The 121,896-nt window shown below is 37.7% G+C and overlaps 1 protein-coding gene across 8 annotated transcripts; it reads right to left on the bottom strand.

Moving 5' to 3' along the window:
• Positions 1-22,061: 22,061 nt before the first annotated feature.
• On the bottom strand, positions 22,062-78,623 carry CD55 (CD55 molecule (Cromer blood group)). 8 transcript variants are annotated; one of them, XM_036272663.1, is made up of 11 exons: positions 78,507-78,623; positions 77,555-77,737; positions 75,840-76,031; positions 75,342-75,441; positions 69,573-69,658; positions 47,525-47,689; positions 47,048-47,131; positions 42,229-42,249; positions 34,034-34,106; positions 32,018-32,120; positions 31,040-31,148 (listed from the first exon to the last, which is right to left on the bottom strand). In XM_036272663.1, exons 1-10 carry the CDS (start codon positions 78,598-78,600, stop codon positions 32,021-32,023), a joined length of 1,098 nt encoding a protein of 365 aa, XP_036128556.1. In that variant the 5' UTR covers positions 78,601-78,623; the 3' UTR covers positions 31,040-31,148; positions 32,018-32,020. The 8 variants fall into 8 exon arrangements, 7 of the variants coding, with proteins under 7 accessions (XP_036128559.1, XP_036128562.1, XP_036128556.1 ...); XR_004960937.1 differs by lacking the exons at positions 31,040-31,148; positions 32,018-32,120; positions 34,034-34,106 and adding exons at positions 22,062-22,282; positions 27,734-27,951; XM_036272668.1 differs by lacking the exon at positions 34,034-34,106.
• Between the last annotated feature and the right edge of the window lie 43,273 nt (positions 78,624-121,896).

Genomic DNA, 121,896 nt, shown 5'->3' with positions numbered 1-121,896 from the left:
ACTGAGTAACTGAGACTACTAGTCACCAGGAAAAAGCTAGAGGATAACTGAACCTTTCTGGGCTTGCAAATCTACATAGGAAAGTAAGACTTGACTGTGGTATTTAACATGGGCCCGCCCACCAAGGCTCATCCAAACCCAGGAGAGAGAGCCACAAACAGCAGATCAACAACAACATCCACAGGGAACATTTGGCAGGCTCCAAAACCCACTGAGATAGCCAAAATGGTGAAACAAAGAAACAAATCCCAAATGAAAGAACAAGAGAACTCTATCAAAGATGAGATCAATGAAATGCAGGTAAGAAAATTATCAGAGGTAGAGTTCAGAGCCATGATGCTGAGGACATCAGCACCATGAGTAAAGATATAGAAACATTGAAAACCAAACAAGGGGAAATTAAGAATGACACAGCAGAAATTAAGAACACATTGGAAGGACTAACCAGCAGAGTAGAGGAAGCTGAGGACCAGATGAGTGAATTAGAAAACAGGTTAGAAAAAATCAACCAATCAGAAAACCAAAAGGAAAAAACAATTAAAATACAGGAAGACAGCTTAAGAGAACTGTGGGACAACTGGAAACGTAATAACGTTTGCATCATAGGAGTCCCCGAAGAGGAAGAAAATGGGCAAGGGTTAGAGAATATATTTGAAGAAATAGTGGCAAAAAACTTTCCTAACTTGGTGAAGGAAGAAGGCACTCAAGTTCAAGATGCGCAGAGAGCACCAAGTAAGAAGAACCCAAACAGGCCCACACCAAGACACATAGTAATTAAAATGCAAAAATTAAAGACAAAGAGAGAATCCTAAAGCAGCAAGACATAAGCAACAGGTTAACTACAAAGGAAACCCTATAAGGCTCTCAGCTGACTTCTCAACAGAAACACTGAGGCCAGAAGGGAGTGGCATGAAGTAATCAAGGTCATGAAAAACAAAGATCTGAATCCAAGACTACTCTATCCAGAAAGGCTATCATTCAAAATGGAAGGTCAAACAAAGAGCTTTACAGAACAACAACAAAAAAAAGGCTAAGGGAATATATTAACGCCAAACCAGCACTGCAAGATATGCTAAAAGGACTGCTGTAATTAGCAGGAGAAATGGGAAGAAAAATAGAACCACACTAAACAAAAATGGCAATAAATAAGTACATATCAATTATCACCTTAAATATGAATGGGTTGAATGCTCTGATAAAAAGACACAGAGTAGCTGACTGGATAAGAAAGCATGACTCACATATATGTTGTTTATAAGAGACCCACCTCACAACAAAAGACTCACATAGGTTGAAAGTGAAGGGATAGAAAAAAATCTTCCAAGCAAACTAAAAACAAACAAACAAAAAACCTGGGGTAGCAATACTCATATATGATAAATTGGATTTCAAAATGAAGGCCATAACTAGAGACAAAGAAGGCCACTACATAATATTGAAAAGATGTATTCAACAGGAAGATATAACCTTGGTAAACATATATGCACCCAATATAGAAGCACCAAAATATATTAAAAATCTTCTGGAGGACTTCAAAGGAGAAATCGACAGCAATACAATCATAGCAGGGGACTTCAATACCCTGCTGACATCACTGGATAGATCTTCTAGACAAAAAATTAACAAGGAAACCCAGACTCTAAATGAAGCACTAGATAAAATGGATTTAATTAATATCTACAGAGAATTACACCACAAAACTGCAGAGTTCATATTGTGCTCAAGTGCACATGGGACATTCTCAAAGATAGACCACATGTTAGGGCACACACTAGGTCTCTACAAGTTCAAGAATATTAAAATCATATGAAGCATCTTTTCAGATCACAATGGCATGCAAGTAGAAATGAATTGCAACAAGAACATGCAAAGACATTTGAAAACATGGAGGATAAATAGCATTTTATTGAACAATGAATGGGTTACCGAGGAGATCAAGGAGGAAATTTAAAACTTCCTGGAAGCCAATGAAAATGCACACACAACAACACAAAATCTATGGGATGCAACGAAAGCAGTTTTGAGAGGGAAGTTCATAGAAATACAGGCCTACTTCAAGAAGCAAGAAACATTTCTAATAGACTATCTAACCTCACAACTTGAAGGACCAGAAAGCAAACAAAAAGAAAACCCCAGAGCAAGTAGAAGAAAGGAAATAGTAAAGATCAGAGCAGAAATAAATGAATTGGAGACCAAAAAGACAATTCAAAGGATAAATGAAATAATGAGCTGGTTCTTTGAAAAGATAAACAAGGCTGATGGACCCTTAGCTAGACTCACCAAGAAACAAAGAGAACCCAAATACACAAAATCAGAAATGAAAGAGGAGAAATTAAAACTGACACCACAGTAATACAAAGGATCGTGAACAAATATGAACAATTATTCGGCAACAAATTTGACAATCTAAGCAAAATGGACAAATTTCTAGAAACACATATTCTCCCAAAACTGAACCAAGAAGAGATAGAAAACTTGAACAAACCAACAACAACAAAAGAAATTGAAAATGTAATCAAGACTCTTCCAGCAAACAAAAGCCCAAGCCCAGATGGCTTTACGGGAGAGTTTTACTGAACATTCAAAGAAGAATTAATACCCATTCTTCTCAAGCTATTTCAAAAAATTCACGAGGAAAGAAGACTTCCAAATTCGTTTTATGAGGTCAGCATAATTCTAATTCCAAAACCAGAAAAAGTCACTATACAGAAAGAAAACTACAGGCCAATATCCCTGATGAACATAGATGCAAAAATCCTGAACAAAATACTTGCAAATCGGATCTAGCAATACATCAAAAAAAAAATATTCACCATGACCAAGTGGGATTAATCCCAGGGATGCAAGGCTGGTACAATATTCACAAATCAATAAATGTGATACACCACATAAACAAAATGAAAGATAAAAATCATATGATCATATCAATAGATGCTGAAAGAGCATTCAACAAAATCCAGCACCCATTTCTGATAAAAACACTCAGCAATCTGGGAATAGAGGGATCATATCTTGACATAATAAAGGCCATATATGAAAGACCTACAGCCAACATCATGCTCAATGAGCAAAAACTAAAATCATTTCCCTTAAGAACAGGAACAAGACAAGGATGCCCACTTTTGACACTCTTATTTAACATATTACTGGAATTCTTAGCCACAGCAATCAAACAGGAAGAAAAAATAGAAGGGATCCAAATTGGAAAAGCAGAAGTGAAACTGTCATTATTCGCAGATGACATGATACTATACATAGAAAACCCCCAAAGACTCCATGAAAATTCACTAGACTTAATAAATGAATTTGACAAAGTAGCAGAATACAAAATTAATGACAATAAATCGACGGCATTCTTATACACCAATGATGAATTCACAGAAAGAGAAACTGAAATAAACAATTCCATTTACCATCATGGCAAAAAAAATTAAGATACCTAGGAATAAACTTAATCAAAGAAATAAAGTTTCTATTCTCAGCAAACTACAGTTCATTGAAAAAAGAAATCGAGGAGGATATAAAAAAGTGGAAGCTTATACCTTGTTCATGGATTAGAAGAATTAACATCATTAAAATGTCCATACTACCCAAAGCAATCTATAGATTCAATGCAATCCCCATCAAAATACCAACGACATACTTCACAGATCTAGAGCAAATACTTCAGAAGTTCATATGGAACCAAAAAAGACCCCAAATAGCCACAGCAATCTTGAAAAAGAAGAACAAAGTTGGAAGGATCACATTACCAGATTTCAGGTTATACTATAAAGCCACTGTAATCAAAACAGCCTGGTACTGGTGCAAGAACAGGCAGATAGATGAATGGAACAGAACAGAGAACCCAGAAATGGACCCAAGACAATATGCTCAATTAATATTTGACAAAGGTGGCAAGAGCATACAGTGGAGTAAAGACAGCTTCTTTAATAAATGGTGTTGGAAAATTCAACAGCTACATGCAAAAAAAATGAAACTAGACCATCAACTTACACCACACACAAGAATAAACTGAAAATGGATAAAAGACTTAAATGTGACTCATGAATCCATAAAAATCCTAGAAGAAACTGTTGGCAACAAAATTTCAGACATCATATGCAGCAGAATTTTCAGTGATACATCACCTAAGGCAACAGAAACAAAGGAGGAAATATACACATGGGACTACACCAAACTCAAAAGCTTCTGCACAGCAAAAGATACAATCATCAAAATGGAAAGGCATTTTTTTTGTTTGTTTGTTTTTTTGTTTTTTTATCCTCACCCGAGGATATTTTCCATTTTTTTGTACAGATAGAGTGGGAGGGAGAGAGAGAGGAAGGGAGAGAGAGAGAGAAACATCAACGTGAAGGGACACATCGAGTGGCTGCCACCCGCACGACCAACCAGGGCCGGGGACAAACTGCAACCGAAGTACATGCCCTTAGCGGGAACCGAACCCGGGTCTCTCAGGACCACAGGCCGACGCTCTAACCGCTGAGCCAAACCGGCCAGGGCTGGAAAGGCATTTTGGAAGAGCATAATTCCCAATGATATATCAGATAAGGGCTTAATTTCCAATATATATAGAGTGCTCATACAGCTCAACCAAAGGAAGACAAAGAACCCAAAAAATTAAAAAATGGGCAGAGGGCCCTGGCCAGTTTGGCTCAGCGGTTAGAGTGTCGAACTGCGGTCCTGAGAGACCCGGGTTCGGTTCCCGCTAAGGGCGCGTACTTCGGTTGCAGTTTGTCCCCGGCCCTGGTTGGTCGTCCGGGTGGCAGCCACTCGATGTGTCCCTTCACGTCGATGTTTCTCACTCTCTCCCCCTTCCTCTCTCTCCTTCCAACTCTATCTGTACAAAAAATGGAAAAATATCCTCGGGTGAGGATAAAAAAAAAAAAAAATGGGCAGAGGAACTAAATAGACACCTCTCCAAACAGGGCATATAAATGGCTAAGAGACATATGAAGAAATGCTCATCATTACTAATCATCAGAGAGATGCAAATTAAAACAACAATGAGGTATCACCTCACACCTGTCAGAATGGCCACCACCAACAAATCATCCAACAACAAGTGTTGGCGAGGGTGTGGAGAAAAGGGGACTCTAGTACACTGCTGGTGGGAATGCAGACTGGTGCAGCCACTATGGAAAACAATATGGTGTTACCTCAAAAAATTGAAAAGTGAACTTCCATTTGACCCAGTGATCCCACTTCTAGGAATATACCCTAAGAAGCATAAAACACCAATCAGAAAGAATATATGTACCCCCATGTTCATAGCAGCACTGTTTACAATAGCTAAGATCTGGAAACAGCCCAAATGTCCATCAGTAGACAAATGGATAAAAAAGTGATGGTACATATACACAATAGAGTACTATGCAGCTGTCAGAAAGAAAGATCTCTTATCCTTTGAGACTATATGGAGGGAACTGGAAAGTATCATCGTAAATGAAACAAGCCAAACAGAGAAAGACAAGTATCATATGATCTCACTTATTTGTGGAATATAATGAACCTAACAGTCTGAGGAATGGGGTAGTCCCAGAGACGTGGAAGTTGGGCACAGACTGACTATCCCCAGAAGAGGGGGTGGTGGGGGAGACATAAACCACAGGACTTATATGCATGTATGCATGAACAATGGACATGGACAACAAAGCTGGGGACAGGGCGGGGAGGGAGGAGGAGGGGGGAATCAGTGAGGGAAAAAGGAGAAACACCTGTAACTAAAATAAATTAATTAATTTAAAAAACTTGTGTATATTAAGTTCAAATTCTTTAAAATAAAACTTAAGAAAACATTTCATCATTTTTATTGGATTCAATATAACTGTTAAATATTCAAGTATGCAAATAAGCTCTCAACTAGTAGCTATTTTTAAAATTTTCTCTATTAATCTGATAAGAAAATATAGCAATAGAAAAAACTCAATAAGAAATAATACTTCCTGTAAAAAGCAGTGCTTCAATTACCTAAACTGGAAAGTGACAAAATAGACCCAATCCTTTGAAATTTTTCTGATTATCATTAACTCAGATAAATAAAGATGTATAGGGAAAGATAGAATAAGCTTCTAGCAAACAGCATAAGAAACAAAACCTTACAAATGCGAGTTGTGGATCAGGAAAGAGTGAGGGGTGGCATTCTTGGGACCACCCCCCAGGGGCAGCTTCAAAATCTGGAACCAGAGCAGAGTGGGGTGCAGGGGCAGGAAGATGTGAGATGTAAGGAGGAGGTGACAGCTAGTTGTAGGAGCTCTGAAACTCTCCACACTGCTTAATTGTAGCTCCACAAGGGGCAGTGTCTCCCAGAGGGGTTATGTGGTCAGGGACTGAAAAGACCTCTGGTTGACCTCCCAGCTGGAGACTTCAGGAGGAGTTGGAAGCACCCCATTACTCCCCATTTTAAGAAAATCCCTAAAGACCCTTAGCTGGAAATTTATTTGACTAGATTGTCTCAGACTTCCCCAAAGGAGGAGGGACTTCTTGCTTTCTGCAAAGAAATGAATTGTTTGAAAAACTTGAGACTCTGGTTAGTCTTTTAGGGGATTCTTCTAAGAAGGGGACACAGAGAGGATGAGAGAGAATGGCACTAGTTTGAGAAACTTGAGGAGCACAGCAGGGGAATAACTTGGGGACCTGATTTCTACATCAAGATCTTAGGGAACCTCTCTCACTATAGTTCCAGGATCACTGGAGGAACAAGTAGGAAAGGGTGAGAGCAGGTTTTAGAAGTGAGGTGGTCTCAGGGCCGAGATGAACAGATTTGGTGGTTGCTGCCAAACTGAGGACAGAGGCAATGTTCCGTCCCATAGACAAGCCCTCCTTCAGAGAGGGAGTCTAGAAGAGCCCCTACAGATAAAACTCAAGCAGTGTATTTTAAAAAGCGAAAAACAGCCTGGCCTGTGTGGCTCAGTGAATTAGTGTCATCCCATGGACTGAGAGGTCCCAGTTCAATTCCCGGTCAGGGCACATGCCTGGGTTGCAAGCTCGATCCCCAGTAGGGGGCGTGCAGGAGGCAGTCGATCGATGTTTCTCTGTCACATTGATGTTTCTCTGTCACAATGATGTTTCTATCTCTCCTTTCCACTCTCTCTAAAAAAAAAAAAAAAAAAAATCAATAAAAACATTTAATGAAATAAAAAGCTAAAACACCCAAATATCTCTGGTTTCCATGGAATTTTAAAAGCTTGAGTAGAGTTTACTAAGAAAGTGGAAAAGCAGCAATAATAACCATTCTCCAAACAGAGATAAAGTTGAGTTTATCCTTTTGGCATTTGCAAAACCAATTAACTATGCTAACAAACAAAATGTTAAACCTATAAGAAAGAAGGGATTCTGTCTTGGAAAAACATATGCAAGTTTGCTTTAGTTATTTTTACAGCAGATTTTCTGTGAGGCTTACTCATAGAATCAACTCATTCTGGTACCAGGGACTTTTGAAGTGAAGGTCAGGAATGTATTTCTAGCTTTTGATTAAATTATACAACCAGCACTAATGCTGGAAGAAACCTTTGAGATTCTTCACCTTAACTCATTCAATTCACAAGAAAGGGTATTAAGGTCTTGAAAGGTAGGTGATCATACAAGTCAGCTGGGGCTGGAATCCTATTTCTGACACCCAGTCTGATGTCCATTCAAGATACAACTCAAAAGTTCTGGGCAGGAGAACATGTTCAGAGTTGGCCTATCTATGAAAGACAAGATAATATTGACCTAGTTGGAAAGTCACTTGTCCAGACATAATGGACTTGTTCTGCCCCTTTCAGGGGCAGAAAAATAATGTTGACTAGGCTGAACTGTGATTAGTTTTATGTGTGCCTCGATATGGGCACACATAATTTCAATCACCTCTGTTTTAAGTAATACTGATACTGTTGTAACTAGCTAGTTATTAATAGTGGGAAAGGAACCAAAAGAAGGCCAGACATTATAGACATGTCCGTTAGGTAGCTTTACCAGGAAACTATAACTATATACTCTCTGGGGAACCACTGACTCATTCCCTGTAGAACTCTGGGGGGAGGGACTGGACGAAGGGGAGATGGGTCCATGTGCAGTGAGGTTGAGGGTAGGTAAGAAGGTGCCTGTGAGTCAAATCTGGGAATGGAGATCGTTGGCTAGAGAGTGTGGAGCCACTGCACGCTCCAGGAAATTTGGTGGGACGTAATCCCCCAGACTGAGGAGTTTGCTCTCTTAGCACTCTTGGCTGTTGTGTGGCTTTCCTGCATTTCCCTGAGTTCCCTCCATGGCCATGTGGACCCCATACATAATGGATTGATGGGCTGCAACTGATAACAGAAACTAAGCTAGCCTGATGCTGTATTGGACTGTGTCCCAAAATGTAATGGAAACTCTGGGCAATGGCTTTAATCCCAGCTCTGCTGACATCACAGCTATATTTCTTCCATGGTGGGATGGAGGAAAATGGGACCTTGGAAACTCAGGGATTTAACTCCATGCAAATAAATGCCACTCATTCACCTGTGTGAGTCTCAGAAAATTCTTTTTCTTATGCCATCGAAAGAATCCCACTTTCCCTGGCAACCAGTGGGGACAGGGAAGGCTCCCCACCAATAATAATACTAGCTAATAAGGAAGACTGGGTTTGAGATTAGAGCTTTGGGTTTTACATCTCTCTCTCTCTTGTTTTTTTCTTCATTGATTTTAGAGAAAGAGGAAGGGAGAAGGAGAGAGACAGAAACATCGATGAGGGAGAACATCGATTGGCCACCTCCTGCATGCCCCACACTGGAGATTTGGCCCACAACCTGGGTATGTGTCCTGACCGGGAATCAAACTGGTAACCTCTTGGTGCATGGGTCGACGCTCAACCATTGAGTCACACCAGCTGGGCACATCTCATTATTTTTAAATGGAATGTATAGGGTGGGCAGGAGATAGAAATTAAGAGAAACTGAGGATGCAATTCAGTAACTCTTCCACATAGAGTATATGCTCAGGATCTGCTTTTCTACAAATACATACAAAAGTTTCCTAAGGTACCACTAAGAATTAGTGGACCTCCAAGAGGACCTGTAGTCTGCTTGTTCAGATCTTACAGAACCTTGACAGGAACAGAAAAAAAATGTGACACCTTTTATCTCTGTCCTCCATTCCTGTTGTCTCGTGGTTTTATACAAGTCACAACCCCTTTGATGGAAACAGAATGAATAGAAAAGTGAGGAAGAGAGAGGGGAAAAATAACTTTTAAAGGAAAAGAACCTGATCTCACTCTTCTTTATAGTTGGTGTCTACCCCTCACATTCACACTTCTTACACACAGTGTCTTATGTATACAGTTAACAAATACAAACACTTAGCTTGTTGTTTTTTTCTTTTTTAGTATTACAGAAAAATGTTTGTTGAACAATATAGCATCTTCTCCTGATCCTTAGTCTAATTTATGCCAGAAGTCTTAACTGAGTAATAATTCACCCACTAGTGTTTCAAGAAGATGGCTGTAGAAAAAGAATGAAGAGATAGAAAAATATATATTTGCATAAATTGTATGTATTTGAAGACTCTCAAATTTCCAGATATTTTCATTTTATTTTGATGGTCAGTTTAATTCAGCCTGATGTATATACTTTTATGAAGTAGTCTTTGATTTTACTTCCCCCCTAAGCTTCTCACATTCAGAGACCTTATTGTTATCTTTATTTTGTAATTTTATAATAACTTATATTCCTATTGGATATGAGTATATACCCAAATATTGGTTCATGAATTCATCATAATTGCAAATGGGAAAGGTCTTATAAAAAAGCACTGAATTTGAAATCAAGAAATCTAGGATACATTTTTATCTCTGCCATGTACCTGTTTGTTGAGGTTGGGTAAATTGTAAGATCTCTTTGTACCATATTTCTTCATCATAAGGCAGAGACATAATACACCCTCTCGCAAAGTTGTGAGAAAAGTGAAGAAGGCCATGTGTATAAATGCAGGAAGTTTAGGTCTAGGCAGAGCTGATAAAATGGCCATATAGCTAATTGAATTACATAAATAAAAACCAGAAGCACTTTAAGGTATGTTTTTAAATTAGAATTTTAGATTTCATGTTAAAAGATCTTGTCAATTTTTGAAAACACTGATGCTACTAATTCGAATACAGAAAAGTAAAATTTAAATAGTTATCACGTAGCAGAAAATATTATCTTTTTCCTGTATAACAACAAGATAAGCTGTGGAGACCCTGATAACATGTACCCAATAACAACCACAGTAATTCCTGTTTATGCAGCATTTCAGATGTTTCAGTGTTATGGTGACTTTACTTATTGTACAAATACTTGAAATACCTTTCTACCAGTAGATGGAGACATAACCATAACTGATCAAAGATCACTTGCCTGTTTAAAAGAAGGGGAAAACAAACACCTTACCCTCCAATAATTACATATAGAAAGTATGTATACATTAACAGTACAATGTGATAAATTTCTTTAATATTTTAATATATACTTGTTTAAATTTTGTTTATCCTCACCTGAGGATATGTTTACATTGATTTTTAGAGAGAGAGGAAAAAAAAGGGAGAGAGAGAGAAACATCGATCGGTTTCCTCCCGCATGCGCCCTGACCAGCGATCACACCCACAACCTAGGTATGTGCACTGGCCAGGAATTGAACTCGCAAAATTTTGGTGTACTGGATGATGCTCCGACCAACTGAGCCACCTGGTCAGGGCTTGTTTAAATTTTTAATATATTATGAAAGATTGATATGTGTGAAGGTTCCAGGTAATTTATAGAAGTTATATTAATATCCATTATCTCTAGGATTGGTCAACAGAACATGGTCAGTTATAAAAACACAAAAAAGTAAAACTACATATGTAAAAGTATTAGAATGCTTTCTGGAATTCAGTTTTCTCTGTTTAAGAATGGTACTTAGCGTTATTTTCTGTCTTGGAATTCAGATTTTTGTCAGAATAAGCCTAGGTGGATGCATTTGCTTCCTCAATTCTGCATGAAATTCTGTGACTCTTTTTACTCTATAGATTCAAGACTATCTTCAAACTAAGGACATTTTCCTTTATCATTTTTATAATTATTTTCTACAATGAAAATGTTTTTATGTACATTATTATGTATATATATGTATATGTTTTTATAAATTAGTATACATATATCTTTTTATAGGAATATGTCTCCTAAAAGTGAAATTTCTGGGTTGAACATTGTATGCATTTGTTTATTTTATAATTTAATAAACGAATGACTATTATTCTTTGTTAGTATAATTTGAGAAAAACCTTTGGCAAGGAAGTCATGATCAATTTTTAACAGAATGTCATCGAGGTACTCAGGAACATTCTTGTAGTTGGCCTTTTCAATTCAGTTTGAAGGTGAGGCATAGAGTTCAGAGCGCACAACTTTTTCTTCATTTCACAAACCTTTACTGAGTACTTATTATGTGCTGGGAAGAGTTCCTGGTAGTGCGGATGAAGAGACCATGGTTTTATTAATGAAGTTATCCACATGTTAATATATAAAGCATCCCAAAACCTTTTGAATAATTTTCAAACACGAAAGACAATAGTCATCTGTATTAGAAACAGACCCCTGGATACAGAATTTGCAGAAGCTGTTTTATCAACCCAGCATGTCACCCAAGTGAAGTGGCTTACTTACCTTTAATTCCAAAGGGGTTGTGTCAACATTCATCCTCTGGTTTTCACAGTTTGCTAATGTCTAAAGGTTTTTGTCTAAGGAGCTAGAGAAAGATGGAAAGAGAATGTTATCGTATATTGTCAGATTCCTTACCAATTGTTGAAATTGGCACTTGTATCACCAATGTATAAGTTTGCTTTACCAAAATCATTTCAATACTGAATGCTTAGAATTTTGCCAGTCTGATGAATCAACATTAATTTATAATTTTTATTTGCGTGTCTTTGAATACATGTGAGTTTGAACATCTTTTCATATTTTTATTGGCTATATGCAATATTTCTTTTGTAATTGCCTATTTGTATGGGTTATCCAATTTCTTCTTTGATTGTCTTTTTCTTTTCAATATGTAGAATTCATTTTATATTAGGTTTTAACTTGTCTATTTTATTGGCTGCAAATATTTTCTCTCTGGTTTACATTTACAGTGATTTTTGCCATCCATCATTTATTTATTTATTTATTTTTATAGGTTTGGGTTTTCTGTATTGTTTATTCAATTTTTATTCTCAATTTTTATTGTATATATACTCACACAATAAAATAATACATGCATATTTGAATTTTACATATTTAATTTATCTCGATTTTAGTTATATAAATGGTCTGATGGAGCAATCATTTTTTTTTTCCAGAACAATATACATTTATGTGGGCCTTATTTATTTATTTTTCTTTATTGATTTTAGGGAGAGAGGAGGGGAGAGGGAGAGAGAGATAGAAACATTGATGAGAGAGAACATTGATCGGCTGCCTCCTGCAAACCCCCCACTGGGGATCAGGCCCACAACCTGAGCATGTGCCCTGACCGGGAATTGAACTGGTGACCTCTTGGTGCATGGGTTGATGCTCAACCATGGAGCCACACCAGCTGGGCTGGGCCTCATTTTTAAAATACTCCATTCCACTGAATTAAGAGGTCAAGTTCATTCAAAATTAAGTTTGCACATAGTTTTGGATCTGTATTTATAAATTTCACTCCATTTGTTTATCTATTATGAAATATATATTAGTACACACTATGATAATTGAATTGTATAATTTGAAAAATCTTATTTTAAATAATTCAATAAAGATATAAAACAATAACTCTCAAATTCAGTGTAACTCCTGCAGTCGTGATGGTGAAGATCAACAATTTCACTTCTTCTCTTTTTGAAGCATTATAAATGATAAATCTAGCTAATTTCTAGTTTTCCTGAAACTTAAGCACAACACAGGGCTTCTTGTTTCAGTACTTTCCCCATAATGAATAGTTCTTTTGTCTTGGTTTGAATTTGCTTTTTCCTATAATTTGTAATTCGATTTTTTTTTAGGAGTTGTCTGTCATATTGTCCGTTATAAATTACCTAACTTAGTGAAAGACCATTATCTCCGAGTGGGACTTTCAGCAGGGGAAAGCCTGTGTCCGCTGCTTAACTATATGTTAGCCTGGTTAACGCCTATTCCCCCACCTCGCCTACAGAACCTGGCAGAACCATATTACATAAAAGTCATCCTATGATTTGTAACATACCCCCTGAGAGTAGGGCCTTCTGATTGCTTGTTGTAATAATGTGAGCCCCTGTTTTGATATTTAAATTCATATATATGTTTTATCAAAGATATCAATACTGGTGCATCTTATTTTTTAAGGAAGAACGTTGAAATTTTCTTTTTTTCCATTTATTCAAAAGGTCAAGTAAAACCCATAGCTGTGTTGGGCTCCTTATCCAGAGAATTAAGAGTCCTTGACTCTTTTAAAGGGATGAGCCTTTGGATATAGAATGATTAAACCGAGGTGGGGGTGTTAGGCTGACAAACAGGAAGACTAACCTCCCTCTGTGACTCAGAGGGATGATTACTCCCATCTGCTGTCACTGAGGTTCCACCCATAGGATCCAGATTTTTATTTTTTTTAAACGACACGAGGAAGTCTGCAAGCCTTCAAACTTAAGGAAGGGTGACTAAATTCCTAAAACACCCATTTCTGCTTTGGTAGTTCACTGGGTGAACCGTAGTCTCTTCGAAACAGGCAGCAGAGATTTTCCTCGGGCGACATGAAGGCTGCAGTGGGAGGTTTTGTTTTGCAGTGTGAGCGGAGCAGCAGTGGAGCTGAGCGAACCTCTGACCCCCGAATTCTTTCCTCAGCAACAGAGCACTGCCACCCCACCCGGCAAGGATAAATACACAGGGTGACGCCCGCTCCGGGAAGCTCACTCAGGGTGATGATGGGCACTTCTGGGCAACAGCCTCTGCAAGGCCAGCTCTCGCTGTCCTTGCTCAGAGTGACCTCTCTTTCCTTTCTTTACTTTGGACAAAAAGAATGGTCATAACTATCACTTTGCCTAAGCATTTGATGAATTCTACCACTGAAGATGATTAGCTTTTCTCCCTGAATCAGAGCCCGTGAATTAAAATATGGGAAATGAGAAGTCCAAGTAAAATTTAAGAGCCTTTAATAGGGGCTCTAGCCTTCTAGGAACATTTTGGCTTCAGGATCTGCAAAGTGAAATGGGCATTGATCACCCTGATATATTCAGAATATAACCCAGTTTCCATGAAGGGAAATTTGATCAAGATAACTATATGTACCCATATCTTTACTAGAAAGGCACTAATGTTGCTAGTGTGCAATTACATTTTCACAGAATTGATATAAAAATACCACTAAGTGCATATGTACATCTAGGAGGAGTCTCCATGACTCTGAAAAAAGTTAAAATATCAAGACAGCATCCCTAATGTTTTAAATGTGCTATCTCTGAAATGAAATTTAAAAAGCAACAATAATAAAAATCTCCTTAGATTCAAAGAAAGTATGTGCCTCGCAGTCATTATGTTTGCAAAGACAACCATTATTTATCCAGGACTAATCTGAACATGTTTCTCTATTTGAAAGTGTTGCTTTCCAAATAAAAATACTGATTTATTAAATTGTGTTACTTGGATGACAGCAGAAATAAAATTCATACACATAGCTATGTAGAAAAATCTAAATTATTAAAGAAAATATTTTCCCATCCTAGTCAAAAACTTTCTATTATTTAAGAAGTTTTGAATGAGAGAAAGGGACATCCGTGGTTTAAAGTCCTCAGCACCCCAGTTGAATAACAACATAGAGAAAAATAATATATTAATTAGCAACAGCCCAATAATTAATAATCATGAAAAGACCTAAGGAGAAAAACAAACACAAGAGGCATTGAGCCTAAACTGTTTTCTGTAGTAAAAAGATAACATTAAAACATACAAATGCAGGAAAATAACTTTAGAAATATGCTTCATTTTGTTTATATTAATTTAATAAACACATAGTATACCATGTGCCAGGCACTATTCTAAGCACTCAATAAATATTGATATTCTACTGTAATATTTATAGGCTAGAAAACACAGAGGTTAAATATCCTGCGCAAAATCACACTGCTAAAGAGCTCAATATACTTTTCAGTTTAAAAATTAATATACAAAGTGTACTTTTAAAGTATAAAATGAATTTATCAATTATTGTATAAACTCACAACGTAGTGAATACTATATTTGGCTATTGTATTAGTTCAGACTGCCATAACAAAATACCATAGACTGTGTGGCTTAAACAACAGAGCCAGAAGCCCCAAATCAGAGTGCCAGTGCTGTCAGCTTCTTGTGAGAGCTCTCTTCCTGGTTGTAGATGGCTGCCTTCTCACTGTGTCCTCATATGTTGGAGAGGGAGAGAAGAAAGGAGGGAGGGAGGAAAACAAAGGGGAGAGAGAGAGGGAGAGAGAGAAGGAGAAAGTCAGAGAGAGAGGGTGCTCTGGTGTCTCTTCTTATAAAGGCACTAATCCCATCATGAGGGCCCCACCCTTATGACTTCATCTAACCTTAATTACCTCCCACTGGACCCCTTTCTAAATACTATGACACTGGGGTTAGGGGTTCAATATATAAATTGGAATCACTGGGTCAAATGCAATTTCATTTTTAATTTTTTGAGGAAGCACCAAATTGGTTTCCATAGTGGCTGCACCAGTTTGCATCCCCACCAGCAGTGTACTAGGGTACCCTTTTCTCCACATCCTTGCCAGCACTTGTTTGAGGATTTGTTGATGGCCACCATTCTGGCAGCTGTGAGGTGATGTCTCATAGTCATTTTAATATGCATCTCTCTGATGATTGGAGATGTTGAGCATTTTTATATGTCTCCTGGCCATTTGTATGTCCTGTTTGAAGAAGTGTCTATTCAGGTCCTCTGCCCATTTTTTAATTGGATTGTTTGTCTTCCTTATGTCGAGTTGTTTGATTATCTATATATTTTGGACATTAACCTCGTATCTGATGTATCATTGGCAAATATGTTCTACCAGAGAGTGGGTTCCCTTTTCATTTTGATGATGGTTTCTTTTGCCATGTAGAAGCTTTTAAGTTTGATGTAGTCCCATTTATTAATTTTCCTGTTTCTCTTGCCCTAGGCAATGTATCAGTGAAAATTCCACTATGTATGATGTCTGAGATTTTTCTGCCTGGATTTTTATGGTTTCATGAGTTACATGTAAGTCTTTTATCCATTTTGAGTTTGTTCTTGTGTATGGTATAAGTTGGTAGTCTAGTTTGATTTTGTTTTTTGTTTTTTTTGCATGTACCTGTTCAATTTTCCCAACACCATTTATTGAAGAGACTGTCTTTTCTCCACTGTATGCTCTTGCTTCCTTTGTAGAATATTAATTGCACATACTGTCTTGGGTTGATTTCTGGTTTCTATGTTCTATTCAACTGATCTATATGCCTGTTCTTGTGCCAGTACCAGGCTGTTTTGATTATGATGGCTTTGTAGTATAACTTGATATCTGGATGGAAGCACATACCCTGTTCATAGATTGGGAGAATTAACATCATTAAAATGTCCACATTACCCAAAGCAATATATAGATTCAACGCAATCCCCATCAAAATACCAATGGCATACTTCACAGAATTAGAACAATTACTTCAAAAGTTCATATGGAACCAAAAAAGGCCTCGAATAGCCACAGCAATCTTGAAAAGGAAGAACAAAGTTGGAGGGATCACAATACCAGATTTCAGGTTATACTACAAAGCCACTATAATCAAAACAGCCTGGTAGTGACACAAGAACAGGTATATAGACCAGTGGAACAGAATAGAGAACCCAGAAATGGACTCAAGGCAATATGCTCAATTAATATTTGACAAAGGTGGCAAAAGCATACAGTGGAGTAAGGACAGCCTCTTTAATAAATGGTGCTGGGAAAATTGGACAGCTACTTGCAGAAAAATGAAACTAGACCATCAACTTACACCCTACACCAGAATAAACTCAAAATGGATAAAAGACTTAAATGTAACTCATGAATCCATAAAAATCCTAGAAGAGACTGTGGGCAACAAAATTTCAGACATCATACGCAGCAGAATTTTTACTGACACATCACCTAAGGCAATAGAAACAAAGGAGAAAATGAACACATGGGACTACATCAAACTCAAAAGCTTCTGCACAGCGAAAGATACAATCATCAAAACGGAAAGGCTACCCACTGTATGGGAGAGCATAATTGCCAATGATATATCAGATAAGGGGTTAATTTCCAATACATATAGAGTGCTCATACAACTCCACAAAATGAAGACAAATAACCCAATTTAATAATGAGCAAAAGAACTAAATAGACACCTCTCCAAACAGGGCATACAAATGGCTAAGAAACATATGAAGAAATGCTCATCATCACTAATCATCAGAGAGATGCAAATCAAAACAACAATGAGGTATCATCTCACACCTGTCAGAATGGCTGCCATCAACAAATCATCAAACAACAAGTGTTGGCGAGGGTGTGGAGAAAAGGGGACTCTAGTGCACTGCTGGTGGGAATGCAGACTGGTGCAGCTACTATGAAAAACAATATGGTGTCACCTCAAAAAATTAAAAATTGATCTTCCATTTGACCCAGTGATCCCACTTCTAGGAATATACCCTAAGAAGCATAAAACACCAATCAGAAAGAATATATGTACCCCATCTTTGTAGCAGCACTATTTACAATCGCTAAGATCTGGAAACAGCCCAAGTGTCCATCAGTAGACGAATGGATCAAAAAGCTGTGGTACATATACACAATGGAGTACTACACAGCGGTAAGAAAGAAAGATCTCTTATCCTTTGAGACTACATGGAGGGACCTTGAAAGTATCATCCTAAGTGAAACAAGCCAAACAGAGAAAGACAAGTTTCATATGATGTCACTTATTTGTGGAATATAATGAACATAACAGTTTGAGGAATGGAGTAGTCCCAGAGACGCAGAAGCGGGGTACAGACTGACAATCCCCTAAAGAGGGGGGAGGTGGGGAAGGGATGAACCATAGAACTTATATGCATGTATGCATGGACAGTGGACATGGACAACAATCTGGAGAAGGGGCAGGGAAGGAGAGGGAGGGGGGAATCAGTGGGGGAAAAAGGAGAAACATCTGTAACAAAAATTAATCAATAAAAAAAATATATATTAACTTGATATCTGGTATTGTGATCCCTCCCACTTTGTTCTTCAAGATTGCTGTGGCTATTCGGGGTCTTTTTTGGTTCTATATAAACTTTTTGAGTGTTCATTCTAGATATGCGAAATATGCCATTGGTACTTTAATAGGGATTGCATTGAATCTGTATATTGCTTTGAGTCGTATAGACATTTAAGTGATGTTAATTCTTCCAATCCATGAACATGGTATATGTTTCCACTTTTTTATATTTTCCTTTATTTCTTGTGTTAATGTTCTGTAGTTTTTTGAGAACAGGTCTTTTACCTTCTTATTTTTTTTGTTTGTTGCAGTGGTAAACGGGATTTTGTTTTAGTTTCCTTTTCTGAGTGTTCATTATTAGTGTATAAGAATGCCATAGATTTCTGGATGTTAATTTTGTATCCTGCTCCTTTTCCAAATTTATTTATTAAATCTAGTAAATTTTTGATGGAGTCTTTATGGTTTTCTATGTAAAATATCATGTCATCTGCAAATAATGACCATTTCACTTCCTCCTTTCCAATTTGGATCACTTTTACTTTTCTTCTTTTCTAATCACTGTGGCTAAGACTTCCAGTAGTATGTTGAATAAGAGTGGCCAAAGTGGACATCCCTGTGTTATTCCTATTCTTAATGGAAATGCTTTCAGATTTGCCCAAGGAGTATGATGTTGGCTGTAGGTTTTTCATGTATGGTCTTTATTATGTTGAGATATGATCCTTCTATTCCCACTTTACTAAAAGTTTTTATCATAAATGGGTGCTGGATTTTGTCAAATGTTTTTTTTTTTAGCATCTATTGATATGATCATATGGTTTTTATCTTTCATTTTGTTTATGTGGAGTATCACATTTATTATCTTGTGAATATTATATCAGCCTTGCATCCTTGTGATGAATTGCACTTGATCATGTTGAATAATTTTTAAAAATATATTGTTGGATCTGTTTTGCTAATATTTTGTTGAGGATTTTGGCATCTATGTTTATCAGGAATATTGGCCTGTATTTTTTTAATTTTGTAGTGTTTTTATCTGGTTTTGGAATTATGATTATGCTGGCCTCATACAAAGAACTTGGAAATCTTCCTTCCTCTTGAATTTTTTGGAATAGTTTGAGGAGAATGGGTGTTAGTTCTTCTTTAAATGTTCTATAAAACTCTCATGTGAAGCTGTCCAGCCCTGGCTTTTGTATGCTGAGAGTTTATTGATTACACCTTCAATTTCCTTAGTTGTTATTGGTCTGTTCAAGTTTTCTGACTCTTCCTGATTCAATTTTGGGAGACCATGTGATTCTTAAAATTTGTCCATTTCACTTAGGTTGTCCAATTTGTTGGTGTATAATTGTTCATAGTATTTTTTAACAACCCTTGTATTTCTGTGGTGTCAGTTGTTACTTCTCCTTTTTTGTTTCTGATTTTGTTTATTTGGGTTCTCTCTCTGTTCCTAAGGCTGGCTAAATGTTCATCAATCTTATTTTTTCAATTATTTGAATTGTTTTTTTTTTAGTTTCTATGTCATTTATTTCCTCTCTGACCTTTACTATTTCTTTCCAACTATTTGCTCTTAGCTTTTATTTTTGTTTACTTTCTAGTACTCTAAGTTGTTGGGTTAGATAGTCTATTAGAAATTTTTCTTGTTTCTTGAGGTAGGCCTGTAATGCTATGAACTTCCATTTCAGAACTACTTTTGCTATGTCCCATAGATTTTGTGTTGTTCTGTGTTCATTTTCATTGATTTCCAGGAAGTTTTTTATTTCTTACTTGATCTCCTTGGTAACCCATTCATTATTTAATAATATGTTATTTAGCCTCCATGTGTTTGGATGTTTTTGAGTGTTTTCCTTGTAATTAATTTCTAGTTTCATGCCATTGTGATCTGAGAAGATGCTTGATATGATTTCAATCTTCTCGAACTTGTAGAAACTTAGTTTGTGGCCTAACATGTGGTCTATCTTTGAAAATGTCCTGTGTACACTTGAGAAGAATGTGCATTCTGCAGTTTTGGGGCATAATTATCTGTAAATATCTACTAAATCCATCTAATCTAGTGCATCATTTAGGGTCTCTGCTTTCTTCTTAATTTCTCTGCAGTGTGGGTGAATGACTCAGCACTGGGGCCCAGGCAGCCACCTATTCAGCTCTGACCCCAGAGCCTCGAAACCCAATGGCCATTGACCATGAGCCAGACATATGGGTTGGTGTACCCAGACACTCATCTTCACCTGCAGGCTGGCTGATAGTCTCTGGCAGTTAATGAGGCTCAGGTTGCACTTCTCCTGGCCAGGTGGGGTTAAATTGCCAGGGAGGGGCAGTGACTTCACCCCCTGGGCTATAGCTGCTTTGATGGGAGCACTCTGCCTGAGGATAATTGTTCCTGCAGCATGGGTTAATATCTCAGTGCGGGGACCCATGCCTCAGCCTTCACAGCTCAGTCCCCAGAGTCATGAAACACAAGTACCTAGAGCCAGGCCCAAGCTTCAAAGCCTTCAGAGACGTGTCTCAGCCAACTGGCTGGTGGATAGTTCCTGGCAGTTAATGAGCCTCAGGTTGTGCTTCTCCCAGCCGGGTGAGGTTGAATTCCTAAAGGAGAGGCCATTGCTTTTCCCTTGGGCTAAAGCTGCTCTGATGGAAAGGGGCTGCTTGACAGAGATGGCTACTGACGCATAGGGGCATGACTCAGCATAGGAACCCAGGCCTCAGCCTTCATATCTCAGTCCCAGAGCCACAAAACCCACCACTGAGAGCCAGGTCCAAGGCTCAAAGCCTTCAGAGGCTTTCTCTGCCTACTGGCTGGCAGGTAGTCTCTGGCAGTTAATGAGCCTCAGGTTGCACTTCTCGGGCCGGGTGGTGTTAAATTCCCAAAGGAAGGGCAGTTGCTTCTCCCCTGGGCTAAAGCCACTGTGATAGGAAGGGGCTTCTTAAGAAAGATGGCTACTGCCGTGTGGGGGAATGACTCAGCATAGGGCTCCCGATGGCCTTCTTCCCAGCTCTCTCCCCAGCGCCATGAACCCCTGACTCTCCTCACACAGTTTCAGTCCCATCCACCCTCCCTCTGCTGGAGCCCAAGGTGAGTGGTTGTAGCTATAACTTAGTGCGCTGGCCCTTCAGGGAAGTGCCAGTGTTCCCAGCACCTTTCCTTGCCAGACAGAACCTCTGCTCTGATGATTTTCTCAGCCAAGTGTTATGTGGGTGCCTGTCCCTGTTCTGCCACTCTGTATTGGGGAAGCAGCTTGGGGTTTAAACCCCTGACTTCTCAAAGCGAGTTTTTTACAGCTAACACAGCCCTCAGCTGCTGCCCGGGGGAGCCCAGCCAGTCCTCTCGTGCCTCCACACCTCCTATCCGTCTCAGTTTGGGGTTCTCTTATTATTTAGTATTAATCCTCACTGGAGGACACTTTATCATTGATTTTCAGATAGATTGAGAGAGAGAGAGAGAAAGGGAGAGAGAAACATCGATGTGAGAGAGACACACCGATTGGTTGCCTCTTGCATGTGCCCCGACCCCAGGTACATGCCCTTGACCAGGAATCGAACCCAAGACCCTTCTGTCTATGGGCCAGCACTCTAACCACTGAGCAACACTGGCAAGGGCTATATTTCTTTTTATTTCCCTACATTGAAGGAAATGAACTTGGGTTGTTTTTGAATTAGATTTGCTAGAGATTATTTACATCTTTTCAATTTAGGTCTCTGAGTTACCGAGCACCACCAACCCTCTGGCTTGTGATTGTGTGTGGGTTCTTGTGACAACTCTCACCTATTTGTTACAAAGTGTATTTGTTCCAAAGCTGCCACCACGGGGGCACCTGAGGATGGTTAGAGTTGGTGGCAGATTTCCTTTATCTTCCGTGCTATTCTCAGTGGCAATCAGAACACTTACCCTCTCCCTCCTCTGGCCTGTGTGTAAGGCAGTTCTCTAGGGGTGACCAGACTGTTGCTCCACAAGGCCAAGAGACTCATCCTCTCATTACTCTCTCTTGCCTCCAACCCATGCAGAGATGTCATGCTGTTCTTGATCAGTTATAGGCCATGCTGGATGGGCATTCTTTGTGGAAATGGCTGCCTTTTCACTTCATGGCAGGGCCTCCTGCCTGTTCTCCCAGCTGGTGGCAATATGTGACAGTCAGGAATGCAGATATTGAAAAAGTTTCCATTTTAAGAATGTAGTGATTATGGCCTATGACCAGAAAATGAATTATTATTCATCATTTCCTGCCTGGATAACACTTACATGTGTGGTCATCATCAAAGAAGCACAGTAACAACCTTTGACAGTCACTGAAAGCCAGCTTCCACAGGTGGCACAATGGATGATCAACTTAATGAGTAGTGATATAATTAACAATGAACAAATGGTATTAGGGAAACACGGGGAAAAAAGATCTATATCAATATAAACAGATTCTAAAAAGTCATGATATTGTGAATAGTAACAGAATTTCCATCTTTTTCTGACACTTGGAGATATAAAATTACCCAGGAATAGCACATTGGACACATTTCTACAATTTTTACAAAAATGTGGAGGATCTAGGAGTTGAACAGATAGAGATGGTGCCTGGACACTAAAAAACTTTTATATGCTCCAGAGAACAAACTTATGAGGTAGACATGATCATCCCCATTTTACAGATGAGGACATTACGGCATATGTTTAAATAACTTGAAAGAATGGTAGAAACAGTATTCAAACATAATAACTGTAGTTCTAGAAAGTACTTAGATAAAAAAAAATCAATCTCAAATGTTACATCCGTATGATTTTATCATATAACACTCTTGAAATGACAAAATTATAGATTGAAAAACATTATGGTTGCCAGGGTCGGGAATGAGGGGGCAGGGAGTGGGTGTGGTTATAAAAGAGCATCAGGAGGGATCACTGTGGTGATGAAACTACTGTATCTTGACTGTGGTCTTGGAGGAGAGAACCTACAGGTGATAAAGTTGCACAGAGCTAAATAAACATGCACACAAATAAGTACAAATAAAACAGAGTTCTGAATAAGGTGTGCAGATTATATGTCAATATCTTGGTTGTGATATTTTCACAATGTGTTATTTACTATTTTTTACATTAAAACATTTTTTTTTCTCTTTATTGACTTTTAGAGAGGGGAAGGGAGATGGAGAGGGAGATAGAAACATCGATGAGACAGAACATTGACTGGCCGCCTCCTGCATGCCCCCTAATGGGGTTTGGGCCCACAACCTGGGCATGTGACCGGGAATCGAACCAGTGACCTTTTGGTGCATGGGTCGACACCCAGCCACTGAGCCACACCAGCTGAGCTATTTATTATTTTTCAAATGCAATTTTTTTAAAAAAATATATTTTACAATATACAATTTTTCTACAATTTTACAATGTACAATCATACATTAGTTCTGCAAGATGTGACCACTGGAGTAAAATGGTTAAAGGGAACATGAAATATCCCTGGGTTGTTTCTTAGAATAACTTGTAAATCTACAACTATCTCAAAATAAAAACTTTAATTTTAAAAACACAATATTTGTAAAAGATGTACATGTGTGACCTATCAATTTTAGAATTTATCTAAAAGAACACTGGCTATGTTGTAATGTAATATGCAGAATTTGTTGTTGTTCCAATTTATCCAGCAACTTTTATAAATGTATTTAGGTTTTATATATGCTTTGAACTTCAACTAAAAAGTATAGATAAAAATTTGAATATCATTAACTGTATTTTAGCTTTCAGAAAATAGTGCTCAGAAATTTAGAAAGAGCCCAGCTGGTGTGGCTCAGTGGTTGAGCGCTGACCCATGCACCCGAGAGGTCACCGGTTCCTTTCCTGGCCAGGGCACATGCCCCAGGTTGCTGGTTTGATCCCCAGTGGTCGGGCATGCAGGAGGTAGCTGATTGATGTTCTTTCTCATTGATGTTTGTTTCTCTCTCTCCATCTCCCTTCCTCTCTCTCTAAAATCAAAATAAAGAAATATTTTTTTAAAAAATTTAGAAAGAGAAGTTTCTTCTTCTTGCTAGCAGAAAAAATAGACTATCTTTTTTTTAAAAAAGCAAATTACAAGTGAAAAATGTGAAAAAAATGTAATGTCACAAGTGATAGCCAATAAAAATTATTAAATTATTTTTAATAAAATACTATGATTGAGACATCAAAATAAATATATTTAGGAAATTAATGAACAATAAACATTCATTAATAACTAAATAAAAACAGGCAGATATGAATCACAAACTGTCATATAAAATTACTAGAAATCTTGGAAATGAACAATGTTATTTCAAATTGCAGTCTCAATGAACAGTATTACCTCTATAGTGGACACAATTTAAGAGGAAAATAAGTGGATTGGAAGGCAAATGTCATAGGAAAGAGAAAGAAACAGATTAAAATAAAAACTGTGCACCCAGTTGGTATAAGTCAGTGGTTGAGCGTAGACCCATGCACGAAGAGGTTGCCGGTTCAATTCCTGGTTAGAGCACATGCCCAGGTTGTGGGCCCAATCCCCAGTAGGGGGCATGCAGGAGGTGGCCAATCACTGTTCTCTCTCCCTCTCCCTTCCTCGCTCTCTCAAATCAATGAAGAAAAAAATATATATATTAAAAAAACAAAAACACGAAAAAACTGTTGAAATGCATGAAACATTGGATTAGCCACATTTCCATGCACAAAATAAAAATCCCTCTGTGTTTCTTTAAAAGTAAGAGCTAGAAGTCAGAAACATTTTTTAAACTCTTACTGCAAGGCCATATCTTGGAAGTCATGATATGGAGGTCAGGAAGCAGCTGCTGTTACAATTGCTCTATCTTCCACAACAGATTTTTATTCCCATGCAGTTGATGACTAGATAAAGTTGTTTTTAAAATTTCATTTTCTAATTGTTCCTTGCTGGTACATAAAATTGCATACATCACAATTGTTGTATGTATATTAACATTGTATCCTGAGACCTACTAAGTATGCTCACTTCTAGTAGATTCTTTTCTATATACATGGTCATGTCATCTGCCAATAAAAACAATTTTACTTTTGTCTTTGCAATTAATTGACTTTCATTTCTTTCTCTTGCTGATTGCACTGGCTTAAACCTCCAGTAAAATGTTGACAAGAAGTGGTAGAGTAGATATTCATGCCTTTTACACCCTCCCCCCCCACCTTAGGTAGAAAGAGTTGAATCTTTCACTGCTGAGTAAAGAAAGCTGTAGGTTTATTGAAGATGTCCTTAATTAGATAAAGAAAATTTCCCTCTATTCTGCGTTTACTAAGGGATTTTATTATGAATTGGTGTTGAACTTGAACAAACACTTTATCTGCATCTATTAAAGTGACTATATGGTTTTCTTCATTCTAGGAATATGAAGAATTGCACTGATTGTTTTTTGGATGTTAAAGCAATCATTTACTCCTGGGATAAACTTCATTTGATCACAATGTACCATATTCTTTTATATACTTCAGGGTTTATTATGTTAACATTTTGTTAAGGACATTTGTCTCTATGTTCACAAGGGACATTGGTTTGCAATTCTCTTCTTTTGTGATGTCTTTGGTTTCATTCAATAAATTTGGAAATATTCTATTTTTATTTTCTAAAAGTTTGTGTAAGATTGGTATTATTGCCTGGCTGGTGTGGCTCAGTGGCTGAGCGTTGACCCATGCAGCAAGAGGTTGCTGGTTCGATTCCTGGTCAGGGCAAATGCCCAGGTTGCAGGCTTGGTCCTCAGTAGAGGGTGTGCAGGAGGTGGCCAGTCGTTTCTCTCTCCATTGAGGTTTCTCTCTCTCTCTCCCTTTAAAAAAAAAATTGGTATTATTTCTTCTTTAAATGTTTGCATTTACCAGTGAAGCTATCTGGGCATGAAGTTTTCTATTTGGAAACATTTTTAATTAAAAATTCAATGTTTTGAATTAATATAGTGATATTCAATTAATTTGTTAATTTCATTCAATTTGTTGAATTTATTGGTATAAAATTGGTATTCTCTTATTTCTCTTTAATGGTCAGACTCTATATTAAGTGATGTATTACTGATACTGGTAATTTTTGTCATATTTATTTATTTATTTATTTAATCCTCACCCAAGGACATTTTTGCATTTATCTTGAGATAGGGCGGGAGGAAGAGAGAGAGAAACATCGATGTGAAAGAGATACATTGACTAGTTGCCACCCACATGACCCCAAATAGGGCTGGGGCCAAACTGCAACCGAGGTATGTGCCCTTAGCGGGAACCGAACCCAGGCCTCTCTGGTATGTGAGCCAATGCTCTAACTACTGAGCCAAACTGGCCAGGGCTCTCTTTATTCTTTATAGTATAAATGGAAAGTTATCAATTTTATTAATTTTTTTAAAAACATCTAACTCTTGCCTGGCCAGTGTGGCTCAGTGGTTGAGCATCGATTCATACATCAGAAGGTTACTAGTTTGTACCTCACTGAAAAAATAGAAAAAATAATGAAGAAAATTTCCAAAAGCTGCCATCATGACATCCCTCACCCATTGTGTTCTTAGAAGCTGCTACCTTTCTCCCTGTTACCTATGGGTGATCTACCTTATATAAAGCCAATTTTTTCCACTTGTGCCCTAAAAAGAACTAAAACTTACTGAGGACTTTCTATGTGGCTGGCACTATTCTAAGCACTTTATGCTTATTAATTCTCATAAAAATCCTATGTATCCTGACTTTACAAATGGAACACCACTTTCTAGATAGATAACTAAGGTACATAGATATGGAGCTTTCTTAGAGTCACACAGCTTTTACGTGGTGGGACTCCATTTGGAGCCTAGGTAGTCTGTCTCTGGAATCTAGGCTCTAAATCTTAAACTCTACTGTTTTCAGGACGGAGTCAATTCCCTTTCACCTCCTTAGGGCCTTTAGAAATTTCCTCCTTGCTGCCCTGAATCATATCCATCAGCAAACAACATGTTATAATTTCCCCATATTTAAAATAAAACCTCTCTTGATCCCACATTGCCTGTCAGCAAACATCCTATTTCTCTGCTCCGACTTTTTTGCAAGACTTTTCAAGAGTTGTCTGTATTCACCAATATTGGTTATCTCCAATTTCTGGCCTCTCAGTCTCTGTTTCAGCCTCTCAGGGTAGGATTTTCACCGCAACCAGTTTACTGAAAGAACTTTGGTCAAGGCCACCACTGAATTCCCTTTTGCAAATCCTAATGCTGAAACTTACTCATTTTGCTTTCTTTACTTGTGTTCCTTAGCATGTTCTCCTATTGATGAGTCCCAATTATTATTGCAAGCCTAGACACCTCCTCTGAGCTCCAGATTTGTATTTCTGATGACTTATACAACATCTCCACTTCGGTGTCTAAAAGGCATCTCAAACTTATCATGTCTAAAACTAAACTCCTGATTTTTCTGAAACAAAAGTCTTCCTCAGCTCAGTAAACAGCAACCTCCCTCTTTCTGTTGTTCAGGCTAAAAATCTTGGTGTCATCCTTAACTCTTTCTTTTTAACAGCATAGTGAATTCCTTAACATATCCCAACTTCAAACTACAACTATAACACTACACTGCCCATCACTCACTTCTGGGTCCTTACCTCCTTAACCCAGAAACTGTCAGGATGCCTGGCTTGGGGAATTAAAGGTTGCTAGCAACATTGGTCTTCTTTGCTGTCCACAGGAAATCTGTTCTCTTCCTGGTTCTGCTTTTGCCTCCTTCCCACAGCTCAGTCCGTGATGAGAGTTTAGGGTTTCAGAGAAAGGCAAGGAACAGAATTGTTTGGCAGTTCCACTTCCATCCAGTCCTGATGTTCCTCTGTGATGAGGAAGACCAAAAGTTGGCAGTACTTGTTTAGAATTAGGAGAGGGAGAACTATACAGAAGGCATTTAATATTTAGGTAAATTATCCTACAGAGGGGAAGAACAGTTGCTCTTTTTAAAGTGTGTATGGGAAACTTGAGATGGAAGTAGTGGCAACAGGAGGCAAAGACACCCCCACCCGCCCCACAGAGTCTCAACATTGAGGCATATGGAGTATGGAAGTGAGCCAGCCACCACTGGAGTACTGGAGTAGGCTACAAAGGAAGCATTTTCTTCAGGGAAGTGTCTGTTTTTAATTTTGGCAAAGGGGGTGGAGGGAGCACTCAAGATGGGTGGGTATAAAATCAGGCATTTCCACTTTGGGCACAGACCAAAAATACAGAGCTTGGGTGTAATAAGACAAAAACTATTGCTGTTCAAGTATGCTAAGAATTTGAATAGTGAGAGTTAGTGGGTTAAATAATATAAAACACAAATTTCTGTGGTAAGCAAGTATAAATTTTTTTTTTTTTTTTACAACAAATAAGCATCAGTCTCAAGAGTAAAGGCCATATAATCCTTGCAACCAAAGTACAATCATTCTTATAAGAGAACTTACCTTGGGAAAAATAAAATTATTCAACTTCGTGATAGTAGTCTACAAAGTAATTACAAATCCTACAAGAACGCTCTATTTTCTTCAACATGTCCTACTGTTTATACTATTATTTTAAGAAAACTGATTGTTAAATATTTCTTCAGCTTTCACCTTTATCTAAGTAATATTAAAATATAAAGGTTAACTCAATGTACTGTATTTTCTAAGTTCAGTAGTTCCCAATACCTAAAATTCTAGCTGTTATAAACCCGTGCCCCATATGTGTAATCAATGGACCGACTACAGTGCTGCGGTGGTGGTGGTGGGGATCGGGAGGAGTGTGACTAGGGGGGAAAAAGGAGAAACATCTGTAACAAAAATAAATTAATAAAAATTGCAAAAGAAAAATAAATAAACCTGTACCCATCATTTCTAACTTTTAATCAGGGTACAATAAAATATTTATAATTTTTATTTTTACACTAAAAAGAAGACACACTGTAATCCTTTCTCCAAGACTTTTCCACCTTGAGCATGTGAAGCTCTTTGCAGTCCCCCATTCTGCCATGTGTACCTCATCTACCTGTCCTTTCTTAGTTCATATCCTGTCTTAAACACCTCCCTGCCCAACATTCATCCACTTAGTAAAGACCGTTGAGGCATCCTCTGTAATCTGTACATGTGACCACCAAAATATTTATAACTTTACATTCTTTCTCTCAAGAAGTATATAATGTTGGTCTTTCTGTGGTAGAATATGAGCAACTTGAGGGCAGACACTGTGTTGTTGTCATCTTGGTAACCTCAGCAACTAGCATAGGGTAACCTGCACATAGGAGGCTCTTGGGTATTTTTCTGAATAACTGAATCAGTGTTGCCCTTGCTACTATTCCAGAAGGCACCAGACTGTCACAGACTAGGCAGAGAAGACTCTCCAAGTTAACAAATAAATGAATTAATAATTAGTAGGTGGACGTGTAACAAATCACAGAACTTTTAGGGGAGTTAAAAGAATGTCCTAATGTTAGAAACTATTAGAAAATTATTGTTAATCTTGATAGTTGTACTAATTGTGGTTAAGTAGAAAACAATATCCTTATTGTTAGAGATACAATTGAAGTATTTACAGTGAATTGCCATGAGGCATATGGCATTTACTTTAAAATACTTCAACAAAAAAGTAGATGAGGTAATGTGACAAATAATCATTGTTAGCTTTAGTTATGTGCATATTCTGGTCTATTCCAACACTTAATATGTAACTGGCATAATGACAAGAATACATTAAGGATCTAGAAATTAATGTGATTACCATTAGGTAAATCAGTGACAAGTGATATAGTACTCTGAGATGGTATGATATGCTGATGAAAGTACAATATAGTATAATTTAAAAGTAACCAAAATGTTTTACCAAACATTTAGGATAACCGAAAGGATATCATTCTAAACTTCTAATGGGAAGTAGAAAGGGAATATTTTATTTAGAAATAAATTATTTATATTTAAGAAAGTAAATTTCAAATACTACATCAGACAAAAATATGATCAATTATTTATTTAATTTAGGGAAAATAATTTTTTCTTTATATAGCTTCTCAACTTTTCTTGTTATACATGTAAAACCAATGTGTTCACTGATGTAAATAAATAATCTTAATACTACAAAAATTAACATTTACAATTTAGAATCACTTCATAAATATAGAACCTTTTCTTATATTAATCTTGTAATATCTGTAGATAAATTTTAAAGACATTAAGTTAATAAAAAGACACCTTTATTCATTCACACTTTCACAGGATTATTTTACAAAAAAAAAAAAAGATTGTCCTAAGAACAAAATTAAAATGGTCATTGATTCATCTTACAAATAAGGGGCTAACTTCTTGTTAATTATCTGTACTTATGTGACAAAGAGAGAATTATTCTTTCATTCTACACTTCTCCCTTGCCACCAACTAACCCAAGAAACTCGACACTCTGGGTTATTAACGTGCTTTTCATTTAAAATATTTTGCCAACCCATTCAAACTTATTTTAGTGAAATAAGGAAAGATAAAAATGTCTCAGAGTCAAGAAGGGTAATTTTATAACGTGGTTCATCTTTCAAGCAATTTTGCTCAGAAGAGACTGGGCAATATCTTTTTGGTTTGCTTTCGATATCCAAGTAAGATTTTTCATTTTTAATATTTTTGTAAGTAAAGATAACATTACAAACCTAATGGAAATAATCACATTTTCGTTTCTTCATTCTCACCTTCTAAGCATGAACCAATCTCTACACTTCCCTATACTTTCGGAAAAGTAATCACTCTCAGGCTTGTGAGTTGTTCTATTTTCAAGAGGCTTAGAAGTGTTGAGAATGTGATTCCAGGACAGATTCATTTCTTCTTACTTCATTGACATACTTATGCACTTTAAAGACACCGATAACATGCAAAATGAAGACTACTACTGCATCTATTGTGTCCACGCTTCCAGAAACTTATAAGAAGCTAGAAATATTCTGTGTACTTGTGTGCACTTTCTTCTTATCTCTTCTTTGGCTAAATCAGGTAGCCATGGCTACTAGCGCCATAAGCAAAACTGTCAATGTTATAAATGTGTGTCCTGAAAGTTAAAAAAAAAAAAAAAAAGTTAAAATCAAAATAATTTTATTTCTAGTGATAAACATGAGGTTTTAAGTCACTATGTGATAAACCATGAAGAAGAATTAGTTGGTTAATTTGGGTATCAAACAAAACACATGAAAAATTAGCCAGTTATACAGTATAGATAACGTTACCCAGTGTCGAGTTAGTTTAGTAACAATGGCAACACCAACAGAAATTGTTTTTGAGATTAAGTGGTTAAGGTAGAATCAATGAAGACACTTTCAGATTGAAAGACAATCCTGTTGATGACTACATGTGAAATAGAGGAAAGTTTTGTCAAAGAAAAAGACACCTGGAAAGATTCACAGACACGTTTATATGAAGTTATTTTTGTGTACTAATTTAGCGCAACAACATAAAAGAGACATCTTCTAAGACCCACAAACAAGATACCTTACATCAAATTTTAATATTTCCTAACACTGGAAACTCTAAAAGTCATCAAGCCAAATGGAGAACAAATGCAATATAAGCCAATCATCTCATGATGCAAATAGTCATAATAAAGGCATTTTTCTTTGTAAGCCCTAATATATCAACCTTTTGTTTTTCCCCCCAAATATTTTGCCATTGCTAGCATCTAATCATTACAATAATCTGAGTGCAAAACAGGATGAGATGATGAGCATATTGCTGGAGTGTCGAGGACGAACGACATGCCATACTGATGAGAGATTCAATGTTAGTTATTCACCCCACGAAGACAATAGCTGTGACAATAACAGAGGTTTAAGCCTCTATTATCCTTGAATGTCTCAAGTAAATCCTGAGCCAACAGTATTAATGAATATTTTGCAAGAAATGTGATTTTATAGAACTGTATACCTCTTATAATTTACCAGGTCGTACTTCTGAGGCATCGTCAGTCTCAGTTAAATCATGAAACATAACATTGAGTGCTTTGTGGTTCTCATGAGTGTAGTAAGAGCTGAACAGTAAAGAGGAAAAACACTAATTAAATTGTATAATTTTAATTTGAGTCAAAAAGTAATACCAGCAGTTGCTTACAATGACATCCTTTTCATAAACTAAAATGTATCACGCAAACCCAACACTTCTAAAAGAAGTACATCCTCTGATAGGCAAACACAAAGGGTCACCAGGTGAAGGTATATTATCACCTTCATACTTACTAACTCTTCCCCCGTCCTCATTAAGGTCAAATTTTTAATTAAATTGATATGAAAGTTTTTTTTCAAAAATGATATGAAATCAGGAGAATAACCAGGAGTGTATAACGTTAGCTCTTACCTTCAATAGCTTTTACTTCTCAAATAAGGCAAGTGGAGTGTTTTTAAAGGCACATGAAAAAAGGCAAATACTTCCTTAGGGGTTTTTGCCTGAATTTCCTCTTATTCAGAAATAGAGGGATTAGGTTTGCTGTAAAACCCCAGTAAAACTCAAAACAAATATTCCCTTCTTCTATGGTTCAGCACTTTTCATCCTATTAAAAATATGGCAAATTATTTTACCAAAGTATGTAAGACACTGATGAAAGCCAAGAGCTAGCACCCTGCAAACTCATCACATCCCACCCCTCTCACCTGCGGGGCCCCAAAACGCTGGCTTTGGAAGGTAAACTGATAATGCTCTAACCCAACAAAAGAGCTAGAACAAATCAAAAAACATAAGGTGGGTTGTTTACTTTTCTTCCACTAGTCTTGCTAAGTCATTTGACATGACTTCTTTTCAGTTTTGCTGGGCTTTAAGCCCTATTCTTAAAAACGTTTTTGAAAAATCTGAAGAGAAAGTTATATTTTACTACATTTGCTTTGATAGCCTCAAGACTACTTTATTAACAGTGAAAATGATTTTAAAAATCCAGGACCTAATGGTCAAATATTTTTACTGAAATACTGAAGCATTTAGTTATTTAAAGAACATTCACATAGTTTAGCTTACAACTGGCTTAAATATATTATTTAACAATATTTGTTAATTTAAGGAGAAAGGAAAGAGTTATATAGGGCAAAAAGTAGTTCACTCACATCACCCAAAGGATTAAAAGAGGCAATTCAGTAGCAGCATTAAAATACAGTTGTTCTTAATTAATGAAAATGTAGGCATTAGGGAAGTCTAGAAATAACTCAAGAATTTAGATGAAGTCCGTAATTAGTTTTCTGAGCAATAAAATGTACACGATAACAGAAGAGGGTCAATTTAAATAATCCTGTGTTTGTCTACAGAATATGTCAGAGCCAACCATGACAATATACTTAATAGATGAATATTCAATGCAGATCAGATGTTACCCTCTGAGGGCTTACTATATGCCAAGTGATGTTCTAACTTCTTTACAGGTGGAAACTCATTTGATCCTTACTACAATTCCATAGGTAAGTCCTATATATCCCACAGAAAACAGAGGTATAGAGAGGGTAAATTGCTTACTGTGACATGGTACATGAACGGTAGACACAGGATCAAACCAAGAAGTCAGATTCCAGAATCTGTCCTCTTAACCACAGGGCTGTTCTTGGCTAGACTGGCATGTGTCAATAAACATAACTCAGAAAAAGGCCTTCTTACAGGCAATTTAACAGTATGTTAGAGGTTGGCTCCTCCCCTGCCCAGGTAAATTGATTAATAGTTTGCAAAGTGAAACTTTGGCTTTCGAATCATTTTCCTTTGAAATTTTGCTAATGTCCTTGACTATATTGAGAAAGTTTTAAAAAGACACAGAATATGTTCATGCAGAGGAGTAATTATAGACAAAATAAATACATAGCATGTCTAAAAATACAATTAAGCTAAGAAAATGATCTATTTAGGATAAAGTATCTAGCTTCATTGGAAAGAAGTTAAGAACAAATGTTTTACATCATCAGAATTTCTGCTCACCCTGATTTTCTACGGTCCCAGAAAAATTTGACTAGAATTGGGATACCAATTATTATAGTACCAGCAACAAGTCCTTGAGGGGTAAAAAATTGGTAACACAGTTAATATAAACATAAGCAATCACATATACAGTGTAATTTCATAATGACAAACAAACTGGTTATGAGGCAAATTTAAGAAAATATAGAAGACAGGAATTATATTTTGTATATGGCTTCCTTATGTTACAAGTTTGAGAATAAAAATTGCATATTATTTATTCTTTATCCTGTTTTCTTTCAAAGAACAATAAAATAAAATATTAAAAATAAACTATCATAATGATCAAATAAAATTTGTTTGACAGGTTTGAAGAGATTATAAAGTGTTTTAACCCCACCATGCTTAATTTAAAATGCTTTCATCACTGATCTTTCATAGATGCATTTCCTCCCCACTCCACCCTCCAATGTCTTTGAACTCTACTCTTTCAATCTGTACTACAGAGGAAATTAAAGATGATACTAGAAAAGCTAAGAAGCTAATACTAGAAGCTATTGTGTCTAATAAGTGTATTTGGTTCCAAATCAGCAATATATAGATATCACACAATTGCACTACCATGAAGACACATGATTTTTTTAAAAAAACAGCTATTTCCACCACAGGTAAGTTTTCACAGTACTTTACCCAGTCGATTTTTTTAACTCATGCCCTAGTACCATATCACTAGCTTAGAACAACTATATTCATAAAATAAATCATGGCTCCTCAAGATTTTTGAGTTTATTTTCCCTTCACCATATTCCATTAATCCCACCATTTTCAAATGTAGCAAAACACATTCCATTTTTAATTTGAATGATGAATGAAGATAGAAATTTAAAAGTGATCCAAAATAGCTAGATGACAGAGTAAGAGTCAATTCCTAGAAATCTAATTATTACATATATATGGTTTTTGAAGAAAGTGTGTGAAAGTTGATGGTTTAACAGAAACCAGAGTAAAATACAGAAATTTTAGAAACAAATCTACATAAATGATTGCTTCATAAATTAATAAGGGAGTTATTATCTCACATATTAGAAAGAAGGAAAAATTTAAGATATAAAAGTGATAGTTTATGATGTCAAAATCCACTTGGTATCTATAGAAAACCATCCCAAAGCTAAATCAGAATCAATTTAATTTTTATGCAACTTGTGATAAATGAAACTATGGATTACTAATAAAAGTATGGTTGTGATTCCAGTGGTCCCAGTCATTAATTGAAGAGCTCTGGGGTAGAAAAATTACATAATTAAAAAAAATAATTTTCCCCAAGAAAAAGGAGTAATTCAGTAATGTTCACCAATGTAGAACTATTTTACACTGTTTAAAATGTTGCAAAGCAGTTTGCCACCTGTTATCTTATTTGATCACCTCCAATAACTAGCACAGTGCTTAGAAAATAATAGAAAGTGTTTAGTAAATATTTATTAAATTGCATCGAATGATTTTCTTTTTTTCAGATGAGAAAAGTGAAACAATATATAGAGTATCATCTTTATTTTCCAAAACCCCAACTCAGAATTCTACCTACAAAATCTGGTGTTAATTAAATTATGCTTGTCGCCTGACCAGTGTGGCTCAGTGGTTGAGATTTGACCCATGCACCAAGAGGTCACCAGTTCAGTTCTGGTCAGGGCATATGCCCAGGTTGTGGGCCCAATCTCCAGTGGGAGACATGCAAGAGGCGGCCAATCAATGTTCTCTCTCATTGATATTTCTTCCTCTCCCTTCTTCTCTCTCTTAAAATCAATAAAGAAAAAAAAGTTTTTAAAAAAATGATGTTTGTCTCCTTTTCTGAAGAAATATGGGTTCACTCTGTCGCTTCAAAAGGTCTCACATCTAATAAAATAGAAATGTATTCCATATATTCTAAAATATAAGAAAGTTGTGGATAGGTTATTTTTTTCTTCCTTATAATCGTATTTAATGTAACAGAATAAAGGGACTGAGGTCTGTGGACAAGTGAAGTCCCACTGGAAAGAGACTTTTGCAGACAAGAATATGCTTGAGTAAACCTTAAACTTTCAGATTCATAAGTCAGGATTCAATACCCCTTCCTCAGCAACATCTACAGGATCCTTTAAGTATCTTGCTATAATCACTGGATTTTTCTGTGCCTCTGCATTTCATTAATTTTTTTAAGAAAAATTCATACACTTTCATTTCCAGACTAAAAAAAATATCAATGAAAAATTTCATGATTGTCTAACTCCTGAACTCTGAGTAACAAGTAGATAAATTAGAGTCACTTTATAATGGGACTTAAGTTTGTCATGCATAGACAGGTATTAAGACACAGTCAAAACCTTGAATCAGCATCTTATGCATTTTAAATCACCACTGATAATTCAAGATTCTTGAAAATACACTTCAATTTGGGCTAGTCTATAAAACATGCCATATTCAGGTAGATATATAAAGCATAAATATGCATGTAACATGTAAAGGATACAGAAAAGTATTTTACATATTTTGCTAAGTATTTTCTAATTTTTCTCTTTTAATAGACTTATTAATCCCCATAAGAGATTTATAAATGCCACAAAACAGAATTTAAACAATGGTGGAGAGGGGGGAATAATATTCGTAAAGAATAAGGAATAACTTAATTGTAAAATCTTATTTGTGTGTTTCTTGTCCTGGCACTAGCTCCAGAATCTTTCTATCATTTCAAGTACCTCGTAGTAGAAAAACTAGTCATTGGCCTATATTTAAGCACTTAGTAGCTGTGTGACCTTAGGCAAGTTATAAATCTTGCAATATCACAGTTCTCTCAGTTGAAAAATGGAACAAAGCTACATTATAAAATTGATAAAATATCTAAAAATGTTAAAAAACTCCTTGAGGATGAGAGGGTATTAATGAAAAAAAAAAATTGAGAAACACTGATATAGAACCAGTATAAAGATAACTTTAAAATGAACTACAGAGGCTTCATTTATATGGCAAATAAGGAAACCCTAAGAAGATTAGTCAGTCTCTTTTTCTTACCAGAATTAAATAGAAAACAATTCGAATACTTTCAAAGTTGTGATATTGTCTATATTTTTCACTTAATTGCGGTATAATCAACAAAGGCAATTTTCTTGCAGTAGAGTTTGCTTATCTTTAAAAGGAGAGAAGTGTGTTGATGTTTCTTTCTCTCTCCCTCTCTCTCTCTCTCTCCCTCCCACTCTATCTGAAGATAAATAGAAGAATATCCTCAGGTGAGGATTAAATAATAATAATAGTAAGTAAAAGAAGAAAAGTGATTTGATTCACATAATACATTTAAGAAATTAAGGGTTCTGGTCAAGATGGCAGCATAAGTAAATATGGTACTCAAATCCTCCAAAGACTACATCAAAATTACAATGAAACTACAGAACAACTATCATTCAGAGCCACCTGAAACCTAACTGAATGGAAGTCCTGCAACTAGGATTAAAATAAGAAGTCACATCAGGACCTGTAGGAGCGGCAAAGACTTCTTTGTGTGGCTGTTAAAAATCGGAAGGGATATCTCATCTGTTGAGGTCCCCCCTGAGAAACCAGGTCCAAGCCCCACACCAGGTCCCCCATCCCAGAGTTCCAGTGCCAAAAAGAGAAGTCCCCATAACTTTTGGCTGTGAAAACAAGCTGAGATTGTGACTGGGGGAGTTGGAGGGCTACTGGAATCCTAGACAGGTCCTCTTAAAGGGCCTACACACAGACTTAACAGACACTCCTTCAGAGCTCCATCATTAGGGCAGCAGCTTGAAAGACACCATGGACATACAGGGAGGAACTGAATTGTCTGGCATCAGAGTGAGAGCTGGAGAGGCAGCTTTCTCCTAGACAGAAGTGCTGACAGAGGCCATTGTTTCTTTTCTGAGCCCTCCCACACAGAGGGCAGGTTGGCTCCATATCTGAGTTACCATCAACCTGGCTAACACTGTCTACCCCACCCTGTTGATTCACTAAGACCCCACCCTACCCAACTTTCAGGCTCATCTAAGCCATTTCCAGTGGCTTTTCCATACAAATGTCCTGCCTTTGCTTATGTTCATACTGTCCTAAAATCTTTTGAACAAGCAGCATCTGTCCTCAGTATACCTTGTAACTCTCACTAAGTGGACTCAGGCCTGGCATTAATAGCAGCCAGCCTTGGTTTGCAGCTTGGTCTCTCTAGGGCACCTCTAAACCCAGCACAAATAGCAGCCATCTGCAGATGGCTTTGTAACTCATGCCAGGTAGTCCTGGGCAAGCACAGATGGCAGCTAACCTTGGCCTGCACATCCTAGGGGGCCCCAGTGGACAGCTGCAGATCACATCAAAGTACACCCAAATACCTCCACAAGAGAAACACTCAAGAGGCAGACTCAGTGGGCACCAGAGTCCTGCTAAAGTAAGTCCTGTTCCATAAAATCAGTCCCTGCATAGCTGGTTCTCCACTGTGGTCTCAGGCAGTCTTTATAGTGAGTCAGCCTAGGGGCAAATCCCTTCCATTGAGATGCCAACAGCAATCAAGGCTCAACTACAATAGGAGGGTATACATAGCACACGTGGAGGTTTCACCTGGAGTGCCAGTTCAGGTGATTGGTGAGGCTGTGCCACTAAACCTTACAAGACACCTACTAATTAAGTCTACTCTACCAAACCCAAGAGATGTAGCAGCTCTATTTAATACATAGAACGCAGGGAGGCAGCCAAAATGAGGGGACAAAGAAACTTTCCCAAATGAAAGAACAGAAAAACAAAAACAAAAACAAAGAAACAAAAAAACTCCAGAAGAAGAACTAAGTAAAATTGAGATAAACAATCTACCCGATTCAGAGTTTAAAATATTAGTTATAAAGCTCCTCGATGCACTTAGGGAAAGAGTAGATGACCTTAGTGAAAACTTCAACAAAGAGATAGGAAACATAAAAACAAAGATAGAAAACATAAAAAAAAAAAAAAAAAAAACACAATAAGAATGAAGAATACATTAACTGAAATGAAGAATAGATTATAGGGGATCAACAGTGGAGTAGATGAAGCAGAGTATCAAATCAGAGATCTGAAAGATAAGGAAGCATAAAACATCCAGTCAGAATAGCAAAAAGACAAAGGGAATCCAAAAACATAAGGGTAGTTTAAGGAGCCTCTGGGACAACTTCAAGCATACCAACATTCACATCATAGGGGTGCCAGAAGGAGGAGAGAGAGTGAGACATTGAAAACCTGTGTGAAAAAATAATGATGGAAAACTTCCCTAAACTATTGAAGGAAATAGACATACAAATCCAGGAAGAGCAGAGTCCCAAACAAGATGAATCCAAAGAAGCCTACACCAAGACACATTACAATTAAAATGCAAAAGGTTAGAGACAACGAGAGAAAAAAGCACCAAGAGAAAAGCAGTTAGTTATCTATAAGGGAACTCCCATAAGATGTAGTTACTTTCTCAACAGAAACTTTGCAGGCCAGAAGAAATAGCAAGAAATACCCAAAGTGATGAAAAACAAGGACCTATAACCAAGATTACTCTATGCAGCAAAGTAATCATTTAGAATCAAAGGATATATAAAGAGCTTCCCAGACAAGAAAAAGCTAAAGGAGTTCCCCACCACCAAACCAGTATTACAAGAAATGTTAAAGGATTTTCCAGAAGAAGAAGAGAAGGAAGAGCATGACGAAGAGGGAGGGGAAGGAGAAGGGGAAAGAGAAAGAAGAAAGAAGAAGGGTCAAAATATAAATAACAAAATGGCAATAAATACATATCTATCAACAATTACTTTATATGCACATGGATTAAATGCTCTAATCAAAAGACATATGGAGGCTGAATGGATAACAAAACAAGACCAACAAGACCCTTACAACACACACAGACTGAAAGTAAAGGGATAGGGAAATATATTTCATGAAAATGAAAACAAACAAAAAATCTGGGCTAGCAACAGTTATATCAGACAAAATAGACTTCAAAACAAAGGCTATATAACAAGAAACAAAGAAGGACCCAGCAATTCCATTTCTGGATATTTATCCAAAGAAACCCAAAACATTAAATCAAAAACCCACTTATATCCATATATTCATTACAGCATTATTTAAAATAGCCAAGATATAGAAGCAAACTATGTGTTCATCAATAGATGAATTAATAAAGAAGAAGTAGTACATATGTATAATGGAATATGACTCAGCCATATAAAAGAATGAAATCTTGCCATCTGTAACAACATGGTGTAGAGGGTATTGTGCTGAGTGAAATAAGTCAGACAAGGAAGACAAATGCTATATGATTTCACTTATATGTAGAATCTATAATAATAATAATAATAATAATAATAATAATAATAATAAATGAACAAGCAGAACAGAAAGAGACTCATAGATACAGAGAATATTTTGATGGTTGCCAGATGGCAGGGAGATTGGAGGAATGGATAAAAAAGCTGAAGGGATTGAGAAGTACAAATTGGTAGTTAACAGAATAGTCAATATAGTCAATAATATTGTAATAACTATGTATGGTGTCAGATGGGTACTAGATTTATCTAGGTGATCACTTAGTAAGTTATATAATGTCTAATCACTGGTTGTAAAGTAAGATAATATTACACATCAATTCTAACTGAAAAATTAAAAAATAGTTATAGGAAAGATAAACAAATTTCCACTCTAAAAAGAAATGAAGATAATTTTCAGGTTTATGTTTTCCAAGTATATGATCACAAATAAAAATATCGCCATATGTTTGATTTAAGAGGGAAGAAGGTCCTTTTTATTTTTTAGCACAATTTGGAATTACAACTAACCTTAAAAGAAGCCTACTATTATGTACTTTAAGAATTTCAGAGAAAATTATAAGCATTTCAAATTTTTATTGATTACCACTGAGCAATTGAGAAAAGGCTCATGTATTAAACACATCACTGTTGTCAACATTAAATCATAAGACATTCATTTATAATACATTAATTCATATTTAAAATATAGAACAAACAAATTGAATTTCAACTGTGTGGATCTTTCAAGACAAATCTTTTAGTTTAGGAGAGGTTTATTCAAAATATAAAAGAACTATCATAAATACTTTTTTAAAAATAATTTTTAAATACCTGTTTTCAATTTTATAGTCCCTTGGCTAATTCATACATGAATAAGACAGGAGACTTCAGATTATAGAGACATAATTTTAAAATATATACTTTCTGCCCTGGCTGGTTTTGCTCAGCGGTTAGAGCATTGGCCCACTGACCAGAGAGACCCAGGTTTGGTTCCCACTAAGGGCATGTACCTCTGTTGCAGTTTGTCCCTGGCCCTGATTGGGGTCATGTGGCTGGCAGCCAGTCGATGTGTCTCTCTCATATCAATGTTTCTCTCTCTCTCTTCCTCCTTCTCTCCCTCCTGCTCTATCTGAAGATAAATGCAAAAATGTCCTCATTAAAAAAATTTAAAAATAAAATAAAATATATACTTTTTTAAAGAGTGTATTTTCTAATGAATGTTACTTATCAATATGCAAATTTAACTGTATTGCTTCTTAACAACCATTTCTCTTATCTTCTTTAAAAGTTTATTAATCTTCTTGTTATGCATAACATTGAATAATATATTTATGGACAAAAAAATACTGGAGCAAATGCAAAAAGAAATTGTAACACAGATATATGTTTTTCATCTCATGCCTAAAGCAACAGAATATTTTTAAAAATTACTTTGCTTTCAATCACTGACAAGGAGGGAAAAAAAAGAACATGTAATCAAAGGTAGTATTCTTTGTTTTATTTGAGGGTAGGACAGAAATCTAGAAATGGTCAATAAGTAGTTTCTGATTAATTATAAAATACTTAAGGATAGAAACTATTAATAACGGTCTTTTCCTGTTGTTCTTCAGCCCCTAAAATGATGCATTGAAACAATAGGTATGCAATAATACTTGATTGATTGGCCCAATGATTTGAAGTTGTCCTAAAATTTCTTTGGAACAAGAACACGGTTCTGATAGTACTTAGGAACATACCAAGTACCTAATGGTGTCCACATGACATGTAAATAAGATACATTTATTTGTTTTCTCTTTGGCACCCATAAACACCGCATTTTAATAGTATTCCTAAAACAGTTAAAAGACAGTATTCTCTTCCACAAACATGGATTGTATATTCTACAGTGAAGACAATTTCTTTTAACTGCAGAAGAGTGAAACTTACCAGATGCAATGAAGCTAGTTCCTAAAGAAGGAAAAGAATTAGAAAAATAAAAAATGTTTAAAGTCATTGATTTGCTATAAATTTAATATATATAAACTGTACTTGAAAGTGCAAAAGTAACTCATATTTCCATAACTAAAAGAAATAATTATGAATAAATTTATGAAAACAGTTACACATGATAATCAATCAAATAACATATATACCAGTGCCTATATCTACTCAAGAAGTTAATATTATAAACATAAAATATGATAAAGAGTTATTGAATACTGAAATAAACACCATGTAAATTTGGTTATATGACTTGATGACAAGAAACAAATTCAAAAATTTAAATAGTAAGTAACTACTGATCTGAACCTATGATCAAAAAACTGTCAGAGACTGAAGTTTTTTTCAGCAGACTCTATCAAAATTTAAATTACTATATCACCTTACTATTGAAACCTTTCAATGACTATGAGTGAGACATTGCAAAAATTACTTTCAGATAAATATATTTGTAATAATAAGTACATTGCTCTCTTAAGGGGTGAACAGATTTTACTCAAAGTACCATTGAGAACAGGCATTATTACACAGCAGAAAAAGCATATAATTTAGAACCAGCAAATATGTGTTTGAATCCTAATTTTCTTTCTATTATCTATGCATTATATATTAACCATATAAATTAATCTCTAAGCTTCTAAATCATCATCTATAAAATGAAACTAAAAGTATTTATTTTACAGGGTTGTTGCAAGGACTAGTGTCAACAAATGCAAGGTGTATGGAACATGCTACTATAATAGACACTCAAAAAGTAGTACACCTGGCCAGTGTGGCTAAGTGGATTGAGCATCTTCCCATGGACTGAGAGGTCCTGGTTTCCTAGTCAGGGCACATGCATAAGTTGTGGGCTTGATCCCCAGTAGGTGGTGTGCGGGAGGCCACCAATTGATGTTTCTCTTTCACATTGATGTTTCTATCTCTCTGTCTAAAAAATCAATAAAAACATTAAAAAAAAAAAAAAAAAGCAGTAGCTACTGCCCGGCCAGTGTGGCTCAAGGGATTGAGCATCATCCCAAGGACTGAGAAGTTCTGGTTCAATTCCTGGTAAGGGCACATGCCCAGGGGGCATGCAGGAAGCAGCTGATTGATGTATCTCTCTGGCATCAATGTTCCAATCTCTTTCTCCCTTCCTCTCTCTCTAAAAAAAATCAATAAAAACACATTTTAAAAAATTGCTATTATTACTATTTTTAATAAGATCAAGAAATGGTATAATATTTAAAAAATAAATTAATTGCACATAAGAAATTTTATCCCAACATAAATATGAATAAAAAAATGACAATAGCAATGTTGTTATCAATAATCACTTTGAATGTTAATGGATTAAATGCTCCAATAAAAATCAGGGTAACTCTGGATGGTGTGGCTCAGTTGGCTGGAGTGCTGTCCCATACACCAAAAGGTTGTGGGTTTGATTCCTGGTCAGGGCCCATACCTAGTTACGGGTTCAATCCCCAGTTAGGGCATGTTTGGGAGGCAACTGATTGATGTTTCTCTCTCACATTGAGGTTCCTCTCTCTCTCTTCCTTCCCCTCTCACTAAAATCAATAAACATATCCTCTGGTGAGTATTAAAAAAAAGAAAAGGTATAGGGTAGCTGAATGGATAAGAAAACAAGACCCATATATATGCTTTCTACATGAGACCCACTTCAGATCGAAAGATACACAGACAAAGTAAGGGGATGGAAAAAGATACTGCATGCAAATAGAAACAAATAAAAGCTGAGGTAGCAATACTCGTGTTAGACCAATAAAATTTAAAACAAGAAACAAAGGACATTACATAATGATAAAGGGTCAATCAAACAAGAGAATATAACCCTTTTAAACATTTAGTCACCCAACATAGGAGCACCTAAATATATAAAACAATTATTGATGAACATAAAGGGAGAGATCAACAGTAATACAGTCATAGTATAGGACTTTAGCACCCCATGAACATCAATGGATAGATCTTCCAGACAGAAAATCAATAAGGAAACAGTAGCCTTAAATGACACATTAGGCAGATAGATTTAATTATTATCTTTAGAGTATTTCACCTCAGAGCAGCAGAATATACATTCTTTTCAAGTGCACATGCAACATTTTCCATGTTAGAATCCACAAACCTCACAAAATTTAAGATTGAAATCATATCAAGAATCTTCTCTGACCAAAATGGTATGATTCTAGAAATCAATTACAAGAAAAAAACTGAAAAGCATACAAACACATAGAAGTTAAATAACATGTTACTAAACAATGACTAGGTTAAAAATTAGATAAAAAATAAATCAAAAGACACCTTGAGACAAATGAAAATGAATACACAACAGCAACCCAAAATCTATGGGACACAGCAAAAGCAGACTTCAGAGGGAAATTCATAACATCACAGGCCTACCTTAAGAAACAAGAAAACTCTCAAATAAGCAATCTAACCTTACACCACTTAAAGGAACTAGAAAACAGCAACAAACAAAGCCCAAAGTGAACATAAGACAGAAAATAATAAAGATTAGAGTGCAAATAAAAAACAGAGTGTAAATAAATATTACCCCCCCCAAAATCAATTAAACCAAGACCTGGTTCTTTGAAAAGATAAACAAGAGTGATAAACCTGTAATCAGATTCACCAAGAAAAAAAGAGAAATGACCCAAATAAATAAAATCAGAAATGAAAGAGGAGAAATGACAACTGACACCACAGAAATTCAAGGGATTATAAGAAAATATTAGAATCAATTATATGCCAAAACATTGGACACTCTGAAAGAAATGAATAAATTCCTAGAAACTTACAGTCTTTCAAGACTGAATCAAGAAAAAGACAGAACATCTGAACAGACTGATTACAACAAATAAAATCGAAGCTGTAATCAAGAAATTCCAAACAAAAGTCCTGGACCAGATGGCTCCACAGGTGAATTTTATCAAGCATTCAAAGAAGAATTAACACCCATCTTTCTCAAACTACACCAAAAATTCAAGAAATAAAAGACTTCCAAGATTATTTTACAAAGTCAGTATTATCCTGATTCCAAAACCAAATAAAGATATTACAAAGAAAAAAATTATAGGCCAATATCCCTGATGTACGTATATACAAAAAATCCTCAACAAAATATTAGCAAACTCAATTCAGCAGTACATTAAAAAGAGTATACATCATGATCAAGTGGGCTTTATCCTGGAGATGTAAGGTTGGTACACTACCCACAAATCAATAAATATGATATACCACATAAATAAAATTAAGGATAAAACCACATGATTGGTCCTGGCTGGTTTGGCTCAGCAGTTGGAGAGTTGGCTTGCAGACCAATGAGTCTTGGGTTCGATTCTGGTCAAGGGCACATACCTCTGTTGTGGTTCATCCCTAGCCCTGGTCATTGCCATGTGAAAGGCAGCCAGTCGATGTGTCTCTCTCACATTGATATTTTCCTCTCTCCTTCTTTCTCTCTCTCCCTCACTCCCTCCCACTCTATCTGAAGATAAATGGAAAAATATCCTCAGGTGAGAATTAAAACAAAACAAAACAAAAAAACACATGATCATATCAATAAATGCAGAAAAAGCATTTGAAAAAAATCCAGCACCCATTTAAGATAAAAACTCTCAGCAAAGTGGGAATACAGAGAACATGAATCAACATAATAAAGGCCATATATGACAAAACCACAGCCAACATCATACTCAAGGGGCAAAAACTACAAGCGTTTTTCTTAAGACCAGGAACAAGACAGGGCTGTTTGCTTCCACCACTCTTATTCAACATGGTACAGTAAGTCCTAGCCATAGCAATCAGACATGAAGAAATAAAAGGCATTAAAATTGGTCCAGCCAGTGTAGCTCAGTTGGTTGAGCATCTTCCCATGCACCAAGAGGTCACTGGTTCAATTCCCAGTCAGGGCACATGCCCAGATTGTGGGCTTGATTTCCAGTGGGGGTTATGCAGGAGGCAGCCAATCAATGTTTCTCTCTCATCAATGTTTCTATCTCCCTCTCCCTTCCTCTCTCTCTAAAATCAATAAAAACAATTTTAAAAAGGCATCCAAATTGGAAAGGAAAAAGTAAAACTGTAACTCTTTGAAGATGACATGAAACTGTATATACAGAATCCTAAAGATTCCACCAAAAAACTACTAGAACTAACAAATGAATTCAGTAAAGAAGATACAAAATAAATACCCAGAAATCAGTTGAATTTTCATACACCAAAAATGAACTATAAGAAAGAGAAACTAGAAAAATAATTCCATTTATGATCACATAAAAAATAAATATAAATTAAATACCTAGGAATAAATGTAACCAAGGAGGTAAGAGACCTGTATTCAGAAAATTATAAGACATTAAAGAAAGAAATTGAAGAATATTCAGATAAATGTTCATGGACAGGAATAATTAATATCATTAAATGTCCATACTACTCAAAGAAATCTATAAATTAGTTCCCAATCAAAATTCCAATGGCATTTTTCACAGAGCTAGAACTAAAATAAATAATGCAAAAATCTATGTGTAACCACAAAAGACCCTGAAAAAAATCCTGAGAAAGAAGGACAGAGTTGGTGGTATCATGCTACCTGATATCAAAATATATTACAAGGCCACAGTAATCAAAACAGCATGGTACTAAAATAGAAGCAGATACATAGATCCATGGAAGAGAATAGATAGCCCAGAAATAAACCCACACCTGGTCAAGTTGAAATTTCCACCATAGCACATTATATTCATATTAAAGAACCTGAACAGTGTCATCTCACCTGCAGAAATGGTTCCACTTCCTTTAGAGGTGCTACGTGAATGAACGGACGTGGTTGTTTTGGCAACAGCTGGACCCTGTGTTGCTGTAATACGAGCAGAGATCAATCTTTGTGTTGTATGCAGACCCTTAGTCACTGGGGTATGTACAGTAGTGAACTTTTGTGTTACTATAGGACTCTGTGTAAGGGAAGCTTTTGCTGTTGTGAATCTTTGGGTTTTTGGTATGTCTTGTGTAGTAGAAGAATTTGCCATGATGGGAGTCTGAGCTGTTAGTGGGGTCTCTGCAGATAGATAATTTGATACAGGAAATATTTTGGTTATTGTGGCTGAATCCTTTGCTGTGATCAATTTCTGAGGAGTTGATGTGGCTTCTGTAGAAACATTTGCTGTTATGGGTTTCTGAAGAGTTGATGTGGCTTCAGTAGCTGAAACATTTACTGTGGTGCTTTTCTGAGGAGTTGATGGAGGTTTGGTACCTGGAACATCTGTTGTGGTGGGTTTCTGAGGAGTTGATGAACCTTCAGTAGCTGAAACATTTACTGTGGTGCTTTTCTGAGGAGTTGATGGAGGTTTGGTACCTGGGACATCTGTTGTGGTGGGTTTCTGAGGAGTTGATGTGGGTTTGGAAATTGGAGAACTTTCTGTGAAGAAAGAAAAAATGTTTTAGAAACATTAGTGAAATAATACTCTTGGTGGGGCACTGCCAAGCTAGAAGGCAAGCAGCTAGCTGCCCTCCCAAAGGCCCAGGGCCTACACCATCCCCAACACAGGGCTGCATGAATTTGCATTTCCCTTCCTAAAGGGTGGTATCACCCCAAGTGGAGGGGACAGCCTTGATCTATTCCTTCAAGCTCCACCTGCACCTTTCTGCAAATGCAGCCTCATAGGGGAAAGGAGACACAACCCAGATCTGGTATATCTGGTAGAACTGCCTTGAAGCCTCCCTTAAGGATCTCTAGAGAGGTACCAACGGGCTAGAAGATGAGCAGCTAGCTCCCCTTCCAAGGGCCCAAGGCCTGCGCCACCCCAATTAAAGGCAGATTGGATTTGTATTCCCAAATCCTGCTAGCCCCATCCTGCTAAATTCATATCTGCTGGGGGGAAGGAGGCACAACTAAGAGCTTGGACATTGGATATGAAACCTTCAAGCCTTTCATCAGGGCCTCTGGCAGAGCACTTCAGAGACAGAAGGTGGTGAGTAACTCTCTCCCCTCCCCAAGTCCAGCACAACCCCAAGCAGAGGGGGAGACCTTGATGTGTTCCACCAAGCACTGCTTGTACCTTCCTGCTGGAGCAGCCTCACAGGGGAAAGGGGACACAATTCAGAACTGGGAGATCTGGTGTGACCCTCTCAGAGCCTCCCTTTAGGGTCTCTGGAGGGGTGCTGCTGAGCTAGAAGACAAACAGCTAGCTCCCCTCTCAAGGGTCAAGGGCCCATGACACCCAAATCCAAAAGCTAATTGGATTTGTGCTCCCAACTTTTGCTGGCCCTATTCTGCTAAACTCATTTTTGCAGGGCAAAAATCAATCCCACCCATGAACAGGCCAACATAAATCAGTTCCCAATTACAATAGAAAGGCATACATAATACACACAAGGGACATTCCTATAGTATCCAGCTCAAGAGATCAAGAAGACTGCACCACTGGGTTCCACCAGACACTTATTACATAAGGCCACTACACAAAGACTGGAGTCATAGCATTTCAATCTAATACATAGAAGCAAACACAAAAATACAGCTAAAATGGGGTGACAAAGAAACAATTCCCAAATGAAAGGGAAGAAATATATCCATAAAAATAATTAAATTAAATGTAGGCTAGCAATTTATCAAACACAGAGTTCAAAACAATAGTTATAAGGATGCTCAAACAACTTAGCCAGTATGACAAGGAACTTAATGAGAGCTACAAGGGACCTAATAGGAAATACATCAACATGAAAAAGGACATGAATTCTATGAATAAAAACCAATCAGAAATGAAGAATACCATACTGGAAGAAATTAAAAATAGGCTAGAAAAAGAAGAGGATTAAATCAGCAATTTGGAAGACAAGGCAGAAAAAAAAACCCCTCTCAATTAGAGCAACGAAAATAAAAAGGAATTAAAAGAAGAAGGGAACTCTGGGACAACATGAAACATAACATCTGCATCATAGGAGTACTAGAAGGAGAAGAAAGTGAGCAAGGGATAGAGGACCTATTTGAACAAATAATCACAGATTACTTCCCTAACCTGGTAAAAAAAAGTCACACAACTTCAGCAAGCATAGAGTCTCAATCAAGATGAACCCAAAGAGAGCCACACCAAGACATATCATAATTAAAATGGCCAAGGGTAAAGACAAAGAGAGAATCTTAAAGGCAGCAAGAGAGGGGCAGTTACCTATAAGGGAGCCCCCAAAAGGCTGTCAGCAGATTTTTCAACAGAAACACTTCGGGTCAGAAGGGATTGGCACAAAGTACTGGAAGTAATGAAAAGAAAGAATTTGACACCAAGACTACTCTATCCAGCAAGGCTATTATTTAAAATTAAAGGCAAAATAAATAACTTCCTAGGCAAAAAAAAAAAAAAAAAGAAAGAAAGAAAGAAAAGAAAAAAGGCTAAAGGAGTTCAGTACCACCAAACCAGCACTGCAAGAAATGGTCAAGGAAATGCTTTAAGAAGAAGAAAAAATATGAAGAGAAAGAAACATAGGCATAAAGAAAAAAAATGGTACTATATTAGTACATATCAATAATAACCTTAAACGTAAATGGCTTAAATGCTCCAATCAAAAGATATAGGGGAGCTGAATGGATAAAAAACCCATATATATGCCGTCTACAAGAGACCCAACTCAAAACAAAAGATTCACACAGGCTGAAAATGAAGGAATAAAAAAATAATATTCCATGCAAATGGAAACAAAAACGAGGCTGGGGTAGTAATACTCATATCTGACAAAACAGACATCAAAACAAAGGTCATAACAAAAGACAAAGAAGGTTACTACGTAATATTATAAGGATAGATCCAACAAGAAGATATAAGCTTTATAAACATACATAGACCCAATATAGGAGCAACTAAATTTATAAACAAAAACTTTTGGTGGATATTAAGGTTGAGATTGACAGCAACAGAGTCATGGTAGAGATTTTAACACCCCACTGTTAAGAAAGGATAGATCTTTCAGACCTAAAAAATAAAAATAAAAAATAACAAGGAAGCAGAGACTTCACATGACACACCAGATCAGATAGATTTAATTGATATTTACAGAACATTTCACCCCAAAGCTGCAGAACATATATTCTTCTTAAGTGCACATGGGGCATTATCAAAAAGAGAACACATGTTAGCACACAAAACAAGTCTATATAAAGTTCAAGAAGATTGAAATCATAACAAGCCTCTTTGATCACAATGGCATAAAACTAGATATCAACCACTATAAAAAAATTCAAAAACATTCAAACATATGTAGGCTAAATAACACGTCATTAAACAATGATTGGATTGCCAATAAGATCTAGGAAGAAATAAAAAACTTCCTGGAAAAAAACAAAAATGAACACACAAAAATCCAGAATCTGTAGCACACAGCAAAAGCAGTTCTGAGAGGAAAGTTCATAGCATTACAGGCCAACCTCAAAAGAATAATAAAAAGCTCTAATAGCCCTGGCCGGTTTGGCTCAGTGGTTAGAGCGTCCACCTGCGGTCCTGAGAGACCCGGGTTCAGTTCCTGCTAGGGGCATGTACCTCGGTTGCAGTTTGTCCCCGGCCCTGGTTGGTTGTGCGGGTGGCAGCCACTCGATGTGTCCCTTTCACATAGATGTTTCTCTCTCTCTCTCTGTTCCTCTCTCTCCCCCCCCACTCTACCTGAACAAAAAATGGAAAAATGTCCTCAGGTGAGGATAAAAAAAAAAAAAAAAAAGCTCTAATAAATGATCTAACACTACAATTAAAATAATTAGAAGAAGAATAGAAAGTAAGCCCCAGAGGAAGTATGAGGGAGGAAATAATAAAGATCAGAGCATAAATAAATGGCACAGAGACAAAAAAAGAAATTTAAAAAAATCAAAGTAACCAAGCATGGTTCTTTGAAAAGATAAACAAGATTGGTTAGCCTCTAGCTAGACTCACCAAGAAACAAAGAGAGAAGTCCCAAATAAATACAATCAGAAATGAAAGAGGTGAAGTAAAAACTGACACCTCAGAAATACAAAGGAGTGTAAGAAAATACTATGAACAACTATATGCCAACAAACTGGACAATCAGGGTGAAATGGATAAATTCCTAGAAATATACAATCTTCCAAAACTCAATCAGAAAGAATCAGAAAAATTGAGTAGGCTGATAGCAACCAATGAAATGGAAGTAGTAAGCAAAACCCCCAACAAACAAATATCCTAGACAGGATGGAGTTACAATCAAGTTTTACCAAACATTCAAAGAAGAATTAAAGTCTATTCTCCTAAAACTATTCCAAAAAATTCAAGAGGATGGAATACTCCCATTTTTTTAAAACCAGGCTAGCATTATCCTAATCCCAAAATGAGATAAAGATACAAGGAAGAAAGGAAGGAAGGAAGGAAGGAAGGAAGGAAGGAAGGAAGGAAGGAAGGAAGGAAGGAAGGAAGAAAGAAAGAAAGAAGGAAGAAAGAAAGAGAAAGAAAGAAGAAAGAAAGAGAAGAAAGAAAGAAGATACTTGATAAACATAAATGCAAAAATCCTCAACAAAATATTAGCAAATTGTATCCAGCAATACATTAAAAAGATTATACACCATGACCAAGTGGGATTTATTCCAGGGATGCAAGGTTGGTATAATATTTGCAAATCAATAAATGTGATACATCACATAAATAGAATGAAGGAGCCCTGGCTGGTTTGGCTCAGCGGTTAGAGCGTCAGCCTGCGGTCCAGAGAGACCTGGGTTCAGTTCCCGCTAAGGGCACGTACCTCAGTTGCGGTTTTTCCCCGGCCCTGATTGGGTTGTGTGGGTGGCAGCCACTCGATGTGTCCCTTTCATGTCGAGGTTTCTCTCTCTCTCTCTCTTCCTCTCTCTCCTTCCTACTCTATCTGAACAAAAAAATGGAAAAAAAAATAGAATGAAGGATAAAAATCACAAGATTATATCAATAGATACAAAAAAAAAGGCATTTGACAAAACCCAGCACCCATTTATGATAAAAATACTCAGCAAAGTGTAAGTAGAGAAAATATACCTCAACATTATAAAGTCCATATATGACAGTTCTATAGCCAACATCATAAACAATGGGCAAAAACCAAAAGCATTTCCCTTAAAAACAGGAACAAATAAACTTTTACCACTCTTATTCAACACAGTACTGAAAGTACTAGCCACAGCAATCAGACCAGAAGAATAAATGTAAGGCATCTAAATTGAAAAGGAAGAAGTAAAATTCATTATTCTCAGATTACATAATATAGTAGATAGAAAACCTTAAGGATTCCACCAAAAATCTACTAGATTTAGTAAATAAATTCAGGAAAAGAGCAGGATATAAAATTACCATCCAAAAATTGATGGTATTTTTATGCACCAATAATGTACTCTCTAAAACTAAAAAAAATCCAATTTACCATTGTACACACAAAAAATAAGATACCTAGAAATAAAGTTAACCAAGGAGGTGAAAGATCTGTACTCTGGAAACTATAGGACATTGAAAAAAGCAACAGAGGAAGGTACAAACAAGTAGAAGCATATACCATGTTCATGCATTGGAATACTTAATGTCATCAAAATATGTATACTACCCAAAGCGATCTATAGATTCAATACAATTCCTATTAAAATACCATCAGCATATTTCACAGATCTAGAACAGATATTTGAAAAATTTATATGGAATGAAAAAAGACCATGAATAGCCTCAGCAATATTGAAAAAGATGAACAAAGCGGAGGTATCACAATGCTGGATATCAAACTATATTGCAAAGCTATTGTAATCAAAACAGCCTTGTACTTGCACAAGAACAGACATATAGATCAATGTAACAGACTATAGACACCAGAAATCAACCCATACCATTATGGTCAATTAATTGATAAAGGGGGCACAAGCATACAATGGAGTAAAGACAGTCTCTTTAATAAATGGTGCTGGGAAAATTGGACATGTACATGCAAAAAAAAACCCCAAAAAACAACGAAAGTAGATCACCAACTTACACCATACACAAGAATAAACTCAAAATAATAAAAGACTTAAATGTAAGTCACAAAACCATAAAAACCCTAGAATAAAACATAGGCAGTAAAATCTCAGATATCTCACATATCAGATTTTCACTGATACATCCCCTAGGGCAAAAGAAACAGAGGGAAAAATAAACAAATGGTAATACATCAAACTGAAAAGCTTCTGCAGAACAAAAGAAACCATCCTCAAAATGCGAAGAGAAACCGTGGAAGGAGAGAACATATTTGCCAATGATACATCTGACAAGGGGTTTATTTCCAAAATATATAAAGAACTCATACAACTCAAGAAAAAGAAGACAAACAATGCAATTTAAAAAATAGGTAAAGACCTGAATAGACACTTCTCCAAAGAGGACATACAGATGGCTAATTGACATGAAAAAATACTCAACGTCACTAATCATCAGAGAGATGCAAATTAAAACCACAATGAGGTATCACCTCACACCTGCCAGAATGGTACCATCAATAAATCAACAAACAACAAGCACTAGTGAGGATGTGGAGGAAAGGGAACCCTAGTATACTGCTAGTGGGAATGCAGACTGGTGCAGCTACTGTGAAAAATAGTAAGGAGTTTCCTCAAAATATTAAAAAATGGAACTGTAGTTTTACCCAGTGATCCCACTTCTGGGACTATCTCCTAAGGATCCTGAAACACCAATCAGAAAGAGTATATGCACCCCTATGTTCATAGCAGTGCTATTTACAATTGCTAAGATGTGGAAACAGCCCAAGTGTCCATCAGTAGATGAGTGGATAAAAAAGCTGTGGTACATTTATGCAATGGAACACTATGCAGTTGTAAAAAAAAGAAGTATCTCTTACCCTTTGAGACAGCATGGAGGGACCTGGAGATTATTATGCTAAGTGAAATAAACCCATCAGAGACCAATATTACATGATCTCACTTATATGTAGAATCTAATGAACAAAATAGGTCCAGAGACATGGAAGAACGGAACACACTGACAGATCCCGGCCGGGAAGGTGGTGGACAGGAAGAGATTAACCAAAGAACTTATATGCATATATGCATAGTTCATGGATACGGACAATAGTGAGGTGAAGGCCTGAGGTGGAATGAGAACAGGGTGGGGGGCGCAAGTGGAGGAAAATTGGGGACATCTGTAATACTCTCAGAAATAAAAATAAATTGAAAAAATAGCAAAAAAGTAAAGAAACTATCAAATCACGCACACAAAAAATAAAGTCATTATTGAGAGGTAAAAAAATAATAATAATATAATAGTAATAATGCTCTTAAAATTTATAAACCAATGGCTTACTTGATGATTCTCCCCCCCCCCCATAAACACCTAAATATGACATTTAGTAATTCAAGTCTTGTGCATTTCCCAAGGAACTAAAAGGCTACACTGTTTTTGCTTCAATATAAAGTATATCTACAAGCAACTACATATACCAGTGTGGTACTGAGATACTTAAACTGTTTTCTGTGTGAAGAAAGAAAACCAAAGTCAGAATGGGCAGTGATTTCATTCTGTGACACACCCAATAAAGATATTTTCTCTCATAAATTGTCTTTCTTTGCTCGTGTCAACACCAAGGAACAGCAGGATGGAAACCTTGGACCAACAGAGATAACCATAGAGTTATCAGGATAACATATCCGCAGTTTTCAGGATACGTTAGTGACCTTGGAAACTTACTGTTTCAGTTCTTTTTTAAAGTAATACAGTCAGTCAGAATAAAATAACACCCCTCTTTTCTTGTGCTGATCAGCAACTTTACATACATTTGTTTAGTCCCTCTTCGGATTTTAGGAGAGCTAACAAATTTCTAAAGCACAACTTCAGTTAAAATCTTATTCTGAGAATCACATATAACAACATAGTAAATTTTTAGGTCTTCGGGCCTGTTTGACTTTGGATCGCGTATACAAACTCCCCCTTAAGGCAGTACTGAGCAGAGTTTAGGCCTGCTTCACCACATCCTAGAGACCAAGTTCTCTAATGCCTCTGAATTTCAGTTTTCTCGCCTATAAAATGAGCATGAAAACAGACCAGATTTTATTACATTACTGTAAGTGATAAGGGAAATAATTTAGGTAAGTTATTTCACACAGTGTCTGTCCCTGAAGCAACACGTTATATCATACAACACGACTACTGCCAACACCGTCGGCCCCCCTCCTGATCTAGGCACTCAGATGTTGTGCTATTTATTATTTCTGCGTCCTTTACCTATCTTACAGGACGCTATAAGGGATAATTCAAGTAAAATACATGGCTCTCAGAAGGCACTCAAAAGATGATAGCTTTTATTATTAGGGTAAGTGAAGTATTGATAGGGACTTTTCATCTAAGGCTATCATATATAAAATTTATTCTTTGTTCTATCAAGTTCTCATTTTTCATTTACAGGACTTTGTACTACTGCAGTTCAAATCTCCTGGAAGTTATTTTCCTAGTTATCTTTTTATTTGGTGTCTAGTTTATTTCCACTGTGGTCAGAAAGCATGCTCTGAATAATTTCAATCTTCTGAAGTACATTGTGATTTAGAGCCCAGCATATGATCAATATTCCATGTATACTTAAAAAACAAAATTTGCGCCCTGGCCAGTTTGGATCAGCGGTTGGAGCATCGGCCTGCAGTCCTGAGAGAGACCCGGGTTCGGTTCCCCCTGGGGGCATGTACCTCGGTTGCAGTTTGTCCTCGGCCCTGGTTGGGTTGTGCGGGTGGTGGCCACTCGATGTGTCCCTTTCACATCGATGTTTCTCTCTCTCTTCCTCTCTTTCCCTCCCATTCTATCTGAACAAAAAAATGGAAAAGTGTCCTGGGGTGAGGATAAAAATAATAATAATATTAATAATAATAAAAATTGCCATCTTTCCTTATAGGGGTCAGTTCTCTTAATCTCTCATTTTTTAAAGTTTTAATTGTTGTTCAGATCTTCTATATTCTGATTTTTGGTTGGAAATTCTCAAACTAAAATTGTGAATTTGTCTATTTTTCTTCCTGTCAGTTTCTCCTATACATAGATTGAAGCTATTTTTTTCAAGAGCACATAGATTTCAGATTGTGATATATTCCTGCTGAATTCACCTCTTTATGCTGACTGTTTTATTTTAAAGTATAGTTTGATATTAATAGTGTAGCATCAGCTTTTTTTTTTTTCTTTTTGGTAATTATTTGCATAGTATATTTATCCATCCTTTACTTTCACCTATTCAGTATTCTTATCAATAAACGGTGGCTCTTATACACAGCAAGTAGTTAAGTTTTACTTTATTAATCTAGTCTGACAATATTAGTCAAATCACATTTAATGTAATTACTGACATGGTTGGGTTTGGATCAAACGCATTACTATCAGTATACTATTCCATCAATCTATTTTAAGTTTCTCTTTTTTTAATTGATTTTTTGAGAGAGAGAAAAACATTGATTTGTTGTTCCACTTATTTATACATTTACAAGTTGATTCTTGTATGTGCCCTGACTGGGGATCAAACCTGCAACCTTGGTGTATCGAGATAATGCTCTAACCAACTGATCTATTTTATGTTTCTATCTGTATCTCTTTCCTTCTTGTTGCCTTTTGGATTAAATATTCATTATTATTCCTTTATTAGTTTGTAATTTATATATTCTTTTATTATTACTTTCAAGACAACCCTAGAGATTACAGGATTAGATTATACATCAGTTATGCAAATTAACACTTGTACCACTTTTTAGTACTGCTAGAACTTTGTAACTTTTAAATTGAAGTTACCCCTTTCTGTCTTTTGGTTTATCGTTATTGTACATTTGTATTCTACATATAATTCAAGCCCCATAAGATGATGGATTTCTTTTCTTTTTTTTTTTTTCTTCACTCGAGGACATTTTTCCACTTTATGTTCAGATAGAGTGGGAGGGAGAGAGAGAAAGAGAAACATCAACGTGAATGGGATACATCGAGTGGTTGCCACTCGCATGACCCAACCAGGGCCGGGGACAAACTGCACCTGAGGTACATGCCCTTAGTGGGAACCGGACCCGGGTCTCTTTGGACCGCAGGCCGATGCTCTAACCGCTGAGCAAAACTGGCCAGGGCTGTATTTATTCTTTTGTAAAGTTAGTATTTATTTACCTTTGCCACTGTTCATTTCCTCTTGCATTTTCATGTGTTACCTGGGATTATCTTCATTCCACATGAAGTTTTCTTTAGTTTTTCATTCTGTGTGGGTCTACTCTGCTGGTGACAGGTTTCCCTAGTTTTTGTATGAGAACATCTTTATTTTGCATTTAATTTTAAAGGATATATTCATTGGGTGTAGAATCCTAGGTGATCAGTAATTTTCTTACAGCATTTTGGAGATTTCTTCTTCTTATCTTTTAGCTTCCATAATTTTTATTGAGAAGTCAGTGACCAGTTTTATTGTTGCCTCTTTGAAGATGACAATGTGCATTTTTGTGTCTCAGTGCTTTTATTATTCATTTGAGTTTCCAAACTTTTGCTATGAGGTACCTGGAAATGGTTTATTTTTTATTCTGCTTAGAGTCCTGAGAGCTTTTGAAATCTATTGGTTGATGCATTTCATTAGTATTGAAAAATTCACATTATCTCATTAAACATTTCTTCTGCCCTTGATTCTCTCTCTCTCTCTCTCTGTTAGAGCAGCTTAACATGTCTCAAGTATCTCAAACTTTTATTTATTTTTTCTCTTTGTGCTGCAGTTTGGGCATTTTTATTTTATTTTAGTTAGAGATTTTAATTAATTAATTAATTTTTGTTACAGATGTTTCTCCTTTTTCCCCCACTGATTCCCCCCTCCCCATCCCTCCCCACCCTGTCCCCAGCTTTGTTTTCCATGTCCATTGTTCATGCATATATGCATATAAATTCTGTGGTTTATCTCTCCCCCACCACACCCTCTTCTGGGGATTGTCAGTCTGAACCCTACTTCCACGTCTCTGGGACTACCCCATTCTTCAGACTGTTATGTTCATTATATTCCACAAATAAGTGAGATCATATGATACTTGTCTTTCTCTGTTTGGCTTGTTTCACTTAGGATAATACTTTCCAGGTCCCTCCATGTAGTCTCAAAGGATAAGAGATCTTTCTTTCTTACAGCTGCATAGTACTCCATTGTGTATATGTACCACAGCTTTCTTATCCCTTCGTCTACTCATGGACACTTGGGCTCTTTCCAGATCTTAGCTATTGTAAATAGTGCAGCTATGAACATGGGAGTACATATAGTCTTTCTGATTGGTGTTTCAGGCTTTTTAGGGGCATTTTTAATTAACTTCTCTTCCTCTTCCTCATGCTGTTTCCTACTGTGTCCAAATTGCTATTAAATCCATCTAGTGTTGTCTCAATTTCAGATACTATATTTTCCATTTGTAGAATTCTTATTTCACTCCATTTTTATAGATACCAATTCTCTGTTTGTCTTTACCTTTAGTATCTTATACATAGTCACTTATTTTAATATCCTCTCCACTAACTCAATTATCTGGATCTTCTTTACATGGTCCTATTTTCTCCAGATTTGATTATATTTTCTTGTTTCCCTCCATATCTAATAATTTTTTTTATTATATGCCATGCATTATATATAAAACATTCAGTTGATATGATCTTCCAAAGAGAGGGTCCTCTTTTCTGACAGGCGGATTGGTTGAGATGATTATATCCTCAGCCTATGAGGGACTGAGCTGTGTTACAGTGTTAGTGAGACTCACCCTACTTCTGCTCCTGCCTCTGCTCCTTGGGAGTGGCCTTTCTGGGCTTCTGATTAATAGCCTGGAGGATCTTTGTTTCCTCAGCCTAAGAGACAATGGAAGATACAGGTGTATCTTTCAGAGGTCCCCTAGCCCAGCTATCTGGCCTTCCCTACATAGCTTCAAAATGAACACAATGTCATAAGGAGGAGAGACTGGCTGTATGTTTAATATAGGCCTGTTCCTCTGATGGGCATTTGTTGTCCAAATACTATAAGGTTCAGAGAGATTAGTTTTGTACTTTCGAATTTTGGGGTCTAGCACCCTAGTCTCACGTGCAGTCCTAGAAATCAGCATATGGCCCTTGGGAAAAACAGGATCTCCATCTGAAGACCCCTATTTCCACAACCACTAAAAGCTTTGCTAATTTCTCTCTTTCCGGGCAGTGGTCTTTTATCTGGGTCAAGATGGATCTTCAGCTCGGGGCATCTCAGAATGATTTGTCTTCACCCCCCATCTCCAGAAATTTTGGTTTACGCAATCCTCGTTGTGTTTATAGCTGTGTCTTATGTCTTTAAAAATATGATATTTTTAGGTGTTTTTTTAAAAAAATATTCCCAGGTTTTCACTCTGGTCGGTTTTGCTCAGTGGTTAGAGCGTTAGCTTGCGGTCCAGAGACCCAGGTTCAGTTCCCGCTAGGGGCATGTACTTCGGTTGCAGTTTGTCCCCGGCCCTGGTTGGGTCATGTGGATGGCAGCCACTCGATGTGTCCCTTTCACGTCACTGTTTCTCTCTCTCTCTCTTCCTCTCTCTCCCTCCCACTCTGTCTGAATAAAGAATGGAAAAAGGTCCTCGGGTGAGGATTTTAAAAACTACCCAGGTTTTTTAGTTTTTTAAAAATATGTTTTATTGATTTTTTTAGAGAGAGAGATAGAAACATCGGTGTGAGAGAAAAACATCCATTGGCTGCCTCCTAAATACCCCCTACTGAGGATCATCACCACAACCCAGGCATGTGCCCCGACCAGGAACCCAAGCAGGACCTCTCAGTCCCTGGGACGCTGCTCAATCCACTGAGCCACACAGGCCGGGATTATAGTTATTTTAATGGGAGCATTGGCCTACCATAACTTACTTGGCCACTATTATAGAGTTGTAAGCTCCAAATAACTGATGACTTAATAAAACAGGGAAAAATAAATATGAAGTGGATCAAGTGGTAAAATTTAAAAAAATATATGTCAAACAATACTCATAATTAAATAAATTCAAATGAAATAAAATTTCCACCACTTATATTGTCACATCTCCATATCATAATAACCACTATCATTAACTGTGCAGAGAATCAGCCCAATGATGCAATATTGGTGGGAGAATAAATTGGTAGTTTCTTTGGAAACAATGTTGGTAACATTTATCAAGTTTAAATGCATATAGCTTTGCTATAGTAATTATACTACAAGGAATTCATTGTATAAAATGTACTTACAAACATTGTATAAAAATGTCATTACAAAATGTGCAATGAACAGACATCCAATAATATTGTTGCAGCATCTTTAGTAATAGTTAAAAAAAACTAAACCTAAAGCTAAACTCCTTTCAATAGTAGACTGGTTAAATAAAAGATATATCCATATAATTAATATAATTTAAAAAGAAATATATATAAGTGTATTCATTTTCTAGAATAAAACACAAAATTTGAAAGCAATGTTTACTTCTAAAAGGAGAACTAGGGATAGAGAGAAGATTTTTATTTCTCATATTATACTCATTTTCATGGTTTTAATATTATTTCATTATGTTTATGTATACCATTTATAATAAAAACTACATTTAAGAAGCAATGTTATTTAAAATTCAAGCTGATAGAATGTTAAGTATAATTATAAAAGCAGCATCTGCTTGATTCATATTGACATTCAAATATGACACTACTTAACCAAAAGCTACCTACTGGTACTTTACAGTTTTATAAACTAACTTCATTGATCTTCTAAATATCTCTTCAAAAATATTTTTAAAGCATTTCTAAAGATTCCGAGAGTATAGAAAATGTATAAAAAGTCATTAAAATGTCTAGATGATAGCCCTGGCCGGTTTGGCTCAACAGTTAGAGTCAGCCTGCAGTCCAGAGAGACCTAGGTTCGGTTCCCGCTAAGGCCACATACCTCAGCTGCAGTTTGTCACTGGCCCTCGTTGGGTCATGTGGGTGGCAACCACTCGATGCGTCCCTTTCACATCAATGTTTCTTTCTTTCTTTCTTTCTTTCTTTCTTTCTTTCTCTCTCTCTCTCTCTCTCTCTCTCTCTCTCTCTCTCTCCCCCTCCCCTCCTACTCTATCTGAACAAAATATTGAAAAATGTCCTCGGGTGAGAATAAAAAAAATGTCTAGAGGATGAAGAGAGAATAGTCAAGAAAAATTCTGGGGCCAGAAAACAAATCAATGTAATTCAATGAAGTAAACAGGCAAGGTTTTTTTTCTGTTGTCACATGTATGATCATTATCTAGATCTCTTAGCTCAAGCTAAGATTTCTTCCCAATACAATAAACTACTTCTATACACTTCATATAAACAAAAAATATCTATATTAACTTAGTGAATGTAATATGAACAGCAAATCTATGAAGCCAGCACTACCCTGACACCAAAACCAAACACATTACAAAAACAAAACCAAAAACAAATTCACAGGTTAATATCCTTGATGAACATAGATGCAAAAATTCTTAACAAAATATTAGCAATATGGACTCAACAATACAGTAGAAGAATTATACACTGTGACCAAGTGGAATTTATCTCAGGGATGCAATTGAATCAATCTACATGATACATTACATAAACAAAATTAAGGATAAAAACCATATGATCATCTCAACATATCAGAAAAAGCATTTGACAAAATTTATCATTATTTTTATGATCAAACCCCTCAACAAAGTGGGTATAGATGGAACATATGTCAACATAATAAAGCCTACATATGACAAACCCACAGCTAATATCATATTCAATGGTGAAGAGATGAAACTTTTCATCTAAGATCCAGAACAATAGAGAAATGTTCATCGCTTCTATTTAACGTAGTATTGGAAATCCTAGCCACAGCAACCAGATAAGAAAAAGAAATTAAAGGTATCCAAATTAGAAAGTATGAAGGCATCTGCAAATAATATCATCTCATTATTTTTAGATGACATGATACTATGTATAGAGAAAACGAAAAAGACTACACCAAAAAGCTATTAGAATGAACAAATAAATTCAGCAAATTTGCAGGGTACAGAATAAATGAACAGAAATCAGTTGCATTTCTATATACCAATAACAATCAGAAGGAGAAATTAAGAAAGCAATTCCATTTATAATCGCATTAATAAGCATAAAATACTTAGGAAAAAACTGTACTTTTAAAACTGTAAGGCAGCACTAGCCAGTATGGCTCAGTGGTTGGAGTGATGGCATGCGGGAGGCAACCAAATGATGTATCTCTCGCACAGGGATGTTTATCTCTCTCTCTCTCATTCCTCCCTTTCTCCCTCCTTGGGTGAGGATTAAACAAAAGAAGAAAGAAATGGTAAGATAATAAATGATCGAACACAATGCAAACTTTAGTTAGTAATCCTTTATCTCCAAAGTGAATGAGTTAAGGAGCATTACAATAATAATCTTTAGATATATGCAGAGAAAATGGTGCCAGGCAGGACTGGAGGGAGGGTGAGTGTGTGAGTGAGTGTGTGAGAGAGTGTGAGTGGACGTGAAGGTGGACAACCAAACCCAAGCAGTGCAGAGACGTGGAGCAGAGGGTTCCTGTGCTGTGGACTGGAGCAGCAAGCTACCACAGTAAGTGGCCCTTCAGGGCACTTCTCCCTGCACTGCGCGGAGGTCCCACCATTTTGGAAGATCCTGGGAGGAGGCAGTGGGAGCTGCTAGGGCCCAGCAACCTGAGCCCACCAGTGCACCTGGCACCATCGGACCAGTGGACACTCTGTGTCAACACAGACCAGTGCATAGTAGTGGAGCTCCCAAGGTGCCAGTCACGGAAGCTGCAGACAGTCTGGATAGTAGCAGCCTGATCAGAGTCTAGGTATACCCCCAGCAACAGAGGCTGGGGAGCAGACATCCATCCCCTGGCAACAGAAGCACAGACCAGCAGCTGAGACCCATCCCCAAAAACTATAAGAAAAGATGAGCAGGAGTTGAGCCCCATGGGTCAGCAGCACTCCCCAGCCACCAGCAGTGGGACCTGGGGCTCCACAGAGGCCTGTGTGGTCCATTTGGTCACAAAAGCAGTGGGAAGCCAGAGCCCAAGAGAGACTGGTGCTATCAAGCTGCCTGCCTTTGAGACCTACAGGGTGCAGGGGAACCAGAGAGCCTGTGCAACCCAACAGGAACAGTGCTATTCAGTTACCCATGGGACACGCGGGGTGCTGAAGCACCAGAGTGGCCTGTGTGACCCAGCAGGGACTGTGCCATCCAGTTACGCATGGGACCTGCTGGGTGCTGACTTACCAGAGAGGCCTGTGCTACCCAACAGCCCATAACATAGGCATAAAGCCAGTTACCCAAGGGGACTGTGCCATCCAGTTACCCGTGGGACCGGCAGGGTGCTGGGGCACCAGGAAGGCCTGTGCAACCTAGCTGCACACAAGATAGGCAAAAAGAATGTGAAAAAGGGAGGTGGAGTGAATAGAAGCTACACAGATGATCTCCCAGGACCCAACTGGAATTACAAATAAAATACAGACAAATCCTCAGAAAAAAGCAACAGAAAAGCAGCGGGATAGGACCATATAACCAGGGACACTGGTAGGAACTGCAGAGGCACGAGAGGGTGGAGGGCTGGGAGCACAAGGACAGCAGCAGTCTTAGCTATGAGAAGCACCCATGGGAAATAAAGACCAAGCTCACTCCACAGTGCAGAGAGCCAGAAGATAGCACTAAAATAGCCACAGCCACTCACCTGGGGGCTGTGGCAGAGGGAGGGCAGACTGGGCTGGAACTCTGTGAGGACACCTGGGATTTGGAGGGCAGAGTTTTTGCTGAGTTGTGGCCACAAAGGACAGTGGCCAGTGTGCTCCTTCCCAAGAGCTGTGGGGAAAAGCAGCACCCCCCTACACACCTCAGAGATTCAGCCTTTCATAGGTGAGGCAAAGAAATACAAATTGAAGCTCATTAACAACCAGCAACTATCCCACCCTCTGGAAATCCTCTTAGGCAGAACACTAGGGCTACATTCCAATACACTGAGTAACTGAGACTACTAGTCACCAGGAAAAAGCTAGAGAATAACTGAACCTTTCCTGGGCTTTCAAATCTATCCAGGAAAGTAAGACTTGACAGTGGTGTTTAATGTGGTCCCACCCAGGCTCATCCAAACCCAGGAGAGAGAGCCACAAACAGCAGATCAACAACACCCACAGGGAAATTTTGGCAGACTCCAAAACCCACTGAGATAGCCAAAATGGTGAAACAAAGAAACAAATCCCAAATGAAAGAACAGGAGAACTCTATCAAAGATGAGATCAATTAAATGGAGCTAAGCAAATTATCAGAGGTAGAGTTCAGAGCCATGACCTTGAGGAAGCTCAATAGCATGAGTAAGGACATCAGCAACATGAGTAAAGATATAGAAACATTGAAAACCAAACAAGTGGAAATGAAGAATGACATAGCAGAAATTAAGAATACATTGGAAGGACAAATCAGCAGAGTAGAGGAAGCTGAGGACCAGATCAGTAAATTAGAAGACAAGTTAGAAAAAAATCAACCAATCAGAAAACCAAAAGGAAAAAACAATTAAAATACAGGAAGACAGCTTAAGAGAACTGTGGGCCAAATGGAAACTTAATAACATTCATATCATAGGAGTCCCCGAAGAGGAAGAAAATGGGCAAGGGTTAGAGAATATATTTGAAGATATAGTAAGAGAACACTTTCCTACCTTGGTGAAGGAAGAAGGCATTCAAGGTCAAGAAGCACAGAGAGCCCCAAGTAAGAAGAATGCAAACAGGCCCACACCAAGACACATAGTAATTAAAATGCCAAAAATTAAAGAGAAAGAAAAAATCCTAAAGGCAGCAAGAGATAAACAACAGGTTAACTACAAAGGAAACCCTATAAGGCTCTCAGCTGACTTCTCAACAGAAACACTACATGCCAGAAGGTAGTGGCATGAAGTAAACAAGGTCATGAAAAACAAGGATCTGAATCCAAGACTACTCTATCCAGCAAGGCTATCATTCAAAATAGAAGGTCAAATAAAGAGCTTTCCAGACAAAAAAAAAACGGGGGGGGGGGCTAAGGGAATACATTAGCACCAAACCAGCACTGCAAGAAATGTTAAAAGGACTGCTGTAATTAGTAGAATAAATAGGAAGAAAAATAGAACCACACTAAACAAAAATGGCAATAAATAACTACATATCAATTATCACCTTAAATGTGAATGGGTTGAATTCTCTGATAAAAAGACACAGAGTAGCTGACTGGATAAGAAAGCATGACTCACATAAATGTTGTTTATAAGAAACCACCTCACAACAAAAGACCCACATAGGTTGAAAATGAAGTGATGGAAAAAAATCACTTCACTGATTTTATTGGTATCCCAGCAAAAAAAAAAAAAAAAGCTGGGGTACCAATACTCATATCTGATAAATTAGATTTCAAAATGAAGGCCATAACGAGAGACAAAGAAGGCCACTACATAATATTGAAAGAAATTTTCCAACAAAAAGATAACCTTGGTAAACAGATAAGCACCCAATGTAGGAGTACCAACATATATTAAAAATCTTCTGGAGGACTTCAAAGGAGAAATCAACAGTAATACAATCATAGCAGGGGACTTCAATACCCTGCTGACATCACTGGATAGATCTTCTAGACAAAAAATTAACAAGGGAACACAGACTCTAAATGAAGCACTAGATCAAGTAGATTTAATAGATTTCTACAGAGAATTACACCCCAAAACCACAGAATTCACATTCTTCTCAAGTGCACATGGGACATTCTCAAAGATAAACCACATGTTAGGGCACAAACTAAGTCTCTACAAGTTCAAGAAGATTGAAATCATATCAAGCATCTTCTCAGATCACAATGGCATGCAACTAGAAATCAATTGCAAAAAGAACATGCAAAGACATTTGAAAACATGGAGGCTAAATAGCATGTTATTGAACAAAGAATGGTTACTGAGGAGATCAAGGAAGAAATTAAAACTTCTTGGAAACCAAGTAAATGAACACACAACATAGAATCTATGGGATGCAGCGAAAGCAGTTCTGAGAGGGAAGTTCACAGCACTACAGGCCTACCTCAAGAAACTACAAAAAATTCTGATAGACTATCTAACCTCACAACTTAAAGAACCAGCAAGCAAACAAAAAGAAAACCCCATAACAAGTAGAAGGAAGGAAATAGTAAAGATCAGAGCTGAAATAAAGAACATGGCGACCAAAAAAACAATTCAAGGATCAATGAAACAAGAGCTGGTTCTTTGAAAAGATAAACAAAATTGATGGACCATTAGCTAGACTGACCAAGAAACAGGAGAACCCAAATACACAAAATGAAAGAGGAGAAATAATAATTGACACCACAGAAATACAAAGGATTATTAACAGATATTATGAACAATTATATGGCAACAAATTCAACAATCTAAGCAAATGGACAAATTTTTAGAAACACAGTCTCCCAAAACTGAACTGGGAAGAGATAGAAAATTTGAACAAACCAACAACAACAAAATAAATTAAAGATGTAATCAAGACTCTCCCAGCAAACAAAAGCCCAGTCCTGAATGGGTTCATGGGGGAATTTCACTGAACATTCAAAGAAGAACTAATACCCATTCTCCTCAAACTATTTCAAAAAATTCAAGAAGAAGGAAGACTTCCAAACTCGTTTTATGAGGCCAGCATAATTCTAATTCCAAAACCAGATAAAGACACTACAAAGAAAGAAAACTACAGACCAATAGCCCCGATGAACATAGATGCCAAAATCCTGAACAAAATACTAGCAAATCGAATCCAGCAATACAACAAAAAAACTATTCACTATGACAAAGTGGGATTCATTATAGGGATGCAAGGCTGGTACAATATTCACTAATCAATAAATGTGATACACCACATAAACAAAATGAAAGATAAAAATCATATGATCATCTCAATAGACACTGAAAAACAATTTGACAAAATTCAGCATGCGTGTCTGATAAAAAAAGCTCAGCAATCTGGGAATAGAGGGATCATATCTTGACATAAAAAAAGCCATATATGAAAAACCTAGAGCCAACATCATACTCAATGTGCAAAAATTAAAAGCATTTCCCTTAAGAACAGGAACAAGTCAAGGATGCCCACTTTCACCACTTATTAAACATAGTACTGGAAGTCTTAGCCACAGAAATTAGACAGGAAGAAAAAGTAAAAGGGATCCAAATGGAAAAGGAGGAAGTGAAACTGTCATTATTCGCAGATGACATGATACTATGCGTATAAAACCCCAAAGACTTATCAAAAATCTTCTAGACTTAATAAATGAATTTGGCAAAGTAGCAGGATACAAAATTAACATCAAAATCGATGGCATTCTTATACAACAATGATGAACTCACAGAAAGAGAAACTAAAAAACCAATCTCATTTACATTGTGGCAAAAAAATTAAGATACCTAGGAATAAACTTAACCAAAGAAATAAAGGACCTATTCGCAGCAAACTACAGTTCATTGAAAAAAGAAATAGAGGAAGATATAAAAAAGTGGAAGCACATACCTTGTTCATGGATTGGAAGAATTAACATCATTAAAATGTCCATATTACCCAAAGCAATCTATAGATTCAATGCAATCCCCATCAAAATACCAACAACATACATCACAGAACTAGAACAAATACTTCAAAAGTTCATATGGAACCAAAAACGACCTCGAATAGCCACAGCTATCTTGAAAAAGAAGAACAAAGTTGGAAGGATCACATTACCAGATTTCAGGTTATACTACAAAGCCACTGTAATAAAAAAAAAGCCTGGTACTGGCACAAGAACAGGCACATAAACCAGTGGAACAGAACAGAGAACCCAGAAATGGACCCAAGGCAATATCCTTAATTAATATTTGACAAAGGTGGCAAGAGCATACAGTGGAGTAAGGACAGCCTCTTTAATAAATGGTGTTGGGAAAATTGGACAGCTACATGCAGAAAAATGAAACTAGACCATCAACTTACACCATACACAAGAACAAACTGAAAATGGATAAAAGACTTAAATGTGACTCATGAATCCATAAAAATCCTAAAAGAAACTGTAGGCAACAAAATTTCAGATATTACACGCAGCAGAATTTTCACTGATACATCACTTAAGGCAATAGAAACAAAAGAGAAAATGAACACATGGGACTACATCAAACTCAAAAGCTTCTGCACAGCAAAAGACTCAATCATCAAAATGGAAAGGCAACCCACTGTATGGGAGAGCATAATTGCCAATGATATATCAGATAAAAGATTAACCTCCAATATATATAGAGTGCTCATACAACTCAACAAAAGGAAAATAAAGAATCCAATTAAAAAATGGGCAGAGGAACTAAAAAGACACCTCTCTAAACAGGACATACAAATGGCTAAGAGACATATGAAGAAATGTTCAACATCACTAATCATCAGAGAGATGCAAATTAAAACAATAATGAGGTATCACCTCACACCTGTCAGAATGGCCGCCATCAACAAATCATCCAACAACAAGTGTTGACGAAGGTGTGGGGGAAAGGGGACTCTAGTACACTGCTGGTGGGAATGCAGACTGCTGCAGCCACTATGGAAAACAATAAGGTGTTACCTCAAAAAATTAAAAATTGAACTTCCATTTGACCCAGTGATCCCACTTCTAGGAATGTACCCTATGAAGCCTGAAACACCAATCACAAAGAATATATGTACCCCCATGTTTATAGCAGCACTATTTGCACTTTTTATCTGGAAACAGCCCAAATGTCCATCAGTAGACGAAGAGATAAGAAAGCTGTGATACATATACACAATGGAGTACTATGCAGCTGTAAGAAAGAAAGATCTCTTATCCTTTGAGACAACATGGAGGGACCTGGAAATTATTATCCTAAGCGAAACAAGCCAAACAGAGAAAGACAAGTATCATATGATCTCACTTATTTGTGGAATATAATGAACATAACAGTCTGAGGAATGGGGCAGTCCCAGAGACGTGAAAGTGGGGTAGAGACTGACAATCCCCAGAAGAGGGGGAGAGATAAACCACAGAATTTATATACATGTATGCATGAACAATGGACATGGACCACAAAGCTGGGGACAGACCCGGGAGGGGGGGGGAGGGAGAATCAGTGGGGGGAAAATGAGAAACATTTGTCACAAGAATAAAGAAATTAATTAATAAAAAAACCAAATAGGAATCTTTAAATTAACTAAGACACACATTAGAAGGTGTGGGTACTACAAATATACACTGTGAATAATTATTAACATGCAAAAAGTAATTTGTCATTGATTATTCAGCCCCACAATGTAAGTGCTTAGACTCTTTTGGTCTTACCTTTGCACTCTGGCAATGGATGACTCCAATCAGTGCTAGTCCCCTTAAGAACACAGGCACTAAGAGCTGAACCAACTAATTTGTACCTAAACAATGAAGGGGGGAGGAAAAAAAAGTTGAGTTCTCTTTAATTCTTCAGAATATCATCTTAAAATATTTACTATACCAGCACATGGGGACAAAACAATAGTTGATAAAAGTTCATATGGCAATTTAAAGAAAAATAAATTAAATTTAAAAAGGTAACATACAAAGGATAAGCAAGTATAAGACATGCAAAACATTTCTTATTTGGGTGGGCCACATGTTAGAAAATATTAAAGCATTTTAAAGCATTTAAAAATGATATAGATGCTTGAACATTTCATATTTCTGAGTTCTGGAAGATCAATATGAGCTTCATGGAATAATAGAATGTACTTACATTTAAAGGGTTCAAAGTACTCCCAGATTTGATATTAATTATCTAAACATCTGTGTTTAGTACAGGAGATAAGTGATACTGATATTTTTATTTTTTTAAAAATTGACATACACAGAGAGTAAAATATCATAATTCAATTTTCATATATTAAAAGATAAAATGAATATAAAGTTTTCAGCAGTGTTGAGACACTGATAAGTCTCAATTAGTGACATACTTGATACTTGATAAGTACATGATATTTTAACACTAGGAGTAAATTTTTCAGCCTATTATAGTTTATAACAGGTGGTTTACGTTTAGAAAAAAGCATGAAAATTTATTATTTAGGTAAATTAAAGACTGGTTTTATTTAACACTTGGGTTTAATTTCTGCAAGTAATTTCCTTTATGAATGACATTTTAAAAATTATAATGGAGTTGTAAAGATGGTGGCAGAGTGAATGGAGGCTACACAGACAGTCTCCCAGGACCAAACTGGAATTACAAGTAAAATAAGGACAAATCATTGGAGAAAAAAACACAACTGAAAATCAGCTAGAGAGAACCCGTATAAGCAGGGATGGAAAGAGGACAACAAATCAAGCCTGGTAGGAATTGCAGAGGCATAAGTGGGTGGATTGAGAGCCCATGGACAGCAGCTGAGGGCTGTTTGAGCTGTGAGCAGTTCCTGCTCAGAAGACAGGGGTTGAAAAAGCACCAAATCAGCCACAGCCCCTCACCTTGGGCTCTTGCAGAGGGAGGGCAGACTGGACTGGAACTGTGTGAAGAAAGTCTGGGGTCCATGGCTCAGGAGAGAGAGGACACTGGGAGTTTTATACTGAATCACTCCCTCATAGGATAGTAACCATATTACTCAAAGAGCCCCTTCCCAGAAGCCACAGCTCCTCCCTCAGGAATTTAACACCACCAGGCCAGGCCAGAAAAATGCAAATTAAGGCTCATTAACAACTAGAGTCTGACAACTAGAGTCTGACAGCAAGTGAAAGCCCCACCTGCACCGACTGGAAATCCTCTTACACCTGGGGAATTTCTTATTCAGCTGAGGGCTACAAATCCAGGCTCATCAAGTAACTGAGACTAATAGCCTGTAGGTGAAACCTAGAGGATAACTGAACCTTTGTCTGGCCTGCAAATCTACCCAGAAAAGTAAGACTTCACAGAGGTGTTCAATGTGGGTCCTTTCACACTCATCCAAACCCAGTAGAAGGAGCTACAACTAATGGAACACCAACACCCACAGGAAAGATTTGGCAGGGTCCAAAACCCACCGAGAAAGCCAAAATGTGAAACAAGAAAACAAATCCCAAATGAAAGTACAAGATAATTCTCAGGACAAGAGATAAATAAAATGGAATTAAGCAAGATATCAGAGGTTGAGTTCAGAGTTATGATTATGAGGAAGCTCAACAGCATGAGTAGAGAGCTCAACAACATGAGTGAAGATATAGAAACACTGAAAAACAACCAATTGGAAATGAAGAATGACATAGCAAAAATAAAAAACACATCAGAAGGAATAACCAGCAAAGTAGAGGAAGCCGAGGATTGGATCAGTGATTTAGAAGACAGGGTAGAAAAAAATCAACCAATCAGAAAACCAAAAGTAAAAAACAATTAAAAACAGGAAGACAGCTTAAGAGAACTATGGGACAACTGAAAATGTAACAATATCCACATCATAGGAGTGCCAGAAGAAGAAGACAATGAGCAAGGGTTAGAAAATATACTTGAAGAAATAGTGACAGAAAACCTCTTTAACGTGGTGAAGAAAAAAAGCATACAAGTTCAAAAAGAACAGAGAGCCTCAAGTAAGAAGAATCTAAAGAGGTCTACACCAAGACACATAATAATTAAAATGCCAAAAATTAAAGACAGAGAGAATCCTAAAGGCAGCAAGAGATAAGCAACAGGTTACCTACAAAGAAACCCCCATAAGGCTACCAGCTGACTTCTCAACAGAAACACTACAGTCCAGAAGGGAATGGCATGAAGTAATCAAGGTTATGAAAAACAAGAATCTGAATCCAAGACTACTCCATCCTGCAAGGCTATCATTCAAAATAGAAGGTAAAATAAAAAGCTTCCCAGACAAAAAAATAAAAGACCAAGGGAATATAGTAGCACCAAACCAGCACTACAAGAAATGTTAAAAGGACTACTGTAATAAGCAGAAGACATATGAAGAGAAACACAACCAGAATAAATAAAAATGGCAATAAATAAGTACATATCAATAATAACCTTAAATGTAAATGGATTAAACACTCTGATCTAAAGACACAGAGTAGCTGAATGGATAAGAAAACATGACCAATATATATATAAAACAGAGATCCACCTAACAACAAAAGGCCCACATTGGTTGAAACTGGAAATCAATTACAATAAAAACACTCAGAAACATTCAAACACATGGAAACTAAATAGCATGTTATTAAACAATGAATAGGTTACCAAGGAGATCAAGGAAGAAATTAAAAACTTCCTGGAAACCAATGAAAATGACCACACAACAACAAAAAATCTATAGGACACAGCCAAAACAGTCCTGAGAGGGAAGTTCATAGCACTACAGGACTACCTCAAGAAATAAGAAAAATTTCTAATTAACTTTCTTAACCTACAATATAAAGAACTAGAAAGTAAACAAAAAGAAAAACACAGAGCAAATAGAAAAAAAGAAACAGTAAAGGTCAGAGCAGAAATAAACAATATAGAAACAAACAAAGAAAACAATTCAGCCCTGGCTGGTTTTGCTCAGTGGTTAGAGCATCAGCCTGCGGTCCAGAGAGACCCGGGTTCGGTTTCCACTAGGGGTGTGTACCTCGGTTGCAGTTTGTTCTCGGCCCTAGTTGGGTCGTGTGAATGACAGCCACTTGATGTGTCCCTTTTACATCGAAGTTTCAATGTTTCTCTCTTTCTTTCCCTCCCACTCTATCTGAACAAAATATCAAAAAGTGTCCTCGGGTGAGGGTAGAGAAAAAAAAAAAAACAATTCAAAAGGTCAATGAAACAAAGAGTTGGTTCTTTAAATGATAAACAAGATTGATGGACCCTTAGCCAGACTCACCAAGAAGCAAAAAGAGAGAACCCAAATGAACAAAATTGAAAAGGAAAGACAAGTAATAACAGACACCACAAAAATACAAAGGGTCATGAACAATTATATGCCAACAAATTGGACAATCTAGGTAAAATAGACAAATTTCTAGAAACACAATCTCTCAAAACTGAACCAGGAAGAGACAGAACACTTGAACAGACCAATAACAACTAAGGAAATTGAAGATGTAATCAAGAAACTCCCAGAAAACAAAAGACCAGGCCCAGGCGGCTTCCCAGGGGAGTTTTACAGAACATTCAAAGAAGAACTAACACCCATTCTCCTCAAACTATTTCAAAAAATTCAAGAAGAAGGAAAACTTCCAAACTTGTTTTATGAGGCCAGCATAATTCTAATCCCAAAACTAGATAAAGACACTACAAAAAAAGAAAACTGCAGCCCAATATCCCTGATAAATATAGATCCCAAAATCCTTAACAAAATATTAGCAAATCAGATCCAACAATACATCAAAAAAAATTATTCACCATGACCAAGTGGGATTCATCCCAGGGATGCAAGGCTGGTAGAATATTCACAAATCAATAAATGTGATATACCACATAAACAAAATGAAAGATAAAACCCATATATGTGATCATATCAATAGACGCTGAAAAAGCATTTGACAAAATTCAGCACTCATTTATGATAAAGAACAAAACAAACAAAAAAAAACCCTTAGCAATGTGGGAATAGAGGGATCATATCTTGCATAATAAAGGCCATATATGAAAAACCTACAGTTGACATCATACTCAATGGGCAAAAAATTAAAACCATTTCCCTTAAGAGTAGGAACAAGACAGGGATGCCCACTTTTGCCAGTTTTATTTAACATAGTACTAGAAGTCTTAGCCACAGCAATTAGACATGAAAAAAATAAAAATAAAAAGGATCCAAATTGGAAAGGAGGAAGTGAAACTGTCATTAATCACAGATGACATGATATTGTACATAGAAAACCCTAAAGACTTTATCAAAAATCTATTAGACTTAATAAATGAATTTGGCAAAGTAGCAGGATACAAAATCAATATCAAGAAATAGATGGCATTCTTATACACCAATAATAAACTCACAGAAAGACAAACTAAAAAAAAAAAAAATCCCATTTACCATTGCAGCAAAAAAATTAAGAGTCCTAGAAATAAACTTAACCAAAGAAATAAAGAACCTGTTTTCAGAAAACCACAGGACATTGAAAAAAGAAATATAGGGAGGTATAAAAAAGTGCAAGCATATGCCTTGTTCATGGATTGAAAGAATAACATCATTAAAATGTCCATACTACCCAAAACAATTCAATGCAATCCCCACTAAAATACCAATGACATATTTCACCAAACTAGAACAAATACTCCAGGAGTTTATATGGAACCAAAAATGACCCCAAAAAGCCACAGAAATCTTGAAAAGGAACAAAGTAGGATATCACATGATCCTACAAAGCCATTTTAACCAAAACAGTCTGAGACTGGCACAAGAACAGGCATATAGATGAATGGAATAGAACAGAGAACCCAGAAATTGACCCAAGACGCTACACTCAATTATAAGAAAGAGAGATAGATCTCTTATCCTTTGAGACGACATGAAGGGATCTTTGAGATGACATGGAGTATTATGCTAAGCAAAATAAGCCAATCAGAGAAAGACAAATATCACATGATCTCACTTATTTGTGGAATATAAGGAACAAAATAAGCTAATGAACAAAATAGACCCAGAGACTTAGAAGTAGGGTACAGACTGACAAACCTCAGAGAGGAGGGCAGAGGGGAGGGAAGAGATTAACAAACAAACAAACAATGCACTGATAAACAAAAGAACTTATGTGCATATATGCATAACCAGTGGACATAGACAACATTGCTGGGAGATGGGCAGGGACAGGAAGAGGGTGTCAATGGGGGAAAAAGGAGAAACCTCTGTAACAAAAATAAATTAATAAAAAATAAATAATTTTTAAAAATCACCAAAAATAAAAAATTATAATGAATCACATGTACTGAAATCCAAGAATTTAGAGAATTTGGTGGTATAAGATATCTTCTTTCTTAGCCTATTTAACTAAATTTAAATGTGATAAACTCATGAGAAAAAATCTTTGAACAGCAGGATTGTTTTATTGCTACTAGCTTGTAAACACTGGCCATACATCTGAACATTTCTATCTTAAATTCTAATTTGTTCTTTCATTTGTTAAATATAGACTGTTTAGTAAGTGAAAACTTACCCTGTGTTACATGAGAAGCTGATGGATGAGCCATATAATATGTCAGTTTTTACTATGACATTACCATTTATTATTTTTCCAGGATTAGGACATGATTTTTCTAAAAGACAGTACAAATTGTTTTTTTGTTTTTTTTCCATTAAGTTATCAGGCACATCTATGCAAAATTATCATCTGAACCACTGGTACTCTCTTATTCCGAGACTGTTTAAATCCTACAGTCATTTTATAAGTTTCAAAACAGCAAGATATTTAGAATATATACTTATTTCATTTCATTTAAAGTAACTGTGAGTCAATTAATATTCCTATCTCTCAAGTACTTAGTTTGCCTAATTTAAAATAAAATGACTCTAAACGGTTCTTTTAAGAATCATTCTAAATAATAATAGGGACACATAATAATATGTACACTTAGACTCCCAGCATAAATAAAGGATGAAATACTATTTCCCCAAATACCATAGAATTAAGAATACTCTTTAAAATTATACTCACTTTTACAAAATTCATCTGATTTGGACCACGTAAAATTCTGAAGGCAAGTTAGGTTTCCTGATAGAGAATGGTCCCTTTTGAAGCCCAAACGACACTCATATTCTACAACAGAACCCGATGGAAAATAATTCTGTGTATTATAAGGCTTTTTGAGAGTTGCAAAAAGTAGTCTGGTTGGAACGTTGCAACTACCTAAAAGTATGAACAAAAGCAACAATAGCAAAAAACAATTATCACTTTATTCAATAATCTATATATTTAGTTATTTGGAATCATCTGGTCCTTACATCACCCTCTTTTTTGTACTTCTTTTACATATTTGGTATTTATATTAATATCAATATGGCATTTATAGCATATCAAGCATATTCAAATATATGCTTTCATCTTCTAATTACTAGAGGCCTGTGAAATAGATTTGGTATATAGATGTCATGCCCACAATTTGAAAAATATAACCCATTTAAGTTGCTTGGCACATTTCTGGCACTGACCCATGTAGCACAGGGGTAGAGGAAACCAATATTCCCAGACCCCTGGGATAATGTCCTGGACAAGAACAACAATAGTAACTATAATAGCTCATATTTATGAAATGCTTCTAAATGTTTTACACACATAAATTCATTCAATCTCACAACAACCCATTGGGTCAAGGATCAGATGAGCAAATGTGTACATACAAGTATTTATAAACTTTAAACATCTGGGTGAATATGAATTTATAAAGGCATGGAATAGTTGAATTTATAGTCAAAAGACTCACATTTAAATCTGGGCTCTTCTGCATAAGAGCTGCGGATCTTAAGGAAGTTATTTAATTTCTGGGGGCCTGTTGCCTCAACTGTAAAATGAGGAGTCTCTACTCACCTCATGGAATTGTCTGGAGGATTATATGTATTAATATATGTAGTAGAATTATAAACTCTGTAACATGATACATGTGCAAAGGCTAATGCACTCAACGAACTGCCTTCTATCACAGGTTAAAAAAAAGTTAAAGTCCATTTCAAAAAATACTTGTGGTGGCAGTTTCTATGTTTACTGTATCTTCCATTGCTCCAACTTTTTCAAAGGCAGGAATCAAGTCTTATCTTTTTACCTGCTTGTATATATCAAAGCTAATATAGGGCTATGCATAGATTTTGAGGTTCATATGGAGACATTTTTTTTAAATGTCATCACAGAGTTGTACTTGGTAAATCCTTCCAAACATGTTCATATTTAATTTATTCCCTAAACAACGACAGTACCTATTATATATTTTCTGTTAGTTCAGGAGGTACAGTGTGTAGGGGGTAGAGGGTTGTTAATGAGGAAGCAGGATCTATTACTGGAAGAAGCCATCAATTAGCTGGAGTGTGAAATGCTAACAGGTGCACCCTGGGGTTTAATAACGCTAGAAAGTAACCCTGAAGAGGGATACATTTTAACTTAACATACATTCCATTCCCATAACTTCTTTAAAAATATGCTTTTATCCTTTTTTTTTTTTTTAGAGAGAGAGAGAGAGCAGAAGGGAGCGGGAGAGAGAGAGAAACATAGAACCAGCTGCCTCCCACACACCCGCTATCACAGATGGAGTCCCCAACCCCAGCATGTGCTCTGACTGAGAATGGAACTGGTGACCTCTTCCTACATGGAAAGATGCAAAACCAACTCAGCCATACCAGGCAGAGCCCCATAGCTTTTCTAAAAAGAAATGAAGAACTTACGATTACAAAATTCTTTTATTGATGACCATACGTTCTCAAGACAGATCACTGAGTCTGGCTCGCCAGGAACTTTTACAAAGCCTTTATTGCATTTGTATGTTACTACTTTTTTATTAGGAAAACTTGTAAGACCTTTCAAATCTGGTTGAGCATTAGGTATATCTGGGGGGAGGCTGCAGTCACCTAGGGAGGAAAAAATGAGACTGAAGGAAATACCGCTTTTCAATTTATAGCAACATTCCTTTCCCAAAGCAATAAGGGAAGCAGCAACAGCATCTGATGCACATGTAATATTTCCATCCAGTGCCAAACTGACATACCAAGAATGTGCTAGGCTTCTAGTCTTGACAATTAACTCAAGGCTGAAATAAGTCAAGAATAAACCCCTCCCCTTCATTATTTATTTTGTGTGTGGTTTAGTATTTATCTCCACTTAGAAACTGTTACTAGACACACAATAAAGACAGAGGCCCAGTTGGACTGTTACACCTGGAGATGAGCAAATTTGTAGATCCATGAGCTGCACACAACTGAACTCTGTTTAGGAGCCAGAGTGGCCGGCGATTTGGCTTCCGGCTCTGAAAGAGATGTTGGGGATATGACATGACAAGTCCCTCCATCCCAGCCCGGCCTTTCTGCTTCCAGCGCTTGGCTGCTCTGCAAACTTAGCGGCGCTTTCTCAACTCTGCGCGCCTCACTCCGAGGCCAAGCCAGCTGGGGCGCAGCACAGCAAGACCCCTAACAGCTGGTTAGCAGCGGAGATCCTCTTCCTGTCCCACGGGATAGGCTCTCTGAGCCCTAAAGGCAGGGGATTACTGAAACAATTACCGACGCCCACATCCCCCACCTTCCCAGGTCCTCAGACTTCTTAGTTGTCACCGAGACTGACCCAGCCCCTCCCACTTCGACTAGGGGTTCACCCAGCTGGGCTGGGTCCCCGGCCCCTACTCACCCCGCGCAGCGTGGGGACACAGCAGCAGCAGCAACAGGGTCAACCCGCCGAGGAGGCGCAGCACTGCGGGGGTGCCCCCCCAGCAGGGACTCATGGCGCGGCGACAAGGACCCAGCGACCGCTCTAGGCGGCTCCACAGCAGGATCAAGCGGGTTCCAGCAGAGACCTGTAAGGAACTGCAGAGCGCAAACCAATTTAAATTAGCGCCCTGTGTGGTTTCAGGGCTCTGAATCACCAAAGGGTGGGGCGAAGAGAGGAGGGGAGACTGGGGTTTGCTGGAACCAGGTGCTGGGCGGGGCAAGGGCGGGGGCTCTAGCCTCACTGGCCCCTAGGGACCCTGGACTAGGAACCAGAGGTCCTGAGCAGGGAAACCAGCTCTCTGGAGCCGGACCCTGGGACTTTTTCTCTTTGCTCGGGTGGGGCCTGCGGTGAGCCGCCATCCAGAAATGTAAACATCTGCTTTCTAAGTAAACAAAAATATTGGGAGGAACGGTGGCGAGGGGAGTGTTTTAAGTGGCCAGGCTGGGCTCCCCAGGAATCTGAATTCGTTTACCTTAAGCGCCCTGGTGCTGCAAAGCTGAGCGACAGGTGCAGTGGATTCTCTGGCTGGGAGCTGAGAAATAGTGCCCACCCAGGGGCCTGGTGCCTTCTACTAAGAGGCCTGTCGAATGCCAAGAAGAGGATGGGAAAGAAACGACGCGGTGTGTTGTCTCCTAGGACGCTGGATAACTGGAAAACAGAAAGTGGGAATGGACCCAAGAAGCAGGTGGAGCAACAGAGCAGGAGTGACTGTTGTTCATACCAGGTTTGGGCGGGAGTCACTTTCCTGCCAGGGTTTTCTGTGTTGAAGAGCAGCTCATGAATTCCACTTCGGGACTATTCTTGTCTGAATGCAGAAAAATTCTCCATGTGTTGAGCAGAAAGGAACATGACAAAACCAAAACCAAGAGCCAGAAAGCTAAATGATAGGGTGGGCGGATTTTTAGAGGAAGGTTTGCTAGAAGATCTTAAGTATAGGTCAGTGGTTTGAGTGGCTGGCCACACGTTAGAATCACAGGAGAAGCTTTTAAAAAGTCCAAATGCTCCCACTCAGATGAGTTAAATTCGAATTTCTGGGGATGGGACAGGGCCATCAGGATTATTTAAAGTACTTCGGGTAAGTAATTCCACTGTGCAGCCTGTTAGAGAACCATCGATTATTTGATACCAGTCAGAGTAAAGATCCACTCAGCCCAATACTGTGCCAGTTAGAAACACGAACAGGGCGTACATGGAAAGACCAGCTACTCACATTCATGGGGAGTAGCCCCAAGAAACTGTTTCCCTTTAGTTATTTACCTGACTCTGGTTAGCACAGTCCTAGCCTAGCTTTCCTGTCTGTCCCTCAAACACCTGACCTGGTTAATGAAAATCCCTGACTTGGAATTATGCCTTAGTACATGGACCAGCTGTGGGGTTAACTGTTGCATTGTATCATGACATTCTCTCCAAAATGTTTTTAAATCATTCTTTATAAGGAGGAAAACAGTTGCCAACAACAGTGTTTCCTCTGACTCATGTTTACTATATGAAGGGAACCCCACATTCACCCAGTGCTGAAACTGACCCTTCAGGCATCCCAGAAAAGGAACTCCTACCATCTTGCATAAAAACTTGTCAGTGTTAAAACGTTCTGGAGTATAGAAGCTGGGCTTTTTAAATCATCGAGTGTGACTCTCATATTTTATATTAAACCACCTTACTTCTACTTTCACATTTGATATAAAAACACAAAGTTTGTCAGGGTCCAGCGGTGTTTTAGAAGTGATTCCAGGTCTTCATTGATTCTCCCTAAGAGTCTCCCATGACCGTACTCACCACATCCTTCTGCCATACCACTGTGGGTAGGTAGTCTTTGTTTCTGCTTGGGCTCACAGAATTGGTGTGAAAAGAGCTGAAGGTCAAGATCAGTTATGGGCCCTGGCTGGTTTGGCTCAGTGGTTAGGGCGTTGGCCTGCGGTCCTGAGAGACCCGGATTTGGTTCCTGCTAAGGGCACGTACCTCAGTTGCAGTTTGTCCTCAGCCCTGGTTGGGTCGTGTGGGTGGCAGCCACTCAATGTGTCCCTTTCACGTCAATGTTTCTCTCTCTCTCTCTCTCTCCCTCCCTCCCGCTCTATCTGAACAAAAAATGAAAAAATGTCCTAGAGTGAAGATAAAAAAAAAAGATCAGCTATAGAGCTGTCAGAAGACTTAACTTGAGAAGCAAGCGCTTATTAAGTGAATGTAATAGTTTTTTTATCCAGACAAAACTATGAGCTCTGCAAAGTGTCAAAAAAAATTATCTCTGTCATCCAGCTTAGCTATACTGAATACTCTAAGACCTCATCTTCTAAAATACATAGTTCTTAATACATTTTTTTAAAAAAGGAACTTGTATGAGAAATAACTAGGCAGACTCTTTAGTAACACTTACGATCACTCCCCAAATTTCAACACTCTGAGTGTAAAGGAAAAAAAGAGAAATCCACTATTCAGTTACTCAATTTAGAAAAAGCTTCTATGGTAAAAAAAAAAAAAAAAAAGAAAGTATGTATTATTAAGAAGCATTAAATATGCAAATTTATAACACACTAAAGATTATTTTAAATAATAACCTCAAATGGTTGTGTTTCAATCCCTTCATATACATTATACCTTTTCACCAACACAACTTCATGAACTGGAGATAACTGCCCACATTTCATAGATGAGGAAAACAGCTGAGAAGTTAAGTAATTAACCAAAATTTGTGCAGCTAATTAAGTGACCAGGCCAGAATCTAAATTTAATTTTCTTGATTCCAAACCTTTACTTACTTACCTCTTCTACTCTACCACACTGCATTCTTTTTATAGCAGCCAGTCAGTAAAGCTGTCTTTTACATAAAGGACACTGAATTAGGCATTTTGGGAGGTTGATTTAGAAACCAAGCTCCTTGTGGTGTCAACAGTAGACCTGAGTCTTCATACTTCATCTACCAAAAACTAAGCCCAGTCATTCTATCCCTTAGGGCCTCAGTCCTCATTTCCACATTGGTTAGGAAAGAGTTGACAACTAAAAATTATCTTTATAGAGTTTTCCAATTCCAAAATGATAAGTTTAGGTAAAAAAAAAAAAGATATTTTAAATAATAGAAAATAGGTCTATGATTTTGGCAGAAAATAGTGGACACAGCTTTCACCCCATCTCAGGAACCATACAAGGACCACCACATCAAACTGGGGATCATCTAGTCCTCAGAAGCACTTTAAGGAAGGGCCAGTCCTTGTGTTCAGGGATCTCTAATTGTGATATATAAGAAATTGTGATTTATAAAAAATGTATATTGGGTCATTCAGACAAACTAATGTGTTTCTCATATATATTTGGTCTTTGTCTACAATTCCTGGCTCACAACTCTCAGAAACTTGGAATTTTCTAAGTGTCAGATTGAAAAAGTTGTCTTTTGTTGTGTTAAATGAGGTGACTTTTGGACCCCACAAAAGGAATGGGGGCTGGTTGCCAATGGAACCAAACATGTAATTAGAGGGTTAAAACTTGAAGTCCCACCCAGACTTCCAGGGAAGAAAGAGACTAGAGGTTAAATTAATCACCAAAGGCCAATGATTTAATCAGTCATAACTGTAATGAAGCTGGCATAAACACTCAAGAAAACTGGGTTTGGGGAGTCTCAGGGTTGGTGAACACATGGTGGTGCAGGGAGAGTGGTGTACCTGGAGAGAGCATGGAAGCTCTACCCTGCGCCCCATACTTTAACCCTATGCATCTCTTCCATTGGGCTGTTCCCCAGTTATATCCTTTTACAATCAACCAGTGATCTAATAAGTAACATATTTCTCTGAATTCTGTGACCCATTCTAGCAAATTAATCAAAACCACAGAGGGGGGTTGCGGGAACCTCTAATTTAAAGCCAGTTGATTAGAAACATGGGTAACAACCTGGACTTGCTACTGGCATTCTGAAATGAAGGGGTTTGTTGGAACCTCCAGTCTGTAGCCAGTGGGTCAGGAACACAGAAAGCCTGGGCTTACTGCTGTCATCTGAAGTATGATTTTGGTGGGAGGGAAGGGCAGTCTTATAGGACTGAACCCTTAACCTGTGGACTTTAATTTTATCTCTGTCTCTAGGTAGATAGTGTCCAAATTGAGTTGACTTCTTGGACACCTCGCTAGTGTGCAAAAATTGTTGGTATGTGGAGGGGGTGCAGTCTTGTTGGACCAAATCCTTAACCTGTGTGATACAATGCTGCCTCTGGGTAAATAGTGTCAGAGTTCTGAGAACTGTTTGTTGGTGTTGGGGGAACCACCCCCTGACCATGTTGGAATTGGGTCATTGGGTCAGGGAATTTAATTTAATAAAATGTAGCAGGGAGGCTTTATGTGATAAATGCTATGGGAATGCCTTAACCAATGTAGTGGGCGGGGGCGGGGGCATTCAGCCTAGTGATTTGGCTAAATAATTACAAATATGTCAATGCAAAGGGGGGGGGTATAAAAAGATATAAGAATGATATGTCCAAGGTTTGGGGTCAGGGAAAATGTTAGTTGATTCCAAGAATGGTAAGGAATTATCTCGGGCTGAGCATGGAGGATTTAACATGAGTAATGGAGGAAGAAGCTGAGAGGTAGACTGGCAAGGTATTTGAGAGAGCCTTAAACACAATGCGTTTTACACTATTCAGAAGCATTGGAGGACTGATGAAGATTTTTACCAGCAAGTACAAGGTTGTTTTGGGAGCTGTGTACAAGATACTGCAAAAGGAGTGCCCGGCAAGCAAAGACCCAGACATGTCTTTAATTGTAGTTTTTAAATTAATAGATCTCTATTAAGGAAACAGTCTTGTTACTCTAAAAACCCCCAATAAAATTATTATAGTCATTTGTGTTTGTGTGTCTGTTCTTACCACAGAGCTGTCAATGGAAGAACCTACAGAATTTGGTGACTGATTAGATAAGGAACAAGAAAAATAAGTGGTAAAGATGACTCAGAGGTTTGGTATGTGTGAGACTAGGGGCCCTATTTTGAAATGTAGGGAAGAAATAACAACTTTGGCTGCACAGTTTTGTTTTGTTTTGTTTTTGTTTTGTTTTTTTTATCCTCACCCGAGGACATTTTTCCATTTTTTGTACAGATAGAGTGGGAGGGAGAGAGAGGAAGAGAGAGAGAAACATCGACGTGAAAGGGACACCTCGAGTGGCTGCCACCCGCACCACCAACCAGGGCCGGGGACAAACTGCAGCCGAAGTACATGCCCTTAGCGGGAACCGAACCCGGGTCTCTCCGGACCGCAGGCGGACGCTCTAACCGCTGAGCCAAACCGGCCAGGGCGGCTGCACAGTTTTTTATTCAAAATGCCTTGGCAGGGTGTCTGTGTGGAGACTGGCAGCACGAGATGAAAATGTAGGAGAGATTGAGCCGGGGCATGGGTGAGATATAGCTGAAAGTGACGTAACCAAGGGAGAGAGTTAAACAGAAACTCCAAGAGGCGGAAGGGGTGAGCCTTGAGGACCATCAGATTAGAGTACAAACAATGAAAGGGAAGGAGAAGGTAGTAGAAAGAGGAGAGGATAATATAATTTTTTGTAAGCCCCTGGATACAGAACTGTGAGCCAAATAGTATTACCCTCCCGGTAAGTGAGGCAACTGTTTAGGAAAACTTAAGTAACCAGCCCGTACCACGTGGCTTGTGAGGGGTGAGCTGGGGCTTAGGATCTTAACCCCTCTGCTGCACTGTCTGGCATCATCCCTCCAGAAAAGCCCTCTGCTCCCAGTATCAGACCCAGTGTGCTTACAAAGCCCTCCCTGTGCCTGTCAGTTCCTCAAGTCTAAGGATTCAGTCGATTTCATTTATAACTCAGTCAAGAATTATTTTCAACTAATCGTAAAGTGGCCAGGAAAAACAAAAACTTAATTGAGGTATTTTGCCATGCAGCTGTAAAGGAGGGCAGAACAACTGGTGAATTTTCTAAAAATAAATGAAAACAAATGAGCAGATTCCAAATTCTTTTTTCCTTTTTCAACTGTAGTTGACATCCAACATTATTTAGTTTCAGTTGTACAGCATAGTGGGTAGACATTTATATAATTTCTAAAGTGATCTCCTATTTCTTATAAAGGAAGTTTATTCTTCAGGAACTCACTAATCAAGGCATACACCAAATATAGTATGTTTTTCTTTCTTTTTTTTTTTACTAGGTGCACCTTTAGCAGTACCTAGTAAAAGTGGCCTGACACCATGTGATAGTTTAAACTGACATGATGGCATCCTTCCCTACTTCTCGCCGCCCTGTGTTTGTAAGGAAAGGCTAGCAGCCAAATGGAAGTGTAATATTTAACTCACCTAAGGGAACATTTCTTTGCCGAACCTGAATTTTCTGAGATAGCAGTGAATTCTCACCGAAGCAGACGAAGAGGCAGGAGCCAGAAAAGTTTTGTGTTGTATGTGTGAGTGTATGTATATGTGAGTGTGTATTAGTGTGACTGTGAGTGCATGTGTATGTGAGTGTTGTATGTGTGGGAGTGTGCGAGGGAGTGTGTGATGGGAGATAGCATAGCCAGAGCCTGAGTGGGAGGGTTTGGCAGTCAAACTGACTTAGGCTCACATGCAAACTCCATCCCTCCCTTACTTTCTGTGCAGCCCAGTATGCAACCGCTCTGTGCCACAAATGTCACATTTATAAAATAGGTGTGATAACATTACCTACCTCAGGGTTTTTGTGAAGGATAAATGAGATAATGTATATAAAGCATTTGTTATGTTGCTTGACCCACAGCAAATATTCAATAAATATTAGCAATAATTGATGGTACTGACTGACATGAATGAATACTTTATATACCAGGACTTAGCTACTTTTCATGTCATATTATAAAAGGACATGTTATGACATGGAATCGAAAAAAAAATCTATAAAAAAAAAATATATATATATATATATATATAAAATTTCCAGAGAGAATGGTAATAGTGTTGAGGTCATTCAGTTATTCCTTCCCCACCCACTATAATTTTTGGGGGTCAAAGATTAGGTCATTTGCAAAGATCCAGATTTTTTTTTTTTTTAAACATTGGCTTTTCTCCCAACCTCCACTGTAGTCCCATCTGCATTTTGTTTGCCTTGATTTATGATCTTTCTGATTAAAAAGCAGGATTACAATCTGAGCTCATTAGAATTGCACAAGGGTGAAGAAAGAGAAAAAAAATTAAATTTAAGAATCACATAACAAATGAGGTATCACCGCACACCAGTCAGAATGGTCACCATCAACCAATCATCAAACAACAAGTGTTGGTGAGGGTGTGGAGAAAAGGGGACTCTAGTACACTGCTGGTGGGAATGCAGACTGGTGCAGCTACTATGGAAAATAATATGGTGTCACCTCAAAAAATTAAAAATTGAACTTCCATTTGACCCAGTGATCCCACTTCTAGGAATATACCCTAGGAAGCCTGAAACACCAATCAGAAAGAATATATGTACCCCCATGTTCGTAGCAGCACTATTTACAATAACTAAGATCTGGAAACAACCCAAATGTCCATCAGTAGATGAATGGATAAAAAAGCTGTGGTACATATACACATGGAGTACTATGCAGCTGTAAGAAAGAAAGATCTCTTATACTTTGAGACGACATGGAGGGACCTGTAAAGTATTATCCTAAGCGAAACAAGCCAAACAGAGAAAAACAAATATCACATGATCTCACTTATTTGTGGAATATAATGAACATAACAGTCTGAGGAACGGGGTAGTCCCAGAGACGTGGAAGTGGGGTACAGACTGACAATCCCCTAAAGAGGGGGTGTGGGGGAAAGAGATAAACCACAGAACTTATATGCATGTATGTATGAGCAATGGACATGGACAAAAAGGTGGGGACAGGGTGGGGAGGAAGAGGGAGGGGGTAATCAGTGGGGAAAAAAGGAGAAACATCTGTAACAAAAATAAATAAATTAATTACAAAAAAAAAAGAATCACATAACAGGTGCTACTCTTAGTTTGAGACCTAACCTCAGTGCTTAACCACCACAGAAATGCCATAAATAAACTTTTATTACATCCATTTCCATGTGATGAAACAGAGGTTCAGAGGGGAAAATAATTGGACCAGAGGATACTGACGGCAAAGCCAAGGTTTGAACCCAAGTCTGAGTAGGTATGAAATTATGCTCCTTCCACTACACGTGTTACTTTGTATTTGTTGGTGCGTAATTAAAGCTAAATGTTTTCCTGATAGTATCCATTAGTGGGTAAATATTTTTCTACCATTTTTCTTTCAGTTGTCAAATAAATTATTCACTTGTTAAGCATCTCCCTAGGGTAAATTGCACTTTCTCATATAAATCTAAATAGTCTGCTATAAAGAAGGCGATTTACCTTCAACAAACAATAACTGCAATTAACATTGAAAACGCTACTCTTTCCTCAAGGTCTCATCTGTTACCACCTTTTCTAAGACTTCTCTAATGTCCTCCTTCCCTCCTCCCAAACATTAATCCTTGTGTTTCTAAATACTCATCATCTCTTTGTTGGTCTTATCTTAGTCCATTCCACCATGTATGATCTAACTGAAACAGAAGTTTAAATCTCAGGTATTGAATGTATTAAGGGCAAGCATAATATCTCATTTATCTATGTATCTTTTACTCCTCAGTGCAATGCCTCACTGAATAAATGTTTGCTAAATTGAATTTACCAGTCTATCTTCTTTATGATCATGGAATTTATTAACGTATTCAATCAATACTGTAGATATACTAAATAAGTGACTGCAAACATCGTTTCAACCTTTGGCATTTCTCTCTCTTAATTCATAGTTTAGGTAAACCTTCACTGATCTCTATGCCAGATTAGAACTTCAATAAGTAAGAAAGAGAGGAAAGGATTTTCCAGAATAAAAGACCTATATAGTATGATTTTGAGGTTATCTGGGAAATACATGAATGGGAGTTCATTTTCATATTCATCATCTTTCACTCTACTTCAAACCTGTTTAACTTCAAAGACAGGTCTTCTTACTCACCCACACCTAGGTGCCTCCCCACCTATGGCTTCTACTACTTAAAGAAATATACTGCAAGGAGACATTGGAATGGCAAAAATAAGCACGGGGGGAAAATGCTAGACATCATTATTTATTAGGGATATACAAATCAAAAGCACAATGAGATGCTACTAACCACCCAATGGACAACCAAACTTTTAAACGACTGAAAAAAATCTAGTCATTGGTAAGGATATAGAATAATTGGATATAGAACTCCTTTACCTTGCTTGTGAGAATGTAAAGGAACAATCACTTTGGAAAATACTCCAGTAACATATTACAAAGTTAAATGGATACTTTATAACCCAATAAATTAATTTCTAAGTATTGACCCAAGAAAAATAAAATATGTCTACAAAAGGCTTATCTATAAACATTCATTGCAGCTTTATTCATAAACCTGAAACTGAAAACAATTCAAATGCCCATCAATAGCTAAATGGGGATACATAAACTGTGGTACCTCTATGCCACTACTGAGCACTAAAAAGGAACAAATTAGTGATACACACAACATGGACAAATCTCTAAAACATGCTGAGCAAAGAAGCTTAATACATAAGAATTCAAGCTATATTATTTCATTTATGTGACATTCTAGAACATAGAAAACCTATTTACGGTGATGGAAATCCAATTAGTGACTGTGGAGAGTAGGGAATGCAAAGGGGTAGGAGGATTGACTGCAAAAAAGAGGGAACTTTTGGGGCAAATTTTGGGGGCAAAAAAAGTGTTCTATATATTAATTAGGATGGTGATTACATGGTGTATACATTTGTCAAAGACCATCAAACTGACTACTTGAAATATTTCCATTTGTTTTATCTAAACTATACCTTAATAAAGTTGATTAAAAATCATAAAATGAGATCAAAGTCTTCAGTTCTGGAGTCAGTGCTACAGCAACAGAAGACCAAACAGGTCATTATGTCAAGGGTCGCACAGATATACCTTTTCTCTTTTTGTTCTACAACTTAGAAATCAGTTTTAAGTAGAGTTAACCTGGCTTGTGAAGTAATCTTAGCCTATAAGAAACAACATTAGTGGACTTTGCCGACTTTCAAAAAACAGAGTTGTTAGACATAAATAAGAAAAATTGACAACATGACAAAGACAATTATGAAAGCATGTTGGATCAACCTTTTAATTTGCATAGTATAACCCTGGTTGTTTTACCCTTTGGGGAAAGGCACAGCATCAAATCAGGGTGCTCACCATTACCACGATATCCATGGGAACTTCCAGTGCAACTTCCCACCAATGAGTACAAAGGAGATTCCACTATCCATAAGGTTTTGACCCCAACCTGCTCCTACTGCTCCATCTGAGGAGCTGTGGTATGGTCTCAGGGCTAGTGAGGAGGGTTTCTGGCTCTCCTGCAATGGTCTCTCCTCTCTTAATGAATCCCCATAAATCTTGTGCCAGGATAATGTGAAGGACAGAAGTGATGACGGCAACAATTTAGATGTGTGTGGGCTTTCATCTCTCTGGGGCATTTTTCACTTACATCTTGAGTAATCCTCAGATTCACTCTGTGAGGTAGATGTTATAAATTTCAAAGATTACCTAACTGGTTTCAAATCATACATCTGGTAATGATCAGGGTGAAACATAAATGCAAATCATCTGACTGCAGACTTTGTGCTTAGTTCATGATACCACTCCCACTTCACAGTCAACTGCAAAATCAGTAGTCAATCCCTGCAGGTACCATGTTTTAAACAGAGGTTCTCAATCTGTGAGTTGTGACCCCTTTGGGGGTCGAATGACCCTTTTACAGGGGTCACCTAAGACCATCAGAAAACACACATTTTCGGTGGCAATTCATAACAGTAGCAAAATCACAATTATGAAGTAGCAACAAAAATAATTTTATGGTTGGGGGTCACTACAACATGAGGAACTGTATTAAAGGGTCATGGCATTAGGAAGGTTGAGAACCACTATAACGGTGTTGTGTATGTCATCTGCTCACTCCAAGCACCAGAATTTTACCCTGTCAGTCAGTATTAACTGGCTCGAACATCTCTTTTTAATAATGTCTACTGTTTCCATTAATTCAGAAATTTTAACAACATGATGAATTAAGATAAGAGAACAATTATACCTATACTTCAGAATACACTATGTTCATTTTCCCAATTAACTTAAATAGAAATACATGCAAATACATTTAAAGGCAATATAATGACACAAAGACAGATATAATTGTGCTGTGCTTCTGATGTTAATTATCAAACCTTACTTGTGCCTCCCTAGATGTTTTTTTTTTATGCTATGGTTATTTCCCATGTGTCATGATCAGTTGTCCTTTGGGACAGCAGTGTGGTTAAAAAAAAGTGTGTTTTTTTTTTGCCTCACCAAGGTTTTGCAATTGAACTGTTTCATCCCACTTAAAAAAGGTATGCTTAAACTGACTATTTATTTCATATTCTGTTGTTTTTCTTAAAGATTTTTATCTGGAAAAATAGCTTAAAGAGATAATCCACAATATAGAAAAAGGACTTAAAAAAAATTACATTTATGTAAAAAGAAAATTTAGAATGTGCTTAATATCCAACTATAATTTGGTTCAATACCTTTTAGTATATATACTCATATTACTAAATACTGTGTAATTATTAAGAGTTACAAATAAACTTATAATGGATATTAAAGTATTTTTAATATATTAATTATTCAAGCAAGATGAAAATTATAAATTCTATACATAAGATACATATATTAACATGGAAACAAAGTTATACTTAAAAGAGATCGAAAAAATAAACCAAAATGTTAACTAAATCTGAACTGGGTGAAGTAAGCATAGTGATTTTTTTTCTCCTTTCTATTTTTATTCATTTCCAATATCAAGCACATATTACTATTCATGCAAGAAATCTTTATTTTATTTTAAAATAAATCCTGTCAGCTGATTTATCGTAATTGCTAAATATTTTATTATTCTGGGTTATAACTTGTTTAAATCTAGTGATTTAAATTTTTTACAAAACAGATATTCTACTTGAATTTCTTGCAATTTAATTCCATTTTAATCACATCTGTTCTATCCTTTCTTATTTTAAAATCTTTTTTCCTTGGTAAAGAAGACAAAATCCAACCTTTAGTTTTTCTAAGTCTTAGTGATGCTTTCCATCCAGAATTCAGCCCTTTCTTTCCACTCTAACCCCAGTCTAGATCTTAATAACTCTCATCCAGACTGTGACAATAAGCCCTTATCTGTCCTTCCCACCTCTTATTCTCCTATCATCTGATTATGTTAAGCTCCCACATGCTCAGCAATTACTTACTGTTTCCCAGGATAAACCAGTCTTTCTACTCTGCCATTGTGGCCCTTTATAATTTGATATTAGATGTTTCCTGCCTTGCCTCTTACTGGTCTTATTTGTAGATAAGCAAAATTTGCTATGCCTGGGTTAGTTTACTTTGCTTGCTGACCTCTAGTATATGGTTTACCACCCCTACATTTGACTCACTCAGAAGGAATCCCCTCCCCACCTGGCATGGTCCAAGTTTTATCTGAGGTTTCACTTTCCACAATTTCACTTATCTGGGGTCAACTACCATCCAAAAATATTAAATGGAAAATTCTACAAATAAACAATTGATAAATTCTAAATTGCCATTTTGAGTAGCATGATGAAATTTCATGCCATTCTGCTTCATCCTGCCCAGAATGTGAATCACCTTTTCGTCCAGTGTATCCACACTGTATACACTGCTCATCTGTCACTTAGTAGCTTTCTTAAATATCAGATCAACTGTCGAGGTATTGCAGTGCTTATGGTCAAGTAACCCTCATAATAACTTGATGTACATCCCAATGCCTACCTACATCATTTACCTCACTTTATCTCATCACATAAGCATTGTGTCATCTTACATCATCACAAAAAGAAAGGTGTGTACAGTAGAGTGAGAAATTTTGAGAGACCACATTAACATAACTTATTAAAGTATATTGTTATAATTGTTCTATTTTATTATTAGCTGTTCTTAATCTTTTACTGTGCTTAATTTATGAACTAAACTTTATCATAGGTATGTATGTATAAGAAAAAACATAATATATAGAGAGTTTGGTGTTATCTGTGGTTTCAGGCATCCACTGGGATTTGGAAAGTATCCCCCTTGAATAAGGCGGGAGTGCTGTAAATTTTTTCTTGACCATCAACCTGAGGGGTTCTCAATCTCTTCTGACCTCCTACAATCATACACTCATTGTCCCTAAATTATGCTTGCATTTGTTTATGACATCTCTTCTCGCACTATGTTAAAGTCTTTCTTACATGTTATAAGGCTATTTATCTCTGCTTGTTCTTCCCCTCAACTAGATTATAAAGTAACTTGTCAAAGTGCAAAACAGCACTGACACTCAAGCTTTCTGCCCAGGTTTGAATCCTGGCTCCATCTCTTATTAGCTCCATGACCTGGACAAGTTACTTCATTTTGTTGAGGCTTAGTTGCCTCATTTATAAAACAATGAAAATAATAGTATATATGTATCTCATAGAATTAAGTGAAAAAGCATAACAAAAGTACTTGAAATAATGCTTGGTGTGCTTTTACTGCCAATTAAATAATAGCAGTAGTGGCTGTTAGGGGGGAAAAAGTTATTTTAGACAGTCTTTGTGGAGAGTTGTCATGTTTCCCTGCTTCATCAGTGCTTAAATGAAACATGAGGCTCAACCCATTCCAGCCAGCCACCCAGACCCAGCCTTCCACTTCCTCCTCACAGTGCCCTCAGATAGCCCCAAGGCCCTGCACCACTCCTATGCCATGCAGCTGACTCTCCATAGACACCCACCATGATACTAATGACCAAATCAGTGAGATGGAACATAGGTTAGAAAAAAAACATCCAATGAGAGCAACGAATGGAACAAAAAACTAAAAATCATGAGGAGAGTTTAATGGAGCTTTAGGACAATATGAGACATAACAACATTTGCATCATAAAGGTACCAGAAGGAAAAGAATCAGAGAAAGGAAGAGAGAGCCTGTTTGAAGAAATAATGACAGAAAACTTCCCTAATCTGGTAAAGAAAAAAGTCACACCACAAGTACAGGAAACACAAAAAGGCCCACTCAAGATGAAACCTAAGCCCTGGCCGGTTTGGCTCAGCAGTTAGAGCGTCCGCCTGCAGTCCTGAGAGACCCGGGTTCGGTTCCCGCTGGGGGCGTGTGCCTCGGTTGCAGTTTGTCCCCGGGCCCTGGATGGTCGTGCGGGTGGCAGCCACTCGATGTGTCCCTTTCGCATCAATGTTTCTCTCTCTTTCTCTCTCTCTTCCTCTCTCTCCCTCCCACTCTATCTGTACAAAAAAATGGAAAAATGTCCTCGGGTGAGGATAAAAAAATAAAAAAAAGATGAAACCTAAAAGACCCACCTAGACACATCATAATTAAAATGGCAAAAAAGAAAAAAGAAAGAATCTTAAAGGCAGCAAGAGAGAGAGACACAAAAAGTTATGTATAAGGGAGCCCCCATTAAACTATCAGCTGATTTCTCAATAGAAAAACTTTAAGCCAGAAGGGATTGGTATTAAGTACACAAAGTAATGAAAAGTGAGGAATGAAATCTAAGACTACTCTATCCAGCAAGGCTATCATTCAAAATTAAAGGTGAAATAAAAGTTTCACAGACCAAAAAAGGCTAAAGGAATTTATTACCACCAAATCAACATTGCAAGAAACACTAAAGGGGAGGAAGAAGAAGAAGAAGAAAAAGGGGGAGGAGGAGGAGGAGGAGGAGGAGGAGGAACACAGGCATAAAGAACTAAAATGACAACAAAAAAGTACCTATCAATAATAACCTTAAATGTAAATGGATTAGGTGATCCAATCAATGGAACAAAACAGAGAACCCAGAAATCGACTCAAGACATTATGCTCAATTAATATTTGACAAAGAAGGCAAGAGCATACAATGAAGAAAAGACAGTCTCTTTGATAAATAGTGTTGGGAAAATTGGACAGGTACATGCAAAAAAATGTAAGCTACCAACTTACACCATACATAAGAATAAACTCAAAATCGATAAAAGACTTAAATGTAAGTCATGAAACATGAAAATTCAAGAAGAAAATGTAGGCAGGAAATTGCAGACATCATACAAAGCACAATTTTCACTGATACATTGCCTAGGCCAAGAGAAACAAAGGAAAAAAATAATAAATGGGACTACATCAAATTAAAAAGCTTCTGCACAGCAAAAGAAACCAGCATCAAAAAGAAAAGGGATGCCAAGGCTGGTTTGGCTCAGGAGTTAGAGCATCAGCCCATGGACCAAAAGGCCAAGGGTTTGATTTCCAGTCAAGGGCATATACCTGTATTGCAGGTTTGATTCCTGGCCCTGGTTGAGGTTGTGCAGGAGGCAACCAATCGATGTGTCTCTCTCACATCAATGCTTCTCTCTCTCTCTCTCTCTCTCTCTCTCTTCCTCCCTTCCACTCTATCTAAAAGCCAGTGGAGGAATGTCCTCAAGTGAGGATTAACAAAAAAAAAAGGAAGAAAGAAAAGGGAACACATTGTATGGGAGAACATATTTGCCAATGATGCATCAGATAAGAGGTTAATTTCCAAAATATATAAACTACTCATACAATTCAACAAAGGGAAGACTAACCACCCAATTTTAAAAAATGGCAGCAGAACTGAGTACACATTTCTCCAAAGAGGACATACAAATAGCCAAGAGACATATGAAAAAATGCTCAACATCACTAATCATCAGAGAGATGCAAATTAAAATGACTATGAAGCATCACCTCACACCTGCCAGAATGGCTGCCAGCAACAAATCATCAAACAACAAGTGTTGGCGAGGGTGTGGGGAAAAGGGGACTCTAAGACACTGCTGGTGGGAATGCAGACTGGTGCAGCCACTATGGAAAACAATATGGTGTTTCCTCAAAAAATTAAAAATTGAACTGCCATTTGACCAAGTGATTCCACTTCTAGGAATATTTCCTAAGCAGCCTGAAACATCAATCAGAAAGAATATATACACCCCTATGATCATAGCAGTGCTTTTACAATAGGTAACATCTGAAAACAGCTCAGGTGTCCATCAGTAGATGAATGGATAAAAAAACTGTGGTACATTAACACAATGGAATACTATGCAGCTGTAATAAAGGAAAAGCTCTTACCTTTTCAGATGGCATGAAAGACCTGGAGAGCATTATGCTAAGTAGAATAAGCCTATCAAAAAAAAAAAAAAGACAAATATCACATGATCTCACTTATTTGTGGAATATAATGAACAAAACAAATTGACAAACAAAATAGATTCAGAGACATGGAAGTAGGAAACAGACTGACAAACCTCAGAGGGAAGGTGGGGGACGGTGGGTGGGAAGAAATAAGCCAAAGAACTTACATGTATATATGCATAACCAATGGTCACAGAGAATATTGTGGTGAAGGGGACAGGAGTGAGGAAAAGGGTGTCAATAGGGGGGATAAAGGAGGAAATCTGTAATACTTACAACAATAAAGAAGGAAAAAATAGAAAGTACAGAGGTGTAAGTTGAAAACCTTTTTTGTTCCTAAGACAGAAACATCCAGCAAGTAAGGCAAACTGTGAATTAACTCTTTCCTTTTAAATGGCTTAGAGAGGGGACTCTTCTTATTCAAAATATTACCTAAAATGCAACAAAGTATATCAATACTTGTGCCCTGAAAAGCCAATTAACTTGTGAGTCATAAAAGAAAATCTTCAGGTTCTACTCATGTTTCTTAATAAAAGCACTTGACAAAAATGCTAATTCAAATGGGTCTAATGGAGGTAACAATGCTTCAGATAGTAGACTGAATCAGAACTAAATTTACTCATTAATTTAGCAACTGTTTATCATGCCCCTACTTTGTGCCCAAAACTAGGTTTGTTTTGTGACTAAGGCAGTAGGGCATGTTGGCCTGTGAGCTATCCTCTGAAGCAGCCAATCCAGAAGGCCTGTCAAGGATCCCATGTGCTCAATGCTCTGCACCGAGCACTGATGTTTTTCCTCGTAGGAGAAGTGCTACTTGGCAAAGAAAGTTTCCACTATTTCAAATGTGTGGCAAGTCTAAGTTTCCAAATGGGGCTCCAACTGTGATGACATCAGCATGTACTTAAGAGACAAATCACTTTCTTTGAGAAATGTCACTAATTTCAACCTAGTAGCTGAAATGATGTAGCTATCTATTCCTTATGGGCTAATTCTAAACATTTAAAAAGAAATATAATCAATTCTTATGTGGATTATACAATTTGAAGTCAATTTATCTTTATTTCTTCCTTCCAAACCAAATCTAATGACCATTTCTTTAACACATGTTTCCTTGAAAGTCCCACTGGTTATGAGTCAGCAGCTTTAGTCTGGCAATGTTTACACTGAGGAAAATCTGAACATTGGTAGTGTTTCCAAAGGAAACCTTTGAAGGACCCACGATGTCTAGTGTATTTTCAGGATCAACAGATCTAGTGTGTACAGGTTGCAACCTGGCAGCCTGCATTCTGGACACAGAACTTGGTGTGCATTATTTGTGGAGACTCCAAGTCTCCTCCTTGGGCCCTGGAACCACCCTACCTCTCCTGCTCTAGGACATTCTTCCAACAATTGTCCCCACTTGCTCCCACATCATCAGTTTTTTCCTCTCAGATCTTTCTTATAAACATACACACATTCTGTAATTCCTCTGATCTTCAAAAAAACAAACAAAAGTCCTCTCTTGACCTACTTCTTGCTTCAGCCACCTGCCCCATTCATTGTTTACTTTCCTTCACACTTGTAAAAAGATTTGTGAACACTTACAGCGTCTAATTTTTTTCCTCCTTCGTGAACCTATCCAATTAAGCTTCTGCCACCACCACCTCTTCACTCTACTAAAAGTGCTCGTATCCAGGTCATTAATGATCCTTGTATTGCTAAATGGTCATTTCTCGGGACTGGCAACAGCATATGTCCCAGGTGACAACTTTCTTCCTCTTAAAGCACTTTCTTCACCTGAATGCCATATTTTTCTGTTTTGTTTTGTTGTTGTTTTTTTCTAGTTCATTGGTTGTCTTCTCAGTTGGCTTTGCTGGCTCCCCCTCATGTCCCCAAATTCTAAATATACTACTTTCATCCTCAGTTCTTTGACCTGTCCTATTCTCTATCAACTCTTACTTCTCCAATAACATCTATTCTAACTGCTATGATTTCACTATTATATGTCCAGCCTGGATCACTTCCCTGAATTCTAAACATATATATCCAATTGCCTAATTGAGAACTTCACTTGGAGACCTCACTGGCATTTCAAGTCTAGCATGTGAAAAACTGAGCTCCTACTTTTCTCCCCATCCCAAGATCATAGATTTCCCATCTTGGTTAATGACGATCCATCCTTCCAGGTCAAGCCAAAACCCTGGGAGTCTAGTTCAATGCTTCAATTTATCTCACACTCTGCATAGAATCTATCAGCAAATTCTCTTTTCTCTACCTTCAAAATACATCTCAAATCTGACTCTGTCTCCCAACCTCCATCCCTCCCCATCTTGTCTAGGTAACCATCATTTCTAGCCTACGCTATTTCAGTGGCTTCCTTTCAGGTTACTTAATTCCTGCTCTTACTCTGTAGAAGTATATTCTCAGCATAATAAGCACAGTGTCACTCCTCAGCTCAAATAGACTTTGACTTTCTATCTCACCCAGGAAAAGAACAGACACTCACCATGGCCACAGATCCTGTAGGACCCTTTTCTCCCTTACTTCTCTGACTTCATTTCCCAGGATTCTCCAGATCACAGAATAGTGCCTGGTACATAGTAGGTACTCACATTTTTTAAATAAATGAATTTATGTACAGAGTTTATAAAATCTGAAAACTTTCCATAAAACACTATGTTCATGGTACTTTTTGACGTGTCAGAAGATTAGGCAGGACTGGGACTGTGTCTTCCCAGGCTAACAAGTCACTGGGAATGGTGCAGGGCCTGTCTCCTCTGGATGGCACAAGCCCTCCACCACTGTACTCTCTTTCATCCAGTGATGACTGTACATTACCTGACTCTATAGTAGCATCCACGTCTAACCTACTAATGTTGGTAAGGGAACAATACTTTCTGCTGTTTTTTGTTTGTTTGTTTGTTTTCTTCCAAAAGATAATTTTCAGAGTAGCAGGAAAGAAGTTACAGGAAGAAAAAATGTCATTTGTGTCTGCTTCATGGATGCTCTGAAGGTCACCTGAGGCCTTTCAGGCTGAGCATCTGAGCTCTGTGCCCTCTATCTAAGATCTGCTTTCCTGGCCTTGGAGAAACTTTCAAATTATGCTTTCAGTCTGAACTGTCTCCTGAGTTTCAGACTCACGTGGCCATCTACTTAACGGAGACCACTGCTGCTAGTTCTCAGAGCCATCTCAAATCCATCCTGTAAAAGTGGTATGTTCATCTCTCTCCCTAACTAGCAACGGTAACCTCTTCTTCCTCCTCCAACCCAAATTCCATCTCTTCCAGTGTTTCTAATCACAAGTAATGGCACTACAAGACACCAACTACATTTGGGTCAGATCCTTGAGGTCATTTTAGAATTTCTCTACTTTTCTCTCATTTCCAATATACATTTCATGCATCAAAGTCTGATGAATTCTACCTTCTAAACATCATCTATTTTCTTTCTTTCTTTTTCTTTAGCACAAGTTTTTCTTTTGCAATAAATCTTTTGAGTGATCTTCCAGCCTTGTGTTTCCCTTACCCTCACCTCGACTCTATTCTGAATTCTTGTTACCATTGAAAAATATTTATTTAAATATTAAACCCCGCCTATATAGTCTTGACTTTCTATAGATTAAAATCCAAACTCCTTAGCATGACAGTCAAGGCCCTTAAGGACCTACTCCCTCTATACATTCCCATTGATATCTTTTGCTTTTTCCCTCCACGTGCCCCATGTTAAAGCCTAGCTGAACTAGCTCTTTTTTTTCCTATGTGCTGTGCTCTTTTTCATTTCAACTGCTGGGCCCTTTACCTAAGATTCTCTTACTCATAATGCAGGTTAACTATCGTCAGCTTCACGAAGTTCTCTGCTGACATTATTCTATTATAACCTTTAACAAAGATCTGTAATTCTGTGTTTGTGTCACTAGGCCATGGCCTCTCAAGGACAAAGATTAGAAATTAATCACCTTTATGTCTCTAGCAATTAACTTATGTCTATCTTTCAGTGCATGACATAAAAGATATATTCAGTACACATGAACAAGTGGATAAATAAGTAAAGCCGTCAAGGGCAAAGAGTTGGTTCAACTCTCCTTTTATTAGCTCTGTTTCGGGGGTTGCCTACGTAGGAATCATCATTTCATGGGCTTTTAGTAATAAAACCTCAGATCACTTAATTGTAGGTGAGTGATTAAATGTCTCTTAATCTTTCCTAGAAATTGTGAGTCACAAGGATCTGGGTGTGGTACATTATATGCTCTGTCATAATGTATTATAGAGCTAGACAAACAAGTAAGCTACTGTACCAGGCACAGAGCACAACAATGGAGAACATAGAACTATGTTAAACTAAGGGGCAGAAAACATGACTTAAAGGAAATATACAAGCAGGACAACAAACTACATGTCATTTGCAAGATATTAATTCATTTTCTATTTAAAATGCTCTAAAAGAAAAAAAAAATTTAAGTGCCAACCCAGCTTCACTGATTCTGTGCTTTCCATTAGTAAATATGTTTATTCCACAATGTCAATTTCTTCCACCCTCTTATAAAAAATGTTCTCTGCCCCCGTGGAGATGGTTCTATTTAGCAATATCATTTCACACCATCTGCTTGCTGTCAACTACTGGCCTCTCTTCATTACTGCTCTTGATTCATCGAAGACTTTGGCACTCTTACTTTTTTCCATCCACTCATTTTTTAGGATGACATCATATTCATGTTTGGTATTCTGAATATTTATTTTCTTGATAAATTTATTTCCAATGTCTTCTCTACTTTAGCCAACCATTTCCACAGACACACCCTGGAACTTGTCATCACCTGGAATTGCTCCAGCTCTAAAAATATTTCCACACTTCAGACTCTGAACATAACTCTTCTGAGTCTTCATTGAGACCTCCAATTTACAGATTCCTCTACTTTTTTTATTTTTTTATCCTCACCCGAGGACATTTTTTGTTCAGGTAGAGTGGGAGGGAGAGAGAGGAAGAGAGAGAGAGAGGGAGAGAGAAACATCGATGTGAAAGGGACACATCGAGTGGCTGCCACCCGCACAACCGACCAGGGCCGGGGACAAACTGCAACCAAGATACGCGCCCTTAGCGGGAACTGAACCCAGGTCTCTCGGGACCGCAGGCTGATGCTCTAACCGCTGAGCCAAACCGGCCAGGGCCAGATTCCTCTACTTTTATCCCCCTCCTAGCTCCTGGTTGGTCTTTGTTACTTCCTTTCCTGGTTGATGTTTTGTGGTTCATCACTTCTCCCCTATTTCTTTCTAATGCCTTTCACTTTCTTGCCTTGTTATTCTTCCATCGCACCTGCCAGGCCAAACATCAAAGCTGGATGAACTCCCTTGTTGCCTGTCTCTAAATCTTTAGAGGATCTACTGGAGAAAATAAGACAACATGGTGAAGACATACAAATGGCCAAAAGACATATAAAAAATGTTCAACGTCACTAATCATCAGAGATACAGAATTAGTTTGTAGAGATACAAACTGAAACAACAATGAGGTATCACCTTACACCTGTCAGAATGGCTGCCATCAACAAATCATCAAACAACAAGCATTGGCAAGGATGTGGAGAAAAGGAGACTCAAGTTCACTGCTAGTGGGAATGCAGACTGGTGCAGCCACTACGGAAAACAGCATGGAGTTTTCTCAAAAAATTAAAAAAGGAACTGCCATTTGACCTAGTGATTCCACTTCTAGGAATATATCCTAAGAAGCCAGAAATACCAATCAGAAAGAATATATGCACTCCTGTGATCATAGCAGTGCTATTTACAATAGCTAACATCTGAATACAGCTCAAGTGCCCATCAGTAGATGAATAAACAAAAAATCTGTGGTACCTTTACACAATGGAATATTATGCAGCTATAAGAAAGAAGGATCCCTTACCCTTTGAGGTGATATGGAGGGACCTGGAGAGTATTATGCTAAGCAAAATAAGCCAATTAGAGAAGGACAAACATCATATGCTCTCACTTATTTGTGGAATATAATGAACAAAATAGATCCAGAGACATGGAAATAGGGAACAGACTGAGAAACCTCAGAGAGGTGGCCAAGAAGAGATAAACCAAAGAACTTATACGCTTATATGCATAACCAATGGACACAGGCGGGGGAGGGGGGTCAAAGAGGGGTGGGGAGGAGGGTGTCAAAGGGGGAAAAAGGAGGGACATCTGTAATAAAAAAAAATTAATAAGTTAAGTATTTTTAAAAAATACAGTGGACACTAAACCCTCTCATCTGAACTTTCAAAACTGCCTATTTTCCTCATCAATTCTCTATCATTCTCACCTATTGCACACTTTTCCACCTTTCTCAAATAGCTAGCCCTTCCTCTCAACACATCTTTCCTAACTTTCTATAGGGAATTTTCCTTTCTGATTAGCAGATGTAACGCAAGCATCAGCCTCCCACCACAGACACTCTTGCAGGTTCACTTCACCAGCGTTTTAGGAGGAGGAAGACTTTGCCTCTTGGGTCACTGCATTGCCTGCTTCTCCTAGCCTCTCCCAACTCCACCAAGGGAAAGACTCTTTGCTGCCGGCCCCTGCCTGGAACACGTGGGCAGAGCCTTCTCAAAGTCATGCTGGGTTTCAGCAGAGGGGTGGATGTGCGGAAGGCCTTACTTTTCTTTTCTTTTTTTGGTCCATCCATTATTTTTGCAACACTATCATATAAAGCTATTGTGATACATCAAATTATTTTTCTGAAGAGTTGGTGGTAAAGAGATCCTACTGTGGCCCTGGCTGGTGTGGCTCAGTGGGTTGAGCATTGATTGTCCCGTGCACCGAACGCTGACGGATCAATTCCCAGTCAGGGCTCGTGCCCAGGTTTTGGGTTCAGTCCCCAGTTGAGGTGTCTATGGGAGGCAGAGACCCAGAGAATCATCTTTTTAGAAGAAGAACTTTGGACTTTTCAACATCTGTGTTCTCTCCTCTCTCTCTCTCTCTCTCTCTCTCTCTCTCTCTCTCTCTCTCTCTTAATGTTTCATGCCACCGTCTGTCTATTTTGGTCTAAGTTTCACATGTGGCTGCTACATTTTATAATAATTAATGTGACACTATTTTCACATCCTTAGTAAGGGAACTTTTTAAGCATCATATATAAATATGTAACTTTAACACAAAATGTGTGCATGCTACTATGAAAGGCTGTTGATAGGCTTATTGGGGAACACATAGAATGTGTAGTTTGAATCAAGGAGGTTCTTGGGTGTGGCAGATCTTATCCTAGGTTCTATAGTCCTTCAGTCAGTTGCTATCAATCTGAACAAGTGATTTCCAACCCCATACTACAGCCCTTCTTGAATTTCAAAATATGGATCCTTGAATATACAGTAGTTTTACTTTTTAGTATCCTTTGATAAAAAAAAAATATATAATGATAATAAAACTACCATGAATTCAGAAATACTTTAAATTTTATTTTGGTTTAATTAATAGCATCTATCTATGATTATAAATATCACTTTATTCATTTGTTTTACAGAAAATGGCTCCACCAAGCACAAACTTTCATCAATACTCTTGAAATATCTGTAGCCCTCGTCTGGCCACACTTTTCATTCCTGCCAAGCGTCCCCTCTTCTTCTTCCTTCAGGCCTCACTTGTCTCTGAGACATCGCTACTGTCTTTTATCCCAAGTACAAAACTACATTCTCCCTCAGTTATTTTAATTGTTTTTCAATATATTTTTTTTTCCCTCACCCGAAGACATTTTTGTATTCATCTTCAGACAGAGCAGGAGGGAGAGAGGGAGGAAGAGAGAGAGAGAGAGAGAGAGAGAGAGAGAGAGAGAGAGAGAGAGAAACATCGATGTGAGAGAGACACACCAAGAGGTTGTGACCCACATGACCCAAACTGGGGCCAGGGACAAACGGCAACCAACCAAGGTACGTGCCCGAACCCGGGGCCTCTCTGGTCCATGGGCCAATGCTCCAACCACTGAGCCAAACCGGCCAGGGCTGTTTTCCAAAAATTTTATCCTCCAAGAAACTTCTCATGACCATTCTCCAGTATGTACTTTTTTAATTCAATGAGTTAAGGTTTAATATACTTCATTGATCACCTATTCTATGCTAAGTGCTATGCTAGGCACATCCAGGCATAATTACATTTAATCTTCACAATAAGACTTTGAGGGTGTTCTTATCATCACCACTTTACATAGCAGGAAATTGATGACTTGATCAGGTTGCAGTTTTAATTTAAAGAAACTATATCTTACAAACTTTTTCAAGGCCTCTAATTTTTTCACTGTATAGTATCTGTTATGATATGTTATATTTTTCTTAATGTTTATATGTATCAGGTAGCATCTCTTCTGTACCTTCTACTATAGGGCAAGATGAGGGCAATAAGAACAATTTACACACTTGAAGGTGCTTATAATCTAATGAATATAATAATAAAGTGGTAGATTTTTTAAAATGCTAACTTAGCACACTCAAAAGCAATTATTTACCTTTAATGAAAATGTAATTTATCCATTAAAAAAGTTAGTCAAGTATATGTCCCCTTAATCATGCAATAAGGATTTCTTATTATACATCCTTCACAGACTCATTAAATAAAAGCAGTCAGAACCAAATAACAGAGATGTTATAGTTATTTCAAATTCTATGCCTGCTTATCCTTGCCAGGAATATGTTGGCCTCTGTGGAAGTCTTTGTAACCAGGCAAACATGACATTGCTATGGCATTGTCTCTTGAAACAAAATAAGGCCTCAAGGTCTTTGGGGAGCTGAGGTCACTTTGGACTTCGGATGAAATTGGAGTCTAAAGAAGTCAGCCATAAAGTAAACCAGAAGCAGAGTGTATGTTCATAAATACACGGAGACACCCACAAATATAACTACTTAGTTTGCACTGTTAGTACTCTAAGTGTGTAATTAGCTCTTTTGCTAGGGTGTCTATTTTATCGTTTGACAGAGGAATACAACTTCAACTTTATTTATTTTTAAAAGCAGGATTGACTTATTTTAGTAAAATGATAAACAACTAAAAAGCAAGGAGGTAAGATCAAGTGGTAAAAAGTTTGTTTCTTTTGGCATGGAAGAAAGCTTGAGTGTGGAGGAGACTGAAAGAGGCCTGAATAAACATTAGTAATTTCATAGGAAGTGACTGTAATTACGACAGAGTGAACGTACTTTGATGTCTAAAGATGGAAACCGAGCACACTGGAATACCCATCGCCAGGGCCATTGCAGTGAGATTTTAAGTCCATGTGCAAATGATGTCAATAGAAAACGAAAGCTATTTCTGCAGACCTGAAATTTTCCTTTTCCTTTGAAACAAAGTTTTCCCACTTTCCAGGCACTTCTGGCCCTGGCCCAATGTCCTGGGCAGAGAAACAAGAAATGTGAGTTCTGGCATCAAATCTCATAGTAAGGAGCAGGCTTACTTTAGGTAAGTCAAAGAAAAATAAAATTACAGCCTTGTAAGAAACTTCAGAATTTTCTTAATCCATCGTTGTATTTCACAGCAGCTGGAATGGAGCTGGGTCCAGTCAGTGCCTCGGTTTTTTCACTCTGTCAAATGTGTTCTTCACTTCCCCTGGCTCCATCACGGAATCGTAATGGGGGTCAAATGAAATGGGAAGTCTGAAAGGGGCTTACCCTCCTGGTCTTTCTTCCCTAGATTCCTATGCTATTTACTGTTATTCCTTTATTTCTCTTTTTAAAAACAATCTAGGGTTATTCACTATACTGCATTGTCTACCTGTGGTCTTACCTTGATTTTGAAGGCAGACCTCTGTTTTAAGTATATAGTATACATTAAAGAAAGATCTGGCAATATATTATTTGTTGAGTATATATTAACAACTGAAATTGACTATGTGGTTACTGTGCACTAGACACTGGGCTACTGTATACAGCAATCTTTAGAAGTGGGTAGCACTGACCCTCCTTTTCTATCTAAGGAGTCTGAGAACCAGAGAGGTAAAGCTGCTGCCCAAGAATTCAAAATTTAGAAGTAGTAAAGGAGGAAACAGATTCAAATTTCTCTGGCTACAATGCCCTATTCTTTTCTAAGTCTTGGTCAAGTTTAAAGTGTTTTTGAAGTGTTACACATAAATATGACCACCATCGTACTTCCTCAAGGACCTGGGAGATTAGTGTAGTAAAAATCAGAGAGAGGGTTACGGGCTGATATGGCTCAGCAGACTGAGCATTGTCGTAGGGACTGAGAGGTCCTGGTTTGATTCCAGGTCGAGGCACGTTCCCGGGTTGCAGGCAGCAGGTCTCACATTGATGTTTCTATCTCTCTCTTCCTTTCTCTATTAAAAGAAAAAAAAATCAATAAAGATGTGTCTTTTTAAAAAATCAGGAAGAAATAAAAGAAGAAGAATTCTTTTCATGTTATTGAAACCAACTTCGAGATAATTTGGACAACTATTCATCCTTCCAAGGATACTGCACAGAAAATTTCATTCAACCTTATCTTCTCCCACTTTGCCCAGCCTAGCTCCTGGCCTAGAATATGTGCTCTGGCTGCTTTCTTCAAGTTCCAATGAGGCATACATTAAAAAAAAAAATAGATCTCTTAAATGTAATCATTGTCCAAGTGTCTTCCATTTTATACTCTTCAGATCCTCTTACTTCTCTCTCTCTCTCTCTCTCTCTCTCTCTCTTTCTCTCTCTCTCTCTCTCTCTCTGGCAGGGCAACACATTGAGCTCAGACGGGACTGGCTCTGGAGGCCTGACACCATCATGAGTGGAAAGCTACAAACAATGCCCTTGGGAGCACTTGAACCCTGCTCTCCACAGCTTCTATGCTTTCATGAGGCATGGCCACCAAGGATACCTGGCGTTAAAAACAGCTGTAGTTTTAAGTGACAAATCCTCCAGGGGGAAAAAATAACTGTGTTTATATACGCTTCTCATATTTTTCTACAATTTTAACTCCTTTTTAGTTGCTGCCCTTTAAAATGACATCTTGCTGGAAATAGGTAAATTTCACCTGAAGAAAACGATGAAGAATTAATAGTCTGAGTAGATGAAATATGACCCCCCTATGCTTTTGAAATCTTTATTGTTGAGAGTATTACAGATGTTCCCCTTTTTTTCCTCTATTGCCCTCCTCCTCCTGGTCCTCGCCCCACCCCAGGCCTTCACCTCTCTATTGTCTGTGTCCATGGGCAATGCATACATGCATATCCTTTCTTTGGTTAATGCTTTTAATTTATTCAGTATTTATTGATTATTTACTCTTTGAGAAGCTTTGTATAATAAACTTTGAATTGATGGAAATTTGAATTCCCAAATAGATTGTCAGAGCTACGGCATCACCTGAAAAACTACATCTGGGCTTCCCCAAACTTCCCCTTCTCCCACTCACTATTTCTTTTTTCTTCTCCTCTCTGCCCTTTTTGAATCTGTTGGGCAGAAAGCAATCAAAGTTTTATCATAAGAAGGTCTGAAGAGGCAAGACATGCTGGGACATAATGTTTTACATTATGATATAAATATACCTTTGACACCATTGCTTATATTAACTTTAGTTTTCCTGAGAAGACTAATATTTGTTCTCTTACAAGGCCATTTTTAAAAGTAAATATATATAGTGATTTACATTTAAAGCTCTATGTATTTACATTTTTGTGTTGATATTTTTGGCACCCTTCCCTTTGGAACTGACCACTAACGAGTCTTCTCTTATCTTGAGCGTCGAAGTCTGTTATTCAAAATCAAGATATAGATTAGGACATACTAAGCTACCTACTTCTCATAAAACAGAAACAGCCAACCAAACAAAATGTGTAATCTAGGAGTGTTAGGCTTTTTAGAAATTTGACTGTTTCTCTGAGCCTCTGTTAGTCAGAATTACCTCTAAAAAAGAAAAAATAATGAGTGTCAAATCACACATTACATATTGATACAGATTTTATATTATTGACATTAAGTAAATGATAAGGGACATGGAGAGGTAGTAATCAATGTGTATGAATGTTCAGTTATGCAAGATGAATAAGTCTTAGAGATCTACTGGACAGCATAGTGCCTATAGTTAACAACATGGTATTATATATTTAAAATTTTGCTTGGAGTGTAGTTCTGACATTGTGTGATCTTATCACAACATACACACACACACACACACAAATAGTAATAAAAAGGATGGAAGGAAACTTTTGGAGGTAATAGATGTGTTTGTGGTACAGATCGTAGTGATGGTTTCATGGTTATATACTATTTCCAAACTCATCAAGCTGAATATATTAAATATGTACAACTTTTTGTATGTCAATCATACCTCAATAAAGTGATCAAAAATTATTTTATTGGGATAAAGCTCAAATACAAAATTATTACATCAAAGTTTTTTTTTTTTTTTTTTTTGGTACGTGCCCCTAATAGGAACCAAACCCAGGACTCTCTGGTCCACAGGCCAATACTTCAAACGCTGAGCCAAACCGGCCAGGGCTCAAAGTCTTTTTTTAATTCTCACCCAAGGATACATTTTTATTTTTTTTAATTTAATTTTTTATTTTTTTATTTTATTTTTGTTAGAGATGTTTCTCCTTTATTACCCCATTGACACCCTCCTCTCCACCCACCCCCCGCCCCATTCCCAGCTTTGTTGTCCATATCCATTGGTTATGCATACATGCAAATAAGTTCTGTGGTTTATCTATTCCCACCCCCTCACCACCCCGTCTTCTGAGGGTTGTCAGTCTGTACCCTACTTCCAGGTTTCTGGGTCTACCCTATTCCTCAGACTGTTATGTTCATTATATGCCATATATAAGTGAGATCATGTGGTATTTGTCTTTTTCTGCTTGGCTTGTTTCACTTAGGATAATACTTTCCAGGTCCCTCCATGTCATCTCAAAGGATAAGAGATCTTTCTTACAGCTGCATAGTACTCCATTGTGTATATGTACCACAGCTTTTTTATCCACTCGTACTGATGGATACTTGGGCTGTTTCCAGAGGATACATTTTTATTGATTTGAGAGAGAGAAAGAGAAACTTTGATGTGAAAGAGAAACATCGATTCACACACACCCCAATCAAGGATTGAGCCCACAAGCTGAGTAAGTGCCCTGACCGAGAATCGATCCCACCACATTTTGGTGTACAGGACGATGCTCCAATCAGCTGAGCCACACTGGCCAAGGGTACATCAAAGTATTTTAATAGAAATGTACATATTGACTTCCAAATAAAAAGGAACTAGCATGCAATCTTTAAAGAAAAAATTCAGTTTACCGTACTCTCAAAGTCATGTTCAATTATGACATCTGCTTGACTGCTACTACATGAGGCACTTTAGCTGGAAGCACTCCTGAGTTGCCATGACTCTGACAAATCTCTGGCAGAAGTGGGACTTTTGAAATGTTGGGGTTCTTTAAAGTATTGTATATGCTGGAATGAAGTCTGGTGATTATGTTCATTATCATTTCCACTAGCATAAATACTTTCCACAGTGTTTCAGGTACAATGGACACCCAAATCAATGCTCTGTTTTGCAGATACTTTCCTTTCTCTCTACTTAATAGGGACAACACTGATTCTTGTGGTGAAGTTAAACAAAAACTGAACCTTTGGCCTACCAGGATCCTGGTTGTGCATATGTACACTGGCCAAAAAATAAAAAATAAAAGTTATTCTTGTTTTATCTTACTACCATATGCTCGTCACCCTGTTATTCCCAGTGATCTATGCCATGTGGTAGCCACTAGCCTCCTGTAGCTGTCTAAATTTACTTTTAAATTAATGATAATTAAATAAAATGTAAAATGTAGTTCCTCAGTTACACTAGCCATAGTTCAGCTTCTCAACGGTCCATGTAGCGAATGGCCACTGCTAATCATAAAAATAAAGTCGACAAGACATGCCATCACCAAAAATGACTTATTCAGGAAAAGAAAGAATTGCAATCTAGTACATGCAGATATAATGAGTCAAATGCACAAACTGGAGCAAAGAAAAAATAGTAAGAGGAAGTTAAGGGAGGGGGCCCTTATACCACAGAGCTCTGTTGAAAGCACAGCAAGTTCTTTCTGTAGGGTGTTGCTCCTCCCATTAGCCTTCCCAGTTCCTGTCTCAGTTAAGGTCTCTGTTATACATGTTAACACTTATCTTCTGGATAGTGCACATATAGAACATTCCATCACCGCAGAAAGTTCTACCGGACAGTGTTGATCTAGAGTGTTAGGTAGGTTTGTAGGATCATGGCCTGGGAGAAACTCATGGTTTTTCTCTCCTCATACTCACATTCTGACACCAGATGTATGGGTTTTTACACGAAGCAATTCTAACATTAACTGCCTGGAGTTAGTGCAGATTCCACAGGCTAAGAGCTCCGTCACAAAAGACTGCCCCCTCCTTCAGATACTAATTGCAATTATTGGCTCCCCAGTTACCCACAACTTCTAACTGACATAGCTACAAATCTGAGGTTCCTACCATGCTCTTCCTAGGTTTTATACTTTGCTATACAACTCACAGAACCTTGGAAACAGTTTACTTACAATTGCTGACTTATTACAGAAAGATATTGTAAAGGGTACAAATGAATAGCCACTTGAAGAAATACATAAGGTAAGGTCTGTGAATTTCCCAAGTGCAGGAGCTTCTGTCCCATGGAGTTGAGATATACCACCCTCCCAGCACATGGATGTGTTCACAAACCTGGGAAATCCCTAAAGCCCATACTTCAGGGATTTCTATAGAGACTTCATCATGTAGGCTTGATTGATTACTAGCTCAATTTCCAATCACCTCTTCTCCCTAGAGAATGGGAGGTGGGCTAAAAGTTTTAAGTTTCTAATCATGGCTTGGTCTTTCTGGTAACCAATCTTCATTCAAGAGCCTACTAAAAGTCAATTAATTAGAATAAAAAAAAGAAAAAGAAATGCTCCTATAACCCAGGAAATGACAAGGCATTTAGGAGCTAGGCAGAGAAATTGTGTGAATTGTGTGTGTGTGTGTGTGTGTGTGTGTGTGTGTGTGTATACATACATATGGCTTATTACTTCATACTCATGAATATTGTCTGTGCAGTTGGTCAATATTTAGAGATTTTACAATTAGATGAAGGACTTCATTTGCTAGGAACGAGGGAAGGGGGCATGCTTCTCCTGTTTTCTGGGATATAATTAACACCATTCTTTGAACATTAACTATTTTTAGAGAATCTTTTTGTAAAATGTGCTCTGGAATAAAGGCAAAGAAAAGAGAAACTCTGAACATTAAGATTTCTAAATCTGTGAAATTTTTTATAGAAGGAATGAATGAGTATATGTCCCCATTTACCCAGGCAGCCCCAGTTCGCTCCTGTTTCCTCCGTGCACAGTTATTACGAGTTTGCAATTTTACTCTGAAAGTGCCCCAGCTGGGATGACAAATTATATGGTCACCCTACTTATAGTCCCATTTCCTCCTTCCCCACTGAAACTTTGTAGATGGGCAAAAACAAAGCCCTGCAAATACGGATTTCCTAAAACCAGCTTTGTCCAGGTCACTTCCGGGTCTCTGTTCAGTGAATTTGCTTCCCAGGTATTTACTTAATTACTTGTAAGTACTTACTTGCCAACTTACTAGTGCAAAGTCCCATATGTGATTCTTGGATTTAAGTTACTATCTTACTTAAGGATGAATAATCAGGAAGAACATGGTTTAACTAGAATGTTGAAATATGTCAATGACTTAAGAAGAAAAACGACGTCAAACGTTTGCACATATTTATTTTCTGCATCAACACATTTCAATGGGTGTGATGAAGGGAAAGAATGATGGCATCGAAAGGAATGTGGAAATAGAAAGAAATATTTAGTGGAAAGAGAACTGATCTGGGGAGCAGAATACATGAGTTTCTTGCTAGTTTTGTCATATAGATGAACTTAGGTTATCCCTTTTTGTATCTTGTCCCTGTAGATTTTAATTTTCTAGAGAGAATGTAAATTTGAAGCATTTTTCATTTGAGCCAGTTTGAATTTCTGAACTTCTTTTCACTGCTCAAATATACCAGTCCCTCTGTCATTTTCTGGCCTTTGCATATGCTATTCCCTCATTCTCTCAGTGTTAGCATGAGAGTCCCTTGTTGTGGGAGTTTTTTCTGATTCCCTAAATCAGGACAAGTGAGCTAATGTTCTCCATATCACATCAAAGCACTATTTTTTGATTTCCTATTTACTTGTCAAAACTCCCCTTGGGACTTGAAGCTGTCTGAAAACAAAAGCCAGGTCCATTTTATCTGCTTTAGAGCCCAGTCATAGAACAGATTCCACATAGCTGATGCTCAGTTATATTTATCGAATGAAGCAGTGAGTGAGCAAACCTGTGTGTAAGACTTTGTACCCAAGGAGATCGAGCCAAGGAAGACATGCATGGTTCCTAGCCTGAAAGAGCACACCGTTAAGGCCAAACTAGAATAACTATAATCAAGGCAAAATAAGTGTTATAGACGTGGTCCAAGGAAGTCTATAGGAACTCAAAGAGAAATGACTACACATCAGAACTCAGAAAAGACTTCTTAAAAATGGGAGCATTGGAGATAGGCCTTAAAGCAAGGCTAGAACATCAATAGGTAAAGATAATTAATATGTCGTTAACACTCAATTAATTGTGACCATATTATATATAGAAATATATTATTTTAGTCACTAAGTTAGTAAGAAGACTAGTGAGTCATGAGTCCTGCCTTAAAGGGGCCAGTAATCTACTTGGGAAACATATAGACATCCTAAAAGCTATGGTACAATGCAAAATGTATCCCATGCTAAAGCTAACAGTGTAAACAAAATGCTGTAGGAAGTCAGAGGGGCGTGATGTGGGGAAGGCAGAGGTAGAGAAGAGGGATGAATTCTGATTTGGTGTGTGTCCACTAGGGTGGAGAACAACTGAGCAAAGCCCTGCAGCTGTGGGTTTTAATGAACCTCTTGGAACTTGCCTTTGTTTCTCTCATTGCTTGGCAACTCTCATTCTGGCTCATGAGATGGTCACCGCAGGGAACAATTTATTTAAAGGCTAAACTGTAAATGTCCCATTCACACACAGACCACACTTATAAAACTTTCCTCCAGATAACTGCCTGTTTGGACAATGATCTTGGCCATGTTAAGAGTATTTTGTTCATATTTTACCTTTCCTCTATGTTTGTCTATCCTCATGGAGTAATTGCTGGACTCTTTTAACTTCAGTAACTCCCAGAGATATTTTGAGCTGCTTTCTTCCAAAGGGAGCTGTGACTGCTAGAATGTACTTCAGTGAGGTCTATTTATTTCCCCTTTCCCTCTTGGACTCTCACTTTGGAAATTATGGGCTGTGCTGCTTTGCAGAGTCCCCATGGTGGAGTGCCTCACCCAGCTGGCTGCCTCTGCCCTTGGGATCCTCCAAGGTTGCTCAGCAGCAGGCTGAGGGGGAAAGAAGCAGTTTTTTGTCTTTAATTAACCTGAAGCTAATACATGGAATCTAACTTCTGCCATAGACTCACATGTGCCACGTTTGTGAGTGTCCAGAAAGATTGGAGCATCGTGTCAAGTGCTACGGCTGACGTCACAAATTTGAGGATCCCCTGAGTCATCAGTATTATGGCATTTAGTAAATGACCTCCACTACAGACCACTGACATATCTAAGATATTAAGATGTCATTATTAACTCACAGCTTCTAAAAAATCTTTGGATACATCTAGAAAGTCTTTGGATACATCAAGGCCTGTAAACGGTTCTGTGGTTAATAGAATTGCTCCCCAAAAATACTCCTGGAAAAATGGGAAAGTTGGCCGTAAATTTATTTTTTCTTTGGAGGGCGTGCCTTCTAGGAGAAGAAACATTGTTAAATTATCAGTTGAGGACTACAGAATGTTGTAAAGTGATGATATCATGTCTAAATACCCAAATTCATCAAGCTCTTATAAAAGAGAAAAATGCAGTCAATTTACACAAGCATCCATTCAAGCTGTCGGCACAGAATTGCTTTGGAACCTCTCCCCATTCCACTACTGAGTGTGTGCTATGCAAATAAATGTTGTTCCAAAATCTGGAAGCACTGTTGTATTACAGCTGGAACAAAACTATGGCACTCTAAAGACACTAAGACATTTATTTTCTTGTTAATTTAAGCATAGCTGAGACAGTCAAAATACAAACTAGCTCAGAGTAGAAATAGCTTTCTTTTCCTGTCTCTGGCATTCCTGAATGTGACCAGCCCACCCAAAGACACTTGTGCTGAGCAAGTCGTTTGTCATTTGTAAACCAGAGGAGCCTGTGAGAAAGACATCTTTCCTATCAAAAATAAAAAAATATAAAAAATCTGTGCCTTTTGTGGCTAAGTAGTGAGGAAGGCTTTTTTTCTTATTCAATTTAATTTAATTTATAGTTCTTTAAAATAGATGCGCCAATATCCAAAAAGAGGATGAGTAAGAAAGAGTAAGAACTCTGTAGGAGGGAATTTAAAAGAAGAGACACACACTCGCATTGTGTTTACATAAATGCTTTAGGAAGCTGCGTTTTAGAATCAGTAGTCTCCCTTTCAGAACAAGAAAGCTGAGAATCTTGTCACTATTGACTCTAAGCCACAAAGAAACTACTGACCAAACGCCACTTCCTTGTAATTCACTGAGTCAGTTAACATTGTCCCTCAAGTGGAAACATCTTATTGTGTGTCTGAGTAATCCCTTAGTGCAAAGCTCTGGGAAGAGCAGATTCTGGTTAGAAACAGCCATGCCACATTAAGCCACGCATCTCAGAAGCTTAGTCTATGCTAAACCTGGTGAGATCTGGGAACAGTCTTGTCTCTGGGGCCTGCCAATAATACAGGGATGGGAGAAAATAGGTGTATAGTTTGTATGGAAAATAATACAGTAATTAATAAATAGTAATATAAGAATGAACTCTGTCTTTCACATGCTTACAACTGTAAACCTATTTTTGCCCCGCCCTGTATTATAGGAAAGAAATAGTAGTTGCTGGTGAAGGTGGGGAGACACATCTATTATCTGTTGCTTAAGGAAAAGTGCTTATAAAGTACACTATGCTGGATGCATAGCATACCCATCTGAATAACTCCAACCTGAGCTGTTCCCTGAGGTCCAGAGGTGGTTTTATTTACTAGAGCAAAGAAAAGGTAAAAGAAGAACATAAAAAACACAAGCATAGCTAAGAACTCAGATGCCTCTGAGACCATGGCCCATGATCATTGTTTTAGGAATAAGAGATAATGCACTTGATAAGCATTTCCTGTCAGACTAGTCATCATTCTCTTTCTTCAAGTTCTTTTACTGCTCCATCTACATCCTTAAGATTTCTGTGCCCTGGGCTCACCACATTTTGCAATCTCACGTTACCCTTCTGCACACTGCTTTCCAACCTCTGAAGAACGTGGCTTTTGGCAGCTTCACATGGGACAGGTTCCTGTTAAGAATGAAGGGGGAAGTCTGATTTTAATTCCCAGCTATGGGGAGAGACACTGCTGGCTGTCCTTTAAATGCCTCTGGCCGAGCTCCAGGAAGAGCAGAATGAGGCAGAGATGGAAAAGGTCCAGCTGTAGGTAATTCCATTCTCAGAATCATAAAGACAGGTTTTTCTTCCTCAGAAGAAAAAACATTATTTTTCTCCTGAAGTTTGAGCATCAGCAGAACTCAGTAAATGTAAACAAAATCATGCCAGTTATTTCATCAATAGGATTGTCAATTATAGGTCAATGGAAGTATTGACTCTTCCACCAATCCTATTGATCCATAGGACTGCCACATATATCACTTCTATCCCATTCTTAATTGAACTAATATGGGTCTTGCACATCACAATATTCAAAATTCGTAGGCAGGTGCAATGGAAAGAGGCAATTAGTAAGTATAAACTTCATGACCAAAATTCTGCCTTCTCCACAAAGTCTTCCAGCTGAAGTGGTGTCTCTTGTCCCGAACTCATACACATGGCACTAACATTTAGCCAAAACAGCTGTGGCCTCCCACTTAGTTTTTCTGCTACTGACATCTTGTCTACCCGGGTGGTCTTTGGTTTATTAGAGGGAGGAGCCTTGTTTTGGCTTTTCCTTTATTTCTTAGTAACACCTGCTTCAATAAGCCTATATTAAGTCCTCATTAAATGCTTGCTTAATTGATGAACAGTTCTTCCTCCCTTCTTCTCTTCTATCATCCTGTTAAATTAAACTGATTCCCTCAACATTTGACACTCTAGAGTCCAACTAGAAAACTGTTTTGGTATGTCTGGCTCTTACCCTTCCAAGTCTGACCGCAGTAACAGCAAACAGGCATCATCTGGGAAGAGAGAGCCAGTGGCGTCACTAACACGAGTTGCTCAGTTTGCATCGTCGATCTCATTCTTCCACCTAGCAACTACAGTGTCATTGAAAACAAACTAAAACTGTAGTATGAAATGCCCTAAATTGCTATTAAAATTGGGATTAAAAGCATTGTTAAATAGTACTCTGTGTCATTCTGATGGCAATCTTTAAGGTCATTCCCACTTACAAACTGAAAAGAAATCTGATCAGAAAAACAGCCATGACCTGGCCGGTGTGGCTCAGTGGATTGAACATCGTCCCATGGACTGAGAGATCCTGCTTTGATTCCCAGTCAGGACACATGCCTGGGTTTGGGGCTCGATCCCCAGTAGGGGGCATGCAGGAGGCAGCCAGTGGATTATCTCTCACATCGATGTTTCTATCTCTCTCCCTGAAAAAAAAAATCAATAAAAACATATTTAGGAAAAAACAAACAAACAGCTATGACTGATTCTAAGCTGCCCAAACACAGGTAAAGTTTGTCCTGAGTGTGCCTCACATAATCCTTGTTCTATATCCCACCCTCAACTCACGGCCATCTCCACCACAAACTGGCCGGTTCTCTAACATCATTACTGAGGTCAGAAAATCATCTGTTACAAACACATAGAGCTTGGTAACTTTTCCTCTGTGAGCACAAAAGCCCCTTTAAGAAGATGCAGAAAAGAGTGGTAGTTAACACAAATACATTGTTAATGACAGAAATTTAAGCATTAGCCCAATCTAGATGAACACACAAAATTCTCATTTTTTTATTGAAAATCAGCAACTGCTCACAGTGAGTTTTAATGAGGCCAGCTCTAATTGTAATAAATGTCTGTTGTAGAAATGTCATAAAATGCTGTTGCACCAAGAAGTTCGTGTTGTCTTATCTTTATTCTATTTTTTTGTGTTTTTTTTTAATTTTATTTTTGTTACAGATGTTTCTCCTTTTTTACCCCATTGACACCCTCCTCCCCATCCCCCCCTAAGAAGCCTGAAGCACCAATCAGAAAGAATATATGTACCCCCATGTTCATTGCAGCACTATTTACAATAGCTAAGATCTGGAAACAGTCCAAGTGTCCATCAGTAGATGAATGGATAAAAAAGCTGTGGTACATATACACAATGGAGTACTATGCAGCTGTAAGAAAGAAAGATCTCTTATCCTTTGAGACGACATGGAGGGACCTGGAAAGTATTATCCTAAGTGAAACAAGCTAAGCAGGAAAAGACAAAACCACATGATCTCATTTATTTGTGTTGTCTTATCTTTAAAGGAAGAGGTGATCTCCCCCAGCTGTCTGGTGATGTAGCATACTGAAACAAAAGCAGCGAAAGGTCTGCAATAAATCTTCCTAAATCTATGACACTTTTACTTTAGAAGAAGAGCTTAATCCATCAGTAAGAGGAAATGCAGCCCTTCTATGCTCTCTTTTTGTACAAGGACCTTCAAATGGGCTGAACATGTAGCCAAATGGCTCTGCTCCTCCCAATCCACCTTCTACTCCAGGCTGTCACAGTTTGGTTGTTTCTGCCACCCCATAGTGACCCCTAGTTGAACTCTGTGCCCTTTAATTTTAGACAAAATAAAGACACAAACTCAGTTCTTTGTTTCCACCCTTAGCATGGCTAAGACAGGTTGGAATTTTCATAAAATCGTTTCTGAATAGCATTTAAAACAAAAAGAGAAAAGGAACATAGAATATAGAAATACATGAAAACTCTGTGTCATATAAAATATAATGTTCTAACTTTATATATGCCGGTTGCACTCAGGTCTTACAGACTCTGTTCTGTTTCACACCCTATCCAAGATGGTTTTACTTAACCCAAAGTGGCAGACACAAATTCTACCTACAGGGGAGAGAAACGCTTTTCTAATCCTCTTAGGGTCCTGGGCTGGATCTAAAACTGAAACTGACAAAGATAGAGAAAAACATGCAAATTTTATGAAATTTTCACATATACATGGGGGCCTTCACAAGAGAATGCAGACCCAAAGAAGTGATCAGAACAGAAAGCCTTTAGACCTTTTAGACAAAGAAACAATAAATTTGTGAAGAATTGACAAGGCAAAAGAATGCGGGGTAGTAAAATGGTGAAGTAACAAGGTTTGTTTATACTGCCTTTTCAACCCCCAATTCCCTGTTTGTGGTGATAAGGATGATACAGGGAGGGTACTTTTCACGTGAGAGATTTATCTACTGCTTTCAGAGGGAAAAAAACAAAAACAAAAACTTGAGAGTAGGGGTCAGAGTGACCTTCCTGATTCTACTGTTTTCACAAACTCCATTAGGTTAAGATACTCAGTGTGCCAAGGTGCCAGAATTTAGGGTAGCACAACCTAAACCCCATCATTCCTGTGTTCTCCTGTGTTCTGACTTCCAACGTTTCAGCTCAAATTCCTATGGGGGAAATCATCTGAACATCCTGAATCTCCTTCTAGACATCTTGGCTACCTTGTGGCCAAGATCAAGAGAGGGAGATTTCTACTCAGCTGCCAGAATTCCCCCTGCCCCTCTCCACCAGCACCAACAGGGCCTCCCTTTATATTCTGACTGGAGATACATATACTTTAGTTAAGTGATGGATGCCATGAACAACCCCACTCTTTGAGATTTCCCCACCCCTATACACCAGAAGATGCCTTTGTACTTTAGAGGTTTAATAACATAAAATACATAAACAATTAACACACCATTCCCATGTCCATACAATGAAAATGGGTGAAGAGATAGGGGCAGCTCCAGAAAATCAGAATAAACTACCCCCCACTCCCAGTCCCAAATTAACACTGGAAACTGCCAAGTTCACCGAGTTTTTCCTTACCCGGTAGCTCATGGGCGGGCTTATGTCATTAGGATGCTTATTGAAGCAAAGAGGCTTGGTGACTTTTCCACCACTCTACTTTTTATATAAAATGACTACTACTGATCTATTTGGATAAGATGCCTATCACTAATATCTTTCCTTTTCTCTGTTCTTGTGAGGTCAGCTTGCCCAAACCTACACAGAATCCTGAATTTATTTGATAAAGTTTAATGAGCCTTTGCAAGGATAAGACATGGAGAGTCGAGAAAAACTGGGCTTGCGATGGGCAAGCTCAAGTTCCCAAACTGGAGGATTTGATATTGGATCATTAAAAAGAGTGTATTTGTCATTCTAAGTTCAGTCACTCTAAAAGAATGACGGATGTCAGGAAGCTAATGAGTAGGAAGAGAAACCTGCTGAATTATGACAAGAACATCCTCTTCTTTCAAAACAATGGTGATTGAGCTGGAATAAAAGGCGACACTTCTCATGTTTGGTCTCTGAAGCCTGAAAAAAGCCAGATGTGAGCCTCTGACCTATTGATCCCATTCACAACGTGAATTCAGACAAAAACAAAGTGTTTCCTATTCATTGGCAAAGGAAACAGCTCTATTTAATATCTAATGAAATGCAGGGGTGTTTCTTTGGAAGAAACTACACCTATGTAAATAAATCTATCAACTCAGGATCTTCCCACCACCCACCTCAAATCCCCTTAATCAATAGGATTCGCTGTAGCTTTTTGTTCCCTGCCCTAGTACCAAATTTTGTTCTCAGCTTCCTTCTTAAGTCTTCAGTTTCCTTTATCCCTGATATTTACTCCTACCACTTAAAACAAACCAACAACGACAACAAAAAATAATAAAACCGGTCACATCTATTTTTCCTTCAAAATAATAATGTAACCTCTCTAACATCCGACGTTGCTACTTGGCCCATATCACAGCTGACCTTGTTAAACAGGTTCACTTTCGTTTCTTCTTATCTAAACAGAAACTCTGTTATCTCGATGATACTTATGCCCAATTTCCTTATGAAATTTCCACCTTCCACTCCCACTTGTTTTATAATGTTCTATTTTGTTGTGTCAGTCTACTTGTATTAAGTCTTTCCATCTCTCTCTTTTTGTTAAAATACATTTTTATTGATTTTTCAGAGAGAGAGAAAGGGAGAGGAAGAGAAAGAAAAACATCAATGTGTGAGAGAGAAACATCAATGGACAGCCTCCCATACGTACCCCCACAGGAGACGAACCTGCAACTTGGGCATGTGCCCTGACCGGGAATCAAACTGGTGAACTTTTGGTGCATGGGACAACACTCAACCAATTGAGCGACACTGGCACTGGCAAGGGTTGCTCTTTCCGACACTTAATCTGCACATTAACTGACCTCCAGAATGTAAATGCACAATACATATGACTTGTACTGATGACATTTGCTCTCTTATTTTTCTTCTCCATCCAGATTCCTGCTATTAGCATTCATTTATGGACTAACCCTTTTGAAAGGTCTCCTATGGGTCAGGTTTATTTGTATCCACTGTGTTGACCTATTTGACACTTTTTTTTTTTTTTAATCCTCACCCGAGGACATTTTTCCATTTTTTGTTCAGGTAGAGTAGGAGGGAGAGAGAGGAACTGAGAGAGAGAGAGAGAGAGAGAGAGAGAGAGAGAGAGAAACATTGATGTGAACTCATCGAGTGGCTGCCACTCGCACGACTAACCAGGGCCGGGGACAAACTGCAACCGAGGTACGTGCCCTTAGCGGGAACCGAACCTGGGTCTCTCTGGACCGCAGGCCGACGCTCTAACCGCTGAGCAAAACCAGCCAGGGTGACACCTTTATGTTCCAATTCCTTTTCTTCAGCTCAGCTGATCTACCTCGACTCTGTACTTCCCACCAGCATGTCCACACTCCGACCCTAATTATCTCAAAATTCCTGAACTTTATCTCCATATTTTGCCATTGAACCATTCCCTTGTGTCTTTCTGTCTTGACCCACACATGTTCCATTTTTCCATAACCATTGAACCAACTCTTTAACTGTTACCGAAATCTCTGGTATTTCAATCTCCCCCACCACACTACATTTGTTATAGTTACACAATTCCTAATTTAACTCTAACTCTAGGTATTTCAGTAGTTTCCTGTAATCTATCTACTCATTTATTCTCAAATACATATGGCACTCCCTAAATGCAAAATGCTAGGTTGTGACGAAGGAATAAAATAGACATGATCTCTGTCTTTATGGAATTTGCAGTCTAATAAGAGAGACATATTAAACAAGTAAATATGCAAGTAAATATATAATTACAAAATAACAAATTGTTAATTAAGATCTATGAAGGGTCAAAAAGAGAATAATAGATTAGAAGGTCTTCAAATGCTCGCTGGAGGAAAGGCATTTGAGCTAAATTATGAGGGACAAGAAGGAGTAACATGTAGGTAGGGCCTGAAATAGGAAAGTGTTGGGTGTATATGAGGAAAGGCCCATGTGGCAGGAGCAAGTAAGAAAGTGACTCCAAATGAAGTTGGAGAGTTAGCTAGGACTCTGATCATACAAAATCTTGTCAACTGTATTATGGTGCTTGGAATTTGTTCTGGGTGCAGTGGAAAGTCATTGGAGGTTTTAAGCAGCAGATTATGAGCTAATCTGTGAGATCCAAGATAACATCTGCATAAGTACCTTATAGTGTGGGCAGCAAATGCAATGACAGCATCCACCAGAACTGATCATGAGGGATGGCTCTGCCTACACTCTGGAGTGGATTTCCACCTTTATGAAGAACTCTGCCAAGACACAGATCAATGTGCAAGAGCTGTTTCACATGCAGCTGAATCACAAGACAAAGACTGCCACCTGTCTCCAGCCTCCCCAGAAGAAATCCCAGTTACCCAAGGACCAAACAAGTATGTGATCATGTGAGCCCTAGGCCTTAGGAGCTCAAACTACCTTACATTGTGGGAAAACATGCACCAGTCCCAGTGTAATGTGTCATCTGTATGTGATTGAGTTTTGTGCTGTGGTTTGGGTTGTAACAGTTAGACATCAGTAAATAAATGTCCCTTGTAAGTTAAGAATTTTTTTCTTTTTCCCAAGTGAGATTATTCAAATTGTTGCAGCATTGACATTGGAAAAGAAGGGGTGGGGAAAGGCACAGTGCATTTAAATAATAAGATTTGAAAGACTTCAGTGATTAATGCTTGAAAAGGAGAACAGAATAACAAAGTGAGTTGAAAGATGTAGATGCCCTTCTTGTAATCCTATTATCATGTGTTGTTTTGAAACATTTCGAGCCCTATAAATGTCTAACCAAATCTTTCCACTGTGCATTTAATTGTCAAGAAATGTGTTATTGCAACAAAAGCTTTGCCAGATGACCATGACACAGACCTACTAAACAAGATAAATGTTTTATAGTTAAGCATTGAGGGCAGGGACAAAGAACATTATGAGAGTGAAACTGGCTTATTAAAGATGCACCAGTTTCCTAAGACATTTAAAAATGTTTCCGTATTCCACATAAAAGTTTTAAAAAGTATAGTAGTTCCATGACTTAATAAAGTGTCTTTTTTTTCCCTGCATGAAAATAAATAATAATAATATGAAGAAATTTGTATGTAAAAGAGATTTCATGGTCTTTTCAGTGGAAAGTAAATTAAAGAGAGAAAGAGTAGAAGAGCAGAGAACAATTAAGAGGCTGCTGCTGTTATTCTAAATCAGAGATAATGGTGGATTGGACTACAGAAACGGCAGAAGAGATGGAAGAAATATTTGAAATACATTTTGGAAGTAGAATCAGTAGAATATGAGAACAGATTAAATTGAGAATCTGAAAGAGGGAAAGAAATCAAGGATGATCCTTAGGACTCTGACACGGGCCCTGGGCCCTGGGGAGCTGATGGCGTTATATACTGACATGGTTATGAGAATCTGTAACCATGGGCTGGTTGTTGCTGATGGAGAAAGTAAAGAGCTTCTTTTAAAGGGGACACACTGAATTTGACATGCCTTGGATGTAAGGTTTCTAAGTGGAGATGCCAAGTAGGTAG

Source organism: Molossus molossus, unplaced genomic scaffold (genome assembly GCF_014108415.1).
Source record: "Molossus molossus isolate mMolMol1 unplaced genomic scaffold, mMolMol1.p scaffold_m16_p_20, whole genome shotgun sequence".
NCBI classification, from domain to species: Eukaryota; Metazoa; Chordata; class Mammalia; order Chiroptera; family Molossidae; genus Molossus; species Molossus molossus.
The sequence above is the reverse complement of the archived record's forward strand: the minus strand, read 5'-3'. Positions and strand labels throughout refer to the sequence as shown.

Bases quoted from the DNA above. Each gene is read 5' to 3' on its own strand.
- CD55 (XM_036272663.1), bottom strand. From the start codon at position 78,600: ATGAGTCCCTGCTGGGGGGGCACCCCCGCAGTGCTGCGCCTCCTCGGC. The intron at 47,132-47,524 runs GTACCAAACCTC...CTCGTATTACAG, and splicing joins CACCACAACAGATGTTCCAG to CAACACAGGGTCCAGCTGTT. The intron at 34,107-42,228 runs GTAAGTTTCACT...TTACCCCTCAAG, and splicing joins AACTAGCTTCATTGCATCTG to GACTTGTTGCTGGTACTATA.